General features: G+C 46.3%; 1 protein-coding gene across 1 annotated transcript; it reads left to right on the top strand.

Annotated features, from left to right (window-relative positions):
* The first annotated feature begins 41,783 nt into the window (after positions 1-41,783).
* On the top strand, positions 41,784-131,596 carry LOC144823551 (uncharacterized). Its single transcript, XM_078682201.1, has 4 exons — positions 41,784-41,944; positions 76,179-77,818; positions 130,049-130,992; positions 131,053-131,596. Exons 2-4 carry the CDS (start codon positions 76,210-76,212, stop codon positions 131,143-131,145), a joined length of 2,646 nt encoding a protein of 881 aa, XP_078538327.1. The 5' UTR covers positions 41,784-41,944; positions 76,179-76,209; the 3' UTR covers positions 131,146-131,596.
* Positions 131,597-144,179: the final 12,583 nt, after the last annotated feature.

Raw genomic sequence — 144,179 nt, 5'->3', positions numbered from 1 at the left:
CATAGTGCCGTGAGGTCACATCTTGCAATTATGCAACAGTCATTCTTAGAAACCAATTTCAAGAGTTTTGCAGCATTTTCAAGATCCCTTTGCAGCTTCTCATTGCTCAAAAGGGTGTAATTTCTGATATTGTTGGATTTCTGTTCACTTCATTGCTTGGTTTTACACCTGCAATCTGGAAACGTCTCGGATGATCATAGGGGGCTAGGTCTCCTCCACGCCGCAAGGTGGTCCCGACTTCCGGCAGGCCCCTGCCCCCAGGGGGAGGACCTCGGAGATGTGGAGCTAGTACAGTTATTTTAGCAACTTGACTGGCAGGGCATGCAGTGAACTTTGCCAGGGACCGGAGGGCCACACTTCCGCAGGGGGGGGCAAGGCCCAGATTGTTAGGCGCTGGGTCTCGCAGTTACAGGCCTGGTAGAATCTTAAATGCGCATCGCCAGCGCCGGTTGTATCGGGCATCTGCTGCCTGAGTGGTGGCCCCTTGGATGACTGTTCTCGCAGGCCCGGTCCTCGCGCCGGAGTACGTCTGGAGGGCTTCACAACGATGGCATGATAACAAGTGTACTGCGTGTTAGTTACATTGTTACATTTCAGTTTGCTTGTGGGACGGGTTCCTAACTTCAGTGTAAGAATGGGTGGCGTTTCCTTGACACTACACCTTTGCAATATGAGCACGCAGGAATTTGAGCAGCCCGGGCGTATATTTGTTCAATAGAAGGGTTCCGCCCAGGGTTTAAGAAAGGGCTTCCGGCGTAGGTGCAGCGACTCCGGATGTGCATTTGGATTGGCTTGTTGCTGACAGTGTAGTGCCGGCAGAATAGTCTAATCGTTGTGCTCCTCTTTTCCCTTTTGAGCGCAATGCCAGCGGAATTTACCTACTTGTTTTGTCCTCCTCAAATACTTTTGTAACCTCACCAAAAGGTCCCTTGTTTATATACGGGTTCCTGGTGCTACCAGTGCTCATACTGGGCAATGATGATGCTGTGTCTTCTACCTCCCCTTAGTCCGTCCTAGTCTCCAGTCCAAGGTTGAGAAATTAAGTACATGAGGACTCCACGTGACCAGTAATATATTTAGATATGGCTTACCCCGGTTTGGGAAAGTTAGGAGTGGCCGCTGGTGATTCTTAAACCTAGGCAGGTTTTAAGACAATTGCCAACGTGGAAATCGTTCGACCGGGCTTAGTATTGTTACTTTTGTCTCTGGTGTTTTTCAGGTACTACTTCCTAACAAGCAACGGTTTCCGCTCACATGCACAGCTCGGAACTTTACCCTGTATAATCGTTGCAGTGCAGGGTGGGGCATCACGAGGCACGGTCATTGAAAGTACGCCTCCCTTGCCATCTCCATCTCCAATACAGTACCACGGTAGTTTGGATATGCGCCTGGGGCTAGTAGGGCACACTGCTGAGTGAGTTGAAGCATAAGGTGTTATGTTAAGTACAGTCCCTACCAGTAACTACTGGGTGACTAACTGATATTTAGGAAGGTGGCCTGATGGACCTAGTGAGTTATGTATTACCTCTGAAGATTTGACGAGGTTTGGTAGCACATGGCAAGATACGCAGTTGGAGCTAAGTTATCTTTTATGGAGGATGAGACGGAGAAGTTAAATAACAGTCTGTGGTGTCTCTTTTGTGGTGTGCCTAGCTTGCTACTTTGGGTGTGCGGTTGGCACATTAAACTAACATTGCCTCGGAGATAAGCCCATAGGCTCTGCCTATTCACATAAGGAGTAAGCAAGCGTTAGCTTAAGTGTGTATCCCCTTCACCTGAAGAGAGAGGTGAATTTGGCCAGGCTTAGGTACATATCGTAGCCAACCTCAGACTCCATTTATAATATGGGTGGAGAATGCCTAGGAGTGGTTTGCTGTCCACTCGCAACTGCCCCACGGGGCGAAGGTTGTTGGCCTCTTGGTTTGTGGTGGGCTCCGATGGGGGAGCCTGGTAGGAGATTTAACGTCGGGCAAGGATGTCTTGTGCTTTCATTGCACAGGGAGGTCCCGGGCAAGAGCTGATTGTATCAAGGGGTCAGGGAGCACCGATGCATCTGAAGAACTAAGCAGCTTTCAGCCCGGTTGGTTGGTTGATACCTGATTCAAGGGGCATCGGTTAGACCAGAGCTGTGCTCAGTTGTACCACCTGTGGTGCCTGTAGTTCTGCTGGCATCGCCTTTTCAATGGAAGCAATTGTCCACAAGGTAGATCACGAGAACTAGTTCACAGGCTCCTGTAGTAGGTGCGTAAAAGATTGAGGTAACCTGGCAAGGGAACTGTGCCACGTGTGGTAGGTAGCTTGCGTCACTCGGTTTGGGCATGAGCACGTTCTGTCGGCGAAGTTGGTGGCCTGCGCTCCCAGCAGTCATGTTTGGTGCGCGCATTTTAGGTTTACATTGGTTTGGTGATTACATTACACTTGCATTTGGGGTCAGAGAAAGTAGAATTCCCGTTGTATGTAGCAGTGCTTTATCTGGGACACTTAGCAGTAAAGCTGGCAAAACAGACAACGCATACATTGTCATCCGGGTCAGGAAGTACGGCCCCCGTGAGCGAAGGGAAGTAAAACACTATATGGGTTGGTAGGGGGACCATGTACCTAGGTCACTCACATCAGGCAGAGGTGCCTAGTGGAAGCATGAAGGGGACTGCACCTAACAGGACACTGCACAGGTTACATGCCAGCGAATTGTGGCAGCATCACTGCACAGGGCAAAGTAATCCTGGACTGATTCACATGCCGGGTATGGTGGTGGTGGTCCCTACCTCATTTCTCAGGATCTCTCCCCGTTGGGCTTAGCTAACAATCATCTTAATGGGCTTTACATTTTCAGCCTCTCTCGTCGCAGCATACTGTGAGTAGGTTAGCAATGGACTTTAATAAATGCTGCATTGGCCCCTAATGTGATAGTACAGCATCTAGTTTTCCGGTGCTATTTGTACCATCATTAGCACCAGCTGCGGGTCACGGGTAGCAGTAAAGCTTCCTTTTATTTCGCCTGGGATTGGAGCTGGCAATGTCATTAAACTTTGTAACCAGAAACTGATTAGGCAAATACACACCTATGATGGTGCAACGGGCACTCGGCGATAGCACTAGCTAAGTTTCAACATCATCCTAGTATACCGCAGTGATAAATGTAAGGTCATGGGCTACATACGAATAGGCACTTTCAGTCAGCTGGGGTGGGAGTGTGCCATTCCCAAGAGAGGGCGGGTTGCCTGTTAGTGCTGATATGGAGGGGATGGAGCGCTTATACGGACAACTACCAGAGCACATTTTGCAGTCCTAGTCAAGGTGACATCGATTATATTGTTGGCATGTTACCAGTTGCTTCAGTTAAGCAAACTTACCATGGGAGTTCTCTGCGAACATTCGGACTGTAAGTTGGGGGTCAGCCGGTTGGCAGGCCTTTTAGATGTGGGTTTGTAGCTCAGGCAGGTCCAGGTATGGGTTATAGTGCCTGAAGTCTGCCCTGGGATACAGGTTTACAGGCAGGTGGAGCGGCGAAACTGAAAGGGGCTTGGGTTTGAGGGCTGGTCACAGGTTCAGATCCTGGTAGGTCCACTTAGCAGTTCATCCTCTGAGGTCAATGTAACGAGTACCATTGAGTGGAGTAACATTAACATGTGCACATTCTCACGCCCTATTGCCTTGGCTGGAAGCCATACAGGTTGTGGAAGTTGTCATCCAGCGAGTGTGCTATGGTCCATAAGATTGGGGATACCCCTGTGTTAAACACAAATGGGCCACATAATATTAAAGAGCACTTGGCAGGCCCAGTATTCAAGAAAATGAAGGTATTTATACTTATGGTTCCCCTCTGGTTCACATTGTCCTGTCGGCTCCCTGGTATACTAGCAGAATTTTGGGAGGGCAATGCGTCACCTAGAGTGGTGACTGTCGGATTGCGATGGACATACTCCGACAAGTGCTATATACAGATTACTGGGTGAATGCTGGAGGAAGTAAGGCGGGCTTGTTAACTCTTACTTCCACCCGCATTGCCACTTCTTGTCAGGAGTGGCTTGTCAAAGGTATTGCTCTTCAGCCAGGCAATGTTCACAATGAACCAACTCCAAAAGATTGGTTTTATGTCATCCTGGGCGCATATACATGAAGGGCTGGGCGAGGCGGGTACCACGGATACTGGGTCCCCCTCCCAGTTGCAGACTCAGCAGGACATGCTATCAGGTGTGGCGATGGCAATCCCAATGCATTTAGGGGGACAGCCGACCGTAAGTCACCCTAAGCCTTGTTATGGACATTCCTGTGCCTTGATTTAGCAAGTTAAGGGACTGTGCCAAGGTTAAGTATAATCCTTCTTGCCCTAATAGCCTAAGTAGGCAGCGGGGGCAGGAGCGGTCTCTTAACAAGTGAGCTGCTGTCCCAGAGATGGGAGAATTTGAGTCAGATGGGGTACACCTATCACCAGTAGAGATGGACTTGTTCTTGTTCGACTTACAAGAAGCGTTAGGCAAAAGAGTTGCAGGGAAAGTAAAGAGCGGTTGGGTGGGGACCCTGGCGGCGACGGTGGCCGCCTCCAGGGCTGTGGAGGAGTTACAGGGCGATCTGAAAGCATATGGGTACAGAAGGGTACCTCAGCGCGGCACATAGGGGTGCCAGAGCCTAACCCCAGGGGCCTCATGGGTGGTTCCTGGAACCTGTGTCGGCGCCCCGTTAATCCTTCGGGCGGTTGTGTGCCTGAGCAACCGGGGGCTTGCCTAGCTACGCTCCGCCCCGAAAGGGGCGCGAGTATAAGGGACCAATGGTCATGTGATCCTGGAAGAGGATTACCAGAAGGCAGTACATAGGTGGTTCGCCACGGTGCTGCTTGGCTCATCAGGCTGGCAGGTTGCGAGAATGCTGCCTGCCCTTGGATCGCCCGTAAGCTAACCCACAAGATTACATAACGTTGTATGTAATAAACCTGCAGCAGTTTTCCCAAGTTAATACTTGTGTGGTGTGTATTTATTTGCAGGATGCATGCTAAGATTGGGGGGTTGGGTCCTGTTGCCATGATGGTACTATGCGGCTGCCCGAGGCCAGCGCAGGGGGCCATTCAGGAGGGCGGCCCTCGAGTGCCATTGGGCTTCACCCTCCCTCTGCCCCCCTTTTCCACCAAAGGGGGCGTTGGCTAAGGAAGGAGTTTCCTCAGGGTTCGTGGGCAGGCTACGTCACGTCCGGTGCAACAGGCGGGACGAGGGGTACATAAGTCCCCCTCGCCATGTTTTCTGCCTCTTTTGCACCGGACGCGCCATGGACGCTTGGGGGTGGACACGCTGTCTCCCACCCTACCGCTTACCCAGCGTGTCGGCGTGAGGTGCATAAACGGTTCAAAAGGGGGTGGTGATGGTCGGAGCATCTGAATCAATCAAACACTCACACCCATTCAAAAGATCTTGGTTTAATCCATCACCGTTCTTTAGCCCACTCTGCCACCCCAGTTCAGACATGGCTATATGCAAATCAGTCTGACCCTGTGCCTCATGGGAACAGTCCAGCCCGAACTGCCAAGCCATGTCTTTCCTGGACCGGAAACAAGCTTCCGAGGACCGGTTTCTGGCATTCCAGCCGTCTTCAGCCCGGCTTGCTTGAATCCAGTGGCAAAGTGAGCAAGGGACTCACGTCTGAGCATACCCTGCCACACTTATGGCGGCCAAAAACGGTTCAAAAGGGGGTGGTGATGGACGGAGCATCTGAATCAATCAAACACTCACACCAAGTCAAAAGATCTGGGTTTAATCCATCACCGTTCTTTAGCCCACTCTGCCACCCCAGTTCATACATGGCTATATGAAAATCAGTCTGACCCTGTGCCTCATGGGAACAGTCCAGCCCGAACTGCCAAGCCATGTCTTCCCTGGACCGGAAACAAGCTTCCGAGGACCGGTTTCTGGCATTCCAGCCGTCTTCAGTCCGGCTTGCTTGAATCCAGTGGCAAAGTGAGCTAGGGACTCACGTCTAAGCATACCCTGCCACACTTATGGCGGCCAAAAATGGTTCAAAAGGGGGTGGTGATGGACGGAGCATCTGAATCAATCAAACACTCACACCCAGTCAAAAGATCTGGGTTTAATCCATCACCGTTCTTTAGCCCACTCTGCCACCCCAGTTCAGACATGGCTATATGCAAATCAGTCTGACCCTGGCGTGAGGGACATAGCATGAACTTTTTAATGTTGTATTTTATCGTTACAGGGCGATCTGGAAGCATATGGGTACAGAAGGGTACCTCAGCGCGGCACATAGGGGTGCCAGAGCCTAACCCCAGGGGCCTCATGGGAGGTTCCTGGAACCTGTGTCGGCGCCCCGTTAATCCTTCGGGCGGTTGTGGGCCTGAGCAACCGGGGGCTTGCCTAGCTACGCTCCGCCCCGAAAGGGGCGCGAGTATAAGGGACCAATGGTCATGTGATCCTGGAAGAGGATTACCAGAAGGCAGTACATAGGTGGTTCGCCACGGTGCTGCTTGGCTCATCAGGCGGGCAGGTGGCGAGAATTCTGCCTGCCCTTGGATAACCCACAAGATTACATAACGTTATATGTAATAAACCTGCAGCAGTTTTCCCCAAGTTAATACTTGTGTGGTGTGTATTTATTTGCGGGGTGCATGCTAAGATTGGGGGGGGGGGGGGAGTCCTGTTGCCATGATGGTACTATACAAATTGGTGTCAAGCTTCCAACACAGTTGAGCCAGCGTGCAAGATGGACACCATCGTCTGACGTAATTAATGAGTTACACTGAAGTGAGGACTACAATCCACAGCAGGAGAAGGTGTCAGCCACTCTTTTGCAAGGTCAGTGAAGTATGAGATCGAGTGTCGCTAATCGGAGGGAATAAGGGAATCACTTAAAAAAAAATAGATTTTATGTGGAAATTGAAGAAACCCAGCCAAGCGCATACAGTTGAAATTGAGATTCAAGCGTGAAATTAATTGGGCGAGTGGAATTTACAGCAGAGTGATGAACAATTTATATTGGTTATATTGAGTCATCAAGACGTCTGGAACTGGATGTGCATTTCTTCACAGCTCAAAGCTGCAACTGTATTAACGGTCATCGTCCAGCCAACTGAAGTGCGCTGTACGTTCATGAACCTACCAAGTGAAATGAGAACCAGGTAAGAAACAAATGAATATTTGCTTTTCTCTGACATTACAATGTTTACAGCTGGTTGCCACATTCTCCTCACCTGAAAGACGCAACTGTCACAACTGTCAACAAACAGCCAACCGCCTTCGTCCAACTGTCTTCAACCGTCACTCAGCAACTGTGACGTTCGACGTCTACACGCACTTGGGGGCCATCTTTAATGTACTAATGTTTCTATAGCGTTCCACTCCTCCGATAATCTCTGACGTAGCTACGTACGTCACGCAAACGACACAATTTTGTTTGTTTACTTCACCCGCGGTCCTCACAAAACCTTTGGGTATCTACGAGGCATTTTCAATACCATTGTGTTTCTCACGTCTCATCGAGGACATCAAAGCCAATGAAGAGGAAGTACATTTTCTTTCAATACGCCGATCCAGGCGTGCCTCTCTTCACTGATAGGCATAGCATGGTACAGCTCAGGTACATTCCATTTCTAATTAACATTCACAGTCCTGTGATGACATACACTTAATGGCATCGTCTCAAAGTTCAACCTAGGGTCCACCCCCGCTTCTCCCACCTCGCTTCTCTCCCATCGCCTAGACACCTTTATTGCTGCATTCTCCCTCCTAAAAAAATGGTTACCGGATACTTGTTAAATTTGACACCCACTCAATCGCTTTTAGCTGCGGGAGGTGAACCACCCATCAAGTGGGACTTTCATATCTACTCTGGATGATGAGGAGGAGCTAAGTGCAGAAAGGAAGTACAAGATAATAATGCATTGTCTAGGGGCAGCTGTCATTAAAGTTTTCAAAAGAATTAACAAGAAAGTAAGAGGAGTAGATGAGGGTGACATATTCAAAAATGCTGTTGATGATCTTAACAATTATTACATGCCTACTGTTAGTGTGGGGTGGACCGGTATAAGTTCTTCCATAGAACGCAAGGGCATGAGGAATCCATTAATGACTATGTGGCAGTGCTAAGAAATGTAGGGGCATATCATCAAGACACATATCGTCGCTTTTTTGGCACATAGCACAGAAAAAGAGGCGATTCTAATATCGCACAATCATCAAGGCGGCACTAACATGCATTAGCGCATGATAGCTGCCGTTTTACGAATGCCTCGCCTTGCATCACTGATTAGATGCAAAGTAGGCATTCCTCACATAGAAATCCATGTAAAACATCGCTGACACAGCATTGCGATATTTACAAGATTGCCCCAGACCCATGAAGCACCAATAATAGTTGCACAAATGCCCCTTAACGCTGAATCCTAACGTCTGGTATTTTCTTGACTACACTATGTGTACTATTGGAGGTGGATTCTAAGGTTGAGGCCACAGGGCCCTATCAGCAAGCTCATCTCCAATTCTGCTGGATTATCACTGGTTTTCCAGCGATGTCGCCCCATATCGCCAGCTATCGCTGGAAATATTCTCGCCAAAGCAATGAGCGTTGTTGATGCAGCGCTAGCCTGGAGATAATTTCCTGCGATAGTACAAAACGTGCTAAGCGCGTTCAGCGATGATTATCGCTGAGGCTTGCTGATATGCCCCGTAGCCATTACATCAGTTTCAGTGACCTTCATGATGAATTTATACGCGAACAAATAGTGATGCAAGGGTCTAATACAACTATTCAAGACAATTTGTGGGCAGAGAGAGTCCATTGCAAACTGTTATTGACATTGCCAGAAGAGCGGACCTCACCGGTAGATGTGCTAAGGCTGTCATTGCAGAAAGTAAGGAAAAAAGGAAGACACCATTGTGGCCAAGGTGAGCGACAGGACGCACAAACAAGGAAGAGTAAATAACTTCAGCAAACCCAACTTCAATAGGAACTTTGATAAATCAAGCAGCACTAAAAGACGATGCTATAGGTGTGCCAGTTTAAATCACTTAGCTGACGATACAAATTGCCCAGCCAAGAAGCATAAGTGTTCCTTTTGTGGAGTTATTGGTCATTTACAAAAGGTCTGCTATTAAAAGTCTGCCAAATCGATAAAGTATATTGAAAATGAAGATGGCGAAAATTCCAATTTTTCTGATGAGAATGACATGAACATGTTAGTATTAAATATTGAAGATGATTTTATCTTAGGCATAGATGATAACAAGCAAAGCGCAGGCAGGAAAAACAGTTTGTGAAATGTGTATTGGTGGTGTCAACATATCTATTGTCGCAGACTCAGGGTCCCTTACACTATTGTAAATCTACAAGTTTGGAAACAATTTTTTTTACCCCATCTTGGTGATCAATTGGAATCACCTGACATCATCATAAAAGTTTTCACGGGGGACCCTATTGATTTAAAATGGTACAGGAAACTTAAGTTCACATTCAAGGGGAGAGAATCTGTATGCAAACTCTATGTGTCCAAATCAGGGCCCTCGGTTTTAGGGTGGTTAGATCAAGGAAAACTGGGTATTGAACTAAATCCCAACAGTGTTGAACCAGTTCTCATCATCCAAACCCATGAAGAAGCTTGTAATGATGTACTACAGAAGTTCCCCAAAGTCTTTTCGAATACCAATGGCAACTTTCAGGGATTTAAAGACAAAAAGGGCGCCATTCGCAAATTACACAAAGTCAGGAAAATTCCTTTCTCCATCAGAGAGGAAGTTAAGGCCCATTTAGAAAAACTACTCACAGATGACATAATTGAGATGGTGGAGTCATCCGAGTGGGTCACCACTTTGGTTGTGGTTAAACAAATCAATGGGAAATTGAGATTATGTATAGATCTATGCGATCTCAATGAAAATATCCTTGTGGATCAATATCCCCTACCACGCATCAATGAGATGTTGGCATGTACCAAGGGTGCTAGGTATTTTTCCACCATAGACTTAAAGGCGGCACACCATCAAGTTCCCTTACTTCCGAGAGCAAGTGCTTGACTACATTCATTACCCCCTTTGGGTGTTTCCGCTTTAAAAGGGTTCCCTTTGGCTTGGCATCAGCCGCTGCCATGTTCCAAAGGCTGATGCAGGAAACATTTAAAGACGTCAGTGGCATCCTCCTGTTTCAGGATGACATATTGGTCATGGGTAAAACTAAACAAGAACATGATGATAAATTGGTGCAAGTGCTGGCGATCCTCCAATCCAAGGGGCTTACTGCCGAACACAGCAAATGCAAGTGTTAACGTTCGGACATAACGTACTTGGGGTACATAATAACAGCTGATGGTATCAAACCCAAAAAAGAGCTTCTGGATGCCATTCTCTATGCCCCAGAGCCCAAAAACAAAGCTGAACCTTGCTCTTTCCTAGGTCTCGTCGAGTTCTACTCAAACTTTATTGAGAAATTGTCCTAAAAAACCTATGATTTGAGACAACTCCTCAAAACCATAAACAAATTTGTTTGGTCTGACGAATGTTATAGATCATTTTGCATGTTAAAAAATGAGATGTGTTCAGCTCCAACCCTGCAAGGTTTTGATCCCTCATTAACCAACATTGTAACCACTGATGCCAGTGGAAGAGGCATAGATGCGGCGCTTACCCAGAGAGATCAGAGGGGCACAGAATGCCCCATTGCCTTCGCCTCTCGCCAGCTTCCGTTGTGGCCATGTCAGCCAATGGGGCTCTATGCGTATTAAAAATGACCGCCTGCGCTCTGTTGAGATTGCACAATTGGCATTACCCAAAAAACACAGAGCCCTCGGCGCCCATTCCAAACTTTCCGTCACATCTAGCGGTGTGTTAGTATCTTTCGTGTGCACCGCCACATCCAGGATCTTAGTAATGGACCAGAGATATCTAATAATTTATCCTGGCACCCTCTCGAGGCTCCATCCAAACCCTTCTTTGGATCATTGGAAAATTTATTTAGGAAAGAGGCCATGTTAGGGTCCAACTCGGGAGTGTCGGCCACTTTACCCAACAAGGCTAGTCTAGGACATTTGGAGCGTAAAGTGGCACGTTCGGCATTCTCAAACCCATGGCGAAGGTTCTCCTGGACATAATGTGCTACTTCCACACAAGGTACCCAGTCGGTGGAACGCGGGTGGATGATAGTTTTCGGGTCAAAAAGGAGATTTTTGGTAGGTGGAGGTGCGTTGAGGTGGTGAATTTTGCGTTTCTTTTTTGCCGGTTTAGGCGGTTCTATCGTGTCCTTATCCGTTTCAGAGGTGTCTGGGGTAGGCGGAGATGACTCATCCGTGTCCCCTGCCAACAGGGTGGAATTTTTGGCCAGAAAGCGTTCGCCGTAGGAACCATGATCAAGGGCCGAAGACGCCACTTGTGCAAGGCTCCCCGCAGAGGAGTGTTGAGATGTGGTGCCTAAAGCCGCCTGCAGGGCTTTAAGTGGGCCGGGTCTTAAGGGGTCTGAGCACCGGGAGTTTTTTAAAGGGGGCCTCGAACCGGGTCTCTATCGGGCTCTGTTTTGAGCCCTGGCACAGGCGGTCCGTTTTTTTCCCCGGACTGCAGTGACAGCAGTTTGCTGTCACTGCAGTCCGGAAAAAAAGTGCCAGGGCGCAAAACAGCCCGTTGTGTCATTTTCTCTCTGGATTTCCCTTCTCTTTCTGAAACGCAAGAGCAGCAACATTGTGGTAGGGTCACCAGGGCTTTAATCGGAAGTGTTTTCAATATTATATGTAACAAGCCATAGTTGCAGCTTATTTATCTTTTGCAACAAATAACCATTGACAAAGCCAACAGTCCTTACTTGTAGTAGGTATGATGTTACTTGTTGTATCACACATCTGGATGCAATGACAGAAACAGAAAAATACAAGTCGAGCAGCACACTATTGTCAACTCAGATTTTTAGCGTAAGTGTTTTAAAGCCACGCCCCTAATTACACTGGCCACGCCCCTTTAAGAGACCCCCCAGTTTTTCCTCCCACTTAAAGCCCTGGCCGCCTGCATCTGGCGCTTCCCATAATTCTTCAGGGGTTCAGCATATGGCTGTACAGCCTTAATTACCGCACTGTTCGCAGAGCCCTGGACGTGGGTATCCAGGGCTTCAGCCAAGTGCTCCTCCAAATGGTGCTCTTGGGGCACCTCTTCATAGCCACCATAATCATAATAATCAGTCCACTGGTCAGCCTCCTCGGCGTAATACACCGTCGTGTAATAGGAGGTGTGGAGGAGCTTAAGGGGGTGGGAAGAACCCCAGGGTGATCACTAGCAGGAAGATAAAGAACAAACTTGCAAGCCAAAACCCTGACTACACTGTCCCTCAAAGTGAAAGTACCACACACTGGCCCTAAGTCTAAGTAAAAGTACCAAAACTGCCAAAAGGTCCTTTATATCTTCGTGGAGGGAGCCATCCTTTACTTCCCCTAAGGCAGAGCCTTTTAAACGCTTTTGCGCCCTATCGGGCGTTCAGGAGGCTGAGGGCTGAGCAGCTGCGCTTGTTGATGCGTGAGAAGCCAATCGGGAGTGAAATCTCCGATCTGGCATCTCGCGCATGCGCGAGCATCGTAGCAATGAAAAGAGAACTGGCTGCCCCTGCAACGCGCATAGTGCGTTACCACGCTCCCGCTCCTCTTCTCAGAAAAAAATGCCACACTGAGCGCCGATGCGCTCCCATTACCATAAACACAGCACAATGCATGAACACAGCCCGCGGACAAGGTTCAAAGCGCAATTAACCTCTTTCAAGCGCGCGTGAATACATCTACCAGAAATGAAAGAACACATGCAAAACACTTAACTCGCTGCTGCAGCAGCAAAGAAAGAGGAAGTGGTTTCTGCATGACGAACTATATATACGCTATGGACTGATAATGACTGGTGCATACTATGGAGGGAGTTGTACTTCCAGGGTATGCTCAGTTTAAAGTTGTTCATTGGCTGCTGTTTGCCAGTAAAGAGAAGCATTATCTGAGCCTCCGTGGACTGACATAGAAGTGGCATAGACATCATGGGACCTGTTATGGATCATGGGTGGTTACATTTCTTGATGAGGTTTTCATTAAGGAGGCGTTACCCAAATGTATTGTCAGTGACAATGGCCCCCAGTTTACCTCAGAGTTATTCCGCAACTACTTAGGATGGAACAATGTAACACACAAAACCACGTCTGTGTATCACCCTGACAGTAATGGGGCTGTTGAGCGCTTCAACAGGGTCCTTGAGGGGATTATAAAGCTAGCCACATATAACAATTTAGCATGGAAGAATGAAGTTTGCAAGACTTTATGGACATATCGCATTACACCATGCAACAGCACAGGACACTGCCCAGTCGAGCTCATGAGGGGCAGGACCCCCATGTCTAAAGACAATGTGGGTTGGCTAGCTGCCAACAAAAGAGTAGAATGGTCACCTGAACAAGCAAGACCCTGTTTAGAAAAAACCCAAGAGGAATGCAAAGCACGTTATTACACCAAACATAGCTGCAAACCTGTGCATTTATGTGTGGATGACATGGTACGAGTGAAAGTGAGTGGGTTCACCTCAAAGAGTCATAATAGGTTTTCAAAACCTCTCAGGGTAGAAAAGGTGTTTTGCAACTCAGCCTTGTTGAGTGACGGTAGAGTTTGGCATTTCTCAAAGTTATCTGCATGCAATCCTGGTTACCAAGATGGACTAGAACCTAGGGACTCACAGTATGGTCAAACACACCGCAGCTCAAAGGGAGGAATGTGGATTTCTGGGAGGATGACGAAAATGTTGGTCAATTACAAGTCACCCAGCAAACAGCCTCTATGTGCTCAGAAGAGTGTTTATCTGAAAATGGCATTGGTGTACCTTTGATAGAGCGCGCAGGTCACCCGACTATGATTTTACCATATACACATTGGGCCCATAAATTCAATTTACCATATTCATTAATCGGGTAACCTACAAACTACTAACAGTAACCCAGTTCCTTCCTATTTATTTCCAATGTACCCGACTTACCAATCCACTGTTACGGGTACCTATGATCACAATGGATCAGGGAGCTAGCTGTAAAAGGAAGGCAGTCACAAAATACAATACCATTTATATTCTTTGCACTCATGTAATAACCAGAGACACAGGAAGTTTTAAAGAACTTTTATCTAATCTTCTTCAAGTACAGAAAGCATAAGGTTCACAGTAAGCAAACTATCAATAACTAAGATTATAAAGAGCACATATCCAAATAGGAAGTAAATAAGACCAACCATTTATGAGTCTAAAGGGAAGGTAAAAACAGGGAACAGGCTAGTAAGAAATTTCAGAATTCAGACTTGATATGGAGTGACTAAAGGGCGGGGAAAATAAGGAACATACTAGAATGTCGCAGTTTGAATTACCCCTAGAAGGTGGGTAGGCAAAAGAACTTTAATAGGTCTATAGAGAATTTGAAAGATATCATGTAGCTATAGGGAAGGTAAGATTGGAACACGCTAAAGTTTTAGAGCAATTATTTAATTCAGTAAAGGGTGGGTAAAGAGAAGGAACATCTAGTTATTCAGAGCCAGTATTTCATTCAGCTATAAGGTAGGGGAAAAATGGAACAAGCTAATGAAAGCACTTTCACGAATTCAGTAATTTATAAAAAGGTAGGGTAAGAACAAGGGACATATGCAATTTACGATTTAGCAAAAGTTCAGGACAGGTGGAAAAAAAGTGTAAGTGCGTTCCCTCCCAGAATTATATTTACCTAGTTCAGTGTGGAGACCAACCCTGGCCACGGGTCAGTTAAGGACAGTAGGAACCCCAAGGAATGCAGTCGCCAGTAGGCCAGCAGGTGCAGAATGGACACCCAGGACAGGAAGACCAGATTAGGATCAGGACAGGACCACCAAGGAAAAACCAGCACCCGCAGTTCAGTTGCAACGCCTGCTCTACACCTTCTCTGCAGCTATCAGTCAGAACCCCGATTGGGTTATCGGATTTCCCAGCAAAGTGCTCCGCCAGCACTTAAGGTTTCCAAAACCCCCCCTTGGGTCTCTGGAAATTTTGGACAGAGTGCTCCGCAGCTCTCTGTATCAGTCACCTATAGAGTGCGTTGGGTCAGTGACAGGTCAGCTATTCGGACAAGTCGGACAATTTCTCTAGCTAAACCTAGGCTAGTTATACTGTTTTCGGGTCAGTGTACCACCCTCCAAATGTTGCAAGTGTAAGAATCCCCAATTTCGATTGGTCCAAAGAAAGGACAGGTCATCACACCAACTAGGATTTGACTTTCTCAAGCTTCAAATTTACATCTCTGGGACCTCCCATTGAATTTGGGGTTCCCATGACATACTCTTCTCCCTAACAAAGGTTAATACAAATTTAATATACAATTGTTTCAAATGTAGTACAGTTCAGCTAAGTTTGCTGGGCTACAGGTCGATTCCCAGGAGCATCTTGACTGTGGCTGCCAGCTGGCTGGGTTCCACTGGTACAAGGTTTTCTTCCCTCTGCTAGGTTGACTTCAAAGATGGAGTAATAAGCACCGCCCAGACACAAAAGATTCGTCACATGATAAGTAAAGGAAATCAATTTAGAACACAGAAATAAATGAGTACACTGTATACCAGGAATCCCTATATAGCTCCCATTACTTTATACTATCTATAGCATTAGGATTAGTGCAAAACGAACAGCATTGCAAAAGCTGCAGTGCAAGATTCGGCATGTGAAAACACAAAGCAGCCATCTTTTTGCTAAGGCGCAAGCGCGAAAAGTTCCCACCAGAACTGCGAGTACGTCACGTCACGTGAGTGTGACCGACGCATGCACAGAAGAAATTCCCGCATAGCAGCAGCCATTTTAGTGGCAAGCGTGTTAGGATGAGTAAACACATAAGCAAGCGTCACTGGGACACCCCGTGTAATGTAGAAATGTGCAATATTAGTAACACGAACAGATTGGTTATACTTATTAACATTATTTGAGGTTCTTGATACAAGCAAGTCGCTTTACGTGCGAATCCTTGCTCCATCAATCCCCTCTTTGATGATATTTTATATCATCACAAATTAATGGGACCAGATGCCAACTTTTCACATTTTTCCCAGTTCAATCTCTTCAAACATTCGGTTCAGCTTTTCTTTAGTCTCTTTATTAGGGTGAGAATTTTTCACCCTTTTATAAATCTGATTATTCATTTACTCTAATTCAAGTTCATCCACATTTCTCTTCACTCCTCTCTTGTTCACAGTGTATTTCTTTTGGTGTTTTCGACATTTACAGCAGATTATGATTATAAACACTGCTAACCCTATTCCCGCAATTGGCATCAGTACTTTACTCAAAAAACTTTTACCTAAGTTAGAAAACCAATGACCTACGGCGGAGAGACCATCAGTAAGTCTCTTCCAGGCACTGTCAACCTCAAGTGGTTTGAGTTCTTTTTCCAAATTTGTAATGTTCCTCACATATCCTTTGATTTCCACACTTTTGTCAGGTATGTAAGTGCAACAATGTTGCGCTTTCAACATTCTGCAGCCTCCGCCCTCATTTGCCAATAGGGTATCAAGAGCAAGTCTATTTTGTAAAACCATTGATCTCACCGCAACCAATTCGGTGTTGACCATTAGGAAACCTCCAGCAGTGTCAGTAGATAACCGGTCCACTACTGTTGACAATTTGCAAATTCTGTGTGTATTCAGAACCACTCCCACTGTAGGTATCAGTGCACTAAATATATCTCCTACAATTTCACCAGCACTTTCTCTTTTAGTACGCGCAAATTCATTAGTTTTTTCAGTGCTTCCAGTGATTTTCCCCACATGGTATATCTTTGGGAAGACAATACCAAAAAAACAAATCTCCCTTACCAATGGCCAAGCAATTTGAAATAAGCCTTATTTCCGCATATAACATAAATTCCAGGAAACACAGGCTCTGACCCATCTTTAAAACCTCAACCCTCCAGGACCCATGGGTCAGTTCAGTGAATCTCTCATGGAACATACTTGTACACTGGCTGCCATCCACTCTACTTTTATGATCCTGGGAGATCTTAACATTCATTTCGATAAAAATGTCATACTAGCCTCTGATCTGATAGCAGACCTTGAAACCTTGCAGCTTAGGCTACAAAGTAGACAACCTACCCATTCTTTGGGACACTTGTTGGATCCTATTTTTTCCAACATTAATGATCTTACAACCTTAGATCATACTCTGGTACCATGGTCTGACCATTTCTTAATCTCACTGAATTGGCAGCTATATAACATCATACGCCCTAAATCCCTACCTAATAAGCCCACTCGTTCCTGGGCTACCCTAGACCCAGAAAAATGGAAGTTAAATCTAGAGCGCTCCCCTCCTAGACTTGTATCCAACCCTACTCACGCCGACCCGGAGTTTTCGAAATGGATAGGAGAGACACTGGACAAAACCCTACCAAAAAAATCTACATGTAAGCCCCGAGGTAAAATTACCTCCCCATGGTTCACCCAGGAAATGCGGCTTCTGAAAAAAAGCTGTAAGAAATCGGAAAGAGACTAGAGAAAAAATGTTGATCCTACTAAAAAAATTGAATATAAACACACTATTCTTAATTACAAAAAAGCCCTTAAAATCGCCCAAGTCAAATATTTCGAAGAAAAAATCAAATCATCAGCCAACTCATCAAGGGAGATGTTTCAAATTGCTAAAAAAATTCTCAAAGCACCTGATCCTCCCCCTCCAGTAGAGCCTTCAGCCAACCGATGTAATGAACTTGCGGAACTTTTTTAATCAAAGATTAAAAACATTCTTAATTCCCTTCCGTCACAAGCATCCGATGCCCTCTCCCTTGTTAACCCGCCTACTTCCACACCCCAAACTACAGCATATCAATTGACCCACTTCGCCCCCCTGACTACAGATACTCTCTCTCCAATATTACACTCAATCAAAAGTGGATCTCCAACAGATCCCGCACCTTTTAATATCTTAAAATCAGTTGCTCCTACTATTCTTCCTTATATGGCAAATTTGATTAACACCTCGCTTACCCATGGTGCTGTTCCACCCAGCTGGAAAAAAGCAATTGTCAAAGCCCTCATTAAGAAACCTCACTTAGATCCACTTGAATTAAGCAATTTTCGGCCGATTTCCTTGCTCCCAGGCATCAGCAAGACAGCCGAGAAATATGTCAATCATCAACTTTCTGAATACCTTGAAGCCAATGGTCTCCTGGAGCCATCCCAGACGGGATTTAGGCCCGGCCAGAGCACAGAAACTGCGATGTTGGCGGTTGTCGAAGAGGCAAGAAAGATCATCGATTCAGGAGGATCAGTGGCAGTGATCCTCCTGGACCTGAGCGCAGCCTTCGACACCGTCAACCACTCGACATTGATCCATAGGCTTAGGGATCTTGGAATCACAGGGACGGCCCTGTCCTGGTTGGAATCCTTCCTGAACGACAGGTCCTTCCAGGTAGCAGATGGTAATTTTATTTCCAGGAACACTGCCATCAGTTGTGGGGTCCCTCAAGGGTCATCCCTGAGTCCGACCCTTTTTAATGTTTACATTTCCCCCCTTGAGAAGATCGTCATCCCATTCGGGATCAAGCTTTTAACTTACGCTGACGATACCCAATTGGTAGTCTCCCTAAGTCAGCAAGACCAATCTCTCACCAACCTCCAAAAATGCCTTAGTGACATAACTAAATGGATGAACATCTCACATCTTAAACTCAATAATGACAAGACAGAGATAATGGTTCTAGGCAATCAGTCACTATACCAACCCAAATACCTGTGCCCCCCCTGTATGGGTACACCACATAATCCTAAACAGGAAATCAAGAGTCTAGGAATTTGGCTGGACGAAGGTCTCAATTTCTTCACCCAAGCAAGAAAAACGGCCGGTGTGTGTTATGGCTTCTTACGGACCGCCAGAATAATTCTGCCTTTACTCCCAGCACAATCTCCTGATTCCTGATTCAGGGCCTTGTGTTGTCTCGCCTAGACTACGGCAATGCCCTATATCTGGGGGCCCCTAAAAATGTTCTATCTAAACTTCAGACAGTACAAAATACTGTCGCCCGTCTTCTCACAGGAATTCATCGTCGCTGTTCAGCCAAACCAGCCCTGAACGCCTTGCACTGGCTGCCCATCCAGGAGAGAATACAATTTAAGGCATTATGCACGACACACAAAATTCTTCATGGAAAGGCTCCACCTATTTTAAAAAACCTTATCACTCCCTAAAACACCAAGAGAACTTTACGTTCCTCACACTGCAACCTAGCATCTGTACCCAGAATCAAGAAGGCCCGTTCTGGAGGTCGACTCTTTGCCTATAATGCTTCCAAGCTATGGAATTCGCTGCCCCCAGACATTAGAGCCCAGCCCAACCTACTCTCATTTCGTAAGGCACTCAAGACCTGGCTGTTCCCGTAATGCTTCCCTCGCACACCTGGTTTCTTATCACCAGCGCTGGGATGCTTACGGGCAGCCATGCGCTCTACAAATCTGTAAAATAAAATAAAATAAATAAAAACCCCAATTACCTTGTAATTATGTTCACATTCACTGGAACCAATGAAAATATTGTTATAATAACTAGTTTTCTCTCTTTTAAGACAAAGTTTCCCTTTCTTTTCGAAATCCAGCAACATGGCAGCATTAGCTCCACCATTTGAGGTGCTCCCTACACTCTCTGCCCATTTAGGGATTTTCTGGTTCTTATCTTTGGCTTTCTTTTGGAAACTTTCTCTTCTTTTCTCTACCATATTCAGAAATTCCTTCTCTTTTTCATGTAATGAACAGGTCAAGTTATTTTTGTGTGCGTCATCTATATTTATTTTTCCTACCGTTAGAAAATAATCACTCATGTATTTAGCTACATCTCTAGTTGTATGTACAGGGTTCAAGTTTCTTCGAAAAGGAAGTTCGGAAAATGTCACATTAGAATTTGAATAGTAATACTGTAAAGGTCCTCTTTTATAAAATAAACTAGTTAGTATACTACAGGAAATTCCATAGGTTAAAGGTCACACCTTCAGCTACTGAAGTGGGTAGCTTCATGCAGACATAACAATCATCTATTTCCATAGCTTCTACATGTAAATGTAAATGTAAATGTAGTTGAGCTTATATAGCGCACAGCTACCCGCAGTGGGTTTCCCGGCGCTTGCTTAGGGAACCCTTCCTGGTATTCCCCTGTGAGATAGCAGGGTATCCACAAGGTGAAAGTCAGGCATCCCGCCGCGAGGGGTGGTTGTGGAGATTAAGCAAGCTATTGCCCAGAGTCGCAGAGTGTGAACCCGTGAGTCGAGGAGGCACCGGGGCGAGAATTATCGAGTCCGTGGAATTTTTAGCCCAAGACCCGCCGAGGCGGGGAATTCAACCCTGGTCCAGGACCGATCTCAGCTTCCGGGTCTGCTGCCTCTAACCCCTGAGCCACACTTCTCTACATAATGCACTAATAGATTTGCGAAAAAACAAATAAATGAGTTTTGTTCTTAATCTTGTTAAAGTGTAATCTTTCCTCATCTGCTGCTTCTAAGTCTAGCTTTGTTTGTTTCAGGCTAAGTGGTTTGTCTAGTACGTCTACTCTTTGTGGTGTACTTCTAGTGTGTGATTCTACAGTGTCATCAGGTAGGTTATTATTTGGGTATAGACTTGAGTTTTTACTCATCATAGAAGGAATAGTTATAGTTAGTCCTATCCATAATATTAGTACTATTGCTACACTACATAAACAAACTTGGCAGCATGTTTTTAAACAACCTCGTCTCGGTCTCCCATTCACAGAAGAATCAGACATTTTGTCTCAAAAGAAGCTTCAACCCCTCTTTGTAACTCTGCACAGCTTGCTTACTCGAGTAACTTTTCAGGTTTGGTTTGCTTCTTCACTGGTCTGTTCAGCAATCAATTCTATGTCAGGACTGGAGGCTTCAGATTATGCTTTTGTACCTTCTTCGCTGTTTTATTACAAAAGTCACAGCAGCCAAAAACATACCAAATAACAACAGCCCTACCTTAGAACAAAGGATATGGGCAAAACAGAAAAAACAATGTCCATCGACTACAACTCCCATGAGTAGCTCTAGGCAGTCCATATTATAGTCCTTTCTTAGTCTCCACTGCAGCTAGACAGGACGTCCCCTTCATGACCACTCTTTCTTCGCTGCTTCGCAGCCAGTTAAGTTGTTTTTCTCCCTTTCTCCTCAATTTGTTTATGATTGTGGATTATTGTTTTTTTTTTCTGTATCTACTATTGTGTGTTTCTCTATTGTGGGGTTTATTATTGTGCTCCGTTTTCTTTTCAGAGCCCTTTGTCAGTCGCGGGAGCATTTTCTTACTCCTACGCGATTTTGCCCGTTTTCGGCTGCCTCCGGCCACTAGGGGGAGCCAGAGCGCCTCGTTCTCCTCGGCGCGGTGTCTCGTCAGAGAGCCGCGCTGAGGAGAACGTTTCTGCCGTTACTCGCCCGGTCACCTCACCTTGACGCTCATAGAGCCTGTATTAAGCCCCACATTCACTGCTGACTCCCCGTCTGGGGTCTGTATTGCGGTTTTGACCGCGCTGCCGCCTGCGGGCGTTCAAATGCACTAGATGTTGTAAGGCTTCCTTTTGACAGCTTGTAGCGCGCAGGGAGGTGACAGAGGCCCGGTCTTGCAAAGAGGGCCAGCGCGCTAGTGGGGTGAGTGCCCCCCTATATTCCCAGTTCTACTGGGCACCATCTGCGAGCAGGCTTGTTCTGCCCCAAATTCTTGTACAGGCTATAGCCTGATGCCCTATCCTTCAGGCTGACTTTAGTCCCTTCTTACACGTGGGATTTTTGGTAGTACTAGGCATCTGGAAGAGATGGGGGACGAGTATTATGAGAAAGAGGAGTCGCAGGGCTACCTCAATGATGACGCGTTTTACCAGGCCGTAGATAGCTCTATTTATAGGTGCGTTTCAGAGATTGTGTGACCTATGGAGGATCGCCTCTCGGCACGTATCATACAAGAGTGCGAGAGGGTGACTCAGGCACACCTAGGGGTCCCAGCTAATCTTACAGCCCCAACAGGGAGTTCTCCCCCAGTCCCTAAGAAACCCTGTAAGGAAGGGGTGTCGAGTGCGGCGCACGGTGTGGATAAAGACGCTTTCGAGAGATTGCGCGACGCATTCTTGGCGAAGGCGATAGATCCCGCCCGACGTCCTCCCCAACCCCGGGCCCCTCGGGTGGCCCTGCAAGTTCAGCCCCTTTGTCACCGGCGCCAACCTCCCCGGCGGACACCGATGATGACGAAGGGTCGGAGCGTTCTTGGCGGCCTTCGGGCTCCGCCGCCGAACTTCCGCAGGACAGTTCAGGTATGCTAGACCCGGACGAAATAATGCATCCGAGGTCAGCGGCCTGGGCCCCTGGGGAGAAGGTGGTGAAGTTTGTCGCTGGCCACCTCCGCAAGCCCTTAGAAAAGGAGGCGAGGTGCTGTTTGCGCGGGGAATGCCCCAGGCCTACGCTTGAGGGGAAGGTTGCCCTGACCCCAGAGTTAGATCCAAAAACGGCTACCTTTTTAGCGAAATTTGTTAAGGACCCTAGGAAAGGGATTGATCGCTCCTGGCGGGCTTGCCAGGATAAGCTGTTAGATGCCATAGGCCCCATAACAAAAATTCTGGACATGGCTGAGGAGGCCAAAGTGTCCGGGGCGACCATCTCCCCTGAATTCCTCTCTAACTGGGCGCAGAGAGTGGTGGTTTTCCTGGGAAACGCGAACTGCGCGCTGTCCACAGAACGCAGAAGGTCCCTCCTGATTAAACTTGACCCTAAGTAAGGGGATCTGGCCTCTTCTGAAGCAGGGGCAGTGGCCCAAGGGGGTCTCTTTGGAGAACCATTTATCAAGGAACTGGGGAAGTTCGTTAATACCTTTACATCCCTAGATAGGGCCCAGTCAAATATCAAAAGGGTCTTCCACCAGCGTTTCTCCAGGGGGGCCGGTCGCGGAGGGGGCCGCGCGACCGGCCGTGGTGGTCAGCAAGCGACCAACAGAAATCAAGGCTCCGGGCGAGGACAGTATAACTCCTCGCAGAACTACAACAACTTTTATCCAACCAGAGGACAACGCTTCCGTGGCCGTGGTGGATTCAAGAATACTGCTGGGAACTCCTCCAACGGTGAGTGTAATCTCGGCGGACAAGGTCCGCATGGGGGGTCGTCTGGCCTTGTTTCCAGAGGCCTGGGCCGCAATCACGGTGGATGCCTCGGTTTTACAGACTGTCCGGGGTTTCCACGTGGAATTCTACGATCAGCCCCGACAGGTCAGACCTCCCCCTCCTATCGTTTTCTCTTCTGCGGACGCACGCCTAGTCGACGAAGAGGTTTCAGACCTGCTTCGCAAAGGCGCCATCTGCCTGTCTACTCGACACCCGGTGGGGTTTTTGAGCAACTTGTTCTTGGTGGACAAGGTAGATGGTGGAAAGCGTCCGGTTATCAACCTCAAAGAATTCAACGGTTGGTTGGTCTACCGGCATTTCAAGATGGAGGGTATCCATCTTTTGAGAGATGTACTACTTCCGAACGATTGAATGGTACGCCTGGACCTCAAGGATGCGTACCTTGTGGTTCCCATTCACCCCCCCGCACCGTCGCTTTTTGCAGTTCCGGTGGGGGGGATCAGGTGTTCGAGTTGACTGCCCTTCCTTTCGGGCTTTCTTCGGCCCCTTGGTGTTTCACCAAGCTTCTCCGGCCGGTGATGGAAGTTTTACGGAGCCAGGGTATCCGGATGATAGTCTATCTGGACGACATCCTGCTGATGGCTCAGTGCCCCGAGCAGTTGGATCTACAGCTGCGCCAAACTATATCCTTACTCCAGGGGCTAGGTTTTGTGATCAACAGCGGGAAGTCGGTTCTGGTTCCGTCCCAGTCGGTGGTATTCCTCGGTTTCACCGTGGATTCAGTGCAATGCACCCTATGCCTTCCTTCAAGGAAGCTAGGGAAGATCCGCCACATCCTCCGCCAAACGATCTTGCGATTGCACACGTCTCTCCGTCAGATTGCCCGGGTGGTGGGGCTGCTGTCTTCCTCCATCCAGGCAATCTTTCCGGGGCCCCTGCACTATCGAGCCCTTCAACGCCTCAAGGCGCATCACCTCTGACGGGGCCTGACGTACGATCAGGTGGTTCCCCTATCGGACGAGGTGAAGGAGGAAATTAATTGGTGGCTCGCGCATATGGAAGCCTGGAACGGCCGGGCGATTTTCGGTCCTGTCCCGGACTTGGTGATAGAGTCCGACGCCAGCCGTGCGGGCTGGGGCGCTCGCTATGGAGAGTTTTCTACAGGCGGCGCCTGGTCATCCCAAGAACAAGAGCTCCATATCAACTGTCTGGATCTATTGGCCGGGTCCTTCGCGGTACAATGCTGGACCAAAGGCACAGTTCATTCTTGCGTCCTGCTTCGCATGGACAATATCTTGGCTGTGCGATACGTTAACCATTTGGGTGGCCCTCCCTCCAAAGCCCTTTCGGACTTGGCGAAGGTTTTCTGGAATTGGTGCCTGGCGTGCCAGGTGTCGGTAACGGCGGAATACTTGCCGGGCCAAGACAATCAGGTGGCAGATTGGCATTCCCGGTATCTACGGGACTCCAGTCAGTGGAAACTCGATCCACAAGTGTTCAGGTGGCTGGACGATACCTGGGGCCCGTTCTCGGTGGACCTCTTTGCGTCCCGTCTGGACTTCCAGCTCCCGCGTTTCTTCAGCTGGAGGCCGGACCCTCTAGCAGAGGCCACGGACGCCTTCCTCCAGGACTGGAGCCGAGAGAAGTCGTACGCTTTTCCCTCGCTCTCGATGATAATGAGAGTGGCAACCCATCTGCGCCGCCAACAGGCGGATGTGGTAATGGTGACTCCCTGGTGGAGATCTCAAGTGTGGTTTCCAGTTCTTCTGGAACTTTCTTGGGATTCTCCAATCCTACTCCCCCGGTTTCCGCGGCTTCTTCTTAGCGCGGACGGGGAGCTCCATCACCTGCTCACTCAGAGCTCTCTTCACCTCATGGCGTGGAGGCTTTCGGGCGATGTTGGTCGCTCCCGGGCCTTTCGAGACCGGCTAAGGATTTCCTCTCAAAGGCCTGGGCAGGCAGCACGACAAAACGTTATCGCTCTGCCTGGAATAAGTGGTCCCGCTGTTGTCTTCGACGAGACCTGGATCCCTTGGTCGCAGGCGTCGTTCCTGCGTTGAACTATTTGGCGGAGTCGGCCACGGCAGGTCTGGCCTACCGTACTATCAATGCGATGCGGTCAGCGATCTCGGCGCTACCAGCCAGTGGCGGGGGCACCATTAGGAGAGCATCCTTTTGTCTGTCGCCTACTGCGTGGTATTTGCCTGTCTTTGCCTCCGGAACCGCGTTATTCGGTTCTTTGGGATGTTAACCTGGTGCTTAACCTTTTTTTGTCGTTGCCGCCGAATAAGTATCTGTCCTTAAAGGAACTTTCGGCGAAGTTGGCAATGCTCCTATGTCTGATTTCGTGCAGACGAGTATCGGATGTACGCGCCTTGGATGTCACGGCGAGAGTCTTTTCCCCTGACGGGGTGGTCTTCACATTGGGGCGTCGCACGAAGTGTGCTTCAAGGTCGATTTCTTATCCATACTTCGTGGACTCTCCCAAACTGTGTGTGGTTCAGTGTTTAAAGGTTTATGAGGACCTAACCTTGGAACTTCACCCTCCGGGCGAACGACAGCTGCTAATCGCGCTGCGGAAGCCGCACAAGGCTGTCTCTTCTCCCACCATCGCCAGATGGGTACGGTGGATCATGCAGGAAGCAGGCATTGACACGAAACAGTTCGGTGCACATTCCGCTAGAGGGGCCATGGCCTCGAAAGCGTTTTCTTTAGGAGCCAGATTAGAGGATCTGATGAGAGCTGCGGATTGGTCTTCGGACTCCACCTTTAAAAGGTTTTACTTCAAACCGGTGATTGATATTGCTCATTTGGTGGTGAGTAAGCTTTAAACTAGCATAATCTGAAGCCTCCGGTCCTGACATAGAATCGAAATTTGCCTAGCAGTGTAATGGTAAGTTTCAATTCTATTAAGGACACGGAGGCGAGGATTATCCCTCCCGGTCTCCTGCGGAGATTACCCGCCCGTACTGCAGTAAGTACTCAGGTTTTCCAGTCTTATGCTGATGTGACTGCACAGTGTTGCATTTTACGTGCTTTGGATGCCCTTTCACTGCTGACGCTGTGGCATTTTTTTCTTGATAGGAAATGATGGTGCCAAGCAGGATCAGTAATGACTTAGCGTGCCTCGCGCGAAGAAAGAGGAAGTGGTCATGAAGGGGACGTCCTGTCTAGCTCGAGTGGAGACTAAGAAAGGACTATAATATGGACTGCCTAGAGCTACTCATGGGAGTTGTAGTCGATGGACATTGTTTTTTCTGTTTTGCCCATATCCTTTGTTCTAAGGTAGGGCTGTTGTTATTTGGTATGTTTTTTGGCTGCTGTGACTTTTGTAATAAAACAGCGAAGGAGGTACAAAAGCATAATCCTCGCCTCCGTGTCCTTAATAGAATTGAAACTTACCGTTACACTGCTAGGCAAATTTCGATTCTTCATCACTGTTATCACTTTTGTCACTTATTTCCAAATTCTCAAATTCCTCCAATACAAAGTAAGTCCACTCAGGACTCGAGTATTTGTTATTCAGTTTCTTGATGCGAGCACTCCTTCTCTTTGGTTTTGTCACCACCGGGACAGTTTGACTCGAGACCTCATTTATCTGTTCAGGCTCCTCGTTTATCGTCTTTAGACGCAATCTCAGCCTTTTCACAAATCTAGGTACTGAGTCACCTTTTCTGAGTCTTTTAACTGGCACTGTGTCTTGGCCTTCTTTTATTTTATTTATTTATTTTAAGAATTTGTAGAGCGAAAACTGTCACCATTGCAGGCATCCTGGCGCTAACAGAAACCAGAGGGGGGAAAAGATCAAATACCATAGGTGAGGCTAGCAAGGGAAGAGCCAGGTTTTCACCTTTTTTCTAAACTGCAGGAGTTCATTTGTGGACCTAAGCTCGATGGGGAGGGAGGTCCAGAGTCTGGCAGCCGTCACCTCGAAGGATCTACCTCCAGCTCTGACCTTCCTAAATCTGGGAACGACTACCAGTCTAGCATCAGATGAGCGAAGATGTCTGGTAGGAGTATACCAAACAAACTTGGATTGTAAGGGGGCTGGACCGCATCCGTGAAGAGCCTTGAAGACTATACAGAGGGCTTTGAATTGGATTCTTTGTCTAATAGGAAGCCAGTGTAGCTTTGCCAAGGCCCATGGTCCATGATATCTTCTAGACAACCCCAAGGCCAGTTTCGCGGCTGCGGATTGAACCCTTTGAAGCCTGTCCAGTAGATCTTCAGGGGCCCCGAGCAGGAGGGCATTGCAGGATCGTGCATCTGACCACTTTGGCGCGAGCATAAGTGGGTAAGAGGTGCAGAACCTTCCTAAGTGAGCGAAGGATGGCGAGGCAGCAGGCAGATGTTTTCTGCACATGGGTATCCATGCTGAGCCCATGGTTTAACATGACCCCTAGGTTGCGGACAGATTCCGCAGGCCGTACGTTGGAGCCTGTTTCTGGGGCCAGAAGTTGTTAGGGAATGGGCGAGGGATTCTCGTTCCAGCGCTAAAAAGCACTTCAGTTTTCCCAACATTAAACTGAAGTGAGTTAGCCTTTAGCCAACTTGACGTGTTCCGTAGACAGTTGTGAAAGACCTCTATGGAGATAGAGTCTTCTCCTTCCAGGGAGAGGATCATCTGCGTGTCATCGGCATAATTAACAGTACTAATGCCGAATCCTTTAATAAGCCTAATTAACGGCCTGAGGTACACATTAAAAAGAATTGGGCTGATAGCCGAGCCCTGAGGAACTCCGTGCAGCACCGGGGCAAGGCGTGATTGGAAAGGAGGCATAGAAACTGCCTGCTGCCTATCATACAGAAAAGAGTGGAACCATTGCAGGGCCGAGTCTCTCACTCCCACCTCCGACAACCGCCTCGACAAGATCTTATGGTTTACAGTGTCAAAGGCGGCAGACATATCGAGCAGGATCAAAAATGAACCCTTCAAACACTCTTTAGTTTTCGATCAGTTGTGGCACATTGGGATCAAGTTCGTCTTCTGTATTGTTCCCTAACTGACTTGGTCCAGGTCTTTCATCTGTTTCTTCTGCCTGGTCCCTAAACTGGCCTTGTTCAGGTGTATGCTGATTTTGGCTTTGATCTGTTTCGATCTCTTTGTCCTGAACACAATTGTCTATTCCTATCTGTTCCTGCTCAAGCTCTTCGAACTCTTGATTTTCTTCTGCTTGAACTTCTGCCCTAATCTCTATCTGTCCCTTTTCTGGTGCAGGTGTTCTTGGTGGAGTGTCAATTACCTGCTCTCTCCCTATCTGGTCCTCCTCAGAATCAGATTTAACGTGGATTTCGATGATCTGAGTAGCTTCTTCTTCACCTGTCTCGTCCTCACTATCCCACTGTCTATCTAAATGGGTCTGACTTCTAGTTTGTATAGAGTCGATTGTCAGATCGATTATTGGGACCCAATCTTCTCGACTGGAGCTCGGTTGTTCTTCTTCAGCTACTTCAGGACCGATATCTTGGGATCCTTCAGCTGCGCAACCTTCAGCCTCAGTTTCGTCAGGTTCAGTCACTTTCCTCGTGTGGCTGGCATGGATCCAGAGAGGTACTCCTGCACACTTTACAGTTGTGGTGGTTACCAGGATCACCTGTCGTGGCTTTCCCCACCTGGGTTCAAGGCAACTTTTCTGTGTGTGCTACTTTATTACGACCCAGTCACCTGGATTCAGGTCATGTGCTGGAGTCGTTGGTCTGGCGAAGGCGTCTCCCCCAACCTGGTGAGAGGTAGAACGCACTTGGTAAGCCAGCTCTTTACAGTATTCCATACCAAATCATCAGATATGCTTATTATTTTGTATCCTGGTACCCTTGCTTGCCGCATTGCTCTTACCATCAGGATTTCATGTGGACTCAAGCCCGTGTTCCGGCCTGGAATACTTCTGAGTCCCATCAACACAAGAGGCAGAGCATCTGGCCATTCCAATTGAGTGCATTCACACATCTTTCCCAATCTTGATTTGATTGTGCCATTTATCTGTTCTACCACACCAGAAGCCTCTGGGTGATATGCACAGTGCAGTTTTTGCGTGATTTTGAATGCTTCACAGATTTGCTTTATTATTTCATTCTGGAAATGACATCCTCTGTCAGATTCAATTAAGACTGGGAAACCGTAAGGAGGTATAAGTTCCCTAAGTAATAATTTCGCTACTGTGATGCTGTCATTTCTACTTGCAGGGAAAGCTTCCACCCATTTTGAAAACAGGCAGACAATGATGAGTAGGTATTTAATTACTCGACAAGGGGGCAACTGAATGAAGTCAAGTTGTAGTCTAATAAAAGGGCCTTCTGCTTTTCCAATTTTCCCTGGCAATACTATAGCTTTCTTTCCAGGGTTAAATTGTTGACAGATCAAACACCTCTGGCAGAGTTCCTCTGCTACGCTTCTGAACCTCGAATTGAACCATGTCTGGCGGAACATGCGAATCATCGCATCTCTGCCTACATGTGTGTCTCCATGTATTAACCTAGCCATAGGAGTAGCTATTGCACGTACTCTATTACTGATGCCACGTATGGGGGGGTTTGTTTGTTGTTCTGTGTTGGACTGTGTTTTTATTACAAAATTCATCTATCCAGAGAGACGGGGAGTAGGGCTCCATGGAGGACGTAGGAGGGGAAATACGTGAAAACCAGCGGACACTGGAGATGCACGTGTACAGTATGCAAACGTCTATGATTATGTCTGTGCCATTCACTGACATTACGCCGCCTGGCCTCCGGGATGTGGGCCACGATGCTGTGTACAGTCCTGAATGTCGCATATTGCTAATTTTGCCTCTCCATGCTTACGGGAGGTTTTGCCTGTTCATGCCCTCTATGTTTTCCCCAATAAACATATTTAAAAAAAGTTAAAAAAACTAGCCATAGGAGCAAGCATACAGTCTGGTAACACAGGCATACCATCAAGGTAAACAATGACACCATCTTCACTTCTCCTTCGACAACCAACGTTTCTCCATCTTTGTTTTTCCTGTGGCTCTGCTGCTTCTTGTAAGTCTCTCACTTCCTCCCATGTATTCACTTCCTCTAGCATCAAAAGTTGGCAGCTGTTTCCGTTTCCCCCAACCTTTATATTGATTGAAATTCGGTATTTTGCACAATGTTGGGCTAACTGGTCAGCATATCGATTACCTGCTGTCACTTTGTCATCGCCAGATTTGTGAGCAGCACACTTGACCACAGCCAATTCTTTTGATAACTGGATTGATTCCAGTAAATCCTGCACGTATTTTCCATTTCTGATAGGGGTGCCTGAAGAAGTCAGGAACTCCCCTTGCATCCACAGCTGGCCGAAGTCATGCACAACCCCATAACCATACTGGCTATCAGTATATATGGTTATTTTCAAATTCATCCCAAATTTACAGGCTTTTGTCAATGCAACCAATTCAGCTATTTGTGCAGACTTGACCCCATATAAATAGGATGCTTCCACTGGACCCTCTAGAGTGCACACTGAGTAGGCAGCGCTTAGGCCACCTTCCTCATGCCTCATACATGAGCCATCTACAAACAGCTCATAATCTTCACTAATCAAGGGGTTCTCTTTTATGTCAGGGCATGGTTTGGTACTGAACTCAGTCAAATCAATGCAGTCATGTTCAATTTCCTCCCTCACTTCTGCTGCGAATGAGCTAGGCAGTCAGGTAGCTGGATTCCGAATATTACATCTGGAAATAGTTACGTTTCCTGCACCTACAAGGATTCTCACATACTTAGTCAGCCGACTAGGCGTGAGATACTGGGTCTTTGTTCTTGTCAGTAAAATTACAACAGAGTGTGGAACATACACAGTTACTGGATGTCCCATAACAATGGACTTACTCTGTTCAAGACTCGTGCAAGTTGCAGCTACAGCTTTCAAACATCCAGGTAATCCAGCTGCTACTGGGTCCAATGTGGAAGAAAAGTATGCCACTGGACGTCGAGTAAAACCATGAATTTGGGTCAGCACTGATAGTGCACAATTGTCTTGTGTGTCACAGAACAGTGCAAAATCTTTCGAGTAATCAGGCATTCCTAATGCAGGAGCAGTACAGAGACATTCTCGTAATTTTGTAAAAGCTGTCATGCTTTCGTCATCCCACTCTACAGGATCTTTTTCTCCTTTCTTTGTCATTTTTATCAATGGTCTTGCTAGGAATGCAAATCCCATAATCCACTGCCTACAGTATCCTACTACTCCAAGGAACATTCTGATTTCTTTTCCGGGTATTTGGCAATTCCATGTTTTGAATTATCCTAATTCTTTTTGTGGTAACTTTTCTGATACCTCTCTCTATCTGGTGCCCCAGATATTTCACTGATGTGGTACAGAATTGCAACTTTTCCGGTGACACTTTATGTCCACCTTCACCTAAATGGTTCAGCAGGGCTATTGTGTCAGTCACACAGTCTTTTCGACTTTTAGACGCCACCAAGAGGTCGTCTATGTATTGCACCAAAACTGATTTTCCGGGCAAAATTAGGGTCTCAAGGCACTTTTTCAGAATCTGTTTAAAAAATGAGGGGCTTTCTGTGTACCCCTGATTCCAGACGTATACGTGACTGTCGAACTCAAATGAGAAAAGAAATTTGCTGTCTGGAAGCAATGGAATTGAAAAGAATGCATGACATAGGTCAATGACGGTAAACCATCCAGCATTTCATGGAATTTGGTATAGTATCACTGCAGGGTTTGGCACGACAGGACAACAAGGAACCACAATTTTGTTAACCTTGCGCAGGTCCTGTACTACTCTGTACTTACCACTAGGTTTCTTTATGCCAATTATCGGTGAGTTACAAGGACTGCTCAACACTTCTTGCAAAATTCCTGCTTCCAGCAATCTTTTTATTTCAATGGCAACTCCTGCTTTTACTTCTGCACTCATTTTGTACTGTCTAGTATTTGGGTAGACTGCATCTTCTTTTATGGCTATTTTAATTGGGTCAACAATTGCCATTAATCCTACATCTTTTCCAGTAAAATCCCGGTTTCACTGTCTCTTGGAGCTCTTCAGGTAAATCTTGTATTGTCAGTCTTTTAATTTCTGAGTCGGGTCTTGCTAACATCAATTTGTAAATTCCATCTTCGTCTGGGGTTTTAATTTTGACGCCATTTGGTGTGCAAAAGATAGAACAATTCATTTTACACACCAAATCTCGTCCTAGCAGGTTTACAGGACTGGAGTCACAAACAACAAATCTATGCATCTCTTTAAAATTTCCAATTTTAATTTCCATGGGTTCTGTAACTGGGGTACTAATTAACTGATTAGAAACGCCCACTACTTGGATTGCTTTTACTGAGAGGGGTAGGTTTGGAATGTCTGCTGTTCTCACAGTAGAACGGGTAGCACCAGTGTCCAACAGAAAGGTGACATCATTTCCTTCAACCTTTCCTTCAATGTATGGTCCTGTCTGGTCCACCGGCAAGGAGGCGTCAAGCACGCACTCCTCTTCCTCCCCGCTCAGGCACCGTCAGTAGGTGTCATCACAGAGAAACGTGTCATTTAACAGAAATTGTGAAGTTGCTGCATTTCTATCCTCCCTTCCTTCCCACACTTCGGTGTCTTCCCCCTGTTGTGCTTTGCTCCTATAATTTGGTCTAGGTGCACGTGGCAACTGATTTTGTTTTACCTGTTGCTGGGTCTTCCGTGGAGTCTCTTTCTGCGCCTGTGGATTTAAATCATTTATTTGAACATTACCATTCTTTACAGCTGGACACTCGTCTCTCCAGTGCCCTATCTGTCCGCACCCGTGACATGGAAACTTCTTTTTGGCCTCCTCTCGGCTCATCTTTACTCTGGGTTTTCCTCCACCCCCGGGGCCTTGATTCTGATTACTGGTCAATTTATTTAGCTGCTGTTCCTGGTGTTCTGCTAATTTTACCTGTGCCCACATGACTTTTTCTTTTAATTCTTTCCGTTTATCTGCCAATTCATCCTCGCAATATTTAGCATACTTCAGGACCTCATCAATTGGTTTAGACTGCCAGCAAATTTTATTGTCTTTGATCCACTGCGAAATCTCAGGCCTTAACCCTAGCACAAATCGATAAATGAAATGGGTCATGTCCTTCATCTCTATGTTATCCAAACCACTGTATGTTTTGAACACCTGTAACAGTCGTTCATAATAAGAATGCACAGTTTCCTCTCTATTCTGGGTAGTTCTGTCTATTCGGGTCCAATCAGTTTCCTTTGCAGACACCTTTCTTTTTAGATGCAGTATTACCTGATTGTATTTTTTCATTACTTCTGCTGAAGGAGCTCCTGTCTTTGGGTCCCTAGGGTATTCCTCACTAGGCCAATCAATAGCAATTTTACATTCTGTCCACAAATCTACGGGAACTACAATGTCAAAGAACCCATCTAAATCTTTCCAGAGACATTTCTGGACCTTCACAAATCTCTCGACCTGTCTATACCAATCAACAGATTTTTCTCGTAATTCTGGGAAGTCATTTGTAAAGGACACAATATCCTGTCGGGACCATGGAACATGTACATACCCTCCACCTGGCACTTCTCGCATAGGATATAATTTTTCTGCCTTGTCTGCTTCTTTTAATTCATACTCAGAAGCCATTTGTTTGGATCTAATTTCCTCCTTTTTCTTTGCCCACCTGGCTTTCCATTTTTCTAAATCTCCCCATTTTTGCAACAGGTTTAACAATTCTCTGATCTGTACCTTTTTCCCCGACACATTCACATTTTCTAAATCTTTGTCTGAGAACTCTGCTCGGTAGGGTTTTTGCAACACTTTAGATTTACCAATATCTATTCCCATACTAGCCGCAGTGTCCATTAATTTTTCATGGAACACTCTGGTATTACGGGTGATACTTTTGCAAATGAATAGCAATTCTTCCTCAGTCAGGGTGTTCAGTCTGTCCAAACCCACATTTCCAGCCATTAGTTCTTCCAATTCTATTCTCAGTTTGTAAATATCTAATGGTTTTGGCTGAGGATTTTGTTTTTCCAATTCTCGGCTCCATCTTTCAATTTCTTCAGGAGTCACTACCGTGGCACTTCTAGTACCCGTAGATGACTCAATCTGCACTTCTCTTGAAGTGAAAGAAGTGTTCTTTCTCTGTGAACCCCCTTCTGGTTCCCTTATCGGTAAATCCATCAAGGAAATCACAGATTCACATTCACTTGCCTGATCATCTACAATTAAGGGCTCTTTTCTCGGCTGTACTACAGATGGGGTAATAATTGGAGTTTTTGGACTCCCCTGTTTATCCCCGTACAAAGGAACAACTGGTCCAATAGTTACTGGGATCGTCAAAGCTTCTGGATTTGTATTCAGTTGGGAGATTTTCTGAATTAAGTCTGTTCTTTGTTTAACTAGAGCTTCTCGCTCTCTATCCTGCAGTACCCTTTCCATGGTGGTTTCATGCACTATCTGTGGAGTCAGGGTGGGAGTATAATTCGGGGCTGTCGGGTGCGTCATACTTGGTCCATCACCATAATTAGGTTTCAGGAATGGATTTCCTGTACTTAAGGGTCTCGACTCTGCCTGGTAAGGAGGTCTTAGACAGTTGTCTCTCGCACTTACGGGTCTTGATCCCTCATTATAAGGAAGTGGATTCTTCATTAACGATTCCTACAGATAATCATCATCTGAATCACCACTGGTCATCAAATGCTTTGTTTTCTCTGTCTATTTCCCTCCCATGGGCTCCTCTACTGTAATTACAGGGTATAGTCCTTCTACCATCATGTTCTGTCTCCATTCTTTCATTCTTTTTTCTCGGGTCTCTCTATTTACTTTCGGGTAAAATGTTGTCAACCCTTTGTCATTTCTGGGTCTGTCTCGTTCAAAAGCCTCTATTTCCCATTCTTCTAAGGCTTCATATTGCGTTATAGGTATCTTAGAGAGAGGGTACCCCACTATCTCCAGGGAACAGGGTACAGGGACAATAAGTCAAAAGGAAATCCCTGGGTGAACACTCATTAAACTTTTAAGCCACTTAGGTACACATACAGATTAAAAGGAAAAAAGGCTACACTATAGGGAATACATATTAATTTCCACACCAAAATTGGATCGTTCACGGTCTTATTTTAATAAAATACATACACATAAAAAGATATATGCTCTTGAGCAACACAGTTTAAAATTTCAAAGAAATATTCTTCGAAAAGGAGAAATTATAAAATTAGTTAATCATAAAACTTCATCACATATCTAGAAAGCTCTGATTATAGAATTACGAACATAAGAAAACACATACATATCATTTCATCACATCATAATTAACACGTGAAGGCAGTAATCAAAGACCTATTAGTAAACAACCCCCTAGAAAAAATGTGGCTTCTTGATATTTTTGCCACTGTTAGTCTCTGGATCCAAAGGCCTGTAACCTTTCTATCAATATGAACAACAGTGACACTGGTGCATGTACATCAGTTATTCATTAGGCCCTGGTTGGATTCTCTGTGTGTAAAGAATGCGTCGACGCGTTTCGGTGCAGAACAAGTGGTACTGTAGCACCTTCTTCAGGACTTCTTAAATTGGGGTTAATCGCTTCAATCAATGTTGACTGACAATTTCTCTGCAAATATACGGAGAGAAAGGTAGGGTATCATTTACTTTGTATAAAGGTTGTTAACCTCTCCTACTCTGAGGCTCTTATACCTACATTCTCTACAGTGATATATTACACTCTAACTCTTTATAATACAGTAGTTCAATTACATATCTGTTGCCATTAGCCATGTCTGTCTAATTCTATATACATGTACATCATTCTCTGTTCACTCTACATTTTGGACTTCTCATTACATTGTTATATATTAGACATCTCTGATCCCTCCGAGTCCATTTCGTTGTGGAAATTGATAAAGAAGCTTATACACGTCACTCACAGGCCAATTAATACATTTAAAGCACGGTCAATACCTTTTCTATATGAAGGGGAAGATCCAAAGAGGTATATTTATGATATTCAGTATACTTCTCCAGTCATTCAAATGTTAGTCCTGTTGGGATATATCAGAAGTTATTGGTATATATTAGTCCTGCTGCTCTATTTGTTTAGTCAACCTAAGTCGGAGGTAGCTAATCAAGCTATTTACCTCTTATATACCCCATACAGATACACAGCCAAGCACCTTAAAAAATTTGAAAAATAGAAAAGACACCCTACTACAGGGAGCACATCTTGTGAGAAAGAGGTAAATAGCTTGATTAGCTACCACCGACTTAGGTTGACTAAAAAAATAGAGCAGCCGGTATTAATTGGCCTGTGAGTGACGTGTATAAGCTTCTTTATCAATTTCCACAACGAAATGGACTCGGAGGGATCAGAGATGTCTAATATATAACAATGTAATGAGAAGTCCAAAATGTAGAGTGAACAGAGAATGATGTACATGTATATAGAATTAGACAGACATGGCTAATGGCAACAGATACGTAATTGAACTACTGTATTATAAAGAGTTAGAGTGTAATATATCACTGTAGAGAATGTAGGTATAAGAGCCTCAGAGTAGGAGAGGTTAACAACCTTTATACAAAGTAAATGATACCCTACCTTTCTCTCCGTATATTTGCGAGAAATTGTCAGTCAACATTGATTGAAGCGATTAACCCCAATTTAAGAAGTCCTGAAGAAGGTGCTACAGTACCACTTGTTCTGCACCGAAACGCGTCGACACATTCTTTACACACAGAGAATCCAACCAGGGCCTAATGAATAACTGATGTACATGCACCAGTGTCACTGTTGTTCATATTGATAGAAAGGTTACAGGCCTTTGGATCCAGAGACTAACAGTGGCAAAAATATCAAGAAGCCACATTTTTTCTAGGGGGTTGTTTACTAATAGGTCTTTGATTACTGCCTTCACGTGTTAATTATGATGTGATGAAATGATATGTATGTGTTTTCTTATGTTTGTAATTCTATAATCAGAGCTTTCTAGATATGTGATGAAGTTTTATGATTAACTAATTTTATAATTTCTCCTTTTCGAAGAATATTTCTTTGAAATTTTAAACTGTGTTGCTCAAGAGCATATATCTTTTTATGTGTATGTATTTTATTAAAATAAGACTGTGAACGATCCAATTTTGGTGTGGAAATTAATATGTATTCCCTATAGTGTAGCCTTTTTTCCTTTTAATCTGTATGTGTACCTAAGTGGCTTAAAAGTATAATGAGTGTTCACCCAGGGATTTCCTTTTGACTTATTGATTCATATTGCGTTAGTCTGGGTCTGGGATGTAAATCATTCATTCGAGTCCTCAAATTGAACAAAATCCTGCCATTAAATGTACCTTCTAACGGGAATGCCAAAATTCCGTAATTTTTAGTATATACCACCCAATTTTCCAACCATACACAAGCATGGTACCCTCTGTCAAACATCATGAATGATGCGGGAGTATTAGGTGGTGGAATGATAACTCCTTCTCTAGTTTTGATAGGCTTGTCTCTCTTGAAATAATTCTTTACTTTGTTTACAAGAGTCATTTTCTTCTTGCTTCCGTACATAATGCAATTTCTAGCTGTTCTCCACTGATCCCTCACAAACCCTTGATATCTAGGATCCGGTCGGGACTCTAGAGTTCGAATACCACATATACCTTTTTTGCAAATTACTTTGTGTTTACAATAATCACTTCCAATCCAAATGCGTCTTTTATTTTTCTGTAACCAACCAAATGCGCGAATTTAAAATAATTCAACAAATGGGTGCGTGGCGTTTTCTTGTAAACGAGTTCTCACGGTCCTCTGCTCACCCCTCCTTTACAATGCTGTCTAAGCTACACGTCCGCTGTCTCGACCAATACTAGCGCGGCACAGCGTGACGTCAGCGCAGCTCCGCAACTGACTCCCTCCTTCACAAGGTAAGAAACAACTTCGATTTCTACCCTTTAAAGTGCAAGTGCTCTGTTTAATTCACAACGCAAACACATTCGCCACTGTACTCAAGTGTCTAGAAAGAAAAGATTTGTTTCACTGCAAGTAAACTTCTTCTATTTACTTTTCAAATACTGGGAGTAGATCCCTTCTGCCTACTCTTCACACAAGCATTAGTGAACCTGCTACTCCTTCGACTCATCCACTTTGGGATATATACTAAGCCAAAAGTTTCACTAGTGAACTCCTTTGCTACCAATCAAGCTTAGACGAACCTCCTTCCATGTGACCCTTACTAGGTTATATCACAATAGAAGTTTTGCCAGCGAACTCTTTGCTACCATTTATTTAGACATGTATTCAGAAAACCCTAATTAGTGCTTCCAGTTCTGCTTAACCTGCACCAATTTTCCTCTGGTAAGCGACCTCACTACGGCGTGGATTCTCCTCGCCACCCGCTATTCGTCCCCCGGGGATTCCAGACAAACATGTAACAAATCACTAACGGTTGTATTAGTACATATATCAATACAACAGCAAGAAAAACAATTTAAAACATTTCATAATTTCATTTCATAATTTTCAAAGCAATAAACATCAATGGTACATTTGATTGATCGATACTTTTAGCAGCAAAAATGTTCACAGTTTGCAGCAAATAATCTATCTACCTATCTACCAGATAATTACTGATAGAGCGCGCAGGTCACCCGACTATGATTTTACCATATACACATTGGGCCCATAAATTCAATTTACCATATTCATTAATCGGGTCCCCTACACACTACTAACAGTAACCCAGTTCCTTCCTATTTATTTCCAATGCACCCGACTTACCAATCCACTGTTATGGGTACCTATGATCACAATGGATCAGGGAGCTAGCTGTAAAAGAAAGGCAGACACAAAATACAATACCATTTATATTCTTTGCAGTCGTGTAATAACCAGAGACACGGGAAGTTTTAAAGAACTTTTATCTAATCTTCTTCAAGTTCAGAAAGCATAAGGTTCACAGTAAGCAAACTATCAATAACTAAGATTATAAAGAGCACATATCCAACTAGGAAGTAAATAAGACCAACTATTTATGAGTCTAAAGGGAAGGTAAAAACAGGGAACAGGCTAGTAAGAAATTTCAGAATTCAGACTTGATGTGGAGTGACTAAAGGGCGGGGAAAATAAGGAACATACTAGAATGTCACAGTTTGAATTACCCCTAGAAGGTGGGTAGGCAAAAGAACTTTAATAGGTCTATAGAGAATTTCAAAGATATCATGTAGCTATAGGGAAGGTAAGATTGGAACACGCTAACATGTTAGAGCAATTATTTAATTCAGTAAAGGGTGGGTAAAGAGAAGGAACATCTAGTTATTCAGAGACAGTATTTCATTCAGCTATAAGGTAGGGGAAAAATGGAACAAGCTAATGAAAGCACTTTCACGAATTCAGTAATTTATAAAAAGGTAGGGTAAGAACAAGGGACATATGCAATTTATGATTTAAGATTACTCTTCTCCCATCTGCACTAACTCCCTCTTTCCCAATCTTAGGACCCGATTAGCGCCAGGAAACTTACGGTGACAGTGCGCTCAAGAAATGTCTTATAACATAACATAACATAACATAACATGATTTAGCAAAAGTTCAGGGCAGGTGGAAAAAGAGTGTAAGTGCGTTCCCTCCCAGAATTATATTTACCTAGTTCAGTGTGGAGACCAACCCTGGCCACGGGTCAGTTAAGGACAGTAGGAGCCCCAAGGAATGCAGTCGCCAGTAGGCCAGCAGGTGCAGAATGGACACCCAGGACAGGAAGACCAGATTAGGATCAGGACAGGACCACCAAGGAAAAACCAGCACCCGCAGTTCAGTTGCAACGCCTGCGCTATACCTTCTCTGCAGCTATCAGTCAGAGCCCCGATTGGGTTATCGAATTTCCCAGCAAAGTGCTCCGCCAGCACTTAAGGTTTCCAAAAACTCCCCTTGGGTCTCTGGAAATTTCGGACAGAGTGCTCCGCAGCTCTCTGTATCAGTCACCTATAGAGTGCGTTGGGTCAGTGACAGGTCAGCTATTCGGACAAGTCGGACAATTTCTCTAGCTAAACCTAGGCTAGTTATACTGTTTTCGGGTCAATGTACCACCCCCTAAATGTTGCAAATGTAAGAATCCCCAATTTCGATTGGTCCAAAGAAAGGACAGGTCATCACACCAACTAGGATTTGACTTTCTCAAGCTTCAACTTTACATCTCTGGGACCTCCCATTGAATTTGGGGTTCCCATGACATACTCTTCTCCCTAACAATGGTTAATACAAATTTAATATACAATTGTTTCAAATGTAGTACAGTTCAGCTTTGTCTTGCTGGGTTACAGGTCGGTTCCCAGGAGCATCTTGACTGTGGCTGCCAGCTGGCTGGGTTCCACTGGTACAAGGTTTTCTTCCCTCTGCGAGGATGACATGCGCAGTAGGGACTTCAAAGATGGAGTAATAAGCACCTCCCAGGCCCAAAAGATTCACCACATGAAAAGTAAAGGAAAATAATTTAGAACACAAAAATAAATGAGCACACTTTATACCAGGAATCCCTATATAGCTCCCATTACTTTATAATATCTATAGCATTAGGATTAGTGCAAAACGAACAGCATTGCAAAAGCTGCAGTGCAAGCTTCGGCATGTGAAAACACAAAGCAGCCATCTTTTTGCTAATGCGCAAGCGCGAAAAGTTCCCACCAGAACTGCAAGTACGTCACGTCACGTGAGTGTGACCGACGCATGCGCAGAAGAAATTCCCGCATAGCAGCAGTCATTTTAGTGGCAAGCGTGTTAGGATGAGTAAACACATAAGCAAGCATCACTAGGACACCCCGTGTAATGTAGAAATGTGCAATATTAGTAACACGAACAGATTGGTTATGCTTATTAACATTATTTGAGGTTCTTGATACAAGCAAGTCGCTTTACGTGCGAATCCTTGCTCCATCACCTTTAGGAACCAGAGTTGGTCGACTTGTGGTTCCTCCAAGGAAACTCAATGATTTTGTATGTGATTAGCATTTTCCTCTTGTTTTTGTTCAGTATAGAGGAAGATGTGTAGTGTTCACCCTCTCCCTGTTGTCCCCTCTCACCACCCTTCCCCACCCACCTCCCTGTCATCAGATGAGCGTTCTGGAATGTTGCCAGACGACGGCTGATAATGACTGCAACCAGACGCTCATCTCGGGTCTCCTCACTGACCCACTTTACACGGTGTTGGAAGTTATCAATAAACTATAGTTTTACTCCTTCCTCGAGTTGTCATCTTTACATTCTCTTTAAAATTAAACAGTTATTTCTTTAACATGCAATGGTGTTTAACCTTAATACATCAGATTATTTATTCTTGTATAACACCCTGAACTCATGTAATGGAAGTTGCTCTCATATCTGATAACTAAGAAAAAGAAAGCTCTCTAAAATGAAATATTTGCCTAAAATCACACAAATTAGTGAAGCACGGAAGCCAGGATGAGTCCCGGGTTCCTGGGCTCACATGATGAAATTCAGCAAATCCCTTTATCCAGGCTCTGCCATAAAGGTGACTCTGCCCCGGTGACCCGGACACGATCACACTCACAGGAAGAGAGGAGCTCAGTGTAACAATGTGCCTTTTACTGAAGTGTATCGAGTTGTCCCTTTAAGGGTTTTGATGATTGTTTAAGCAGCACCATGGCAATGGAATGTTTATGTGTGGGCAGCAGGTCAGTTGCTCCTGACTAGATCAAGCTGATGGATGGGACATTTCCTTCTCCTGAATAAACTTATCTTTATTCATCCTTCTGGAGATTATTCTTGATTTTAGACTCAGCCTCCGCTGCTGACTCTGCCCCCGCTGGCCCGGGTGCTATTACAATGACAGGACGAGAACAGCTGAGCAGCCGCTGCTCTGACCCGGAAGTGAAGCTGTTCCTGAGCTCTGCACAGAAGGAGAAGCGGGAGCTTTGAAGGAGGAGAGAGGGTGAGACTGAGGGGGGGGCAGAGGGGGGAGGAGGGGCTGGGGGAGGAGGAGGAGGGGAGGAGGGGGAGGGGGAGGGGGGAAGGAGGAGGGGGAAGGGGAGGAGAAGGGGGGAAGGAGGAGGGGGAGGGGGGAAGGAGGAGGAGGAGGAGGAGGGAGGAGAAGGGAGGAGGAGGGGGGAGGAGGAGAGAGGGTGAGAGTGAGGGGGACTGAGGGGGGAGGAGGGGAGGGGGTGAGACTGAGGGGGACTGAGGGGGGAAGGGCTGAGGGGAGGAGGGGGGACAGAGGAGGAGGAGAGGGGGACGGAAGAGGGGGGAGGGGGAGGGGGAAGGAGGAGGGGAGGAGGGGAGAGGATGGGGACTGAGGGGGGAGGAGGAGGGAGGAGGAGGTGGGTGAGACTGAGGGGGGAGAAGGGGGAAGGAGGAGGAGAGGGAGGGGGGAAGGAGGAGGGGAGGGGGTGGGGAAGGGGGAAGGAGGAGGAGGGGGGTGGAGGAGGAGGAGGGAGAGGCAGAAGGAGGTGGGCAAGAGGGCCCAGGGTAGTGAGGGGAGGAGAGGCCCAGGGCAGAGGAGGAGGGAGGAGGGCAGAGGAGGGAGGAGGGGGGAGGAGGGGGCCTAGTTGGCGTGATATAAAACTTAAAAACAAAAACCAATGGGTGCAGAGAGTTCGGCAACATTGCAGGGGGCAGCACCAGGTCTCCTGCAGTCCTTGTTTGCAGCAGTGGTAGCACTGCGTGGTGCAGCACATGAGCTCATACAGATGTGAAGTGCTATGGCTCGGGGTCAGATGCAGGGGGCAGCTCATTATGCTCACACAGTCGTACGACCCACAGCGGGGTAAGTTAGGCGTTGGATGCAGTGTGCATGCACGAGCCTCTCACACTCATCGTGCAATCTATGAAGTGTGAATGCAGTTCATGTGGTGCCAGCTCTCTTAGTATCCCTCTCTGAAGGGGTATTTACTGAGGGGTTATCGGCCCTTGGAGTTTCTTGGGGGTCAAAGGCTCTCTGTCCCCTCCTGCTGCCCCTCCCTCTGTTCATTTAGGGGTGTCTCACCCAAGGCTCACTGGCGGTGGCAGAACATGCATCAGGGGGTATCGCAGGTCTTATCCAGACCAGCCCTGTGTACCGTCGGGTCAACCAGCACTCTACAGTTTTACCACACCAGGCGAGGACTAGCCAGCTCATTACTCCAGGCACTTCCCTCCCGCCTTCTCAGTCTTATCTGCTCCGGTCACAGCTCATCAGCTCCACATGCGTCTATCTGCGATGCTTTATGCCCCAGGCTGTGTTGCTCACAATGGGGACAGCAGCTCCTGGACGTGGCTGGCAGGATCGGTAATAGTCCCAGTTGGTTTCCCCACCTCTATTGGCAGGAGGTCTGCACTATCATGATAAAGTCGGGGCTGGCATGCTTCTCTTTCTGTCCCCCGGGGTGCTTCTCTTTCTGTCCCCCAGGTGCTTCTGTTTCAGTTCCCCCGGGTGCTTCTGTTTTGATTCCTCTGGCTGCTTCTCTTTCAGTTCGCCCTGGTGCTTCTGTTTCGGTTCTTCTCTTTCGGTTCCCATGGGTGCTTATGTTTCGGTTCCCCTGGGTGCTTCTCCTACTATTCCCACGGGTACTTCTCTTTTGGTTTCCCCGGGTGCTTCCCTTTCTATTACCCTGGGTGCTTCCCTTTCTATTCCCCCAGGTGATTCTCTTTCAGTTCCCCTGAGTGCTTCTCTTTCGGTTTCCCTGAAATGAAATGATATTAAATTACATATTTATAAAGCGCACGGATACTCACTAAGAGTGTCCCAGCGCTAATCTCAAGAACAGAAGCTTCCTGCAGAATCGCCCCACCAATAATTATTGTTGGAACAGCCACGTTTTCAGTTGTTTTCTAAACAACAGCAAGTCCTGAGCCTGTCTAAGATGTAAAGGTAGTTCATTCCACAACCGGGGTGCTGGAACCTGGAATGACCTTCCTCCTATCCGAGATTTTGTAAACTTAGGAGTCACCATGAGTGATTGTTTGGCGGATCTAAGGATCCGTTGAGGCTGGTAACACTGGATCCTGTTCCTCAGATATACTGTACCTGTATCATGGAAGGTGCGATAGGCAAGCACTAAGGCTTTCAGATGGAGTGACATACGTGTTCTGGTGTTTACCATAAGTATAGCTCTGGCAGCCGCGTTCTGTACAACCTGCAGCCGGTTGAGCAAATACTCAGGCAGCCCCAGGTACAGGATGTTCACGTAGTCCAGCCTAGATGTAATTAAGGCTTGCACAACAATTTTACGGGTATCCATCGGGAGGAGAGGAATCTGGGCCTTCATTGCCAGGCTAGAGTCCAATTTGACTCCTAGATTCTTCACCGAGCTAACTGGGGCTGAAGGAGGAGACATATCACTAGGCTACCATGCATTCCAGTCCTCATAAGGGGTACAACCAAAGAAAATGATTTCAGACTTTTCTGAACTGCACTTCAGCTGATTAAGTTGCAGCCAAGCAAAGACCTCAGTTAGACAATTTTCTATCTCCCCCACGAAAGCTCGCTCCTTTATCACAAGTGAACAGAAGTTGCGTATCGTCGGCATAGAAGATAATCTTTGCTCCATAACGCTCCGCCAGATGAACAAGAGGGGCTATATATATATATTAAAGAGAGTATGGCTCAGGATAGAGCCCTGCGGGACCCCCACTTGCATTGGGGTAATAATGGCTGAGAAAGGCGGAGACCAGATCTCCTGCTGTCGCTCCGAAAGAAAAAAGCGGACCAATTGTAGACCGTGCCCCTCACACCACAATCTGCTAACCTATGCAGAATCCGATCATGAGGCACGGTGTCAAAGGCCGCAGAGACATCGAGCAATATTAGAACAGCACTACCCCCTTTGTCCATTTGAACTTTAATAGTTTCAGAAACCTCTAGTAGACTTGTTTCAGTGCTAAGGGTAGCTCTGAAGCCCGAATGGCTGTTGTGCAACACATGGTTACCTTCTAAATAATCTATTAGCACAGAGTTAACATACTTCTCCAAAACCTTAGAGAGGAAAGGTATCAGGGAAATAGGCCTGGAATTGGATGCGGTCAAAGGATCAGCTGTGCGTTTTTTCAGGAGGCGAATGATTTGAGCCCTCTTCCATCAGCTTGGTATTAATCCATGTTCAAGTGATGACTTAAGAACTAAATTCACTACAGGATTTAGGGGTTCTGCAATCTTTTAAAAAATGCTAACTGGACAGGGGTCAGACGGAGAGCCCGACTTCAAAGAAGTCATGATATCCAAGGATTTTTCTAGGGGGATGGGAGGAAATTGGGAGAGTACACAGCTCAATCCCGGAAGCCAATTGCCCGACATTATATCCATCCCAGGTTTGCCATTAAGGGCAAATGACTGTTGGATCCGGTGGATTTAATTACGGAAAAAACAAGCCATCTGATGAGCCCAACTAAAGGTGGGAGTAAAAACCTTACTAACAGCACTGGGAGATGTGAAGTCTTTAACAATGTTAAGGATTTCTTTACGTTTATTCGCGACCCCTTTTATTTTTGAGGTGAAGAATGTTTTCTTTGCAGCCCGAACGTCATTAAAGTAGGCTTTAAGAGCCTGCTTATAAATTGCTCGGTCTGTGGGAGTGTACTTAGACCGCCAGATTCTCTCAAGGCATTTGCAGGCACTTCTACCTGTCCTGAGTGCCGCAGTAAACCATGGTGCGGAAGCAAGGTTACTAGTGGGTTTCCGCGTTCTATAAGGTGCCAGTACCCCGACCTGTTCTTCCAGCCATTTCTCCAGACCAGGAGCATCAACTTCTGAATTACCAAAGATGGAAATTGGGTGCTTGACCAGGGCTCTCTTTATGCTATCAGAAGTAAATTGATTTAGAGATCTAAAAGGGACAGGGCGGAAAAGCTCCCTATGTTGCGCTTGGGCTGCAAACTTAGGAAATTTAAAGCTCAGTAGATAGTGGTCCGACCATACCAGAGTTTGGGGAGCCTCTGTTTCAGTACTAACGGTGGATAATATCTGATCCAGCGTATGACCCTTTACGTGCATGGGATGGTGAATATATGGGGCCAGGCCTAAAATCGCTAGAGATTCCAGCAACCGAATGGCCTCCAGGTCGGTGGGAACATCCATATGGATATTAAAATCGCCTATCAGAAGACAGTGTCTAAATTTCACTGAGATGGAGGAAATAGCTTGGGTGAGTGACTCCGTAAAAATACCCACCCGACCTGGTGGCCTCTACACCAGAATGCTCACGATGGATTGATGATCCGATATGGTAATCACAAGACTCACCCTGGGTGCTTCTCTTTCAGTTCCCCTGGGTGCTTCTCTTTCAATTCCTGTGGGAGCTTCTCTTTTGGTTGCCCCAGTTGCTTCTCTTTTGGTTCCCCAGGTGCTTCTCTTCCGGTTCCCCCGGGTGCTCTGACCCACACATAGCAGTTGGTCTTTTAAAACTGCTCTCTTGCCGCTGAGCTTGGGGTCAGCAAGAGGCAGGATCATTGAGGACTTGTGGGTGGGAAACTGAGCTAGCCACTGTCTGCAGATGACTAATGCCATGGGTCAACTATCCTGCAGTCCTGGTTGAACGGACCCCTAACCCCACACTATGCTTCAGTCCTTCGGCTTTTCTCAGTACCGTGGACATGGCCCCAAGGATCTGGGCCCCAGGCTGCCCAGCACTGCTTAGTGTTTGGGGGTTCTGGGGTGCTTACTGTTAATGTAGGTCCAGATTGTACTAGGTTTCGCTACACTTTCTGGTTCTGCTAATTGAAATATTCTCAGTAAATCATCACAGTTTCATCAGCTCTCTCATGCAGGATCGTTCACTCTTTAACCTTGTGCACTCGAACCCTCTGCATCCGCTTTGTTTGGGCCAGAAATGAAATGGGCAATCTGCACCATTTTGATCTTGATTAAATGAATTGCTGTCTTTACATGCCCAAGGGAGCGGCAGCCAGAGCCCTATTGTGAGTGGAGGACTCTTGTCGTTTTGGGCCAACTCACTTGGTTATGTGATGTTTAATAATTGTGAGACTCTGTGGCCCCCTGTTATATATGACTCCCTGCAGTTAGCCATCGGTCAATAAAGAACAGCACTTTGCTTAATTATATTTTTGCACCCATACTACCATTGCTTAAATCTAAACTACATGTCCCAGAATTCTCTGTATCCTTGCTGAAATTCAGGCCCTAAGGTGTTCTGTGCAATGGGTTCAATTGGTAAACTTGTTCTAGTATATCAAAGATTCAGTGTGGCCTCAGTGTATGGGTTTTAACTCCTTAATATCTGGAAACCAAGGCCAGCAATGCATCCTAAAGCACAAGCTACCTGGAGCCCACCAGCGCAGTACTATCAAAAGAAGCGTGAACCAACATTGATAAAGAGGTTTCTTTTTGAGTTTGGATCTAGATTTTTTACTTGTAACAACCTTTTATGCGGATATCTCACCCGAGTGTTACTCCCGTCGTAGGTAAATGTGTTAAGGATTATTTGTTGCATCTTCAGTGGACTAGTGCATAATATTAAAATAAATAGACGTGCATAAAGCACTTGAAATCGTAAACCTACATCACTGGCATTCCTGTCATTCGTGAAAATAACTTTTCTTTATTTCTCTTCCCCTGCCTTGTCCATCTTCACTTCTATATTTGTGAACACTTCTCCAGCTAGACAGTTACCTGTGACCCTGCTGAATAAGATAATGAGACCGGCCAGGATACAGGAGATGCACTGAGACTGAAAGAGAAGAGTAGAGCGAGAGACATGAGGTGGAAGGGAGAGACGGAAATCATGTAGAAAGATATGTGAGGTGGAGAGAGGAAAAGTATACAGAAAAATGTGAGGTAGCCAGATGGAAAGATGAAGAGTGGTAGATGGAGGAAGATGTGAAAGAGAAAGAGATTTCAAATTAATGACCTGAACTCTGACCCTAAAGATAATGCATTTGCTGAGTTAATGGTGTTGAATTTACACCAACACATCACCAACTCAGCTCACATGAAAGGAAATACCTCGGATCTGATCTGTGCCTATAATTTGAATCAACCAAATATCGATCATCCTTGCATGTGGTCCGATAATTATTTGATCAAGATTTGTATCCAGTAGATTTTCGTAACTTGATCCACAAGAGGAAATGTAAACATATGCAAATGGCGACAGATTAATACAGAGCCAATGTTATCAAGACTCTCACAATCCCCCCCCTTCCCATTAATTGAAGACATTCTCTCCAAAGTAAAAGAATCCACTCTGTGGCTCAGACATGCTAGTGACCTACACCCATCAAATCCATCCGCGTGTTATAATCCGTACCAGACGAGTGTCCTGGTACAAGCCAGAGTGAAAGGAGGCAAAACTTGACTGGTGAGAAAGGGATGATAAAGAGAGAAAAAAACTAATTAAAAACTGAACTCACAGAATATAAAGGGAAAACCACTACAAGAAACACTCCTCTCACTAGGCTATTGAACTCTTAGGAGCAAATAATAAACAAAAAGATTTTTGATATCCTGAATGAGATAAAATCAGAACTACCCTGTTTCCTATCGAAGCATTCGAAATAATTTTTTTATTAACAAAAAAGTTGATTAAAGATAGTTTAAACAATTACAGCAGCAGAAATTCTGAAGTTGAGTCTGAAAGAAACTACTCCCCTTATCCTTGTTTGAAGAAATAAACAAGCTCCATGAATTTGTGACCAAGGTCAAATCCAGGTCACCAACTGACCCTTGCCCTCCAGCAGTCGCAGAATCTCTGACGTCATCAATCCCCTGCAGAGCGTTTTCAGCAAATCAATAACTGAAGCGATCGATTCAAGTGCGTTTAAAGATGCTGTGGTGCTTCCGTTACTGAAAAAGATGGGAGATGTCCAAATCTAGAGCTAAAAGTCTGGGAGTGATGGTCGATAATAACAACCAGCAGAGGCTCTCAATGCACATATACTGAAACTACTTAAGAAATATCTTCACTGCTCCCACTTTAGGCAAGAAAAGCAATAGTGCCGGCCGCAGTCCTCTCTGGATCGCATTATGTCAACCCAGTATATTTAAGATTATCCAATAACACCAATAACACCATACATAGACTACGAGTAATTCACAGCGACGCATCTTGTTTACTACAGCACCTTCAGAGGTGGACAAACGTCACACCTATATGAAAATAACAAATCCACTGTCACACCCTCTGCCTCCCCTCCAAAGGGTCGAGATTGCAAATCAGGTGGAAATGCATGCACCCCTACAAAACTTATGATCTCACATGTTGAATATTGACAAAAACTGAGGTTGCAATTCTAAAGAATAGGACCAATCTTTGGAGCCAATGTTCCTCGCCAACAAAATTGAGAATGTTACCGGAGCCTAAACCCCCAGCTAAAAGCCTCTGAGTGATAATCAATAATAATCTTTAAATCTTTATCAGTTAAATAGTCAAGAAAGGCAATTCATACATAAGGCAGTCAGGCATAATCACCCATCAATCAACGAAAACAGCGAAAGTCAACTGACCCACGAGCGCCAATCAGTCCTATAATCACTGATCTGGAATGGGTAAACCTTGACCCCCCCACCACCTGAGCTTTAATAGTAGGTACAATATCTTTCATAATAAATTGATCTTGTTCACAGAGTCAGTCTGAACATGGCAGTCCCCTGTAGGTCATCATCTGCCCAGCTGTAAGAGTTTCTCTCCCCTCCCCTGGGCATCATTCACTCACCCCCATTCTCTCCGGCATATCCCCCTCTAGAGAGCATGTGTAAGTGAGTAGGCCCTGAGATGTCTCAGCCCAGGCGACGAGGGCCTCCTGTGCTTTGGAGTCTCTTCTCATCCTTCTCAAGCGGAAATGTAAACCTATGCAAACACCAGACCAACTCCACTGGATCAACCTCCTAAGCCCCCCTCATTGGAGCCCGGGGACTCATCCAGTGGATTGCAGCTGGCCTTTTAGCTATAAGGAGCCTAGCATAGTTTACTGGCTACTGAGCATCAGTGTTCGGGGCATAGGGCGCTCTTCTAAAGACACGCCTGACCACTCGCTCCCGTATTTTCCCCATGTGGCGAATCACATGGGAGAGAACAGGGGGTATACTAGCCCCTTTTGTAGAAAATAGAAACCTTCTCAGGGGTCTCACTGATACTTGGTCCTTTTAAACCAACAAAGAAGAAATTGGCACAGAAGCTGAAATATAAAAGTAACATCTTTATTAACCTCAAATGAGGGAGACTACTTCACACAGAAGCCTTAGCAACTGAATGAGGCAGTCTTAGGAGTACAGAGAACTGGGGCCTTATATATGCTTAGGGTTACATAGTCAGCATAAGACCAAGGGGCAGTCCTGGCTCAGGTAAGCATGCAAAATGCCTAATATGGGCATGCAAGACCTGCTTGCTCAACAAAGTGAGAGGAGATAACAGTGGCTGTTTTAACAAACACATCCTGACATTTACAGACTAGAAACAGTTGCAAGGACAGCTGCAAGCTCAACTGAGCATGTGCGAAGGTGGAAGATGCTAAATATAGTTCGTTTCGGGGCAGATTACAAGAGCAGTCAACACTGAGGGAGGACAGAGCACATGGTGAGCACGTGGCAGCACATGGCAAACAAGATGGCTGCCAGAAATACAAAATGGCTTTCACAAAACGGATAAGATAACTTCTAAATACAGGATGGCTTCTGCTAATGCTAACCCATTCGCTGTCAATTTACAACAGATGACCCTTTTAGCATTAGCTGAAGACATTCCTATGATCCAGTAGGAACATAGAAAATATTTGCACATTAATTTTCATAAATGTATCAATATCCTAATTCATTGCTAGGTGGGCATTTTCCATTCTAAACATTTCATTAAGCGGGTATATATTAAGTATAAGCAGGAATACAAAGAGAACGGAGCATTGGGTCATAATTAACATACAGATAGCAGGAGAAAGTAATGACCACTATCACAAACAGAATTATCATTTTTCTAGTCCTAAGCGAAAGCAAATCCTAAAATTATCTAGTAAACCTTTCCAGGGCTCCTATACATTGCAGTGACAATCTATTTCAGTTTCAGAATAGCAAACAGGACATCTCTAATAAAAACATTTTCCAATTGACTGTTATATTTTCCTTTTATGAGGACTAGAACATCAATCATATCTGGGACCAGGAGGACCACACAGGGCCATAGGAATTAGAACGAAGAGCTGCAAAGGGCTGCTCCTCCTTAAAAACGGAACATCCAAAGGGGTACATTATTAACAAGAAAAAGAAGTCCTTGGGGAAATTGAAGCCGCTGTACAACCAAGCCAGAGGGGAGTCTTCTCCCTGTGTCCATTTGAGCCTCACAGACAGGCTCTTGTTGTTTCCACGGTGGAGCTGCACAACTCGCAACTCAAGAATCACAGCCCAGTTTCAAGGAAAAGGTCTCTTCTTTCAGGATAGGGCAGTCACCCAACAGGCAAATGCTCTTAGCGATCCCGTCCAGTGTCTCAGGCAGTGCACCAGTTTACTTCACTTTAATCTAACAGGCACCAGAGACACAGCACCTGTACCCTAAACTCAAGTCCTTTGACCTTTGACCCTGTCCTCAGGTAGGTCGCCCCCCAGCCACCACACGGTCCTCCTGTGACGCTGCCCCGGCTGTGTGCTGTTTAGAACACCTTGCTCCTGCTCTGTTTCTTTAATTTGCCACTGTTGTACCCTTCGTGACTTCTGTGTCCCTTTTCCCCGTACTTTACCTTCTGTGCACTTCCTGTCGCTGCGTCCCTGCGGCCCCGCCCCCCGCTGTCCCTTTCGCCGTCTGCTGCTGTTTATTCTCACTTACTGCCTTCATTGTACTCTGTTGTGCCCTTTTCTGGCCTCGCCCCCCCGTAACTCGTTTTCGCCTTCTGTGTCCCTTCCCTTGTATTTACTGTTGCCACTGCTGGGCCCTCTGTGCCCCCTCCCTCTTCACCCTGTTTTTGCCTTCAGTGTCCATTCCCGCCGCTGCGTCCCTGCAGCCCCGCCCCCGCTGTCCCATTCGCCACCCCGCTCCCGCCTCCCAGCTGCTCCTCTCTCCCACAGCCCCTCATATGGAGGCCGCGCAGCGGTGAAGGGAGGGACCTTAGACCCTGTCCTCATGTAGGTCGCCCCCAGCCGCCACACGGTCCTCCTGTGACGCTGCCCCGGCTGTGTGCTGTTTAGAACGCCTTGCTCCTGCTCTGTTTCTTTAATTTGCCACTGTTGTACCCTTCGTGACTTCTGTGTCCCTTTCCCCCGTACTTTGCCTTCTGTGCCCTTCCCGACGCTGCATCCCTGCGGCCCGCCCCCCGCTGTCCCTTTCGACGTCTGCTGTCGTTTATTCCCACTTACTGCCTTCATTGTACTGTGTTAACCTCTGTTGTGCCCTTTTCTGGCCTCGCCCCCTGTAACTCGTTTTTGCCTTCTGTGTCCCTTCCCTTGTATTTACTGTTGCCACTGCTGTGCCCTCTGTGCCCTCTGTGCCCCTCCCCCTTCACCCCGTTTTTGCCTTCTGTGTCCATTCCCGCCACTGCGTCCCTGCGGCTCACCCCCCGCTGTCCCATTCGCTACCCCGCTCCTGCCTCCCAGGTGCTCCTCCCTCCCACAGACCCTCATATGGAGGCCGCACAGCGGGCGCCAACAGCGCGCCAAAGGCAAGCCCGTCTGTGTCCGACTGCGCCTGGACCACGCCCAGCACCAGAACCCCTGGCCCCCACTGGAACCAGGACACCCTATTGAGATACGACACAGCCGCCCTCAACACCGGATGACCACCCGCTTGCTACCGAGCCACCCCGAAGCGTACCCACGGACCCTTCACCTGCCTAGCCTGCAAATTCCTCAAAGGTACAGGAGGTTCCCCTGTTGTGTATAGCAGTGTATTGCATCAGAGAAAGATTTTAAGTCCCTGTCGTAAACGTAGCAGGCTAGGATCGCTGAAATAAAACTTATTGGGGGGTTCTTAGTAGGATGGTGGAATTATTCCACATATCCTTAGTCAATTTAATAACAAAAAAGAGCAGGCAACTAAAGTAAAACAACTAGTAGATACAAGGAAAAGTTTGAATGGTGAAATTTATTATCTTCCTCCCGGTTGGGTTACAGTCTAAAACATAGTAAAAAACAATTAAAAAACCACCAACAGTGGTAATACAGTGAATATAGGTACAGTCAAAGTAAAAACAGTCGACGTGGCGTTTCGGTGCTATTCAATCTTGACACCTTCATCAGGACACTAAAAACATTTGACTCCGTATCTACAAATTAAATAACATTGTTTTAGTATTTATTTTTATACTTTGTTAGTTCTTATTACACACACCTTGCTCTTTTTTATGTTGCCTAAACATAATCAACTAATCTTGACCACTTATATTAATTAAACTAGTTCTAAGAGAATCCAACATTAGCAAACTCATTGTGAAAAAGAACCATTGTGAAAAAATCATTGTGAGGAAATCCTCATTTCATCAAACCAGAGTTCTAATTTCAACCATAATCTGTTGATTCTACCCATAATCTTTTAGGGTCCACCCTCATGTTTCTATGTAATATTACTAACTGTACCTGTATTTTGAGCGGGAGAGCGTTTCAATTGCTTTCCAAATTGCTGTAAACTTCTCTGATAATTACAGTCTTTTGAGCTACATAAATAAAAGAACAACGGAACATTCTTATTTCTATCTTTTATTATCGATGTCTCACTGATTGTGCTTATAATAGATTAGATCATTATTTACCTTATAGATCAAATATAAGATCTTCTAAGTGCACGGAGGGGCCACCGTTGATAAAGGGAGTAGCTTCTTTAAGTATTTTGACCTATATACATAAAGATCACATATATATGAAACAATTGCTAATCCATGCTGGTTTTAAAAAAAACTCTCGGTTTTGAAAATTGCTGTCTCAGAATAGTACTCACCCAATTGTTTATCAGGTGGGTATCTAGATATGATACGTTGATGATAGTTGATCATCCGATTCTTTTCATGATTGGAAAAGTTGGATATCTATGGATATAAGTAAAAAAAGGGGGGGGACTATGTTCAAAATCTATGCTAGATATAAGTTTATCCACTCCATGTATGCTGATATAATACCCTTTTAGGAAGCTGTCTACGATATTATCTACAGGGGCATGGTGAGTTATATTTCTGTCAGCTTAGAGTATTCTTGGTTTGAAAGCTGGTTAAAGTCTATATGTATATATCTTGCTTAGTGCACTGAACAGTGCAGGAAACTATACTTTTCCTTGGGTACTAGGCATTAAAGATTTATTGTTAATATTATCCCAGGTGGACAGGCATTAGTTCTGCACAATTTATCCCTGTCATTAATATATTGTCAGGTAGTGCAGGTTAAGTTGGTTTACACCAACTAGGTAGATATCAATGGACAACTGCCCGTCATATAGACTGAATTACTCAAGACTACCTAAAGGACAAAGTGCCCTCCCAGTTTATTATCGTCCTAACTTGAAAGCCCTCGCTTACCTTTTGGTGAGTATTCGGCCTCCCTGCTCCTCCGTGCTGTCGGCTTGGTAATATTTTGAAGTATACGTTAGCCTCGTGGGATCGGCGTTTTTATGCTGCCGCTTCCCATGGTGACCCGGAAGTTAAGAGTCACGATAACTGCGTAATTTTAAAATGGAATATTTTGATGATTCACCCCTATGTTAATCATTTACATATGTTAGTGAATGATGGGGACACATTTTAAAAATTTAATAACACGGTCTAAACAGAAAGGACGGGTAAATGAACCCGGAAGTAAATTTACATCGATGCGCAACCACGGCGATTTAATTCTTCTAAATATGGACAGTAAAGGAAATTCCTTACTTTGTAATGGCATTACACAGTACATATTTGTGCCTGTTTATTCAAACTGAGTCTGTACATACACATTCTTACAACATAATTAATTTGTCGCAGTGGCCATCTTAGGTTGGGAGAACACGTATTTACATTAGTTCAGAGTGGGATGTATACCTCTTTGTTTGCCCTGAGTATGGATCATGTTGCTCGTGTTTATGATACATATAATAGTACTATATTCTCATTGCGGAACTCCGTATCTTGATTCTTATAATTTCAGAAATATATAATTCAGTTTAGACATTATTTTTCGGCACTGTAATCGTATGAATTCATATTATACAAATGGTATCAATAGTTCGAGTCTAAATCTAACAGCAGTGTATGGACATTCCTTCTATAGTAACAACAAGTCATAACATTTGATCTTTCCCCTACCACAAGAAGAAATTAATACAATACATTTTCTGAAGCCTGCAAATTCACCTGCCTCCGAACCTGCACCCCGCCCGCCGGACCTAATATCAACAACAACCACCTCAAGTGCATCCTCCTGAACACCCGCTCCGTCCACAAGCACGGCATCGAACTCTGGGACCTCCTCGACACAACAGCATCAGACGTCGCCTTCCTCACGGAAACCTGGATAAATGCATTCTCGGCCCCCGACATCGCCACAGCCATCCCGGACGGCTACAAGATCACCCGGAAGGACCGCACCAACCAAACCGGAGGAGGAATAGCCATCATCTACAGGAACACCATCAGCGTCACGACCAACGCCGAAGACACACTCTCCTCCGCCGAACACCTACACTTCCAGATCCACACCGACCCCAAGACTACACTGAGAGGGACTCTCATCTACAGACCACCGGGTCTGCGCACACAATTCAGCGAAACCATCGCCAACTTCATCAGCCCGCACGCCCTAGCCTCACCCGAATACATCCTCCTAGGGGAGCTGAACTTCCTCCTGGAGAACAACAACGACAGCAACACCACCACCCTGCTCGCCAACCTCGGACTCAAGCAACTGGTGAACACTCCCACCCACTACGCCAGCCACAAGCCTGACCCCATCTTCTCCTCTAGCAACCACGTCTCCTTCAGCCACTCCACCGGACTACACTAGACAGACCACAGCTGCATACATTTCACCTTCAAGAATACATCCCACCACCACACGCAACAGATCCCCCGCAGATGCTGGAGCAAAGTCATCACCGACCAGCTAACCACATCGCTGAGCCAGAACCCACCACTCGAGCTCACACAAGTGCTTCAAGCGCCTTGTCAACAAAACAGTGAAAACTCTTTCCATGGAAGAAGACAAAGCAGCACTAACCAGGAGATCACATGGGTGGTTCGTGATTCAAGGCTACACTAGCCCCCTACCTCAGCCATACCTCAGTACCAGCTTCTCAAGGAAGGTGAAGGAAGACTTCCTGCGGCTAAGGATGGGGGTAATTCCGTCAAAAGTACATCTACCCCCTTGGAAATGCCAGGAATTGACCACCAATTGCAGGCTTTGCGGCAACCCAACGGAGGACATGCTGCACTTGTTATGCAGCTGCAAAGCTCTAGACAGAGCCCGAAGGGGCCAACTAACGCAGCTCTGGAACCAAAACGGTGTGCGCACCCGCAGACAAGCCCTGTTGATCAGCTTCAAGGGAGATGATATCCAATTAGCCTGCAGTCTAGTGCGCTTCATGAAAGCAGTTAACACGATCCAAAATCCAGAACCCAGCGATTGAACTTAACTCAAAAAGACCTGCTTTTGCATCTTAAGAAAACTCTTTTTTTTGATTAACAAAGACTCAGAAAATCTTGAACTACTCTTTCTTACAATTACAATGTACTACAACAGTTTGCACGGGTCTTTTGTCCACATTTTTAACTCTCTTTAATTGTTTTTAACTGTTGATCATGTATCTACTCCAATGTTTTTTTCTAAAGAGTCATTGCAAAGATTTTTATTAATCACGCAATAAAGTTATTATTACGTTGTTATTACGTTGCATTAGAACCCACCAGTCGACACCCCTGACACCAACAATGCAGCCCAGAACCTCACACAGTGGATCACCAACTGCGCCCACGACCTCGCTCCTCTCAAGAACCTTCCAGGCAAGACCAGCAACAGGAGAACCACATGGTTCAACAACGCCCTCAAAGACTCTAAGAAATCCTGCCGAACCCTCGAAAAAACCTGGCGCCACGAACGGACAACAGAAAACATGACTGCCCTCAAGAACGCCACTCGCAAACACCACCAGCTGATCCGCACCACCAAAAGGACATCTTTCAAAGAGCGTCTGGACAAAAACACCCACAACAGCAAGGAACTCTTGAACATCGTAAAAGAGCCCTCCAACCCAAGCGGCAGCAACAACGACATCGCACCGTCACAAGATCTCTGCAACTCCCTCGCCACGTTCTTCACCCGCAAGATCACAGACATACACGACAGCTTCAGGACCCAGACCCCACCTCCAGCCACCGAACCAACAATCACACCCACCACCCTCAGCGCCTGGACCCCCATCAGCACAGAAGACACCACCCACGTCATGAACACCATCCACTCTGGCTCTCCTTCGGACCCATGCCCCCACCACATCTTCAACAAAGCCGACACCATCATCGCACCCCACCTCCGGAACATCATAAACAACTCCTTCGCGTCAGCCACCTTCCCAGAAAGCTGGAAGCGCACAGAGATCAACGCCCTTCTGAAGAAACCCACAGCCGACCCAAAAGACCTCAATAACTTTCACCCCGTCTCTCTCCTTCCCTTCCCGGCCAAAGTCATCGAGAAGACCGTCAACAAACAAGTGGCTGCATTCCTCGAAGCAAACAACTCGCTTGACCCATCCCAGTCCATATTTTGAGCCAACCACAGCACCGAGACCGCCCTCATCGCAGCCACCGACGACATCAGGACCCTGATGGACAACGGGGAAACACCGCCCTCATCCTCGTGGACCTCTCGGCTGCCTTCGATACCGTCTGCCACCGCACCCTAATAACCCGCCTCCACAACACTGGGATTCAAGGAAAAGCCCTGGACTGGATCACCTCGTTCCTCTCCGACAGAACCCAGACTGTCCGCCTCCCTCCCTTCCGCTCTGCAGCCACCAGGATCATATGCGGTGTACCCCAAGGCTCCTCACTCAGCCCAACCCTCTGCAATATCTACATGAACCCCCTCGCCGCCATCGCACGCAAACACAACCTCAACATCATCTCCTACGCCGACGACACCCAGCTGATACTCTCCCTCACCAAAGACCCAGCCACCACCAAAACCAACCTCCAGGAAGGAATGAAAGACGTCGCGGAATGGATGAAGCTTAGCCGTCTGAAATTCAACTCAGACAAGACGAGGTCCTCATCCTCGGACAATCCCCATCCACCTTGGACGACTCCTGGTGGCCCACAGCGCTGGGCACCGCACCGACACCCAAGGACCACGCACGCAACCTGGGATTCATCCTGGACTCCGCCCTCATGATGACCAAACAAGTCAACGCCATCTCATCCTCATGCTTCAACACCCTGCACATGCTCCGAAAGATCTTCCGGTGGATCCCCACCAATACCAGAAAAACGGTCACCCAAGCCCTCGTCACCAGCCAACTGGACTACGGGAACGCCCTATACTCAGCGCATACAGAATGCCTCTGCACGACTCATCCTTGATATCCCACGCCACAGCCACATAACACCCCACCTGAGAAACTTGCACTGGCTCCCCGTCAACAAGAGGATCATGTTCAGGCTCCTCACCCACGCACACAAAGCACTCCACAACTTGGGTCCCGAATACCTCAAGAGCCGCCTTTCATTCTACACTTACACCCGCCAGCTCCGCTCCACCAGCCTCGCCCTCGCCATCGTCCCACGGATCCACCGATCCACAACCGGAGGAAGATCGTTCTCCTACCTGGCCGCCAAGACATGGAACTCCCTCCCCGCACACCTACGACTAACCCAGGACCATCTCACCTTCAGGAAGCACCTCAAGACCTGGCTATTCGAGCAGTAACAGCACCCCCCCTCCTGTCAGCGCCTTGAGACCCTCACGGGTGAGTAGTGCGCTCTCTAAATGTCGTGATTGATTGATTGATTGATTCCCTAACTCCTGTATTGCTCTGCTGGTGCACTGCTCATTCGTTGGGGCCACACAGTGCATCCAGTGTGCTCAGGTATCTCTTGATCAACAAACAAAGTAGCAAACTTGCATTCACTTTAGGACCAGGATTAAGAGGCCTGATGCTAGGATCTCTGAAGCAACCCTTGTCTCAAAAGGGGTCACCTCAAGCAAAGCTTCCTCGCCATTCTGGTCAGTCTGTGACTCTCAGCTGGGCATCAACCACAATTTCTCCTTTCTGGTTTGTGACCCCGTCTTTCGCCCAAGACAGTGGCAGGTGTACACAATTCATTTCAGGGCTTCCACCTTCACTGAGGTTCTAGTTGCCAGCAATGCCTGTGCTGGTTATCTTCACCTTGGCTTCAAGCTGGACTGGTGCTGACGCTTACTCCCCAGGCTGAATCTGATGTCCGGGCCCCTCTGGCAATGGTTGTAAGGCAGCAAATATCTATTGGTGGACAGAACAAAAGGTCTTTAAACAAGGCACAGAAACAGTCTAGCAACAGAGAGGATAGTCTCAGAATATTTCCTAGTCTTGGGACGCCCTATATATTAGCAAGGCATCCAAGAACCCCTGTCATCTATCTATGAGAGTAAACAATACAACAGCCTAGACCTACTGGCTAGTATAAAAGGAACTGTTTGGTGAACTGACAAGAGTAATACATCACCCAATCCCATGCAGCCAAGGACATCTGTTCATTTACTAAATTGTGAGGAAAAGAGAAAAACAACACAGACATACCCTAAAACGTTACATAGGTGTATTCCTGTGTACTAATCTGAAAACCCTAAAAAAAGAATGTATTCTATACTTTTGCTCATAAACTTTACATTACTTGTACAGGACTGCAGACACTTCTAAAATAATTCTTCTTAATAAAAAGCACCTACATTGTACGCGTAGGACCATGCTCTCATGGTATAGGAGCAGCAGGAAAATCTAAAACTGCTAAGTTAACAGGGTTCTTACCTATAAAACAATATTTCCTTCAAAACATTTTTTTGCTAAGGATCATATGGGCATCTTTCCTGCATTCTATTTTTCATGATCCAAACTATGAAACATCAGCTCTAATAAGGACTGTCAGTTTATTTACACAGACTAGCTAATAAAAAAATTAGCAATGCCCTTGCAAAACTATGTAGCATGAGGGAACAACAATCTAGACTACCGATCCTGTCATAACAGGATGGGCAGAAACATAACATATATTTATTCATTTTATTTTGTAGAGGAGCTAGCCTCCTTCCCCCATTTTGACAGTAGGAAACCTGAAACAGGTTTCACTTCTGTCAACACTATCAACCCCTATTTGTAGCAATTGGGCATAAACAAAGTTATAGGAGGTATATTGCACTTTTGAAAGAGCTAAAAAAACATGAATTCCCAAACCCCAATCCTTTTAGCAAATGTACAAATGTAACATGAGGGCGAATGAATTCAAACTAAATTTCATTGCCTTAGCTTTTAAGCATTAGTGCTGTATAAATATGGCAAAGCTTAGCTGTTAATCAAAGTGCACATATACCATCATATATTTTTCTATCACATGAGTGCATAAAGTGCGTGCTTTTGCCAAAAAAAGTCAAACTTCTCCTTTTCTCCCTGTCCTCTTTCAAAAAGTTTCAGAGGTCAAAATGTCAAAGCAGACTTCGCTCTGGGAGCCATGACAGGCTTCTAAATATAGAACTGACTTTAAACTCTTACCAGCTGTCCTATTCTGTGTGCAAAGTATTCCATGCAGCTTTCCCTATTCAAAGTCACCCTGAAAACAGAAATCTGGAATGCAGCCTCATTCCCCTGTTTGTCAGTTTAGGGTTAAGAAAATAACTTCTGTTGGTTTTATAGATATTTTCAATTATAAGCAGTGTGCAGTAGCCTTTTCCAGCTATATAAAGGTCAGCTATTTGTTTTATACCTAAATGTATGCATTTACTGAAGCCTAAGGCAGTTTAAAACTGCTCTGAATGCACAATTTGTTTTTAAATTAGTGAATTTTGCCCAATTTCGACTTTGATATTTGGGGCACTTAAAAATGAATATCCTATATTTATTTTACATAATAGTCATCCTCAGAATGTTCTCTACAAATCCCATGGATTGGACATTAGACATATCTCAAGTAAATCCTTATAAAAAAGAGTTTTTTACGCCTGCGCAGAGTCATATTTCATATGCAAATATCCTCATTATGCGGTACAACACAACTTAAATTTAGTTTTAATGCTAGAAGGTCACAGTATGAATATTAAGCTTTATAAATATTAAAAAACGAATTTAAAAGCACTTATTTTTTAAATAATTTTTTCATAATTAATAAAACATTTTTAATAAAACCAATCATTTTTGATAATTCCACATATGAAAAGCAAGCTGCATCCCCTGCCTATCATATTTAGACACATTCATTCTTAAGCTTAAGTACAAAAGCCTAACTTGAAACATGAAAAGTTTGGCGCCACTTTCTAAAAGGACAGTCTTTATTGAACATCAGAACCACGAATATGCTTATAAAAAAAGGCTTTAGGTAAGGAAATCCTTACTTTAAATGTTTCCCTGTTATCTAAAATAATGAACCTGATATTTGTAACTTTTGAAAACAGCAGTCTGAAATGCAGGGTTTTACCCCGTGTTTAACTGACAAAATCCTAACTGAGTCAACATTCCTGTCTCTCCGTGGCCTACAATCAAAACAACAGCTGCTGCTCAGCAGTTAAAACACAACTGTTGGAAAGGTTTTAGTGTTGAAATGTAAGCATGGGGACAGTCTATTTAAAATTGAGGCATTTCAAGTTCTAAAAATGTGTGTGTAGTTCAGCAAAAATGTAATCAGATGGTGTGTTTGCCAGTTAATATCTAACACAATGTATCTAAGAAAAAGGCTGTAATATTTTATAATTATATATTGTAAAACACACAATTTCCTTTTTGAGGCCTATTTTATTCCTATTCAATGTGAATTCTAATTTTATCTTTTAAGCATTAGCAGTTTGTACATGTGCATAGTTACTTGCTCTATAAATTTAATAGTAACATGCAATTATTTAGTATATTATATGGTTCATTTCTGGATTTTTATTATTTTTATTTAATATCAATTAAATGACATTTTGCATAACAGACTGATGACAGCAAGAAAACACAAACACATTGAGCTCATTCCAGACATATACAGAAGGGGCGTTATACACTTATACACTTAGAACACATCAGACAGCGCGCTTAAGGCTAGCAAATATTTCACAAATAGCGCAATCGCTATTTATTCACAGACGTTCCACTAATGGGAAAGCCACAAACCACATAGACATTTAAACACACGATTAACTCACAGATCAACACATAGGACAGAAACAAAGGACAGCCCACAGTCTGTACCTAAACCAAACCATTTGTAAATACTAGTTGTAAGTCATATTTACAAGAAGAGCTTCTCAATAGTATTCCAAAAGACTGCAAAAAAACAGCCCAACAGACTTTTTTATTTCCAAGAAGCCAAAATACACTCAATTCACTAGCTTTTTCTGGCAGAACACCAAAACATCGCTCTGCATATCTCCATTTATAAACGTGCGCAGAAAACAATCCTTGTTTATATTATGTCCATATTTGAATTCCATGGGGATACAGAATCACCAAGGAAGAAATATGTTTTTATACCTAAACCTATTTAGGTATTCCCTCAAGGGAGCCGGCTAATTCACTTCACATCTCACTATGGTACCTCCAAAAAGCAACACAATTTTCGAAAGTGTGCTTGAAACAGGCATGCCAAAAATAGTGCAAAATATGCAGTATTATAATCAAAGTAGCGCTTACGGTACTCTTCGTACGTTGCGCCATTCAATTCAAATTCAAATAGAGATAAATCTCCTCATTACCTGCCTATATAAATTGCAATTTATATATATACATACATACATATTAACCAAAAGTTGGCTAACGCAAATCTAAGCCACAGTAAGTGTTACTAAACTACCTTACCAATCCAAGGCATCAAAACCAACAGCAAGTGCCGCGAACGACTCTTACCAAACAAATGGTTGTCCAAATTCTAACTGCCAAGTTCTGAAATACCTAACAGTTGTTTTTAGAGTACTCACGCCAAAAAGGTTCTCAGTCAGGAGTGGTAAAGCATCATGTGGAGAATCAAAATCAGAAATATACTGGGCTGCAGAGACAGAGAATCCCCAGAATCTCCGTGCATAGAGTACCTCCTCAGTAGAATCCTGTCCTGTCCTCCTCACTAGATTTCTGTCTCCTGACAAGATCATTCCCTTAGATAAGCAATTCTCTGATGAGTAACCCTGGGCTTAAAACTACGCTACGCTGACGGAGCATGCAAAGTTTGTACTAATTCGCACTTTGCAAATTGCACGTAGTACAGTACCAAAACTGTGCTTAATCACGTGGCGTAGCATTCAAATCATCAATATTCTCAGATGCTTTGATCAAGCAATTTTACATGCTTAACAGCATTTAACAAATTCACAAGAATGAACTTTTACGATGAAAACATTAGGTAATGAGAGAGCTGATGATTTTGGGGCCCCCCTAACCTAGGGGGAGTACCAAGCAGATGCATTGAACACAAAGAGCATAAACAAAAAGCACATTTTGTTGAACTTCAGTGGTGATCCTATCATTTTAGAACCACCCCAAGCACAGTTATTGGCAAAAAACAATCCCAACCAAAGGCCCTGCAAAGCATTATGGGACGAGATTAGCAGTGGGCAGTGAATATTATAGTATCAAATATCAAAATAATTCTACAAAGAGCTTCAGTTCACCTAGTTGTTACTAGATGTCCCTCACGAGTCAAATGCAAAGCATTGAAATTATTCTTACATCAAGCTGCAGTTCCACTCGTCGTCCCTAGATGTCCCTCACGAGTCAAATGCAAAACCATTGAAACCCTTTCATCAAGCATTTGCATTTGACTTGTGAGGGACATCTCGTAACCACCAGTTGAACTGCAGCTCTTTGTAGAATTCTTTTGATATTGTATACTATATAATATTCACTGCCCACTGCTATCTCATTCCATAATGCTTTGCAGGGCCTTTGGTTGGGAATGTTTTTTTGCCAATACCTATGTTTGGGTTTGTCCTAAGAGGATGGGACTACAACTAAATCGTTCAATAAGATGTGCTTTTTTGTTTTCAAGGCATCTGTTTGGTACTCTCCCTAGGTTAGGGAGGATCCCAAAATCATCACATCTCCCACTGCTTGCTAACTTTTCAGTTTCACCATTGTGAAAGTACTATATGCACTTTAGCATATAAAGATAGAAATAGTTATTTTATCATATCTGGTCATGTACAGGAAGCTTTTTGCAATTATTTTGCAATTTTTGCACAGTACTGACAAGTACACAGTATCATCAGCTACGATACGCAGACTAACTACGTGTACTATGCAAAGTTTAAAGTATACTACGTGAAGCTGCGTGTAGTGCTGCTACGCAAACTACGCCCAGGCTTACTGATGAGGTCCACATTGGAGCGCCATTTGGAGAAAATAGAAACCTTCTCAGGGGTCTCACTGATTCTTGGTCCTTTTAAACCAACAAAGAAGAAATTGGCACAGAAGCTGTAATATAAAAGTAACATCTTTATTAACCTCAAATGAGGGAGACTATGTCACACAGAAGCCTTAGCAAATGAATGAGGCAGTCTAAGGAGTACAGAAAACTGGGGCCTTATATATGCTTAGGGTTACATAGTCATCATAAGACCAAGGGGAAGTCCTGGCTCATGTAAGCATGCAAAATGCCTAATATGGACATACAAGATCTGCTTGCTCAACAAAATGGGAAGAGCTAATAGTGGCTGTTTTAGCAAACACATCCTGACATTTACAGACTAGAAACAGTTGCAAGGACAGCTACAAGCTCAACTGAGCATGTGTGAAGGTGGAAGATGCTAAATATAGTTAGTTTCTAGGCAGATTACAAGAGCAGTCAACAGTGAGGGAGGACAGAACACATGGCGAGCACGTGGCAGCACATGGCAAACAAGATGGCTGCCAGAAATACAAAATGGCTTTCACAAAATGGATAAGATAACTTCTAAATACAGGATGGCTTCTGCTAATGCTAACCCATTCGCTGTCAATTTACAACACTTTCATCAAAAATTCTCCCAGCTGATACCCAGTATGGGAAACCTCCAGCAATCGATAATAATCTTAACAACAAACAGCAGTAGGATCTAAATGTATACTTATACTGAAAATAACGCCACTGCTCCCACTTTCAGCAAGAAAAGCAATAGCGGTGGCTGTAGTTATATCTAGATCACATTATGCCAACCGAGTATGTGTAAGAATAACCAATATCACCATTCATAGATTACGAGTAATTCACAACGATGCAGCATGTTTACTATAGCATCTTCTGAGGTGGACACACGTCACACCAATATTAAAATAACAAATCCGCTCTAAGACCCTCTGCCTCACCTCTAAAGGGTTGAGAGGTCTGGTCCCTCACTTCATTGTAAACTAAGTGGAAATGCATACATCCTCCAAAACTTACAATCTCACTTGAATTTACTTCCTATTGCAAAATGATAGAAGATCAGATCAGGTGGACGTAGATTTGTGGTACAAGCTCCTTCCATTAGGATCTCTCTCCCGGCGAAATCCATTTTGAATCTAACGCCAAGTGTTGTCCCAGAACTCTAACAGCCCACAAGCCTATTCATGCTACATTCTTCCCTAGTCTGATTTGTCGTCTTCTCTTTTATGTATTTCTGATTCAGTTCCAAGAACCCCAGGTTGAACATACTCCCTTTATATGCAATGACATAAGAAGCATTTTGTAAATCCTTTAGAGGTTTGGTATGTTGGCGCGTGCTTCAGTCCCTGAACCGAATATTGCAAAAGAGAGCTGTACAGTGCAAGTGAGAATGATAGCGCAGTCTTGTCTGCCAGGGTATTATAAACCTTCGATTGCTGCAACTCTCTTTTTTAGGTAGCACAGTGTGTAATTTGGACAGAGCAAGGAACAGACATGGGGCCTGATTTAGATCTTGGCGGTATTCCCTCCGTCACTCCACGGCAGCAGCTTCAAGTACTCCGTTGAGTGGCCGGTATCCCGCCTGCTGTATTTAGGTGTGTGCTGGCTGAAACATTATCCACACCGACAGACTGTTTTCCATTTAATAAGCGGCACTCCACCCTGACTCGGCGGTCTCCTCTCCTGGGTAATGTTAGAAATGGGATCCCCGGCTGGCCAAGGCTCGCACCAAAACCAGTCAGAGACCACCACTCTAAGTCAGGGCAAGGGAGTTACACGCCAAGATAACCTCTGCTCACCCCCTTGGTAACGTGACACGAGCAGTAAGGCTAAACTCGGAGGCAATGTGAGTTAAGCGTTTGTGCGCGCACCCCCAGCAACAACACCCAAGGCCCACCACAAAGGAAACTCCACACAAGGTTATATATAAAAATAGCCTTTGTATTACACCAAAACACATTAGATAAAAACACACACTTTACAAGGTGCCAACAGGCACGGGCAGGATTTACAGGGGATATGTACAGGACAGGGCCACATGGACCACTGTCAGGAATATGCACTTTTAGTCTTAGAATACTTCTTAGAAATAGCACTTGGTACATAGAATAATAATCACTTTAGTACAAAATAGAAAACAGGGCACACAACCAGTAACTACTGGTAACAGGTAAGTACCATCTACGCAACCCTAACCACCTTAGGAGAATATTACGCAGGGAACCAGGACCTCACTAGCAACACCTGTACTAGTAAGAACAACCACCTAAGTATCACTATACTTTTAGGGGTATAGGCATGAACACATTACACATGATGCATCACGACATTCAGAGGTGTAGGGAAGAAAACACATGATGCATAAGCATACATTCAGCGGTGTAGGGAAAAGCACATGACGCATAAAAACACATTCAGAGGTGCAGCAAAGAACAATTGCGCAGAAATCACATAAGGTATAAACTCATAAACTGTCCCCAGGCCACTCGGCCTCTCTGGGGCTGGGACGGCCTGTGTCTCATATGTCAGGGCAGGCTGCAGGCAGCCAAAGAAGAAATGCTCCAGGCCTAAACGTAGCAGCTGCCCACTAAGTGCTGGGCAGCTGTAGAACCAATGGGGCCTAAAATAGACACCTGTGCCCTGAGATCGAAGGAGTCCCTTCTGGGGGACTCAAAATACTTATGATGCCCAGGAGCCTCTCGGGCTCTGAGTAAACAATTGTGGTACCCTGGAGCCTCTCAGGGCTCTGAATCAATAATGCCTCCAAGGCCTCGTCGGCTCGGAACAAGTGTTGGGCCTTCGGGGGACTCGAAATATGCCAATGCCGCCACTGACGGATCCACGGGGCTCTGAAAACAAAATCCCCCTTGAGCCTCTTGTGGGCTCTGAAGAAGAATGCCCCAGATCGTTGGAGTCCCTCGTGGAGGACTTGGGATAGACAATGTGACCCCGGGCAGGTGGTGAGTAAAAAGGGGGGGAACGGCCCGCTGTCTCCCGGGGCCGCTCTCTCTTAATGAGAAAAATGGCCCCTGAGCCTTGTAGGCTCTAAAACAAATACGCCCCACGCGTTGGAGTCCCTCCTCGGGGGACTCGAAACACCAAAATGCCCGAGCCTCACAGGCTCTTCACCAGTACCGGCAAAGGGCAGGCGGGGGGCAAATACCAGCAGGAGGGGAGGAGCGGGCACCAGCAATGTGCCCAACGCCCTCCTCTTCCAGAATGACCCCACTCACCGGCGGCTTTCTCTCAGTGCTGGTGCTCCTCTGTGCAGCGGCCGGACTCTGCGTGGTGCGACGGGCGGGGCTCTCTCACTTGCGAGAGCCTTGCGGGGGACCAGACAGCCTCTGTAGGCTTCTTCTGTGGGCAGCGTGGGGCTCCTCTTCGATAATGAAGCCCTGCCGGTACCTTCGGCCGCCTCTCCTTTCCTCGTGCTGCGGCGGCGAGGGCGGGACTTCCGGGGCAGGCTGGGGCACTTCCGGGTCACGCTAGGCAGCGCCCGGCAACGTTTTCGGCACTCCTGGGCTGCGGCGGTGATTCTCCCGGGTCAACGAGGGGTAGGCTCCCTCTTTTAAATCAATAATAAAAGCCAGGTGGGCACTCGCTTGGGCGGCACAAAACGGCACCAGGTCCCTGGCGGGGTGGGCACCCGCTAGGGATATTAAAAATCGGCAAAATAAGCGGGGTGGGCTCCTCCACCGCAGCTTCTCAAAAAGGGGGGATCCCCACGCCGGTGAATCCCTGGAGGAAGGCAGGATCACAGCTTTGGGCGCTAGGGGGCAAATCCAGTGCTCCCAGGCCGCGTAGGACATCAGCAAAATACAAGTAAAGCGCTTCTCATGCGCTAGGGCCCCCAAAGTCCTGCACAAAGTCCTTCAGGAGGTGGGGGTGGGCAAGGCTGGGCCCAGAGCCAGCTCACAGGGTCCTCCTAGGCAGGGAGTCAATCCCCAGTGGCGGTCCTCCTGGCACTCAGCAGCAGCAGCAGCCCCCCTCAGGAAAAGGATCCAGTTAGAGAACATTTTGTAAGGGGACACAGCCCAATTTTATACAGTAAAAACCTTTGTCTGGGTGCAGAGTGGGGAGAAACCAGTCGCAGCTGGTTTTGGAGCACTTTGTTTTCCTCAGCCACCCTTTCCATTCACTAGGCAGGCTAGGGTCATTAGACGCACCACAGGGGGCGGAGCCAGCATTGTGTGGGAAAGCCCAGCCCTATTCAGGTCCCAGGTATACTCCTCCCTCACATCACTCATGCTAATCTCAACACTCACCACCGGGGCAGACCCATCATGACTCATGGAGCCAGGCTCACCAGCCAGCTCCAGCCAATCACAAGCCAGACACAAATTACACAAACATGCCAACTTCTAGATGTGGCACTTCCACACTAGACACATTCATGCCGCACACATCATCGCGCAGCATTCAATCACACGAGTACGCACATACCAGACTCGAGCCTGCACACCCCACGCATCAGCAACAACCAGGGACACATACATTCCCCATGCATTCCTATGGGAGGGCAGGCCTATCTCACCACACGCACCAACCAAAAATCACCATCCCCAGGTCACATATAAAAAGCAAAAAGTTCAGGGGTGAACCTGCCAGAAGGGCCAAGTCCAACAGGTAACATAACTCTGCCTCCATCAGGCCAGCCGTATTCTGCCAAGCCTATTTAGATATCCCTGTTGTGCTGCAGTTTGCTGACAGAGTGAGTCCCTGGTGGAGTGGAGACTGGTAAGTACTACTTATTAATGTGTCCATACACATATGTTGTATGTGCTTCTAAATACATATGTACGTAGTGTCATGCCCCTTTTTGTTACATATTGAATGCCAGACAGACAACAATCCCACACTATTGAATGCACACCCACAGGCACCACAGCCACAATATATTTTTCAAGTGTCAATACAGATGTGTTCATTTGACCTTGTTAAATTGTGAAATGAGCACTACTGTATTACACAGGAGAAAAAAATTGAATGTAAGAGCAATCCAAAAATACGTAAGGCTACAGCAATTGTCAACACATGATTCATAGTAAGACAAATGTAAAAGTAGCTTACCTCTGATCCCGTTAACAACGGAGTCATTTGGCATCGTGGTGCTGTTGAAGCAGCAAAGGTGGTACCTGGATGAAGGGATTAAAGACAGAAACAGTAGTGGAAAATCACAAAAATAGTTACGTTTTTATTCCTCATTTGCTTTGATTCCAACTAAGATTAGGAGGGATTCCAGCCATTGTTGGTTCGACGGAAAGCTACGGCGTGATTAGCTTGCCGATCATCTTGGCTGGAGGGCCTCCAACAGCCGCTTCTGCCTCTTACGCCGTCAATTCAGTTGACAATTCTTGGCGGAGTCGGTGGAACTCTGGCGTTCTTTTGTCTATGGACCAGCCGACCTCTAAATAGAGTGGAGGAACCGCCAAGAAGGCATACAGTTAATGAAGTCGAAAAAGTGATGGCTGGAGGAGGAGCTTGGCGGGCATCCGAGATGGCCGCGTGAGCACAGCGCTCCCCGGACCCCCGCCACTCCCGGCATGATATCCTGAACTTATCCTGACTTTTTACGAGGATTTGTGTAGAGGACGCTGGGCTGATTGCCCTGGACTTTTTGAAATTTGATTTGGACCCGGGGTGCCGGAGTTACGGTGATTCGAACTTTCGGGCTCCGCCCTCGAGGTACGCCCGGGACTGGGTGAGGCTCTGTGGCTGTCTTGAAGTTGAACAACAGCGGCAGGGGGATTCGACTTGTGGGTCCCCCTCTTAAGTTTCGGTTTCGTTTCTGCCTCAGACTGAGACATCTGGCAGAGGAGCCTGGCCTGGGCTGGACTCGGGGCACGGAACGGTTATCGGGCCTTTGGCTGGTTTATTCTCCTATCTGTTGGCCCTCCTACTAGTGGTACCCTAGCTGCGGTTCTTTGGTCCCGAGGCCCTACTTTCCTGTGGCCATTCCATCGAGCCTGGTTAATCTTCCGGTGACGCAGTTCTAATATTGCTGGCAGAGGGGACCGAGAGACTCGGAAGACCAAGACGCCCCTGCGTGGGGGCCCGGTCCAGTCTAACGTTATGGACCGCTACACCCATTCCAAGGGGTCCCCCGGAGCCGCCCTGCCCGGATCAAGTACTGCTGACCACACTGTGGACGCGTCAACGGAGCCGTCCTTGCAGGACATCATGGGCGCCATTTCTGCCATGAAGGAGACGATAGGCCAACAATATGAAGCTTTGGCCCACAAAATCGACACCGTGGCCATTGATGTGAACTTGATTCGAGCTGACCTGTCGAAAACCAATGAGAAGGTGAAGTCATTGGATCTCAAGTCATCCAGCCTCATGGAAGACGTTTCGGAGATACAGACGGAGATCGGCAACCTTCGTAGGGTGAACGACTTCATGACCCGGCGCTTGGAGGACTTTGAGAACAGGGCACGTCGCTGTAATGTGCGCGTGGTCGGAGTTCCGGAGAATCCAGAACCTCACTCTGTTGATCTCCTTGTTGAGGACTTGATCCAGAACCACCTCTCTCCGTCTGGTCTGACTAAATTTTTCGCAGTGGAGCGTGCCCATCGTGTTCCGGGGGGCAAGGGTAAGCCGGGTGCCCCGCCGAGGCCTATTGTTGCGAAACTCTTCCATTATAGGGATCGGGATGCTATCCTGCAAGCATCACGTGTGAAGGGCCCGGTGGCCTTTGAGAACGCCACGGTGAACTTTTATCCGGACTTTTCTCAACAGGTCCAGAGACAGCGTATGGGCTTCCGTGGTGTCAAGAAACGTCTCCGAGACTTGGGGTTACGCTACGCCATGCTTTTTCGGACCAGGCTGCACGTCGAGTACAACGACCGAACCTTCTTCTTTGATCGGCCTGATTCTGTCAATGACTGGATGGACTCCCTGCCTGACCGACCTCCTGAGACTGAGTCCACCGCCCACCCGGGTGGTGCTGAGGGTGGTGTGGAGAGCTGAACAATCCGCCTACGCCTGGGCCCTCGTATAGAGTAAACTCTTCAGGGATTTTATGCCTCAGTGCCTCTACTGTTTGTGTGTTCTTCTCATTATCTGTCTTACTTGGGGTGGCGGGTGGGCCAGAGCCTTTCCTCCTCCGGGGTTCTTTTTGTAGAATGGGGGTCCTTGGGCGATGGGCACACTGCATGTTGGGGTGGCTATTTGGCATTTTGCAGGGGTGCAGGGTGTTTTCTTGATTGTTGGGGGGTGGGTGGTTGGGATGTTTGATGTTTTTGTGTTAGGTTTTCAAGGCGAATCAATCTTGCTTCTGATGTTTTTTATGTCATGCTCATTGCAGAGGGGTTTCGGCGTTGCTGTGTGGGATGGGGGGTAGCGGGTTGAGGATTGTTTCGTGGAATGTTAATGGTCTGGGAGATCGCATTAAGCGGAGTGTGGTGTTAAAATGTCTACGCCGTTTATCTCCAGATATTGTTTTTTTGCAGGAAACTCATTTGGTGGGCAATACTTGTCGTGCGATGAATAGGTGGGGATATCGCCTTGCCGCACATTCGGGGTTTACCACGGGTTCCAGGGGGGTGGGTATCCTTGTTCGGGCTTCCCTCCCCCTAGCTATTGATGATGTGATCCTTGATGATCGGGGGCGTTATGCTGTCCTCGTGGGTCGCTATGAGGGTCATACCCTCTCCTTGTTTGCTGTCTATGTGCCCCCCGGCCTACAGACTTCTACCTTTTCCGATTTGGGCCGTGTGTTGTTGAACCTCCCTGATAGTACTCTCTTTCTTGCAGGCGATTTTAATTCTGTGATCTACGGTCTACAAGATCGCTACCCCCCTAGGGATACTCCTTCAGCCCAACAGTGGCTGGGTGGGTTTTTGGACACGTTTGGTTTGGTGGATTGCTGGAGGCTTCTGCATCCTACCCAGCTTCAATACACCTTCCATTCGGGGGCCCATGGGAGTCTGTCTAGACTGGATTATTTCCTGATGCCCGCGGCGCAGATGCCGGCGGTGCGTGAGATCAGACACCTCCCCCGGGGCATCTCCGATCATTCTCCGCTCTGGCTTTGTTTTGAGTTTGGGGTGGAAGCGGCGGGCCGAGTGGCTCCTATTAACCCCTGGTATATTGCCTCCCCTGAGACCCGCAACCTTTTGACTAAGTCTTTAGATGCCTATTTTTTGGATAACGAGGGGTCCGTTTCCTCGGCGGTATCCCTGTGGGAGGCCTTTAAGACAGTGATTCGTGGGCAAGCCCTTTCCCTTATTGCTGACTCCAAGAAGGCTAGGAATCGGGAGGTGGTGGACCTTGAGATAGAGATTGCGGAGAGGGAGGCCGACTTAGAGTCGGAGGTCACCTCTGATAAACTCCACGCCCTGGGTCTGAAACAATTTGCTTATAAGTCCTTGGTCACGGATGCGGCTAGGCTGATGTTCCGGGAACAGCAGGGTCGTCTGTATGATGTGGGGGACAAAGCGGGTAAATTGTTGGCATGGTTGGATAAGAAAGAGAGAGCGAATCGTGTGGTGCCTGTGATTCAGTCGTCGAATGGTGTCGAAGTGACAGACCCGGTTGGAATAGTTGAATGTTTTGTGGAGTATTTTCGTGTGGTTTATACCCCTGTGTCTGGACGGGATGTCGCTGACTCTCGCCTTTTGTTGCGCGATATAGCTTTGCCCAGTGTTTCCGATCTAGACCGTGTCTCGTTGGAGTCCCCTTTTACTACGGATGAAATAGCGACTGCCATTCGTTCGCTCCGTTCGGGCAAGGCCTTGGGCCCGAATGGGTTACCAATTGAGCTGTACAAGCTACGCCCTGACAGGGTAGCGCCCTATCTTCGTGCCATGTTTTTGGAGTCCCGGGAACGGGGTATTCTCCCGTATGACCAGCGTCTGGCTACGATAGTCGTAATTCCCAAGGACGGGAAACCGCGGGACCTTTGTTCGTCTTATAGGCCCATTTGCCTGTTAAATGTTGAGCCTAAAGTCCGTGGCTAAACTCCTGGCGACCCGCCTACTGACGGTCATTAGTGGCTTGGTTCATCCGGATCAGTCCGGATTTATCCCACATCGCAACACGGCTCTTAACCTACGTCGTCTCCACGGTGCTGTTGCGAGGGCGGGGCTTCTGACGGAGCCGGCCATTTTGGCCTCGTTAGATGCCTCGATGGCTTTTGACACGGTCGAGTGGCCCTATCTTTGGGCAGCGCTCGAAAAATTTGGTTTTGGACCTGAATTTATTGGATGGGTGAAGTTGTTGTATGTTGAACCCTTAGCGCAAGTAGTGGTGAACGGTAGAGTTTCTGTCCCCTTCTGCCTTGGTAGAGGGACCCGTCAGGGTTGCCCCTTGTCTCCATTGCTTTTCGCGCTGGCCTTGGAACCGTTAGCTGCGTGGCTTCGATGGGAACCTTCACTCAAAGGGATCCGTTGGTCACCGGACTTTGAGGACCGCGTCTCCCTTTACGCGGACGACATTCTTCTATATCTTACATCCCCGCGTAAATCTTTGAATGTCTTATTTGATGTTCTTACTTCGTTCGGTGCTAACTCGGGCCTTGTTATTAATTGGGCTAAGTCCTGTGTGTATGTTCTTTCGGGTGTTTTGCCCCCTTTGCCGGCCAGATTTCCTATCCAGGTGGTCCAGTCTGGCTTCAAGTATTTGGGGATTTTTATTACTCTGGACCCCTCCCTCCGGTTTGAGCGTAATCTCCTCCCCCCGCTTCTTAGATTGCGACTGGATGTGGCCCGTTGGCGTAAGCTACCCCTATCTCCTCTGGGTAGGGCAGCTCTTTTTAAAATGATGTCCTTGCCGCGTTCCTCTACGCACTTCAGAATTCCTTTGACGACATTCCCGCTACTTACTTCAGAGAAATCGAGAGTCTGCAAAGACAACTGATTTGGGACGGGCGTCCACGTATAGCCCTTGCGAAACTTACTATCCCTTGGTACGACGGGGGCATGGCGCTCCCCGACATCAAGAGGTATTACTGGGCTGCCCAGCTATCGGCCATTAACCACGCGATGTACTCGCCGGGTCGCGATCCGGCCTTTGAGATGGATAGGTTCCAGTTGCCGGGAGGGGACTTTAATAGAGCGCTATATTCTAGATCGGCCGGGCGCCATCTTGCGGGCCCGTCCAGGGCTGCAGTCAGCGTGTGGCGCGCTGCGAATGTGAGTTTGGGATGGGAGAATCGACTGACGCTGGCGACTCCGCTTTATGCTTCTGAACGTTTGGGGTGTCTCTGGTCTACTAAGGGCTTTGAACGCTGGGATATGATTGGGATTTGTAAGGTGGGTGATGTTTGAGTGAATGGTCGCGTGAAGTCATTCCAGGCCCTTAAGGCGGAATACGACTTGAGTGATAGAGAATTTTTCCGGTATCTGCAGGTCCGGCATGCCCTGGCTTCGGTTCTGACTCCTGATGTGGCCCTGCCCGAGTCCTCCCCCCTTGACGATCGTATACTAGATGGACACTTGCCCGACAGCACTATCTCCCTCATCTACAAGAAACTGATTCATAATCGCGCTGATTTGTTGGTCCGACTCAGGGAGATGTGGGTCGGTGATGGATTGGAATTAGATGACGAGGATTGGCAGTCGGCACTCTCCTCTCCGAAAGAGGTCGCCATTCCCGCCCGTCTTCGTTTGGTGCAACTTAAGATTCTCCACCGGGTGTATGTGACTGGTCCGCGTCTGGTTGTAATGGGTTTTTCCCCGGATGGCTTGTGTAAGCGTGGCTGTGGGATGAGCGCTACCTTTATGCACATACTTTGGGAGTGTCCTGTGGTGGCAGCCTACTGGGTGGATGTGCTTGCGGTAATGACTGTAGTGACTGGTGTTGCCCTGCGGCCTGAGGCCCGACGATGCCTGCTGAACGTGTGGGAACCCTCCGATTACTCTGTGGCCCAGACTAGATGGGCGACCTTGGGTTACATGGTCGCGAAGCGTGACATTGCGCAGCTCTGGGGCGCATCCCGACCTCCTGACGTTTCGGTGTGGGAGGATAACATGGACTGGTCCATGTTCCGAGAGAAGACAGTCTATGTGGCTAGGGGCAGACCCGGGGCGTGGACGAAAATCTGGGGTCAATGGAATACATATCGTGGAGAAATTTTTACCCCTCCCTTGGTTGCCACCTCCGATGTTACCCTGTCTCCTTAGGCTGACGTTCCCGAAATTTTTCATTCTGTTCTAGGATTTTCCTGTCCTCCCTGCTCCCCCCCCCTCACGGCCTTACCGAGTCTCATTGATTTACTCTTGTTCTCCTGCTTAGTGACCTTCCCCTCTGCCATCCGGGCTGACTTGATTGCTGCACTCGCCTTGTTTTTGTGTTTGTTATTTTCATGTTTAATATAGAAAATTGTTGTATCCTGTCCTATGTCTGGAGCATTTTCATTCTATGATTCGGCCTGGCCTCGGAAATGATTGTTTACTTCATGTGTAGTGCTATGTGACTTAGCGGCCAGCCCGTGTGGTTGTAGGCCCATGCTTGTACTTTTTATATGATTGCTTAATAAAAGTTTTTAACCAAAAAAAAAAAAGTGATGGCTAAACCATACTGCCAAGATCGAAATCAAGCATATTGCCCTGGAAACACGTTTCAAATCAGTTTTTTTCATAATATAGACTAGGTTACAGGCATTGTGAAATTATAATGATTCAATTTTTTTTGGGTTTTAGAAATGAGCGATGTTCTCTGATCACATCACGCTTGGTGAGACAGGAAGGAGTATTTTGACCTAGTTGTCCTGTGATAACGTGTTGTCTTTTCTCTTTTCCTTCTCTCTGCAGACACTTCAGACTTGAAAATCAGAGTACCCGAATGGGGAGAAGACGGGCTCCAGGAAAGAAAGTGACAGCGCAGTGGTTACGTGAATCCGTAAGAGCCACAGTCCCCTCTTTACTTCTCCATAACGTCTCCACTTCGGGATCCCAAAATGATGCTCAGAGGGACCAGGACCAGGAACCACTTTTTGAGAACCTGCCTCACATTATCCTTTTATCTATGCTGGAGGAGTTGGAAGCCAAACTGGATAACTTGCGGAATACTGTAGAGGACGTACCTTCTAGAGTCGCTGGGCTGATTAAGAAAATCTGGATAGAAAAGGATCAAGGTTACCTAGATAATGGTGCAGTGTCTTTGGAGATGGTCTGTCCGGCGAGCATTAGAGATTGTACTGTTAGCCGGTCTCCTGCCACACCTCAACTGGACAGGCTAGTGGAACCGAGCTTGTGTCTTCAGCCAGTGTTCTCTGATGGGCATGCACCAAAGCAGGAGTGTGCGCTCTCTTCTCCGACCGATGTTCAAGGGCGTCCAGAGGAGCCAAACCTTTGTCTACAGCCAGTTTTTCCAAATCGACGTGACCCATGGGAGGACCAGTGCTTGCAACCTGGGTTTCCACATCTACACGAGTGGAAGCGAGACCAGTGCTTGCAACCTGGTTTTCCAGATGTACACGAGTTGAAGCAGGACCAGCGCATGCAGCCCGGTTTTCCAGATGCACACGAGTCGAAGCGAGACCAGCGCATGCAGCCTGTGTTTCCAGATGTACACGAGTCGCAGCGAGACCAGTGCATTCAACCTGTGTTTCCAGATGGAAATGGACTACAGCAGGATTGTACTCTATCCAGATGCCCTCAGACTGATCCTCCAGGCAGATCAATGGAGGCAAAGCTTTGTCTTCCTTCAGAATTTGTTGTTGGGCAGGCACCAGAGCAAGACCAGAGCGTACAGTCAGCATTCGCAGAAGAGAGGGAGCCTGATGAGCCCCTGAAGCAAGAACCATCCTCATTGTCTACTAATAGCTGGGAACAACATCAGAAACTCTGCACACACCCACTATTTTCTGAAGGACACGAACCACAGCAAAACCACTGTATACAACCCGCGCTGCCAGATGGGAAGGCACCAGACGAACACTTAGAGTCTGGTCTGTTGCCTTTTGGTGGCTTGGGGTCACAACAAACCCAGCATCTACAGCAACACTTATGCTTGAAGCATGAACTTCCTTATGCGCAGGATCCAAACGTGAACTACAAGCTGGAATCTATGCATCCTGAAGCACAGGAACCAGATCAGAAAGACAAGCTAGAACAGGCCTATGCAGATGCACCGGGTTCAGATCAGAACAACACGGTGGAACCACTGCACCCAAAGGAGCAGGATTCAAATCTGAACTACAAGCTAGAACCAGCCTGTACTGATGCACAGGGCTCAGATCAGAGCTACATACTCGAACCATTGTACCCTGAATCCCAGGATCAACATCAGAATTGCAAGCCAGAACTGCTCTGTCCTGAAGAGTGGGGTCAGCCTGTGCCTCCATCATGCATAGAACTGGATACAAATACTGCAGATGAAGATGCCCCCTCAGACTCAATGGAGACAGGACCAACACAGTCACATTTATTGCCATCCAAAACCACCCCAGGTATGTGTTTCGCTATACATGGACACGCTGAGTGCACTAACACATGTAACCTCTTTAGAATGCATATGGCCAGATTTTAGAAAATCTCTGAGGGGATTGATATGGTTTGGGTGGAACCCCCTGAGCGATACTGACCTCCAGAGTACGAGTACACAGGGTGCAGATGTGTCCCTGCATTCTCCGCCTCTGTTTCCACACAGGACTGCATTCTTCCTGTGCAGAAACAGGCCTGGTAATGGGACTCTGCATGAGACAAGTGGGCCAGTAGCTCTCGTCCTTCCTTGTCCGTACCTATTCCAGGCCGAGGAACTAGAAATAGAGCTGTTCTTGGGAGGAATTACTGGCTGGAATCAAACTTAATAGTCAGATGCAAGTGATGTGGTGTTCATTGAGAATAGCAGACATGCACAGTCTAGAGAGGGACTGTTTCCTGTTGCACAGTTACATTGGTAAGACACAGTCGTCTCCAGTTCCTAATATAAAAATCCTAGTATGTATTCAGCCTCAACAGCAGGGATGACCAGTCATGTTCTTGCCACTGCAGGGTTCTCCAAGAGTGAACACGGCCTCGTTGTGAAAGACAGATACACTAGGTGATTCGTTGTATGTGACTTGTGAGTTTACTCACCTGACTTCTAGCTCAGTCCCAATTGTGCTATGAATGGTTTTAAGGGAAGATAAAAGTAGGGATGATCTCCCTACAGCATCATCCTGCTTTAGCAAACTCTTTATCTATGTAAAATGTCATTCCATCATCACACGTAACATGCTGAGTTAGGGTTTGTACACCCATAGTGCGAGTTACGGATTGTGGTTCTAACTATAACTTGCATATTGCAGTGGTTTGAACAGTTTTAAATGTTATAAATGCACTTTACCCTTGTTTTTTAAGCAAATGTTGTTGTTGTTTTTATTTTTAGAGATCCATTAAGGTGTTATAACAAAACCAACTATAATTTCACTTTAACCTTATTCAGTGAAAATACATTAGGGATAAAGTACCTTCGGCCACACATTATAAGGATATTGCATGTCAGAGAGGAGTTCCATAACTATATAGAGGAACGAGGCCAAAGGCAGAGTTACTTTATAAGGTTATGGGACTCCGAGGTGACTTGCAGTAATCTTATAATGTGCGCCAGGTGGTACTTTATCTCATATAATACATGTTCACACCATCACCTTTCCCACAAACCACTTAAAACCTTGTTGCGTAGCTCTTTCATATGAAAAAGCAAACATGTTTGCAAACATGAAGAATAAAAATAAAGCCTCTAGTGCAAAATTAAACACATCAAAAACCTGGGGGATATTTTTTGCACACAGATATTAGAAACAGTTCAATACAAGTCATAAAAAAAGCTGCAGTACCTCGGAACATGTAGAAAAATGCAGAAAGATTCCACGATTCCACCTTTCCTCTATCTAAGGAGTTGAATAAATAAGCATGTTCTCTCTGCTTGTTACAGTAAGCTAGCAAAATAGAGCAGAAGAAAGAAAATCAACTTTCCATTTGTTGCTTTAAACAGCTGCTTCAATTATGTTTTGTTTGACCTGGCATCATTGGCGTGGGTCTCCCTTCCTCTTTTCGCTTCCTATCTTTTATGTTGGCTGGATTTAGATGCTCTGGGCGCCGTGCCACTGCTAATCATTGCCACAGCGCGAATGCTCCTCATGTAAAGATGACTGTGTGAATTAGGATAACCATAATGCCTAGGTCTGTGTAGTATGTTCTAATAGCGAGTTACATTCCATTTCACTGTTACTATTTTGAAGCTAACCGTTCTCATAGGCCAGAATGGGCAGGTTGACGATTACCTTCTATAATCCTATCCAACCCCCAGAACCTGATAGGAACTTCGAGTTTGATATGTTTATGCTCAGGACATTGAGATACACCTTTTAGTAACAACCAATTAAATATCCCAGGTTCGAAAATGGCTCTTCATGAAACGCGGTATTTGCTTGCCTGAGCTTTTCTTTAGGCTTTGCTAGTATGTGTATTGGCCGTCTGATTTTGGAGCAGCAGGGCCAGCTGGGTCAGACCTGGCTGGAGAGAGAGATCGGTATTTAGAGCATGGGGAGGGGTAACTCTTTGATCTGAGCAAGGCTGTGCCTGGCAAGGTGAATGATGGCATCCCCCCCCACTGGGCGTCTGATACAGACCCCACTTTCTGAAAGGGCAGGATGTCGCCTCATAAACCAAGTGCTCCCTGACCCCACCGTACTGGCTCTGACTGGATTGAGTGATTTGTGGCTTTAGAGAACAAAGACTTTTCAGGTATAAAACACTGCACTGGAATCTTGTCCAGGTGTGTTCCTTCTGGATGTCAAGACGAAACCCTGTCAGAACAGAGGAAAAGACTTTTGAAACTTTCACCAAGCTTGCTGAAGAAACTACCCGAGGGCCTGAATCGAGAGCGCCTCCTGCCAAAGTCTCTGGGACATTAGACTTCACCCCGTCAGCCATCGGAATTCCTGTGCGAGAAATTCTGCTTGAAGGTGAGGCCTCCGTCGAGCAATCCAGAGCCTCTAGTTCTACTGTAAGGAACGCGGACTGGTAACCTGCGCTGTATCTATGTTGGCCGCTGCAGCAAAGAGAGAGCTGCCGCCGCTGAGAGCCTGCCTGAATTTGAACCTTCTCTGAATCCGTGTGGGCCGCCGCAGCTTAGAGAGAGCTGCTGCCGCTTAGAGCCCGCCTGAATTTGAACCTCCCAGACCTTCGCGGAATCCTTGTGGGCCGCCGTAGCTAAGAGAGAACTGCTGCCACTGAGAGCCTGCCTGAATTTGAACCTCCAGAACCTTTGCTTAATCTGTGTGGGCAACTGTAGCATAGAGAAAGCTGTCGCCGATGAGAGCCCGCCTGAAATTGAACCTTCGCTGAATCTGTGTGGGCCACTGCAGCTAAGAGAGAGCTTTAGCCGCTGAGTGCCCACTGTTGTGCCAGCCTGGGTGAGACCATCCTTCGTCCTGTGGACTGCCGTAGCTAAGAGAGAGCTGCTGCCGCATAGTGCCCGCACCTTCGCCAACTTTGCATCATTGTGGTCTGTCCTGTGGGCCCCAGCAGCTAAGAGAGAGCTGCTGCCACTGAGTGCCCGTACCTTTGCCAACTTTGTATCATCGTGATTCATGATTTGTCCTGTGGCCGTCGCAGCTACGAGAGAGCTGCTCCCACTGAGTGCCCGCACCTTTGCCAACTTTGCATCATCGTGATTCGTCCTGTGGGCCGCCGCTGCTAAGAGAAAACTGCTGCCACTGAGCGCCCGCACCTTTGCCAACATTGCCTCATCGTGATTTGTCCTGTGGGCCGTCGCAGCTAAGGGAGAGCTGCCGCCACTCTGTGCCCACATCTTGGTCACCATTGTCGATGATTGTTGCTATCGTCTTCTGGGCCGCCGCAGCTAAGAGAGAGCTGCTGACGCTCTGAGCCCACCACGGAGCTGCAAGACGAGAGTCATTGCCACCACCAGCCCGGGCCGCCTGTCCCCGAGTGCTGATCACTATTGGGCAGTTAATTTGGCAAACCTTACTGTAGGTGCAACAACCGTAGAGTGTGGGAGTACCCCGGAGATGATTACTCTTGGTAATTTGTGAGTGACCTACTGGTGAAAGAACTGTCTTCCAGAGGTTACAGACTTTATAACTACACTGACTCTCAGTTGATAATTTAGTTAGGCAGAATGTCAGCATCACCACTCCAGTTTCAAAATATTCAATTTGATGATTACTGAGGTTGAATCGACTAAAACTGAATATGGACAAAACTGAGATTGTAATTCTAAAGAATAAGACTAATCATGTGAACCAACGTTACTCGCCAACAAAAATGCCTAAACCTACTGCTAAAAGTCTGGTAGTGATAATCGATAACAACAACTAGCAGTAGGATCTAAATGCATAGTTATAATGAAACTTAAGAAAATAACCCCACTGCTCCCACTTTAGGTAAGAAAAGCAATAGTGGTGGCAGGAGTCCTATCTGGATCGTTTAATGCCAACCCAGTATATTTAAGATTATCCAATAATACCATTCATAGACTACAAGTTATTCGCAGCTTGTTTACTATATCACCTTCTGAGGTGGGCACAAGCTTGAAGTACGCTTTGACCACATTGTCCTTGATATTCCTTCCTCTCTTGAAGGCAAATAACGGAGTTCGCTGGCCAACAAGTTCCAATACTTCTCGATGATTTTCTTTATATCATTACTTTTTGAGTTGAATGTGGTTACACATACAATGTTCTCAGTCTTGATCTTCTTTTCTTAAGTTTGTAGCAATAGATCCCATAGGCAATATCAGGCACGCTTCCTTGCCTGTTTCAATAGTCTAATCGGATAGCCTCATTCTCTTAGGCGTTTAGTCAAGATGTCAGTTTCCTTGAAGAAATCTACTCTCCAGGTACAATCCATGCTCCAAACTGATTGAGCTCGTCTTCTGTGAATGGCCAAATCATAATGACATCGTCAATATATCTTTTCCATGCTTCAATAGACTCGATGAATGTATTGTCTACGCTGCACAGATGTTCTTCCTCATAATCGTCCATGAAGATATTGGCCAGGTTCGGGGCATATGTAGCTTCCATTGCCACGCCTTTGCACAAGACATAAAACTGATTTCTGAACACAAAGTAATTTTTCTTCATAGCTATACCCAACATTTTGACTATGAAATCAGTTGGTATCCAATAAGGTCTTCAGCATTTATTCAGTGTTGTCCTTACCACGTCCAGTGTCTTGGTCTGTGGTATCGATGTATAAAGGGACGAGACGTCAAGGGTTACAAGAAATTGTGATTGTGTGTTGAATGCCAGGCCTTCAAGCAGCTGGATGGCGTGCATTGTATCTCTCACGTATGACTTAGTCTCTACCACCCAGGGTTACAGAAAATGGTCAATGAATTGATTAAGAGGTTCAAGAAACGACCCATACCATGAAACAATGGGTCGCCCAGGTGACTTCTCCATGCGTTTATGCACTTTGGGAAGGGTGTATATAGTGGGGATTCTGGGCTCTTTTACCCACTTGTAAAAATCTTTTCACCACCCTGTATATATTGCACACCACTAAACACTTTGCACCAATGTCACTTGGCCCTCACCTATTTGTGATTTTTTATTGTGTTGACAGCCATTAATATATGTGTAAAGAATGTGAATGCTACTATTTGAAAAAAACTTACACATTAGACAGCAATTTGAGTCATGTGCCTCATTTTTTCTAAAATATTTTTCTGCATCTAGGCATTTTGAGATACGCTTGTGACACTTAGGGCCCGATTCGCAGAATGAATTTAAGACTCAATCCTAAACTTACTATTATTTTGGTATTTACAGAATGCACTTACTACTTTTGGCATTCACAGATTTAACTTACTGCTTTTGGTATTCACAGAAGTTAGGATTTTGTCTTAAGTCTGTCTTAAGTCTGTCTTAAGTCTGTCTTAAGTTTGTCTTAAGACAAACTTAAGACAAAATCCTAACTTCTGTGAATACCAAAAGTAGTAAGTTCATTCTGTGAATGCCAAAAGTAGTAAGTGCATTCTGTGAATACCAAAATAGTAGTAAGTTTAGGATTGAGTCTTAAGTTCATTCTGTGAATCGGGCCCTTAATGAGCTAATAGAAGTAATCAGAAACGCAACAGAACCACTTTTGTTTATTACGATATACCCAGGTTCCTACGTACATAGGGTCGCCCCATTTTTGTACAATTATTTGTGGAAGGTAGCTAAGCACATATAGTTTTTGTGTATGATAATTTGTCCACCGATAGTGCGATCCTAGCGGTTGTACGAATGATTGCGAAGCCCTATGGGGTGAGGAAATTGATAAAAGAGGATGAGTGGTTGTTCAGCCGGGTTTCAGTTGGAAAGCAGAAGTTACTTTTGTGTCCTAGGATGGTTTTGGCTATTGGAGTGGCATGCTTGACTGCTGACTGATAGTTTAGAAGCATGCAGCAACTCGTAGGTAGTGATCTTGGACCAGGCTGACAGGGAAGCATGGTAGTTATTTGGTTAGGCTGCCTGGGAAGGCAAGTGGTGTTCAGGGTTCTACTCGTACCAAGGATGACCGGGGTCTTGCGGTGCCAAGGTTGGCTCAGGGCATTGTCATACGTGTTGCTCAGCATTTCAGCTTCCCCTTGCGTCATTTCAGTCGTGGTGCATTTATGATTGTGTTGGTGATGGATATAGGGGATAGTTTGTCTAGGGGTAAAGGATAGGGGATCAGAGTGTATGTTTGTGGTAGGATCAGTGTTTGCTATAGATGCGTGAAGCTGGGGCAGGAAGTAGGTCATCTTTGCATTCTTACGTAGTGACGAGATTTCATCCAGAATAGTGTTGATTGTGAGTTCAAGCTGGGCTGTTGTAGGGATCAGTTGAGTGGCGGTTGGGTCAGTGGTAGGAAGTGGAGTGTGATGAAGCTCGGCAGAGTTTGGGGCAGAGGCTAATGCAGGAGCGGCCCGTGCAGGTAAGAGCGGTGGGGCCGGGTGGGGGGGTATTCAGTTTTCAGTTTTATTTATTTATGATTTTGGAACTCAAATGAGATCCACATAAAGATTAAACAATTGAGTACATTTACACACAATCATTGTTCGATAAAAATATGACAATATACATTTCCAACCATAATTAATATAAAGCTAAGAAAGTTTTTAAAAAGTTAAAAATTTTGTAACAAAACAATTCGTTAGGGGGATTGTAAATAGCATCTAAAAAAGAGATAGCAGAGGAAATACCCAATTGAAAGCAGATAGGTCTCAGCCACTTGCGCCTAAATGCAAGTAGAGCTGGGCATACAAAAAGAGCATGATTGATATCCTGATTACTATTATTGCAAAGATCACATAAAGCTGAGGAGCCATACCATCTGGATGTCAAAAAGTTCAGCGGAAGTAGATCCTGCCTTAGTAAGAAAAAGAACCGCCGCACCCCATGATGGAGATTCCAGGTGGAATATGGTTGGGCAATTCTCATTTGATAGGAATCTACAACCAGATGGACACATTTTTTCAAGGTACGTGATTCTCTGTCCAACCTAAAGCTTAGTTCCCAAGAGGCCGCTTTCAGGATAGTTTTCAACTGATATGTGGATAAGGTAAATAAAACCGATTCGTCAAGTTCAAGAACATCAACTGCAGATCTAAAGTTTTTTACAATTGTTGAATATTCCAAGCAACTCAGTTTTTATAATATATCTTAGGGTGCCTGGGTACCCCTGTGCAATGTTAAAAACCCAACAAACTATTCCAGCGACACCTTGGGCCCAACTGCTTCATAGGCCGAACTCCAATCTGAGAGCTGCTGTAGAGCATGCAGTATTTACCATAGTGAGACTACGCAAAATGTTGCCTTCCGTGGAGTTTAGGAAGCCCCAAGTTTTTATATCTATTATTTCCATACCATAAAGTAAAGATGCAGAAATTTTTGCACGATATACTTCCAACAAGATAGCAAAATGCCGTCTGCCTGTAGCCTTATACAAAGAAGCCAGACTTTTTCCTTGGATAATTGTTTTGCGAGTGTTGTTAGCTATATGAGCTTTCTCGCTTAAATTACCCGTAACAATCTTTCCGAGGAAGACATAAGATTGTACCACTTCCAATCTCTGTCCCCCCACGGACCATGGGAAATTCGCATATTTCAACTTTTTTCTTCCCACCATGCACATTACTTTGCTTTTTGAAACATTTATCGACAGGTAGTGTGCCTCGGCATATTTATGTAGAGCGTCCAGACGGTTATTTAGACCTTTAGGTGTTAGGTCTAGAATCAGTATATCGTCTGCATACATTAGACAAACAATTGGGACACCACCCAACATTGGAGCAATTCCATCACTTACAGACAGAGCTAGGGGTAGATCTGTTACGTAAAGGGAAAACAGCAGAGGGGCCAATAAACAACCTTGTTTTAACCCATTTGCTGTTTTAATTTCCTGCGACAGACCTTTGTCCCCACCTAACAAAACTCTACACCAGGTTTCAGAGTGTAATGCTCGTATTAACTCCAAAAGAGAAGAAGGCATACCAAGATTTAATAGCTTCCTCCACAGCAAAGATCGATCAACTTTATCAAATGCTGTGGAGAAATCTATGAAGGCGCCATAGACTCTCCCTCCACGAAGTTTAACATATTTTTCCTGTATAACCTGCAGAGCTGTCAAATTGTCTAGGGTGCTATGTCTCTGCCTAAAGGCAAAATATCTTCTCTTAGCACCCACTCTTGAATTAATTTTAAAATACATTTAGAGAAGACCTTGCCTGTAGCATCCAGGAGGGCAATTTGTCGATAGTTTTGAGGCATATTACGTACTCCCTTCTTAAATAAGGGAACTAATATACTACCCCTCCATGAAGGGGGAACAGTTTTACTAGAAAAACAGAAGTTAAAAACTGGGAACAGAATTTTGCTCCACATCTTACTGTGTTGTTTTATAACAGCAATGGGGAGCTCGTCCGGACCCATTGCTCCAGAAGATCGCAGGCCCTTAATCGCTAATTCAATATCCTTTTCGGACGGAGGACCATAGATGAGATCATCCACTAATAATCTGCTGTCCTCGTGTGCCCTACCGTTACTAGCATATAACTTTTCGATATATTCAACCCAAATAAGCTCTTCAATGGGGATTGGCAGAGGACTAGATCTTAATCCACAGCCCTCCCCAATTATTGACCAAAATGTCCTAGCTTGACCCTTATAAACAGCCTCACGAAGTCTAATCCAAAGAGCATCTTCTTGCCCCCTTTTTAATTTCTCTTTCATCCTTTTCCTTCGTCTTCTCAATAAGATGATCCTATGATATCTTTCGGGGATGTTTATAAGGTATTGCTCCCTTACCAATTTATTTATTTCGATATTGAGATAGCGAAGACAGCTAGGCACTGCTTTAGGCTTTTTTACAGGACGGGGTTTCTTTGCAGTTGAAATTACTGTATGCAAAAGGTCAGAGAAACGTTTTAATATACATCCATCCCAGTGAACCAAATTCTCTATGGCAGTCTCTAGAATACTCGTCAAACCCTCTATTACCTTAAAATTCAAATAACATCTCCCGGAATTAACTCCAAAATTTGCCTGTTCACTATTTAAAGACCTCGTATCTACCGCAGGTGGAATTATGTTTACCGAAATTACAAGTACCTTATGGTCACTAATTTCTGTATCAATTACTAGCAGGTCTTTTAAAAGATGGAAGGAAGAACTATCCACTACCCCATAATCGAGAATGGATTCAATGTTAACAGAATTACTTTTATTAGATTTATTTGTGGATTGAGCTGGAATATCAGAGGGAAGCCTTCCATTTATAATGATACAATCTGCCTCTAGTGATTCCTCCAGTAGTAATTTCCCTCTCTTATTGGTCTTGATGTTATTAGGGAATAAGGCTTGTGGTATGTGTAATGATTCTTCCTTAAGTATGTTCCTAAACAATTCTAGGCTGTAATTGGAAATTTTACAATTTAGATCCCCTATTAATAATAAATGCGGGGGATCATCGGAATCTAAAAGATTCTTAACAAATGAAAAGACCTTTATTAAGCCATCATTAAAAAAGGCATCCAGAGGAATGTACGTGTTTATCAGTACCAGCGTTTTTTTAGGATCTCCATTGACGAGATTTGATAAAGTTATTGCTTGGAACATTCTATCTGGATCCAAATAGTGAACAAATTTCCATCTTATGTTATTCGAAAGCAAACAAGCCACTCCTCCTTTGGCATGGCCTCTCCTAGAAGGGATGGCATTACTATCCAGCACATAAAAGTCCTTTACCATAGGAAATCCTTCATCGACCCAAGTTTCCTGGAGACAGATCACGTCTGCTTCTAATGTATGTAAATATGTTAATTTTTCAAGATTGTTTTTTATTCCTGCCGCATTCCATGAGATTATTTTTAAGTCGGTGTTAAAGACAGGGATGCGATTTTGGAATAGAGATGGATTTGCTTGACAGTACCCCTGGCAACCAATTCCATTTATGAGTTTCTTCTGCAAAATGTGATTGACAAGAGATGGACTTTTTGTAAGTTACATGCCTTTCATTCCTAGAAATGCATATTTTTAAATCATCAGTTTTTTTAGACCAATCAGTGTTGCCTTTAATTGCAGCAGGGAAGATGGAGAGATTTTTGGGACTGTCATTACAAAATTTTATGAAGAAAGGAATAACATCTATCCCCCTACATTGTAGTCCCTCGGACCATTGTAAAATGTGATTTACTATAATTTTAGAGTAGAATTTAACCCTTGCTACTTTCCCAACCTCAGTTTTTGAGGTTGTAACTGTATCTATATCATTTGTTTGGATCAAATTTAAGTTTTCGATCTCCCGAAAACAGTTCAGGAGAACAGATCAATTTATAATAAGATCCTTCTCAAATAGAGGGATGAAATCAAGGAAAGCGAAATCAACGCTTTCTTTTCCAACGACCATGTTTGAACAATTAGATGACCTTTTATTTTCCATCATATCGGTGAAAGGCTCAGCTAAAGGGTTAAGGTCCGAGGGAAGGATGTTAAGGGGATTTCTCTCATCAGCAGATGCTAGAGTGTTCACTATCCCAGTTGAATCAATGACCAAAGTTATTTGGTCAGATTTAGTTTGTATAGTGTTTACTTTAATTGAGGTTAAAGAACACTCTAGAGGCAGATTTTTTTCAACAGAAGTGTCTACATTTTTATCAAAATTAATTGTCCTCTGCCTCTTTTATGCATATCTACGAATAGGTTTCCTTTTTTTCCCTCTATACTTTTTTTGTTTACCTGTTACTTCCTTTTTTTCATCGTTAGAGGATTCCAAAATATCTTCTTTTTTTTTTCTTCATTTATTTGAGATTTAAATATAGGAAATAGTTCCTTCTTACTCCTTTTTTCAGAGTCAGACAGTATTTCAATTTCTTGTTCCTGTTCAGAAATGCAGTTAGGAACTGCTGTTTTTATTTTTTTTATTTTTTTATACTCCAGGGAATTCCCCGGGAAAGCTGTTACTTTCTTACCAGTATTGACAGGACATGTATAACTTTGTTCTTTAGAATCCAAATCTAAAATTTGAGAAGTACTTCCAAGATCTTTTTCAGACGCCTTCTCAAGATTTTCATTAGCTACTATTATAGGTATCTTGTATTGTGGACTGGAGTCAGTCTCTTGTCTACTGTTTAACAATACCTTAAGAATCTGTGTTACCGTCTCAAACACACAATCCGAGCCCCCAACAAATTTTTCTAGCAATGATAAAATAGAGGATAGGGGATGTTCTAAAGAGACCAGTGAGTCAGAAATTGGCTTATCCAACCTAGCAGGGGAATTAGGCTGAGAATGAATCATATTAAGAACCGGTCTTGATGAGAAATTTACCTGAGAAAGGGAGAGATGTGAATTAGTGGATGGAGTACTACTAAACAGTCGAAGGCCCTGGGATGCTGGTACATTTGGGGTATTAATTTGGTCCGAGACTGGTTTATATTCAGAGTTAGTAAGTTTCTTATAATGTATTATATCTATATCAGGTAGGGTAAAATCATTTCCAGTAGAGGCCAAAGGGAGAGGTAAACCAGGAGAAACAATTAAGCCTTCCTCTGTTAGAGGGGGGAGGCTGTGGATTAACACCTCAATTGGTTTAGTAGGGGCTTTGTGGGGAGAACCAACAGAATTATTACTTAGAACACCCGGAGTGTACTTTAATTGCCTCTGCAAATTAGGGGATATGATGGGGCCAACCGTAGTGGTTTTACACGCCTGTGTATCTGAATATAAGGTGCCAACCTGCTCGTTACATCCATTGAGTGTAGGTTGACCTTCCTCTTCCCTATTAAAGATAGTTACTTCTGGTTGTAAACCCCCAAATGGAGCCTTATCCTTTCCCCTCTCCCATAAGCTATACAATTGACCTTTTCCCTTCCGATGCGCGTTGGGAGTTCAGTTAAATACAAGATGGAGAGGGGGGCGGAGCACGCCCGGGAAGAGGCACCAGCTGTGGGTGGAATGAAGAATGCTGGTCCTCGCAGTCCCGGGCGGCCGCTCTGTCTCCTCCGAATCAGGAGCTTTCCCCCGGTGCAGTCCCTGCCTCACAGCGCCCAATGCAAGCACACAGCAGGAGTTAAATACGTCTCCAACAGGAAAGAGCAGCAATCCAAAGGTCCAGTAACTGCTTTCGAGCGGCACTCCTGCCGCTGCCCAGGTTAAGCCGCTTCCACAAGCTCCACTCCACTGTGGGTACTATAAAAAAGCCAAGAAAAATCGATCTGCCACACTATTGCACTCTGCCGCCGGCCCCCCAAATCCCCAGGCGCTACACTCCCTGTGGTCAGAGTCTCTCCGGATGCAGGGCGGTGTTGTCGGCGTTTTTTTCACCAATAGGCGTTCAGCTCTCAGTTCAGCTCGCCTCGCCTTGCTGCTCCATCAGCTTCCGTGGTTAGCTAAACCAATACGGCTCCAGCCGCTCTTGCTGCAGCCCAGGTAACGCACGCCACGGACACACTCCACGCAGCTCAGCATAGGCTTACGTACTCCAGAAGCGTGGTAATGACCGCGTCTGTCCCCCTCTCTAGTTGAAGGCTCCTGCCGAGTCTTGGGGCTTTTCCACAGCAGCGATTAGCAGCGATTTTAACTTCAAGCGGAAAAAACCGCGAGGGAACTGGTCTTTGGGCGACACTGCGTTAGTTTTTCACAAGCAGCTACGGCCGCTTTGATGTATAATTTGATTTTCAGTGGCTCCTGCCTCGTTCGTTCCACAATCGGCGACGGCCGCTTTGATGTATGATGTAACCGGCTCCCGGTTTGATTTTGGTCCCGGTTTGGTTATCAGCGGCTCCTGCCGCGTTTGTTCCGCAAGCGGCAAGCGGGCGCTCTGGTGTTTTATTTAAGCGGCTTCTGCCGCGTTTGGTTTTCAGCGGCTCCTGCCGCGTTTATTCCGCAAGCGGCAACGGCAGCTTTGAGGTTTAATGCAAGCATTTGGGTTTCAGCGGCTCCTGCCGCGTTCGCTCCACAGGCGGCAACGGCCGCTTTGATGGCCGCTTTGATGTTTTTTATGTCAACGACTCCTGCCGCGTTTGCTTTTCAACTCCTGCCGCGATTGCCCCACAAGCGGCAACCGCTCCGGAGGTCGAGGTAACAGCGGCAATGGCGGCTCCTACCGCGTTCCAATTCTCGGCGGCTCCAGCAGCTTACTTGCTGCCCCAACCGCCTTGACCGCCTTGACCGCCTGACCGCCTTGAGTTTTCAATCATTAGCGCTCCTGCCATGTTGCCAGCACAGCTCAGCAAGGCGTCTGACTCTGACTCTCGCCTGATGAGCTGACGAGCTTCAGGTGCGGTCACTCTGCAATCTGTTCTTCAATAGACCACAACGAGAGGGAAATGATTTATTTAATTTTCCCTTGTCATCTGTCGCATTCCCCCGGCCCCCCACCGCTCTTACCTGCACAGGCCGCTCCTGGGCTAATGTAGTATCCAGCCTGCTGTGGTTGGATGACTGAGAGGATTCTGATGCGATAGATAAGTCAAGCTGGGCAGTGGAGGTGTGCCATGCAGAGGGGGCAAGTAGTTTTGGCATCAAAACAGAAGCTTCAGTGCGTCTGGGAATCAGAGAGGCTGTAGGTGGGGTAGAGGAGGGGGCAGTAAGAGGGGGTATGGGAGTAGAAGGTTCAGCTAGTAGATGAGGGCGTGCATGGGAGAGGGTGGAAGCGAATGGCATGGCGGTGCAGAGAGCCCAAAAGTAGAAAATAGATAATTTTGTTCAGTGACTTGGATTAGGATGTTCCCATTTCTGTATATAGTTAGGGACCGATCTCTGCTAAAGTTCTGGGATAGGGATATAGTTTGTTTAGATCCATAAGGGACATTGGTAGCATTATTATGTGGTAAATAAATAATTAATTACCGGTACTATTTTTTAATACAATGAATAAAACAGATAGCTCAATAAATAAGAGACAGGATTCGAGGTATCTTGAGTCTTCAGGCTTTAATCAGGCATAAGGGAAAAGGACAGAACAGCCTGGAAGCAAGGGACGCAGCTGCCAGGGAAAATGGGAATCAGGAATCTGGGATAAGGGATGGGCATAAGGGGGGGGGGGTAACTTTCAGTAACAGTGCACAGTATATATATTAAAACAGTTGCATTACATTCAATACAGTAGGCGTAGCAGTAGGCGTTTCTCGTAGCAGTCGCGAAAGATAAGGGCAAAATGATGTAACAAGAAGGCGTGTACAGGGCGTATACATAGACATGTGATGTAAACGTAACAGAAATGTCATAAATGGGGCGGAAACATGGAGGGGGCTACCTGAGCAGCCGGGACCTTTAACCTAGTGGTGCGCGCAAACGGGCAATGACGTGTTACCAGGGAACTGGGGGCTATGACTTCTGCGCTAGAAGAGGAGACTAAAGTCTGGAGTGTCAGAGCGACATGTACCTAAGGCATATCTAGTATCTAGTGTTTGGAGTACATATTGATAGAATCCAAAAGTTATCAGGGCAAAGGCTACTAGACACTAAGACTGGTGCGTGCATAATTCTACATGTATTGCGTGTGCTAGGAATATTCTATGAATATTAATACAGTATTTCTCTTACATGGAGACAGGAAGGCTAGACCATGGCTGAAACTATTGATGCGATTCAGTAGCTTAGGAATGCAGAGAAGGAGGGCTGGACTGATAACTGGAAGCATAACATACTCTTGGCAGACTGGCAGGCAGAGCCAGGCCGGGCCGGGCACTGTGAGGCAGGATGTAAGTGAAGGGTCAGGGATGCAGGTGGGGGCTGTATCGCTCCTCGGAGAGGGTTCAGAAGACAAGAGCTGAATCTGGTGTCCGGGCCCTTTTGAGGCCTAGAAACGGGGACAATTCAATGAATTAACGTGCACACTGTAAAATGTGGCAACATAGGCCTACATAGGCCTAATACTCGTTGTTTTCACGAGGACTGGAAACTGACATACTAGAGATGGACACAACTATAATTGCGTCTTTAATCGCTCATAGGGGGATACATGCATATCGATCATGCACATATAGCATAAGATGGGGAACACGTAGGCACATACAACATGGCAAAATTTACTTTTCCACATTCCCTCCTTGTGCCCTACGTTTCCATCAGGAAACATCAATATTCATGATACCATCTATCTGTTCATATAGCATCATTTGCTCGTCTCGAATTGTCTTGGAACGGGATTTAGGACTAGGAATACAAGAGGTAGCACACATGCCGCAAATCGCAGGGCCACATTGTATACAGAGGCAGCAACTGAATATGATCATTACTGCTATACCCAGGAATGACAATACTTTCCATCCCCAGGCAGATATGATACTCCAGAGCCAACCGGACCATGTCCAGGTGCCTGGATTCTGGTGTAACTGATGGGCAATTTTATGAAGTCTGGTTATAGCTGAATAAACAGACGGCGCGTTATTAGGAATGAAAATGCAGCAACTAGATCCGATGACTCTACATGCTCCTCCTCTATCGGCCAGTATGACGTCAAGAACGAGACGATTTTGGAGCACGACAAATCTCATAGCAGATTGCTCTTCAGTTAAGTTACCTAGAGCAGAAGTAGTCTCATTCACTACTGCTTCAAGGGTTCTGGTTAACCTACGTATTAACTTACTATTCTGGACAGGTCCTATAAAGAAGAAGAAACCTTTATTAAAGTCTTGATATTGTTCTAGAGTAGTTTCAGTTTGATCGACAATTGGGGACTCGATCTCCCTTCTATGTCTGACGTGTACTAGATGTGTGTTTCTGTGATAATCAGATGGGGCTAGAAAAACTGGTGGCAGTAGGAAAGCAATATAACATATTCCATCCCAATCGAGGGGCAGACGAACATATGCGGTCTGACCACAAACAAAATAAGAATGACGTGAGGCTTTGAAAATAGATTTCCCACTGTCACTATACTCGACAATAGTAGTACAATCACTATGTCCTACATGTGCGGAACCATTCTTTCTGACACATAATTAGCCTTTGACTGGTAACACTGAAATAGCAGGCAAATCTGGAGTAGTATCAGACTGAACATTCAGGACCATGAAATTCGAAGAATAATTACCTAAATCATACACTTCATTTTCTAGATCTAACCCTGTTCTATGGGAAAGACCGTTGCTTGTCTGGGAAACATGTTCGATTCAGAAGGGACATATCATTTGAGGATGACGTTAACGTGGACCATGCTCCACACGAACCATTATGTGAAAATGGATAAGGAAAGAGTGGCAGAACTCCCTTCGGTGTCTGGAAAGGGGGGAGTCGACCACACACCCAACAATTAGTGGCATTGCTGGTCTGGTGTGAATAGTGTAACATTCGGATGAATGTATTATTACGCATAGCGAGACGATAGGATAGCTCGTGAGGAGGCAGATCACTAAATGTGTGCTCTACTGTAGCATTAGAAAACATATGTACATTTGAAATTGGAAAACATAAATGTAAAGCATAACTTGTGCAGGTAATCATAAGACTCAAAAATAACAAGAAGAATAGAACAATAATACATCTTCTAGAGTTTTGACTAACTCTCTCACTATGTGGGTCTGTCTCATACATGTCAGGAACCTGTCTAACCGTTTCACCCGAGAGGGACTTAGACAATTAAACTGGCTGACTTATTTTACTAGACCTGAGTTTGTCTTTATACTCCTGCTGCGGAGTTTTCTCTAACAGGGGAGGCTTGAGTTCAGAGTCTGTTTTTAGGCAGTCTTTAGGAATAAGGCAGTCCTTAACAAATGTCTTTTCTCGTAATCTATGGAACTTTTTAATATGGCTGAGGTGGACCCACCCCTTCCTGCCTTCAAGTTTCACCGCGGTCCTTGTTGTTAACAACACCATTCGAGGCTCCTTCCACCGGGGCTCCAGCGGACTTGAACGATCAAAATTCCGGACCAAGACATGTTCACCAGGAACGACCTCATGCGGTTTCACCTCGGTGTTGTCGGGAAATGCAGCGGCAACCTGTGAACGACAAGAGTGTAGGGCAGACATCAAGGAAGCTAGGTAATCTGTCAGCATATTACTGGAAACATCTGTAATACTACGGGGTCTAGGTGTACCCCACATGTTTGGAGGGCGGCCGAATACGACCTCATAAGGGGACAGACCTGATCTGGAATGCGCAACCATCCTCATATAGAATAAAGCAACTGGCAGGGCAACTAACCAGTCTACACCTTTTTCTCTACAAACTTTAGCAATGCGGATTTTCAGAGTCTGATTGTGTCTCTCTACGAGACCGGCTGCTTCAGGATGGCGTACACAATGGAACTTCCACTGGTACCCTAACAGAAGGGAAACATGTTTCATGAGCTCGGATGAGAATGGCTGGCCGTTATCTGAATACACGACCCTAGGGAGTCCATAGCGGGGAAAGAACTCACGAACCAACTGCCTGGCAGTGGTCGCAGCTGTGTAATCTGGAACTGGATATGCTTCTGTCCACCTGGACAAAGCACATACAACTACGAGGACATACTTAAAACCTTGACATCGCTTCATCTGAATATAATCCATCTGGAGGACTTCAAAAGGGTGGTCAGGAGGTTGGAATCCACCTTGTTCCACCGGGACACTTTTACCTGGATTGAACTGACAACATATCATACAGGTACGGACTTTCTGCTTGGCTGCAGCTCGTAAATGCTTGTTGAACCAAAGGTTCTGAATACTGTCTAACATAGCTTTTTCTCCTAGATGTGCTGGACTATGTGCGGTATTAATAATGACTTGAACCATAGAGTCGGGGAGAAACCATGTGGCTTTTCCCTTCGTCAACCATCCCTGATCTGTCTGGACCCCTCCTTGTTCGGACCATTTCTTGATTTCTTCGGGAGTAGCATGTAACTGTATGTCTATGACATCTTGTGTAGGGTCCTTAACAGTCATACAAGTAGTCTGATCTGGAGTGAGTGTCTGTGTCGTGTTAACTGGAATGTCTGGAGTCTGAGCTGTAAGCTTGGCTGTTCGATCTGCTAGATCGTTACCATGGGAAATGATGTCAGTGACTTTCGTATGTGCCTTGCACTTCATGATAGCAATAGCTGTCGGTAAATGTATTGCATCTAACAGAGCTTGAATGAGGGGGCCATGCTGAATCTTGGTTCCATGAGAAGTCATGAAACCTCTCTCCTGCCAGAGCACTCCAAAGTCGTGTACGACTCCGAATGCATAACGTGAATCTGTGTATATGTTTACTTTCTGATTCTTAGCACGTATGCAGGCTTGGGTCAGAGCGACTAGCTCTGCTGCTTGAGCAGACAGGGTGTCAATACGATGTGTTTCTATAACTTCGGTTTCAGTAGTCACTGCATACGCGGCTACTAGTTCTCCTGTACTTGTTCTCATACATGAACCATCCACATAAAGTGTCAGGTCGGGATTAGGTAATGCAATGTCTGTCAGATCTTGTCTTGGCTTTGTCATGGTGTTAACAACTTCCACACAGTCATGTGTGGCAGGATTGGAAGTAACTGACGGTAACAGTGTAGCAGGATTCAGAATGTTGCAGCGTCTGATTTCTGTGTGGCTGGAACAGTGTCAGTTCATAACCTGTTAAACGTGCAATTGTCAAGTGCTGAGTCTGGGTTCTGTTTAAAAGAACTTCCACGGAATGTGGGACTTGTACTGTCAGGGAGTGTCCTAACACTATGGAATCACTTTGTCTGATCGCTAGAGCTGTGGCTGCAACTGACTTGAGGCACGCAGGCAGAGCCTGGGCCACTGGATCTAATGTGCTCGAGAAATAAGCACAGGGCTTGTATTGTCCTGCTTGGTCTTGTGTGAGAACAGATAATGCAGTACCATCACGTTCTGTGACAAAGAGTGTAAAAGGCTTACTGTAGTTCGGTGTTGCTAGAACTGGTGCTTGACATAAGGCTTTCTTTAACTCATTAAAAACAAGTGTATGTTCCTGGGTCCAAGGGAGGACAGTCGATACGGCTGCCTCCTGTGTCGTTAACTGTATTAGTGGCTTGGCTAGAAATGCATACTGAGGAATCCATTGTCTGCAGTAAGAAGTAAGGCCGATAAAAGCTCGTACCTCCTTCTGTGTCTTGGGCTGTGGAAGACTCGCTATTAACTGGATACGATCAGGTGTCAACTGCCTACCCCACTTGGACAGCAAGTGTCCCAAGTATACCACTTGCTGGACACAGAATTGTAATTTGGAAGGGGACACCTTGTGCCCCTGGTCGGCTAGAAAATACAGAACTGTAAGTGACGCACGCTCGCAGTCATGTTCAGAACGGGCTGTGATCAGTAGATCATCGACATACTGGAGCAGGGCAGTGTCAGTTGGCATGTGAATATTGTCTAGTTGTCTCTTAAGTGCTTGACTGTAAATGCTAGGACTTTCTGTAAAACCTTGAGGAGCTCGTGTGAATTTATAGCTTCTTCCATTTAAACAAAAACCGAAAAGGTACTGGCTGTCTGGATGAATGGGGACACTGAAAAATGCGTTCTTGAGATCGATAACTGTGAAGAACGTAGCTTCAGAATCAATGGCTGTCAAAAGGGATGAAATATCTGGGACTACTGGATACTGAGGTATGATACATTTATTAAGCTCTCGAAGGTCAATCACTAATCGATATACTGGAGGTGCATTTGGATCAGTACGTTTCAGGACTGGAATGATAGGAGAATTACATACATTGGAGTCAGTTTCTACAACCACTCCTTGAGCAATAAGTTCGTCAATAATCTTGGATAAGGCTGCTACAGCCTCAGGTGGCAATTTGTACTGTCTGATTCGTGGCAAAACTACACCTTGCTTTAGAGTTACACGATGGGGTGTGATATGCATACAACCTACATCAGTTGGACCTTGCGCCCATAAATGCTGTGGTACATTCAATAATCTTGGATCAAAATCACGTAATACATAATGACCTTTAAAGTCTCTCAAAAACAAACGGACCCCTTCTGGGGAGCAGCAAATTACTGCTCCTAATTCTTTTAATGTCTTAATGCCTAACAAATTTTCTGGACATGATTTCGTAAGTAACAAATCAGTAGTTCGGGACAATGGACCAACTTCTAGAGTAACTGGTTTCGAAATTTCATTAACAATTGGCTTTCCTGAAAATCCAAGGGAAACATTTTTAGAGCCTGAGAGCGGAGCCCCTGGAACCTCGTCATGACTGATGGTAGTCCTACTTGCCCCTGTATCAATCAAAAACTTTCGGTCTTTCCCTAATACTTGACTGTGTACATAGGGACCCTCTTGATCTACGGGTATCTCGATGAGAGGCAAGCCTACCTCCCTCTCTAGGCTGTTTCATGAATACGGCTGATAATCTGGATACTCTGTCTGAGCATACTGGTACATCTGCTGTGTAACATGCTGTGTAGCAGCGATAGGCTTCGGTGCTGGAACTGTCTGTTGTGCATTCTGTGGTGGCTGAGAAGTCTGTGAAACTTGTTCTTGTCTAGGCGGACGTGGTCTTTCTTTAGTTTTACCAGTAGCTATGTTATGTTTCAGAACTGCACACTCGTTTATAAAATGACCTGGCTGTTTACAGTAATTGCAAGTCCCTTTAACGGGAGCTGCAGGATGACTGGCTTGATTCGGACCCCTCTTCTGATTGTCTTGTGGAACAGATTGTGCAACTAATACTTTCATTTTCGTGTCTTTCATACGTCTCCTTTCGTGTTCCTGCTCTTCGCTGATTCTGTTCTGGTGGTACTGGAGCATTTGTAACATTTGTGACGGAGTATTAGCTTGCCAGGTACTTTCGACTTTCAAAACTCGATTTTTAACTTGTGGTAAAGAATTCTCGACTAGTTTGGTAACAAAAAGATGAGGGAACGATTCACTACTTGTTTTCAGACCACTGTTAATAATAAAACATTTTTCAAATCTAGAATAAAAATCACTAGTGTCTTCATCTTGTTTCTGTTTACAGGCTGAGATTGCATCCCAATCTTCCTTTTTCGTGGCTAGTAATCTTGGCAAAACTTGTATCAATAACTCGGGCAAATCTTTACATTTCTCCCCAAGACCGGTACCTGGTACTCGTAAACCATCTTCAGCTTCTAGAGCTGTCCAATCAATCTTTTTCTCTCCCACCTCCCATTCTTTTTCCTTGAGTTTTTCATATACCCCTGCGGGCAACAGAACCTTTAACATTTTAATGATATCAGGATACGTGTATTCTCCCATACGGAGCATGTCTTTTAATTCTCGATGGAACCCTGCTGGATCTTTGTCGTGACAGGGAATTAACTTTTTCATCTCTAAGAGTTCCATCTTTGTGATAGGGGTGTAAACAAATACTCATTGTAGCTCACCACCCGCTGTCCTAACTGGGTGTACTTCTCGTAACGGATGCTGCCTATCTATGTAAAATGACTTACTTTCTGGAGGTGAGACACGAACAAAATGCGGATTCAGAAACGTTCGATATTTGTGGCGCTGTTCTAGGATGACACTAATTAAATCAGTACCTAAACCCCTCCATCTATACTGGAGTAACTCGTTCAATACATCATGTAATGGACCTGGATCAGAATGCTGTCCCTCATACAGTGTAATGAGGTGCTGGATCATATACATACCCACCAGTCGCTGCTCGGCTGGGGGCAGTTTCAGAAATATTTGTGCCACTATTTCATCTGGAAAAGTGGTAGAATCAGTAGTCCATCGGACTGCTGATCGGACTAGTTCTTGTTCATGCATTGTGCTAAGCTCACTATAACCTATTCGTGATTTCAGAATGTGATCGGTAGCTTGGAATACTTGTTCAAGAGAACTCTGCTCTGGTGCTGGAGGAGGGAAAACTTTCTTGTGATCCAGGCGTGAATGTCCGTCGGGAAGTCTAGTTCTGCCTACATACGCTATTCTGGAGGGATTCTCGTCGTCTACCTCTTCAGTAAGAGAGTCGTCTTCTTTCTCGGTTACTTGTACTGCTTCCCGTTTCTCGTGTAACTTTATTATTTCCCTACGGATTTTCTTGTACATACTCTCTATACAGTTCTGTGTCTTGTGTCTTCCCTCGGCTATATGGTCACTCCACCTAGTCAGGACTTTCATTTCTTCCGGATCTTTATCCGGATAATCTTGTTCTCTTATTAAACAATTAATTAGAAACTTTAAAAGCATGAGCTGAATCTCGACTTTTCTTTGAATCATGGCGTCGCGAACACTTTCTGGATCTACTCCTGTACGGATAAAACGATATATTCTGTCTAGATATTCTTTCATATTGGGCAGGGTGTCCAAATATTCGGTCACCCGTCTTACACGCAATGAATATATGACCATATTACCATCGCCTGAAACTGGATCATAACGGCATTCAGTAAGTGCTCGCTTGATATCTGCAAATGTCTGAATTTTTGGCGAACGCTGTAACGCTCGTTCATGTAGCTCAAGTATCGTCATACGTCTGTGTTGAGGCGGGGTTCCAGGAGGACTTCCCCCCGCGGCTCCTAGACCAGAATCGTCGGTGTGTACTGTACGTGCTGGTAGAGTGACTGATGTAGCGGGTACATGTACTGTAGGCTGGACCGGGGGTGCCGTAACAGGTGCTGCAACGGGTACCCCGGTGGCTGGAGGAACAGGAATTACATTATTTACGGGAGCAGGCGGAACAGGATTTGCATATTCCGGGACTGTATCGTCCAAATAGGACGAGAGAAAGATATCAGCTGCAGTCGGTTTGTGACGTAGCTTAATCGGAACCAAGGGCGGCGGAAAATTACATGGTGCTTCCGGGGTTGCTTTTGGCAAGCCCTCGGCAAGAAGAGGATACATACCCTTAATAAAGGCATTTCTCTGTCTGTCTGACTGTTCTGCTCTAACACGTTCACCTACTTCGATTAATTCCGTTTCTTGGGCTCTTTCTGAGGATTCCCTACTTAATTCTGTTTTTCTGATTTCTTTTTCTGTACTTCTATGAGATTCTTTGCGCCATAACTCGATGGCATCTTTCTGGGACTGTCTGGATTTCTTTTTCCATAATGCTTCCTCTACTCGCATGATGCACTCGGCATCCAATGTACCTGACATGGGCCATCTATACTTCTCTTCTAACTCCTTGGTATAATCCACCCATAAGTCTAGATATAATATGGCACTTAAGCCATGCTTATGATACATAAAATGACCTGGACTGTCCCTAGGCGGGACAGGAACTGCTTCCTCTAATAACCCTTTTCTGGTTTTTAACTGACGTAACTTGGAGAATAGAGGCATTCTAATCTTGAATCTAAACACAATGCAATACACGATAAACACAGTAATGACTGGAAAAACAACTCACTCATACCACGACATTGAAAACACATTAAATGACATCTAAAATAACAGTTCGGACAGAATATTACCTGATATACTGAGAACAGAACACATGAATTTCTCGAGAACGAAACTTACTAGAATGACTAGATGCACTGCTAAACAGTACGAAACTTACCGGTCTCATAAAGAGACACGTCGGACCCGCATCCACCTAGGTGGACACTTCGTGTTGGATCTGTGTACCCAAACCCACGGACCAGAGACAAATTAATTGACCCTGTCTAGATACTACCCCAGCAACGGTACTCACCGGGCAGCAAGAACGGAAGGCCTCGGACTGGACTGGACTGCTACGACGACGGACTACGAACTTCGGACTTCAGTTACAGGTGGGCCTCCGGATACCTCGGACCTTGGACTCTTGGCTTGGGCTCTGGTCGGGACTCGCCGCGTTCCTCACCGCCTCGTCTGGATGCTGGACCGCAACCTCCGTCTCCACCGTGGGCCTGAGGGATACTTGAAGCAGAAATATCTGCACGTGCACGGTATGGTTCCGTCACGGCTGCAGAGGGTCAGGGGGCCTGCGTGGCTTCACCGGCGCGTGGGGAAAGGGCAAGTCCCTATTCGGGCGCCATTATGTGGTAAATAAATAATTAATTACCGGTACTATTTTTGAATACAATGAATAAAACAGATAGCTCAATAAATAAGAGACAGGATTCGAGGTATCTTGAGTCTTCAGGCTTTAATCAGGCATAAGGGAAAAGGACAGAACAGCCTGGAAGCACGGGACCGCAGCTGCCAGGGAAAATGGGAATCAGGAATCTGGGATAAGGGATGGGCATAAGGGGGGGGGGGTAACTTTCAGTAACAGTGCACAGTATATATATTAAAACAGTTGCATTACATTCAATACAGTAGGCGTAGCAGTAGGCGTTTCTCGTAGCAGTCGCGAAAGATAAGGGCAAAATGATGTAACAAGAAGGCGTGTACAGGGCGTATACATAGACATGTGATGTAAACGTAACAGAAATGTCATAAATGGGGCGGAAACATGGAGGGGGCTACCTGAGCAGCCGGGACCTTTAACCTAGTGGTGCGCGCAAACGGGCAATGACGTGTTACCAGGGAACTGGGGGCTATGACTTCTGCGCTAGAAGAGGAGACTAAAGTCTGGAGTGTCAGAGCGACATGTACCTAAGGCATATCTAGTATCTAGTGTTTGGAGTACATATTGATAGAATCCAAAAGTTATCAGGGCAAAGGCTACTAGACACTAAGACTGGTGCGTGCATAATTCTACATGTATTGCATGTGCTAGGAATATTCTATGAATATTAATACAGTATTTCTCTTACATGGAGACAGGAAGGCTAGACCATGGCTGAAACTATTGATGCGATTCAGTAGCTTAGGAATGCAGAGAAGGAGGGCTGGACTGATAACTGGAAGCATAACATACTCTTGGCAGACTGGCAGGCAGAGCCAGGCCGGGCCGGGCACTGTGAGGCAGGATGTAAGTGAAGGGTCAGGGATGCAGGTGGGGGCTGTATCGCTCCTCGGAGAGGGTTCAGAAGACAAGAGCTGAATCTGGTGTCCGGGCCCTTTTGAGGCCTAGAAACGGGGACAATTCAATGAATTAACGTGCACACTGTAAAATGTGGCAACATAGGCCTACATAGGCCTAATACTCGTTGTTTTCACGAGGACTGGAAACTGACATACTAGAGATGGACACAACTATAATTGCGTCTTTAATCGCTCATAGGGGGATACATGCATATCGATCATGCACATATAGCATAAGATGGGGAACACGTAGGCACATACAACATGGCAAAATTTACTTTTCCACATTTACATGAAGGTGTTGAATTACGTTTTCTCTCCTTTTGGCGAGTATCGTAGTATAGAAGATGAAGTCCATTTTAAGACTTCCGTGTGTTGGATTGATGAAGATGTCTGGTCTTAGTGTCTCTGGGTGTTCTTTAAGGATTTTGTGTTTGTACTTTTAGCAGCGTGTTTGGAGAGGTTTTGCAGAAATGAGTTGGGGGCAAATCATTCCACGCTCCTGAAGTTGAAGTGATACTCAGAAGTTGTTTCTGGGGATAACCTAATTTAGACTTCAGGAGAAGCATTCAGAGGTGTGCATAGTGGTCAAGAGGCAGCCTCCAACAGCTGAGATGGCCGCCTGATTGTAACATTGGGCCCTTCAGTGGACGGTTGGTGGGCACTTCTTTGGAAGAGTGGGATGCGAGTGTCAGAGTCGTGTGAAAAAGGTCACCAAGGCGATCTGGTAGGATCCCTTTGAGGAAAAGGGGGCCTTAAATGCCGAAAAGTGCCGGTGGGCCTGTTGATGTCACTGGGTTCTTAGTGGCCACGGTATCTAGGAGCTGGAGGTTGTGATGGAGCTTATTGGTCAGTCTGCAGAAACGTCCTTTATATTCTAGGGCATATATACAAGTTATTCACCCACATCATAGGTAGTATATCAATATCTGCATAGACTAGTAGACATCACAAAGGATGGGTCACTGCTATAGGCACATGGTAGGATAGGAAGCAGCATCAACTTGAGAAAACAGTATACGCAACAGATAATATTGGAAGAAGATGGGCAAAACAATCACCATGTAGGCTTAGAATAACAGTGTAGATATAAAGACACCGTATACTCGCAAGAGGACATCTTGCACTTTAGCATTGTGGAACTTCGTTGAGAGTTCATTTTAATGGTGAGGTATGTTGGGAGGGGTCACTAGGTGTCATTGATGTAAATTGTCTCTGACACTATAGTTTTGTGGGACTTTGTTGAGAGTTATTTTTATTTTCATGAAGTATTAGAAGGGACAGTAGGTGGCACTGGGACCTCATTTATTCTTTTGCGGTCTGGAGTCCAATATTTATATCTTCCACCTACTTTGAAGCAGGAGTTTCTAGAGGCTTCCACCGCCATGACGTGTCACGCATCCACTTCCTCCTTGCCCAGGGTCCAGTTTGTCTAGAGTCACAAAAGACCAGTGATAACTCCTTTGTGAGAGTGCTCATGCAGAGCCTTTGTGATGTGCAACTGCGATAAGTGACAACTGCTCCCCCTCGTTAAGTCAAATAGGCCTATCCTGCCAACACCTCGCTTCCAAATGAGCAGAAGAATACTGAAGCACTCAGCGAGGTCCAATGGCCATGCCTTGTGGCCAGTAAAGAAGTACTGCAAGATCAGAGATGTTTGTTGTGATTTATTGTTTCCACAATTATTCACCTTTCTTGCGCCTGAGACGTAAAATTAATTACAGACAGGCAGCTGTCACGTGTTTTGTCATAGAGACTTTTTCAAGGCTGCAAGATGATATACAAAGTATCTTACACAATTGTAACAAAGACGTAGGGATAAGAAATGCAGCTGTTAAATCACCGCCACCAGATAGAACAAGAAGAACACCGTTGTGATCCTGAAGGATACCCTGTGAAGAGCCAAGTGCATCGGGTGAAATCCTAAAACAGATTGTGCCTGATAATCTGGCCATGCTAAGTTATTGCAACTTGCTGTAAAATCATACTACTCCCCGGATAAAGTCATTGTTAGCCAAAACAACAGTAATCAAATCTATTAGCATTCCAGAATGCTCAAGTAGAGTGGCGTCTTTGATTTTCAAAAAATGCTGTATGGCGGCAATCCCCCCAGATTTGGGGATACTAGTATATAATGCACAGAACTCCAAGGTAACCAGTATGTTGGTGTCAGTCTACTCAATTTTTTTTCCTATTGCTTCATCAACCCATACACCAGAAGCTACACTACAAAGGACCCCCTCTCCTTTCACCGCTTCAGCCATGCCGTTTAAGGTTTATTGTGTAAATTTAAAGCTGAGTGCAGTGCTCGCTCTTCCCTAGACTCCACCCACTTTTCATCTGTGTTGGACTTGGCCCTTTTGGCAGGTTCAGCCCTGAACTTTTTGCCTTAAGCTCTGACATGGTGGTAGTGATTTTAGACCTGTGGCCCAGTGTAGAGTGCATGCGCTCTCTGAGTGCATGTGGTGAGAATGGCCTGCCCTCCCATAGGAATGCATGGGGGATATGTGTGCCCATGGTAATTCCTGGTATGAGAGGAGTGCAGGGTCAAGTTTAGTATGTATGAACTAATGAGAATAAATGCTGCGCAATGGTGTGCACAGATTTATGGTGACTGGTGGAGAAATGCCACTTTTAGAAGTTGGTATTGCTGTGTGTCTGCCTGCCTGATTTGAATTGCATGTCTGGCTTGTGAGTGACATGAGCTGGATGATGAGGTGGCTCCAGGAGACAGGGTGAGTCAGCCCAGTGGTGAATAGAGAGATCTGCATGCAGATGGGAGGGAGGAGTTGCACCTGGGACGGGAATAGGGCTGTGCCTTCCCTCCACAATGCTGGCTCCGCCCCCTGTGGTGCCTCTGATCACTGAACCCCCACCTAACAATAGGGAAGAGGAGCCTGGTAAACAGAGTGCTCCAAAACCAGTTGCATCTGGTTTCCCAAGCCCAATGCTGTAACACAAAGGAAATTGTCCTATAAATGTAGGGGCTGGGACCCCATGAAAGTGGTGTGCTTGTTCTTAATTTGGGAGGACACTTTGCCAGGAGGAACCACCGCGGGACCCAGCTGATGTGTCCTGGGGGTCTCTGCGTGCTAGCCATCCTGGCTGCACTTTGCTGGGGTCTCCCCAGCACCAAGGATTCGCTTATTCCTGCCTTTTTGAGGACTTTTGTGGCCTAGCGCCTCGTGAGTGCTGTATTTGGGTCGCCTAAGGGGAGAGGAGCAGGCCCTGCTCCAGCACGAGGCTGCATGGGAATCCCGGCGTGTGGATTTCCCCCCCTGAGCTCCTTAATGAAGCAGGAGCCCACCTTGCATTTGTGTGTGCTGCTGGCGGTTTCCCACCCCGCAATGATCTATATTGAAAGTGTGTGTGCCCACCCCACGTTGCCGCTGTTTCCACGTATTAGTACTTTTTTTAAACCGAAGCTGGAGTCCACCCCGCTGGTTCTGGCCCCCTGCGTGAGGCGGCTGCCGAGAACACAGCGGATCAACAAGAGGGGCCGGCCCGTAAGCCAGGCAGAGTGGCCTGGATGTGGGCAGAGCACTCCGCAAGAAGCTGGAAGCAGACAGGAGCTTACCCCGCTCTCCTGTGGAAAAAGGAGAATGGAAGTAGACGGGAGCCTACCCCGCGCTCCTTGGACCAAAAGAAGAGAGACCGCCCGACTAGGTGAGGAGGGGCCCAGGGGTGGGAGAAAGACGAGTCACATTGTCAGAGCTTGCCCCCACCCACCGGGTGCCAGTGCACCACCAGTGAGTAAGGGGGCTGAATGCACCGCCGTGTTGGTGCCGCTCGAGGCACATTGTCGGTGCTTGTGGCTTTTTCTCAGTTGCACCGCAGAAGCGGGCAGCTGCAATGTTTGGGGCCCTTTTCAAGTCTAATCTCCAACGAGTGGCCCATGCTGTTCCTCGTGTTGGCAAGATTTTGTTACAGTTGCCCAGCGTGTCAGTGGGCAACTGCAACATCCCAGGGTGGGACTCCCATGTGCACAGTGCCTGTCCTCATTGCTTGTGGGCCATTGTTTTGGGTGCCAGAGGCACAGTGAGTGCCAGGACTGCCGGTGATATCATTGGAAGCGGACGCTCCCCACGACCCCTGCTCCCACCTGGGTATCATATCTCACTGCACTCTACTGCCTATTTACCCTGCTCATAACTATTTACTCTGGTGCCTGCGCTGCACGCTGCTATCTGCTGCCGATTTATTTATTATTTATTACTGTAACTTTCTATAATTTCTCCTGGAGCCTGCGCTGCTCGCATTTCCTCTTCAGCTACATCCGCCATAATTTAGAATACTCTCAGCTGCTGTGGTGTGGTGCTCGCTTTGTGTTCCCTCATTGACTCGCATTGCCTCCGCATTAATTAATTATCGTGCACAGCCTGTCCCGGTTCAGAATCGCCAGCCATTTTTGTTGTTGTTGTGAATAGCCAGTTTGTTTCGGCCAGTAACAGCAGAAGTAGTAAAAACGCTACTACTGAGAACCAAATCTGGCTACCCCCGAGATCCCTGCCCAGTCTCAGTGGCTCATCTGGCAGCCGCCCCTATATCCGCTTTGCTAGCAAACCTGTTCAATAAAATGTTCAAAGAGGGAGCATATCCACTATGTTGGAAACAAGTCTCAATAGCTCCTCTGCTCAAAAAATCTAACCTAGACATCTCTGACCCTAGTAGCTATCGACCCATATCTAGACTTCCACTACCGGCCAAGCTTATTGAAAGGGTCATGAATGCCCAGCTTTGTGACTTCCTCCGATCCTCTGGCGGTCTGGACCCTGCTCAACACGGATTTAGGGAAGGTCACAGCACCGAGACCGCCCTTATTAAATCCACTGAGGAAATCAGGAAAGTAATGGATGCTGGAGGACGGGCGGTCCTGGTGATCCTGGACCTATCCGCGGCCTTCGATACGGTCCACCATAACATTCTGTTGGACCGTCTTGAGGGCTGCGGAATCCGAGGAGTCGTACTGACCATGCTGAAATCCTTTCTATCAGACAGGATCCAGGTGGTGGCCATGGGAGATTTTGAATCTAGCCCTTTTTCCCTCCCTGGAGGGGTCCCACAGGGCTCCTCCCTAAGTCCTACCTTATTTAATGTATATGTTACCTCCCTCGCCCCGGTGATTCGTTCTTTTGGTTTCGAACTAACATCGTATGCAGATGATACCCAAATTGTGGTATCTCTGCTCCCGGGGTGAGAGGAAGGAATTGCGGCCAGATTCCAGGACTGCATGATTGCAGTTAGTTCGTGGATGGCTAGGAACTGCCTCAAATTGAACTCCTCAAAAACGGAGGTTCTTCTCTTTGGAAATGTGACCAATCTCTGGACCCCTAATTGGTGGCCTCATGAAATGGGATCCCCACCCATTCCAGCCACTACAGTAAAAAACCTGGGGGTGATTATTGATTCCCAACTTTCTTTCAAATCACAGGCGAATGCCTTATCATCCTCCATTCACTGGACAATAAAAACCATTAGGAAAATCCTTCCCTTCCTCTCCAGTGATAGCAGGAAAACGGTGGTGACAGCACTTGTGCTGTCCCGCCTTGACTACTGCAATAGCATGTATCTGGAGGCCCAGCAGGGAGTTCTGAACAAAATGCAAACGCTGCAAAATGCTGCCGCCCGATTGATTACTGGTCTACCTAAGTTTGCATCGGTCACTCAGGAACTAAAAAATCTACACTGGCTTCCAATACGGAAACGTATCATGTTTAAAGCTCTTTGTATAGTATTCAAGGCAGTAAATAGAATAGGTCCATCCTTCCTTCAAGAACACCTCCAACTGTACAAACCAGGACGACAACTAAGATCTGCTAACAAAAGCCTGGTTACGACTAACCGTATTAGGAAAGCCCGATGGGGAGGACGCAGTTTCTTCCACGGAGCATCCAACATCTGTAATGAATTGCCCCTCGCCCTAAAACAAAGCAATAACCTTATGACCTTCAGGAAAAATATAAAACATGGCTTTTTAACCTCTAGTGATTTCTTTGCCTCTTGGAGATAATGTATTGTTTCAGCGCCAGGACACCACCCGGTAACAGTGCGCTTAACAAATGGTAAAAATAAATAAATAAATAAATAAATAGGAGCCCGGCCCCTCCAACACGATCCCGCCTCCCAGCTGATCCCCCCTCCCACTAAGTGCCTTGCCTCGCTCCGTCCTTTGTTTGCGCTGTGTCCGCCCTGATATCATTGGAAGCGGACGCTCCCCACGACCCCTGCTCCCACCTGGGTATCGTATCTCACTGCACTCTGCTGCCTATTTACCCTGCTCATAACTATTTACTCTGGTGCCTGCGCTGCACGCTGCAATCTGCTGCTGATTTATTTATTATTTATTACTGTAACTTTCTATAATTTCTCCTGGAGCCTGCGCTGCTCGCATTTCCTCTTCAGCTGCATCCGCCATAATTTAGAATACTCTCAGCTGCTGTGGTGTGGTGCTCGCTTTGTGTGCCCTCATTGACTCGCATTGCCTCCGCATTAATTAATTATCGTGCACAGCCTGTCCCGGTTCAGAATCGCCAGCCATTTTTGTTGTTGTTGTGAATAGGAGCCCGGCCCCTCCAACACGATCCCGCCTCCCAGCTGATCCCCCTTCCCACTAAGTGCCTTGCCTCGCTCCGTCCTTTGTTTGCGCTGTGTCCGCCCTGATATCATTGGAAGCGGACGCTCCCCACGACCCCTGCTCCCACCTGGGTATCGTATCTCACTGCACTCTGCTGCCTATTTACCCTGCTCATAACTATTTACTCTGGTGCCTGCGCTGCACGCTGCAATCTGCTGCCGATTTATTTATTATTTATTACTGTAACTTTCTATAATTTCTCCTGGAGCCTGCGCTGCTCGTATTTCCTCTTCAGCTGCATCCGCCATAATTTAGAATACTCTCAGCTGCTGTGGTGTGGTGCTCGCTTTGTGTGCCCTCATTGACTCGCGTTGCCTCCGCATTAATTAATTATCGTGCACAGCCTGTCCCGGTTCAGAATCGCCAGCCATTTTTGTTGTTGTTGTGAATAGGAGCCCGACCCCTCCAACACGATCCCGCCTCCCAGCTGATCCCCCCTCGCCCCTTGCCCCTCCACTATCCTCATATGACCGAATCATTTGCGTGCAGCGTTCACGCGCAGCGGTCGCGCCCCATGCTCGCCGAAGGTGCGCCAAAGGTAAGCCCGTCTACACCCGTCCGCGCCGGGACCGCGCCCAGCGCCAGACCCCCTGGTCCCCGCTTCACCCATCCCTCCCGCATTACATACGACGCCCCCACCCTCTTAGCACTTAACCCCGGCCGACTCCCTAACTGCGCCCAAGCAGCACCAGGACACACCCATGGACCTGTCAGCTGCCACTCCTGCAAATTCACCTGCATCAAGACCCACACCAAACCAACAAACACCAAACAGAATTCCAACACAAACCACCTTAACTGCATCCTTCTCAACACCCGCTCGGTTCACAAACACGCCATCGACCTTTGGAATCTACTCGACACCATTTCTCCGGACATCGCCTTCCTAACAGAAACCTGGATGAATGCCTCTTCAGCTCCAGACATCGCCATAGCCATCCCGGACGGCTACAAGATCATCCGTAAGGACCGCACCATTCAAACAGGAGAAAGCATCACCATCGTCCACAAGAATACCATCCGCGTCTCAACCAGCTCAGAAGACAATCTCGCTATCACCGAACACCTTCACTTCCAGATCCACACCGACCCCAATACCACACTCAGAGGCACCCTCCTCTACAGGCCACCAGGACCCCGTACAAAATTCAGCGAAGACATCACTGACTTCATCACCCCACACGCCCTCCCCTCGGAAGAATACATTCTACTGGGAGACCTTAATTTCCATCTGGAAAAGAACAACGACAGTAACACTTCCACCCTTCTGGACAATCTCGCCAATCTCAGACTCAAACAACTTGTTAACACCCCCACACACTATGCAGGACACACACTCGACCCTATCTTCACTTCCAGCAACCATATCTCCTTTACTCACACCACACCCCTCCACTGGACAGACCACAGCTGCATCCACATCATTTACAATAAGACCACGATCCACAACCACCCTCAACCAACTCTGCGAAGAAACTGGAACAAAATCACCATCAACCAGATCTCCACATCACTTCTTCAAAAACCCCCTGTCTATTCAACGAACCCTAACTAAGCCGCCATCAACCTCACACAATGGCTAACCCAAACCGCCGACAAACTAGCACCCCTGAAAAAACATCAAATCAAACAAGGAAGCAAGAACACCCCCTGGTTCAACGATGACCTTAAGAAATCCAAGAAGCTCTGTCGTTCCCTTGAGAAAACCTGGAAAAAAGACCCAAACACTATCACCCAAGCCGCCTTCAATAATGCCACCCGCAAACACCACCAACTAATCCGGACAGCCAAGAAATCAGCACTCAAAGACCGACTAGACAACAACGCCCACAACAGCAAGGAACTTTTCAACATAATAAAAGAATTCACCAACCCCACCGCCAGCTCTAACGACATCACCCCCTCTCAAGTCCTCTGCGACTCCCTCGCCTCATTCTTCCATGACAAAATCGCCGACATTCATAACAGCTTTGACAACCAACCCATAAACCAGTCCACCCCACTCACCTCCGAACCTGTACCTCCTCCGAATAACCTTTTCGACTGGAACACAATCACCACAGAAGACACCATTCGCCTGATGAACTCCATCCACTCAGGATCCCCTACAGACCCATGCCCCCATCACATCTTCAACATAGCAGACTCCATTATCGGACCCCATCTCCGAGACGTCATCAACTGCTCCCTCAACTCCGCCACATTCCCAGAAAGCTGGAAAAACGCCGAACTCAGCGCCCTTCTGAAGAAACCCACAGCTGACCCCACCAAACTCAAAAACTACCGCCCCATCTCGCTCCTCCCATTCCCTGCCAAAGTCATCGAGAAAGCCATCAACAATCAGCTCGCCGCCTTCCTCGAAACCAACAAATCACTCGACTCCTCACAGTCTGGCTTCCGAGCCAAACACAGCACCGAGACCGCCCTCATCGCAGCAACAGACGACATTCGAACACTACTGGACAACGGAGACACAGTTGCCCTCATCCTCCTTGACCTCTCCGCAGCCTTCGACACAGTCTGCCATAGCACCCTGATACAACACCTCAGAAACATCGGAATTCAAGGAAAAGCATTGGACTGGATCATCTCGTTCCTCGCTGGAAGAACTCAGAGAGTCCGCCTCCCCCCTTTTAAGTCAGAGGCCACCGAAGTCATCTGCGGCGTCCCACAAGGATCATCACTCAGCCCCACCCTCTTCAACGTCTACATGAGCCCCCTCGCAACCATCGCACGTCAACACAACCTCAACATCATCTCCTACGCGGATGACACTCAGCTGATCCTATCACTCACAAAAGACCCAATCACCGCCAAAACCAACCTACATGAAGGGATGAAAGAAGTAGCCGAGTGGATGAAGCACAGCCGTCTGAAATTGAACTCGGACAAAACGGAAGTCCTCATCTTAGGTTCATCCCCTTCCGCCTGGGACGACTCTTGGTGGCCAACGGCCCTAGGAAAAGCCCCCATACCGACGGACCACGCACGGAACCTGGGCATCATCCTGGACTCCTCACTCTCGATGACCAGACAAGTCAACGCCGTCTCATCATCATGCTTCAACATCCTGCGCATGCTCAAAAAAACATTCCGCTGGATCCCCACCGAAACAAGGACAACGGTCACCCACGCACTGGTTACAAGCCGTCTGGACTACGGAAACACCCTTTACGCCGGTACCACCGCAAAACTGCAGAAAAAACTCCAACGCATCCAAAATGCTTCAGCCAGACTCATACTAGACATCCCTCGCACAGACCACATTTCCGTTCACCTGAAAGACCTTCACTGGCTCCCCGTCAACAAGAGAATAACGTTCCGTCTCCTCACCCACGCTCACAAAGCCCTATACGAAATTGGACCTGATTGTCTCAACACGCGCCTTTCCTTTTACACCCCCACCCGCCAGCTGCGTTCGTCCAACCAAGCCCTCGCCGCTGTTCCGCGCATCCACAAAGCCACCATGGGGGGAAGATCCTTCTCCTACTTAGCGGCCAAAACCTGGAATTCCCTCCCCATCCACCTCCGACTTACTCAAAACCACCTAGCCTTCAGAAAACAGCTTAAAACCTGGATATTCGATAAGTAACCCTCCCCCCCTTCCTCAACCGCCTTGAGACCCTCTGGGTATGTAGTGCGCTATATAAATTTTGACTTGACTTGACTTGACTTGACAGCTGCTCTGCGAAGCGCAGGCAGCTGCAAAGTTTGGGCCCATTAATTTTGTTAGCGTCCCAGTGGGGGACAGAGGGTGCCAGTGCCCATCTCTTTGGATTTTACAGCTGCCCAGCAAGTAGCGGGCAGCTGTCTCGTTTAGGCCAGCATTCCTTTGGGGGCATCTCTGAATGAGGTAGGAATGAGATGCGCTCCTCTGCCCAGCGCAATTGCACACTGCGAGTTCCGCTGCATTGGCAGCAGCCCTGACATTTGGGACATAGGGCATTTGAGCCCCTGAGAAGGCCAGTTGGCCAGGGGGACTAATAGGTATGTAGAGCGCCAGGCCCTAAGGTGATTTATGAGTATGAGGTCTATGCTAATGTGTTTATGCCTAATGAGATAGTGTAATGTGTGCATGCCCAAAGTGATGCAGGCATAATGTGTTTATTAGAGGTGATAATGCTGAGGTCATTAAGGTACCAGTAGTTACTGGCTGTTTCATTACTTGTGTTTTACTTACCTGTGCTGATGGTTATGACCAGGGCCCGATTGGCCTGGTCCTGTATATAATCCCCTGTGAATATTGCCTAGTGCCAGTTGGCACAGTGTATATTATGTGATTATGTTTCTAATGTGTTTATGACAATACAAAGGCTGTTGTGGAGTTCCTTTTGTGGTGTGCCTAGGGTGTTGCTGCTGTGTGTGTGTGTTGCGCAAACGCTTTACACATGGCCTCCGGGATAAGCCTGACTGCTCGTGCCAAGCACCAAGGGGGTGAGCAGGGATTATCTTTGGCGTGTAACTCCCTTGCCCTGACTAGAGTGGTGGTCTCTGCCTGTCTTTGGCGCAAGCCTTAGCCAACCAGAGATCCCATTTCTTACATTGGTGGTCAGCGGTGAGGATAGGACGTGCGTTTGCGCAGTACCACAGCGACAACTGCTTGCACTACAACCCCTGCATTTAGATAATCAGGTGTTTGTGAATTATTGTTTCTGAGTTTTATTTTATTTTGTCTCCTAAAAGTGTCATATTTGAATTACGTTCCCCTGTTGCAGCTCTTGCACCTAGGTCTCCTGTGTTACACGTGTGTCTGAGCATTCTGCCAAAATGGAGTCTGTCTTTAATTTCTATGGTCTGTTTAGATACAGTATGTGGGAGTTGGTGGGGTTCTGTGAGGAGAGAGACATAGCAGTGAGTGGGTCAGACACCACGTCAAAACTTTGGGAAAACCCGATCCAAGGGCAGAAGGATGAATGGGAACATGAGCGCAGTGAGGACAGGGCCCGGGCCACACACCAGGAGGGTGGTGGGTCTGAGGGGAGCCCTGAGTGTGAAGAGGAGGAAGAAAATGACAGGACAGGGACTCTAGTAGATAGTGAGGACCCCATAGATAGGGAGTTCCTTGCTGGGTCCAGTGTCAGGGGCAGCGCCCCATCCCTTTTCCTGTCCCCAGAGAAGTGGGTAGATAGGAGGGAAGAAAGGGAGCATCGCTGGCTTTGGAGAAGCTCAGGTTAGAGCATGCCAAGAAGATAGTGCAGCTGAGGGTGGAGGAGAAAAAGCTAGAGATTGAAAGGGTCTTAGCGCAGGAGACGATGGCTGAGGCTGAGAGGGCCTTCGCCATAGAGAAATTAGCTCTGGAGGGTAGATTATCCCCTGAGTGCAGTTGTGGTTTTCTGGATTCACCAGTGAGGGTGGGGCCCAGTGGTGGCAGCAATATGGAGTCCAGTGCAGGAAGTCCCATTCCCAGTTCCCAAAGTATGGTACCTTGTTCCCAAGAAGAGGAGTACAGGTTGAAGTTCAGGGGCAGTAAGAAACTGTCTCACCAGTCTTTGGGGGAGTTTGCGGATGAATGTTATGATGCACTGGTGGATTGGGTGATGACATGATTTTGAGAAACTGATCAATATGGTTATCAAAGAGCACATGCTCAGTCGTTGTTAGCCGGGGTTGTGCCAACACCTGTTGGAGTGTGAGTCCATTAATCCTTGGGAACTTGCACAGGGGGCAGACTTCTGGGTAAGTGCCCAAAGTTCTGCCAAGGCATTGGAGAGTGATTCCAACAAGAGTGGCGCTGGTTTCTTCCAGTCCTGTGTGGAGGGAGAGTTTCAGAGTAGCCAAGCTAGGTCCCAGTGTAGTGGGAGGGGTGTAGGGGCTCACGTCCTGTCTCAGTGGAGTAGGAGTGAGCGTGGGACTGTGTGTCCCCAGGTGCCCGAAACCTAATCTCAGGGCCTGGAGGGTCCCCTAGGGGAACACCAGGTTGAGGGCCTAGGATGTACTAGGAAGCCATTTGAGGGGGATCTCCTAATGTCAGGAAACCCTGGAGCGTCTGTAAATGGAGCTCCAGTGGTTCTGGTGTCTGGCAGTACCGCTTCAGTTGGGAGGGTGCAGAAGTCCGGATTGAAGGGTGAGAGGGGAATGTGTTCCCCAGTGAAAGAACCAGTGGGTCAGGGGCCAGCCAGAAGGGCTGAGTCACCGATAAATGACAATGGTGACACCACTTCTGTCCTGGGGGATCTTTGCACGCTGTCAGATGAACAGGGGTTGGGAGATCTGCGCCAGGCAGACTTTCACACGAAACATGAGTGGCTGAGGCTGTGTGCACCCCCAGAAGTCCTGGCGTACCAGGCAAGTGCAATACAGCGAAAAATCTCCACCTGTACTGCGTCAATTAGTGCTTACAAAGTCACTAAATAGGTAGGTCTCCCTCCCAGGAGAAAGTAGGTCAACAAAACAACAAAGGATATGGATACATGGGTTCGTTTTAATCAATATTCATAAATAAACAATTCATACATTTCAAGACATTTAATAACAACCACAATGGGAAAAAGATGATGATCCCCCACAACAAAAGATAAACATTCGCACAATCACTACCACTCTCACTCATTCAATCACATGCGTCCAGATCCTACAAAGATCCATTCATTCAAAAGAAGTAAAATTCTAAAACTAGTCAGAGAGAGGCAAAAACCTATGTGTCTAAATACAATGAAGAGAGATGAACTGAAAAATTCTGCTAAATACAGTGTTGTATCTATTTGCTAATGAATAGCAATCCAGGTTAAACAAAATTTATAAATGAACTAAATGGATTAATGGTGATAAGCAATGGGGAGTATCTTCCTTCACATGTAGCAACAATAAAGGCGTAGGGAGAACAGGCAGTTCAGATATGTTTCGCTAGGTTATAGTCGTTGTGCCGACGTACGTTTCGGTGTGCGACCTCGGGGAGGTCTCACCTTCTTCAGGGCACGTGTCTATTAGAAGACAACGGTGGGGGTATCTGTAGGGTAGAGATGGTACCAGGCAAGTGTTCAACCGCAGGGGTAGGTCCCTGGGTTGGGAGGACAGGTTCAGTATCTGCCTGAACTGGATGGAGGGACATCTGTAACCTCAGTTGAAGTGCAGAATCTATGCTGGCACTGGTGGAGTCTCAGCACAATGCCAGCCTGCATAAAATGCTTAAAGACAGCGACACTGAAAGTCTACATGTATCTGGATAGGAACTGATCGAAACAGCTTCTAATAGAATATATGACGCCATTACGCATATTACTACCAAGACGCTATGCGGAGTAATTCAACTCCAGCTGGACATGGAAAGCACACAGAAATAGTTCAGTACACATTACACTGAAATTCACATGCTATGAAGCAAAGATTAACTAGGTGTTTGGGAAGAAACATTTAAGCACAAAATCGACCAGTGTTATCTGCTTTCATGTACTTGTATTGTACAAAGATTTATCTCCTCCCCGAAACCATCAACAAATCATGCTGGAGAGCAGTCCCAGAAAGAGGGCCGGGTTGGGTTTGCCGAGTTTCCCCAGACGAAGCGGCCCACCACCAAAGCTGCTGCATAAGGGTCCCAGAACAACTACTTAGATAGCCATAACATACAGAGCTCCGATGGAGAACCAGGACTAGATCCAAGCTGACCCCGAAGCCAGCACATCACGAGGCGCTAGAGAAGCTCTGTCTGATCAAGTTCCACAGGAAGCTCCTGAGAGACCACTACTGTCCTCTGTTAGAAATCGGATTTCCGGTTGGCTAAAGCTTGCGCCAAAGCCAGGCAGAAACCACCACTCTAGCCAGGGCAAGGGAATTACATTCCAAAGATGACCCCTGCTCACCCTCTAGGTAACGTGACGCGAGCAGCAAGGCTAATCCCGGAGGCAATGTAGGTTAAGTGTTTGCGCGTGCACCCAGCAACAACACCCAAGGCCCACCACAAAGGAAACTCTACACAAGGTTATATATATATAAATAGCCTTTGTATTATACCAAAACACATTAGATAATAAACACACAACCAGTAACCACTGGTAACAGGTAAGTATCACCTACGCAACCCTAACCACTATAGGAATGTATCACGCGGGGAATCATGAACTCACTAGTGGGACCTAGATTAGGAAAAACAACATCCTAAGCATCACATACATTCAGAGGTATAAAACATTACACATGATGCAGAAATCCCATTAGGCAGGAACTCTCTTTTGTGCAAAGATCACATAGGTCCAAAAACATGTACCCCATGCAAGGGCACAACACTAGAACTGTCCCCCAGGCCGACTGGCCACTCCGGGGCTGAAATGCCCTGTATCCAGCAATGTCAGGGCAAGCTGTGCAGGGCAGCCAAAGGAAGATTGCGCACAGGGGAAAGCCTAAACGAAGCAGCGGCCCACTAAGTGCTGGGCAGCTGTAGAACTCCTCTGGGGGTTCCACAGGGACATGGGAACCTGGAGCACCTCGTGGGCGACTCGAAATAAACAAATGCGCCCTGAGCCTCTCGTGGGCTCTTAAGAAATGCCTCAATGCCCCCTGGAGCCCTCGTGGGCTAAATCACGAATGCCGGCTTCATTGGAGTCCCGCTCGGGGGATTCGACAAATAAATGCCCCCTGAGCCTCGTGGGCTCTCAAGAAATGTCCCCGGGAGGAGGAGCCTAACCGACAACCATGATGGCCGCCTGATTCCTCGGCTCCGCCGACCCTCTCGCTTTTCTCCCGTTTTCCGCTCTATCCTGTTGTCGATCCTCCTGTTGTGTAACACCGGCGGAACCGGGAGGCGACCCCAGATCTATTGGTGTGGTCTTTTTGTTCGATCCCGGCAGTGAGAACACTGGAACGTCTCCGTCTCCTCCTGGCGCTGCGCGGCGGTGACCGGGTCTTTGTTCTCGGACTGGGGCCGGCCCTGCTTCTCCTAACGGCCACCATTGCCGGCGGATCTACACGGTGGCGTAAGGCTTTTCCTGCTCCCTGCAATCTGCTTCATCACTTCGCGAACCCGCACACCGCCGATGAGGGGAACACATTGTATTGTGTCCTTCACCCGGAGACGTCTTTGCTGGATACTTTGTCTCCCAACAAGCGGGGCTGGGCGCCATTTTACAGCCTGCTCTCCTTTCCTGGGATAGCGGACTCTGGGCTGCCACCGACGGAGCTGCTGCCTGCTCACATTACGCTGATACTGTGTGCAAATGGAGTGTGCTTCCCCTGTGTCTCAAGCCTGGTTGTGCCATGGCTCGTGTCTGCGCGGTGCCCAGCTGACTACGGAGGGTGATGGTGGACTGCTTATGGGTCAGTGCTGTGGCTGGAGCCACACAGCCGGGCGCCATGTTTAGCTGCCCTTCCGGAGGTCCCCGGCACGAATTGCTTCCCTATCCTGACGCGGCTCCTATTGACTGGGCTTGTCGATTCTGGAGGATCTGTGTTGTACATTGTCACTTCCTGCGCCGCTGATATCTACATGGCTGTGTCTCGTATGGACTTTATTGGTCGTCCCCCCACCCGGTTCTGGATTCTTAGCTCGCTCGCCTCCTTCAAGATGTCTGCCATGAGACTGGACTGTGTCACTGCTTCGCATCGCAGGGGGCAGGGTTGAGTGTGCCTCTCATCACTTCAGGACTGTTCTCAATCGTACTGCTGGGACACTGATGGACTGCCGGGGATGTTGAACATGGGTATTGTACTGGTCGCGGGGTCTGGGATCGGGCGGCCGGAGTGATACATGAGGGTGGTTTTGGGAATATCTACTGGCCCTCCTCCGGTCTTATGTGAATTATGTTTCTTCTTTTTCCTCTCTTTTTCCCTTTTCTGTTCTAAATTTCGGGTTCGGTTTGTGGGCGACAGGCACGCTGCTAAGGGGGGGGGTAGGCCGTAGCCTCTGCATGTGTGCAGGGTGGGGGGTTGGGGATGGGGATTTTGTTTTAGTTTCAGTTTCTATGGGCCCTTTTTTCTTTCGTCTTTTCTTGGTTTCCTTTTCTTTTTCTTCCTTTGGGTCAGTTAGGTGCGTCGGGGTTGTGATACCTATTCTTTCCGCTGTTGATGTTGTCATTTTCGTGGATTTGGGTTTACTGAGTCCGTGGGGTGGGCGATGACCGACATGTACTGTTTTACTGTGCATCTATCCTGAAGATTATTATCCTTTCCGGCTTTTAATTCCTCTCCTTTGTTTTGCTGCTGACTCGCTGGCTCGTTGCCTGCCATTTGCTTTAGGTGGATTGAATGCATATGATCCTTCTTATCTACAAAACTTTTAAAATTAACCTAACTCCTCCTGTGCCTAGCGGTTCCACCTTGTTTGAGTCATGTCTTGGACACTTATCACGTAGGTTTTAATGGGGACTGCTGGGTCGTTCTATTCTTACTTTTTGTGCTACCGACTGCTTTCGAGGCCGGCCCGTGTGGTTGTGGGCCCGTATCTGTACGCTTACTATGCACAATAAAGGTTTAAAAAAATAAAGAAAGAAAGAAATGTCCCCGGAAGCCTCGTGGGCTTTCAACAATAATGTCCCCCGGGAGCCTCTCAGGGTTCGGAAGAACTGTCCCACATGTTGGAGTCCCCCTTCTGGGGACTCGAAATAAGAATACCCCCGGAGCTGCTGGAATTAAAGGGGGAGCGGCCCGCGGCCTTACGGGGCCGCTCCAGGAATATGCTCGGGCCACATACGGGGCATTTACAGAACACTGGGGCCCCGGCCTCGAGACGCCTGAACTCACCGGCCCTCTCGGGGACTTCTCTCCGTCTCCGTGCTGCTCCTTTTCACCCAGTCCTGCTCCTGGTGTGGGTGCGGCGCGGGGGAGCCCTCCTCAGTGAGGCTCCTCTAACGTCTTCAGGCTCGATCCACTCCAGTGCTATTTACAGATGTTCCAGGTTCTCTAGATACTAGGTGATCCTCCTCAAATGGACTAACAGGACCGCCTAGGTCCCCAACCTGGTGTTCTCTTAAGAAACCACCCAGGTTCTGAGATAGGGCTTTGGGCATCTGGGGACTCTCAGCCACCCACTCACTCCCACTCCACTGAGACAGGTAGTAAGCCCTTACACCCCTCTTGCTACTCTGGGACCTAGCTGGGCTACTCTGAACCTCTTCCACCACACTGGGCTGGAAGATACCTGAACCAGTATTGTTGGAATTACTCACCATTGACTCTTCAGAACCTCTATTACTTTCCCAGCGGTCTGCTTCTTCTGCCAGGGTGTCTGGATCAGTCAACCCACATTCCAACAGGTGTTGGCGCAACCCTGGCAAACAACTACTGAGCACCTGCTCTCTGAGAACCAGATCAAACAGTTTAGCAAAATCAGGTTCCGGGTGAACCTCTAACCAATCAGACAGTGCACCTTGACATTCATCCACAAAATCCCCCCAAGACTGGTTAGACAGTTTCCTACTGCCCCTGAATTTCAACCTATACTCCTCTTCTTGGGAAACAGGTACCATATTTGGGAACTGGGAATGGGACTTCCTGCACTGAAGTATATATCGCTGCCACCAGTGGACTCAACCCTCGCTGGGGAGTCCAGAAAATTATAATTGTGCTCAGGGGACAATCTACCCTCCTGAGCTAATTTCTCTCTGGCAAAGGCCCTCTCAGCCTCCGCCATCCTCTCCTGCACACCCAGCTGCGCTATCTCCTTGGCATGCTCTAACCTGAGCTTTTCCAAAGCCAGCTGGTGCTCCCTTTCTTCCCTCCTATCTACCCACTCCGCTGGGGACAGGGACAGGGAAAGGGATGGGGTGCTGCACCTGACACTGGACCCAGCAAGGGACTCCCCATCTATGGGGTCTTCACTATCTGCTGGTGCCCATGCACTGTCATCTTCTTCCTCTTCTTCAGACTCTTCAGGGCTCCCCTGAGACCAACCACCCTCCTGGTGTATGGCCCGGGCCCTTTCCTCCTCACTGCACTCAAGATCCCATTGATCCTTTTGCCATAGGATCAGGCTGTCCCTCAGTTTGGACTGGGTGTCTGACTCACCCACCTCTATGCCTCTCTCTTAATAGAACCGTACCAACTCTAACACACTGTATCTAAAGAGACCGCAGAGATCAAAAGCAGGCTCCATTTTGGCGGACGTTCTCGAGAATAGTTTAACACAGGGAACCTAGGGGTCTGAGCTAACATAGGAGAACACAATTCACAACATATTCAGCAAGCTCCCTATCCCAGAGAACTCACACTCACTTGTCTAGTGCTACATACCATTCATCCACACACAACCCCCCCCCCTCGGACCGGTAAGGCATCTTCTACCGCCCCTAATTTCTCAACCTGACCACACGTGACCAAACTCTGGGAGCAGGGCGGGAAACAAATATACTGGACACAATTACGCTGTCACCACTGGATCCCACCCTCTGATGAATCCAGAAAAACTCACTCTGCACTTAGGGGATAGAAACCACCCAGAGCTAGTGACACCTAACTCACAGTGCACAAGAAACACATTTCCCAAGAAATTACTTTTAGCATAAACTTAAAAACAATAATCCCCAAAATGTGATTATCTAAAATGCAGAGTTTTGTTGTGCAGCCAGTTGCCACTGCAGTACAACGCAAACACAAATCCGGATCCCTTCTGTTGCCGCCAATGTTAGAAATGGGATTTCCGGTTGGCTAAGGCTTGCGCCAAATCCAGGCAGAAACTACCACTCTAGTCAGGGCAAGGGAGTAATACGCCAAAGATAACCCCTGCTCACCCTCTAGGTAACGTGACGCGAGCAGCAAGGCTAATCCCGGAGGCAATGTAGGTTAAGTGTTTGCGCGCGCACCCAGTAACAACACCCAAGGCCCACCACAAAGGAAACTCCCCACAAGGTTATATATAAAAATAGCCTTTGTATTATACCAAACACATTAGATAATAAACACACACTTTACAATGTACCAGAGGCACGGGCAAAATTTACAGGGGATTATATACACAGGACAGGGCCACGTGCGCCACTGTCAGGAATATGCACTTTTAGAACTAGCACTTTGCAGAAATAACACTTTGTAGAAATAGCACTTTGTAGAAATAGAATACTTGTAGGAATAGCGCTTAGCACATAGAACATATAATAACTGTAGCACCAAATTAGCACATGTAGCACACAACCAGTAATCACTGGTAACAGGTAAGTACCACCTACGCAACCCTAACCACTTTAGGAATGTATCACGCAGGGAATCATGAACTCACTAGTGGGACCTAGATTAGGAAAAACAACCTCCTAAGCATCACATACATTCAGAGGTATAAAACATTACACATGATGCAGAAATCACGTTGGGCAGGTACTCACTTTTGAGCAAAGATCACATAGGTCCAAAAACATGTACCCCATGCAAGGGAACAACACTAGAACTGTCCCCCAGGCCGACTGGCCTCTCCGGGGCTGAAACGCCCTGTGTCCAGCATTGTCAGGGCAGGCTGCGCAGGGCAGCTAAAGGAAGATTGCGCACAGGGGAAAGCCTAAACGAAGCAACTGCCCACTAAGTGCTGGGCAGCTGTAGAACTCCTCTGGACTTCCACAGGGACAAGGGGCCCAAAACAATGTGGGAACCTGGAGCATCTCGTGGGCTCTTGCAACAAATGTGGCCCCAACATTGGAGTCCCTCGTGGGGGACTCGAAATAAACAAATGTGCCCTGAGCCTCTAGTGGGCTCGTAAGAAATTCCTCAATGCCCCCTGAAGCCCTCGTGGGCTAAATCACAAATGCCGGCTTCGTTGGAGTCCCGCTTGGGGTACTTGACAAATAAATGCCCCCTGAGCCTCGTGGACTCTCAAGAAATGTGCCCGGAAGCCTCGTTGGCTTTCAACAATAATTTCCCCCGGAAGCCTCCTAGGGCTCGGAAGAACCGTCCCACACGTTGGAGTCCCCCTTCTGAGGACTCGAAATAAGAATGCCCCTGGAGCTGCTGGAATTAAAGGGGGAACGGCCCTCTGCCTTCCGGGGCCGCTTCAGGAATATGCCCGGGCCCCCACGGGGCCTTTACAGAACACTGGGGCCCCCGCCTCGAGACGCCCACACTCACCGGGCCTCTTGGGGACTGCTCTCCGTCTCCATGCTGCTCCTTTTCACAGAGTCACAGTGCGGCACGGGGGAGCCCTCCTCAGTGGGACTCCTCGGACGTTTTCAGGCTCGGTCTCCTTTGGACAGCGCGGGGCTCTCCTCAACCACCGGAGCCCCGCCTGCACCCTCGGCCGCCCTCTTCTCCTCGCGCCGCGGCTGCGGAGGCGGGACTTCCGGGCAGGCTACGATGTAATTGGCCAGCCGACCAGCCACTTCCGGGTTGGGTTTTCTTGGTGGCTCGGGCCGGCGGCGGTGACACGTGGAGACACACGAGGGGTAAGCTCCCTCCAATTCAAAATATCCGAGGGTGTAGGCAACGACGAGGCACCAGAGGCAGGGTGGGCACCTGCCAAGGAAAAATGATTACTGCAAATAAACGGGGTGGGCACCCGTGCCGAAAATCAAGGTCCTCGGGGAATCCCTCTTAAAATAATTGCAGCTCCTTGCTGCTGGGGGAATACAGAAACTCTGCCCCTCTCACGATGCCACCCAAGCGCCCCCAGGCGCGGCGCTACAAAATGCAGGACAAGTTCTATTTAGGAAGGGAAGGGGGGGGGCAAGGCTGGGCCCAGGGGCCAGCTCACATGGCCCTCCAGGCAGGGAGACAGTCCCCAGTGGCGGTCCTCCTGGTGCCATCAGCAGCAGGCCCCCCTCCAAATTAGGATCAGCAAGAGAGAACCTTTTCCAAGGGGACACAGCCCCTTTTTATACAGAGAAATCCCTTTGTCTGGGTCCGTTGGGTGGGGGAAAAACCAGTTGCAGCTGGTTTTGGAGCACTTTGTTTTTCTCAGCCCCTCTCCCTATTCACTGGCCAGGCTAGGGATATCTGTCGCACCACAGGGGCAGAGCCAGCATTGTGTGGGGAAAGCACAGCCCTATTCAGGTCCCAGGTGCACTCCTCCCCGGCCATCAACATGCAGATCTCCCATCCACCACCGGGGCAGACCCATCATGACTCATGGAGCCAGGCTCACCAGCCAGCTCCAGCCAATCACAAGCCATTTAGCCCATTCACATAATTTACTCAGACAGGCCAACTTCTAGAAGTGGCACTTCCACACTAGTCACATTCATGCCGCACACATCATCACGCAGCATTTAATCACACGAGTACGCACATACCAAACTCGAGTCTGCACACCCCACGCATCAGGAACTACCAGGGACACATACATTCCCCATGCATTCTTATGGGAGGGCAGGCCAATCTCACCACACGCACTCAGAGTGCGCACACACTTTACACTGGGACACAGTGAAAGTGTGCAGAAGCCAAAAAATAACTAACACCAAGCCACATAGTAAAAGCAAAAAGTTTAGGGGTGAACCTGCCAGAAGGGCCAAGTCCAACATCCTCCAAATGTATACACGGCTGCTGCATTCTTAAAACCACCAACTGCATTTGGTATTGCAATAAAACATAATATTGGTGATAGATGGATGGATAGAGACTTTTGAAGAGTTCCTAGATGCAATAGATGAAAAAGTGTATAAAGTATCTTGAGAAACATGGCCGGTGAAGGAATGAAAGAAGCCATGAAAAAGAATTTACAAGAAGGTGAAAAGATATATGATCAAATAAAAAAGGCCTTTAATGTCAAGTTTAAGCCAGTGCCAAATGTGAATTATAAAAGATACATATTCAGCCAAGAATGCCAGAGACCAGGTAAGACCATTGAGGAGTTTGTTGAAAGACTGGATGTTTGGTAAAGCACTGAAAATACAATTAATTTATGATGAGGAGGCTACCCTCCTCGGAGTAATCAATGGATGTCTGTCGTATGCCTTTCAACGATGAATGCTTGCTGATGGAAACTGAGCTTCGATCAAGTCTTCAAGGCTGCTTGCGCTGACAAAGCGTGCTTATCGTCAAGTGACTGACATGGAGGCCGTAGACACCCAAAGTGCGTTGGTCATGAGCACAAAACTTAAGCCAAGGTACAAGGCCGAGAGACACAAGGTCCTGTCTCCACAGAAAAAGAAAACGTGGTATAGATATGGACTGTCATTTCCACACGAAGGTAAATGTCCCGGACAGATATGCATAGACTGTGGTAAAGCAAATCATTTGGTGACAACTTGCAACGCGAAGAGAAAAGTAAGTGCATTGCAGTGTGAAGACAAAAAGGCAGACCAAATGCTATAGCAGTGAAATTTGGCGTACTCCCACAAGGCTAAGCGGTCACACCATTTGAGGCAAATCGACGCAAAATGAAGTTGATCATCCTCTAAATCATCGAGAAAGAATTGCTCCGTGTCTGTTTACAATGAAAGGGACGATGACAATGTGCGATATTGATGTTTAATTTAAAAAGGCATGCACATATGGGACTAGTCGAATGTGAGTTAAAATCCAAAGTGAAGACAATTCAACAGGTCCGACATCATGGCTTTCTCCCATTGTAACTGTGCCTAAAAGAGACATTGAAGGCCCTGTAGGCATAAGTGCTGACATGCGTCAGGCCAACAGGGCAACTGAGCAAGAGAAACCTTACAGTCCGCACACTGCTGATATAATAACTCAATTGAATGGCGCAGAGTTCTTCTCTCGACTCAACCTAAATAAAGGATCTTACCAATTGGAACTTGAAGAAAAATCCAGATACGTTGCAACCTTTTCTACGCATATAGGTTTGTTTTGCTAAAAGCGATTGAGTTTTGGTATATCCTGTGCTGCAGAACTTTTCCAGGACGTCATTTGACTTATTATATAGCCTGTAGTAAATGCATTTAACTATAGTGATATATTGGTATTGTGGGGCTGCACAGCAAGAGCATTACAAAACTCTCATGCAAGTATGTCATTTGCTGAATGATGCAGCCTTAACTCTGAATGCTAACAAATAAGAATTCCACACGAAAAGCGTGAAATTCTTCAGCCATGTCTTTTGTGATGGGGGTATGAAACCTGATCCATCTAGAGTACAAGCATTGTCTACTGCAAATCCCCCACTTGGCATTTCTATTTTAAGATTATTTCTTGGAACGGTCAATTACTGTTCTAGATGCATACAAGACTTTGCTATGGTCATTGCACCAAATTAAACAAAAGTATGTGTATTTTCATTGGCCACATGAGTGTAAGAAGAATGAATAAATGAATGAATTTAAGTTTGTATAGCGTGTGGCTTCCCTGAGGCCTCCTAGTGCTTATGGCCCGAGCGGCAGAGGAACAGCAATCTTAGAGCGATCCCTTGCAGAGATGGGTTTTCAGGAGCTTGCGGAAGGCCAACAGAGTGTCTAAAAAATCAAGCAAGCCATTGAGAGCGCCATTGAAACACCTGACTTTGATCCCAAACTCCATAAAGAGGTTGTAATTGATGCTAGCCCTGTAGGGTTAGGCGCAATCCTTGCACAGCACAAGGGACTGCCAAATTCCCAGAGACATATCGTGGTACATTTCAATAAGAACCTGTAACAAACTGAACGTGCATACTCGCACCCTGAGAAAGAAAGTTTGGCACTGGTTTGGGCTTGTGAATAATTTCCATGGGTTTGTGGATGGAAAGCCCTTCACATTAGTGACTGATCCCCAAGCATAGTTTATGGTATTCGGCAATCCCACAGCAAAAATGCCTCCTCGAATTGAGTGCTGGGGTTTGAGGTCACAAGAATTTCAACTACACGATTCTTCATCATCCAGGGAAAGATCAGAAACTGGCAGATTATGCCCTAGTACCCCATCTAATACAGTGGAGGATTACATCAAATTTATTGTGAAATCGAGCACACCAGCTGCCATGTCTTTAGAGCAAATTGTCACTGCCACCAGCCAAGGTAATGGCATGTCAAGATTAAAAGTTGCGGAACCAGTATTCTAGACCTCTCACTAATGACAGCGAGTATATGAAGTTCAGAAATGTGAGATGAACTTTCAGTAACGCAGGAAGGCCTCATTCTGCAAGGTATACGGATTGTTATTCACCAAAGTCTCTGACAACAAGTAGTCGAATTTGCCCAAGAAGGAGATCGAGGAATAGTTGCCTTTAAGAGAGCTGTCCGTGATCGAGTCTGGTTTCCGTATCTTGACATAAGGGTCAAAAATGAATTGAAGACTAGTCACATATGCAACTTTCTTTCCTCTCAAGTTAGTCAGCAACCTTTGATTATGTCAGAATTGCCAGATCATGCTTGGAAGAGAATTGCTATTGATTTTTTTTATGGCCCTCTGGATAATGGAAATTATCTTCTAGTTATTGATGATCAATACTCCCATTTTCCATTGGTAGAAGACCTTTCATTCACTACACATGAGCAGGGTTATTCAAAACGTAGATGGCATCTTTGCGTCATGACTTGTACCTGCAAGTTTAAAATCTGACAAGGACCCACCTTTTAATAGTCAAGAATTCAAAAACTTTCTAAATTACCTCCATTTAAAGAATCATAAAAAGCACTCCCCTTTGACCCCAGGCCAATGGTCTGGTAGAACGCCTCATGAGTACTCTAAAGAAAGCTGTTCAGTATTTTGCACTTGTGAAGCTCGACCTCGAAGGTGTTTTGAACACTATTCTTTGAGGTTACCGTTTGACCCCCTCACTCAACCACAGAGGAAACCCCTGCAACTATCATGTTTGGAAGAGTCATGACAACCAAGCTTTCCCAATGGAAGGGGCTGGCTGTGACAGGGGATACATCTGCATTCATCTGCACGCTGATAGTCTTCTTGGGCTGGGAGAGAGGTGATTCACACTTACATTTGAATAGGTTGTGTCCTGCCCTCACTGAAAGGGCTGATTTACCCCGTACTGATCGTCTGGAGCCAGGAATGGGATGCAAGGGACTGTTGCACGCTTCTTAGGGTTCCTTTGAAGTCACCCGTTCATCAAAGACAATTTTGAGTATATGTACTGGAGCTCTAATCCCATGTTTTTAGACGCTGCTTGGGACTTGTAACCAGACACTGTTGGTTCTACAAACTGCTCATCGCCATGAGGACTGCTGTGCTGCCAGGAGCAACCACCATTTTGACTAACTGCCTTGTTGTGTTGTCCTGCTGCTGCTGGGCGGCAGGAGGGACTGCCAATTTGTAACATAATAGTATGTGCTCTCTGCTGCCTGCCCACCCCCCTTTGTGCCCCAAAGTGCTCTCCAAGGGCTTGTTTGCTTGCCCCCTGTCCTCTTGAGACCTTGTTGCCTCTTTTCTCCGAGACTTCTGCTGGGTGAGCCCATTTTACAAAGGCTAGCATGTCGCCAGTGCTCCCTTCTGCACCAAGGTAAAACTTTGTGCATTACAGGACAGTGCACCATGGGCCTACAGTGCAGCTCTCTGATCAGCAGCGTGCCTTTGCGCATTCTAGGGAAGTGCTCTATGTTTTACAAACCAGCATGTGGTGAGCGTTTTTTCTTTAGCGTGAACAGCGTTGTTTCGCCTGGAGGCATTACCAGAGAAACAAACACGTCCTTGAGCCACCGTGCTCACTGCAGCTGAATTGTATTGTGAACCTCACCCCCGAAGTCTGGCAAGATATCGTCACTGTCAGATACCACCAAGAACAAACTAGTGTTGCCCCTCCGGTCCTGAGACTCAAGGAACAGCACCCTGAAGACTTGTACTGCTCAGAGGTGGTACAGTGCAGAGCCTAAGGCTGCAGAGCTACAGGAGCTGCACAAAGCCTTCAAGGGGGGACTTTCGACGACACGTTGTGCTCTAACATGTGGCGTGCCAGCATTCAGAGGCTCATTCCAGCCAGCCTTGCCCTTTTTAACGCATAAACTGCACAAAGCTACCAATGTCGGGTCCCACGTCCGAGACATGACAACATTGTTAGCAAGTTACAGATGCCCTGAGGACAGTGACCCTGCACCCACAAAGGTACTGTGAGGCAAGTTGGGTCCAGAAGAGTGGTATATCCACCCTGCTCTCCTTCACTGGTTGCTTGGTTTCCCTTGAGCAAAGAGTCGCGATTCAAGCGGCCCCGGCAGGCTCCAAATTCGCTAGAGCGTGAGGGGCATTTCTTGTTCAGCATTGTCTCTGCTCTGGAGATGACCTCAAGAATGGCGCAGGGCCGTCCATAGAGGAGTACTGCGGGAAGACTCAAGCTCAATTACTGTTTAGCGTTTAGTAGGTGCTCCTGCCCCCTACATTTGGTTTCCAAATGCAATCACTTCAACCACGTTCAACGTTCACTACAGTTACCATATGATGTGTAATAGGAGCGCAGGTGTGCTGTGTCCTCTTTTCATAGTAATTTGTGTTTTTCTCTATCAAACCTGCATTATTTGCACTAACAGTGTGATTAAAGTCATTTTGGTCTTGTTTGATGTACAATATAGAATTTATTTTTACATAATTCTGCGTGGATTCCCTTTTGTGGTTTACTCACTGTGTTGCTGCTCTAGTGTGTTGCACAAATGCTCTGCACATTGCCTCTTTAAACTAGCCTGACTGCTCTGCGCCAAGCTACCAGAGGGTGAGCGCAGGTTATCTCGGGCGTGTATCTGGCTTACCCTGACTAGAGTGGTGGATTCTGCCTGGCTTAGGTGCCTACCCTAGCCAACCAGAAACCCCATCTCCAACAGTGGTTCTTGTGAATCACTTGATTTCCCAGCATGCTCCTGCTGCAGGACCAGGTCACCGCACTTTGTGTAGGACTAGCCACCATGTGTGTCTCAAAGGGAAGTGTGACTCTTCTTCTTAGAACATACACTTTTTTCCCTGAATTGTAACTGTTCACTTTTCCATATTATAACAATGCAGCTTTTTCAAGAAGTATTTTCCATATGTAATTTTCAATGTTTTTTCTATTTTGCAGAACAACAATCACATCTAGAAAGTATGAATGGGAAAGAAAGCCATAAAGGTCCCGGAGGAAAGATGAATTTTACTCAAAATATCTACTTTAAAGAACGACGCAGAATGCACATGAGGGAGAGACGCTTTGTTTGTAATGTGTGTGACAAAGGATTTATCAATGAGACACTTCTTGTGAGGCACAAAAAAGGACACACCAGCCTCAGGCCATATCCCTGCGAAACATGTAAAAAGTGTTTCACTCAAAAGGCAACTTTTTTACAGCATCAAAGAACACACACTGGAGAGAGGCCTTATCACTGCACTGTATGTGCAAAGAGCCTCACTCAAGAGCAAATTCTCCATGAGCATCAAAGCATACACACAGGAGAAAAGCCTTATCGCTACACCATGTGTGAGAAGAGCTTCAATCAAAAGACAACTCTACTAAAGCACAAACTAATACATACCGGAGAGAGACCTTATCACTGCACTGTGTGTTCAAAGCGCTTTTCTCGTAAGGCGACCCTTGTACTGCATCAAAGAACACACACCGGAGAGAGGCCTTATCACTGCACTGTGTGTTTCAAAACCTTTTCTCAAAAGGGAGACCTCGTACGGCATCAAAGAGTACACACAGGAGAGAGACCTCATCATTGCACTGTGTGTTCAAAGCACTTTTCTCATAAGGCAACCCTTGTACGGCATCAAAGAACACACACCGGAGAGAGGCCTTATCACTGCACTGTGTGTTTCAAAACCTTTTCTCAGAAGAGAAACCTTGTACTGCATCAAAGAACACACACAGGAGAGCGGCCTTATCCCTGCACTGTGTGTTCAAAGCGCTTTTCTCAAAAGGGAGGCCTCGTACGGCATCAAAAAGCACACACAGGAGAGCGGCCTTATCACTGCACTCTGTGTTCCAAGCGCTTTGCTGATAAGGGATCCCTTGTACGGCATCAAATCGTACACACAGGAAAGAAGCTTTATCACTGCACTGAGTGTTCCCAGCGCTTTGCTTATAAGGGAACACACACAGGAGAAAAGCCTTTTCGCTGTACTGTGTGCGAGAAGAGCTTCAATCAAAAGGCAAATCTACAAACGCACCAACTAATCTAATTTCTTTATAAATGTGCTGAGCGTTTCTCACTGCTAGTTGATTCTATTGTACTAACCTAATATAGGATTCATTTACCACCTCTCTCATGCATTACATGAGGGCACAGCCGCAACACTTTCACGCCGTCTTACAAAACACACACTAAACTACTACTTACGCGTCACAACAACTTTGAGCTCACAGCTAGGGCTCTCAGCACAGCCCCCTATTTGCAGATGCCAAAGTCCTAACAAATCGAAGCCCGTAGCCCCTCTTGCTTCCATCTTCAGCCCAGGTGCTGCTCGCTCTTTGTGGTGTCTGATTAACGTTGGAGATGCAGAAAAAAACGTGGGCTCTTTTCCCTTCCCATCATACCTTTTCCCACATATGTTTAAGAGTTAGTAGTTGAACTGTGTTTATTGCAGATGTATGTAGACATCTTTTCCTAAATAAATCCTGCTGTATCTTGCATTGCATTGGGTTCGAGTCAGCATTCTGTTCATTAAAGATCCCCTTCTATAGGACGCACATTTATTTTTGTGTCACTCTGTAATTTCTACAGCGCTCAGGCTTCGGTAGTGAAGAGTGCTGCCGCAACCAACTGGAAAGCAGCGAACCCACCAAGCAGCCCCGTATCTCTGAGTGCCGCCAGGTATAACTTGATTTACCTCTTGTAAGGAGTAAGTACTGTGTCCAGACTGATTTTTTAATTTCTTTTTTCATCCCAGTTCTTTTTTGCTTTTCTCATTCGAAGAATGCAAAATACAACAAGACTTAGTGCAGGATGTACTAGCATCAGGAATACCGATTTCCTAATTGTGATTCTCTCTGAGTCGCAATTTGGAAATCGGAATTCCTAATGTATGAAACTCTTTTGAGTTTCATTGGCGATTGCTAGCGAGTGACAAATAGACCTACCTCATGCATATTAGTGTGGTAGGTCGCAATTTGAGACCCATTAGGAATCACAGCCATCACAGAGATGGCAGCCTGCTGAGGACAGCAGACCACCATGTCTATGATTGGTTTTTAATAAAGCAGTCTTTTTTTTATTTTTTTAATGCAGCCTATTTTCCTTAAAGGATAATGGGATGCATTTAAAAAGAAAAAAAATAAGCTTTTTCGTTTATATTTTTTAAGAGTAGACAAGGGGGTCCGTGGAACAGCTGCCTACTCTTAAAAATATTTGTTTTCCATTCTTTAAAGGACCCCTATCTATTTGCAAATGTGTTACCACCTCCTTCAAGGAGTCAGTAAAATATGACCTTAATTCGGTCGCAAAACTTTCATACAGCCCATTACGATTCAGTAATTGGAAGAAATGCCGTAAACACGCACCTTTTAAATACAAAATCGCAAACGTAAATTGCGAGTAGGTAGCGTGGTACCGAATCACAATTTGTATTTGGTACATTTGTAAAAGCATTTTTGCGGTTGGACGTTTCCGACTGCAAAAATGCTTCCCACAGAGACAATCTCCCAACCCTAGATATTATTGCAAATCTCAGTCAGTTAAAATGCAAAACCAAAGAAACTCTTTTAAAAAAAAGAAGTGCACAAGTTCATAAATATAAATTTTCACAATACGAAGGCGGCGACAAAATTAGAAAAATCTTAGAGTTTAAAGTAGCAGAGGATAGAGCACAATCTATGATCTCCCAAAATACGGGGGTTGATAATAAGAGATATAATCAGCCAGATGATATAATTCAACAATTTGCCAAATATTATGAAATCTTATATACACCAGAGAATATACCTAACGATAAAATAATTGAAAACTATCTAAAAGAAAACTTAACAAATAAGTTAACAAGAAACGAAACAGAGGAATTGATCTTAGAAATAACTAATGAAGAATTAAAAGAGGCCTTAAAATCATTGCCATTAGGAAAATCTGCTGGTGAGGACACCATCCCGTTGGAAATCTACAGACTATGTTTGGACGAGCTAACACCTTTTCTTTTAGAAGTAATTACCTATATAGGAAGAACCGGGTCAGCTCCCCGCTCTTGGAACAAAGCTAAAATCATCTTTTTTCATTAAAAGGGTAAACCTAAAGAGGATATGGGCTCATATAGGCCAATCTCCCTGATCAATGTTGATGCTAAGATTTTTGCAAAATGTTTGGCTAGAAGACTTGCACCACTAATGCCTAAAATTGTAAACACACAACAACATGGGTTCATAACAGGGAGAGATACATCAGCCCATGTCAATACAGCAATAACTGCGTTTGATATAGCAGAAATAGAGGATACCCCCCTAGCCATGATAATGCTTGATGCCGAAAAGGCGTTCGATCGGGTGGGGTGGGACTATCTATGGCACGTAATGGGATCTATGGGGTTTGGTGGAAAATTTTTAAACGGGATTCGGGCACTCTACAACAATCCAACCGCATTTACTAGCTATGGCGGTCTTACTTCACAATGCTTCCCAATCAAGAGGGGCACACGTCAAGGGTGTCCCCTATCACCTTTATTGTTTGCCCTTTCATTAGAACCGTTTCTAAAGGCTTTGGATGCTCAGTTAGGAATAATACCCTTCAAGACTGGCAGTCAAAACTTAAAAATGACTGCATATGCGGACGACATCGCTATATACTCTATTGAAACAACTGAGTCTCTAAAAGCTATCAAATTTGAAGCATCAAAATTTGGCAATGTATCAGGTTATAAATTAAATGCTCATAAAACTCAAATAATAGCTAATTTTGCTCCCCCTCAACCAATACCTGAAATATGCAAGACCGCGACATATCTAGGAATTAAAATTACTTCAAACGTCAAAGAACTTAATAACATCAATTATAAAAACTTAATGAAAACTACCACTTCAAATTTAAAAAAATGGCACCGACTTCCATTAAATTTAATCGGTGGAATAAATCTGATAAAAATGAAAATAATACCAAAATACTTATACTTATTCAGATCAATTCCTTTGGCACAAAATAGACTTTTTTTCAAACAATTAGATAGGATCTTCTGTAACTTTATCTGGGGGTATAAGAAGGCTAGGAGATCGTTAAAAATGCTGAAAAATCAAATAGGATCTGGTGGGCTTAACTTTCCTGTCGTGAGATTATACTTCTGGGCTTCATTTATAAGGCGTATTCGATCACTACTAAATGAAGAGGATCTATTTTTCTATCATTACTTATCATTAAAGGGAGATGCTAAACAATTTTTCCTCCGTATTACAGATCCGAACTTCTACAAAAGGGTTAAATTTAAGACTATACGAGATATAGTAAAGATATGGAAGGATATATCTATGTATTGTAAAACCACTATATTTCACTCACAATTAATCTTATGGGATAATCCCGGACTGCCAAATATATTTAGCGACGGGATATCCCGTGAATGGCAACGGAAAGGAATTATGGTTTTGGGCGATCTATATAACTCTCGAGGTATTCTGAATTTTCTAACTTTAAAGCAATTATATAGCCTATCTGACACACATAGATTTAAATATATGCAAATATATGACTTTTTAATACGGAAGAACAGAATTAACACTTTGCCGAGTGGGGGTATATGGGACCTATTAAATTCTAAAAAAGAGAAATCAATAATCAGCTCGGCATATAAATTCTTTATAGGTCTAAGTCCCGATGATAATGATATACTAGAAAATAAATGGAATCTAAAACTCGGTACTAATTTTACTGGAAAACAAATAAGCACATCTTATACTAACATTCATGACTATGTAAGATCATCCAATTTACGTCTACAACAATATAGAACTACATATATGCTATATTATACCCCAGAAAGATTTTCTAAATGGTCCTCGAATAATATCACGAGAGAAAAAACTAAATGCCCGAAATGTGACGAGTATGCGGCAGATCTTGTCCATATGCTGTTTTCATGTCCGAAATTAGGGAAATTCTGGGAAGAAGTGGGAAAGATTCTAACCACAAAAAAAATTCTTAGTTCACCAATAACCGCATCTATGGTAATATTAAGCCCACATCAAGTCAACCACATCATATACTACTATCAATTTTATTTTCCTGTGCCCAATTAACTTTAGCCAGGGCCTGGATCAACCCCAACCCACCCAACGCTTTGGAATGGTGGTACCTGGTTAATGAAATAAAAATTATGGAATGCACATTGGCAGAACTCAGGGGTGTCGGATCGCTCAAAAAATTTGAGAAAATCTGGGGGAACCTAGAAATGAACTGATGTACTCAAGATAAATATATTATATGTTCATTTATGTTTTTTTTGATCTTATGTTAAGTAACCTCTGACAAAGTGAAAAGATTGATCAATCTATGTTTAATTTTGTATTTATCGGTTGAATGGTAACTTTGTTGAATGCTTTGTAATTTTATACCGGGTGAAAATAAATTAAAAAAAAAAAAAATGCTTCCCACAAGTGGCCCCTAATGATTTACTCCCCCAGCAGCAGAACTAGCCAAAAGGGCACTAAACTAATGGTGCAGCGTCAGCTTTGCACGTGTGCAGCAACAGCGGTGGCTTTGAGCACTGCCACTTAGTTAAAAAAAAAAAATAATAATTTGTTGGAAGGGGGTTATCCCTGGATGGCAGCAATAGGTACTGCTGACCACACAGGGGCCTCTCCCTCCCAGGAACGTTGCCGAGCGTTTGGGGTCTGACCCTCAGATGTGAGGGTTAGGCATTTATAGTTGCACACAGAGAGATTCCACTATACCACAGAAGAACAACACACCAGTTAATTACTTGGTGGAGGGCCTCCGCTTCGACCATGCCACCCTCCGCAAGGAGTATGATGCCCTGGCCGCAAAATTCACCAGCACCCTCCAGTAGTGGAGTGTCCCTTGCCCTTTTTTTAGAGACTTTTGGGGGGTGGGATTTGGGAGTTGGGTTCTTTTTGGGACTTTTCAAAGACAATCGTTGGGGTTAGGGAGGGTCTTGAGGGAGATTATTTTGTTAGGGCTACATAAATATACGTTTTTAAACTTTATCTGACCATACCTGTTTTTTACTGCTTTTCAGTCTGGTGGGTGGGGGTTTAACAGTAAGTTTGTTTTCCTGAAGAGTCCTAGGACTTTAGTAGTACTACCGTCAATCTCTCGTCTAGTCCTAATACTCCATTATACTACCTCCCACCAAACGCTTATCTTACCTGTAATTTGTGTTAGAAATTAGGGCTAGGCCCAGGGCTGGCTCCACGGGAAATGGGGATTAAGGTTGGCAATCCTGGGCGGATGAAATTTCCTCATTGCGGTGGTACTAGTGGTGTGACACAGTGGCAGTTGCATGCCTATGGAAAAAAAGAAAACGAAACCTGGTTTGTCCTTACTGTAGCATTACAACGGTTACGGTACGATAGAGAATATAGCAGGTGACAGTACACTAGAACAGTGCCACAATGTAGCCTAACAAATGGTAAAGTATTGCAAGTATAACTAGTACTTGCGTTGAATTTATTTGACATTGGCTCCTACTACTACAAGAAATAGTACTGAAGCTGAGTACGTCTAGAATATATCCTCGTATTCCTTCACCAGCCTGTTGCTATGACCTTATCCTCCCCAGCAAGTGTGTGGAATTATTGATGTCATTTAGTCAGACATCAAACAAAACCACACAGCCCGGGGGAAGAGGGTTAGGGTTTGGAAAATGGATGGGAATGGGGGTTTCTTTTTGGGTAGGTTTTGTTGAGAGAAGAAAAAAAAAGCACAGCATGGACAAACAATAATTGAAGATAAAGAAATCTTTGGGTACAAACTAAAGCTAACCACATGCAGTCACACTCATAGAAGAAAACAATGGATACTGTGTCTGTATTCTGTATGTTGTTGGAGTTGTCCTGTTGTCCTGTTGAATTTGGTAAGTAAGTTGCATGCAGCAAACAATTCCTCTTATTAGCGGCACTCCTCCATTCCAGCTGACGCTTCGTCCATCAATGTTGGTGACCACTGACAGAAGACACCCTGTCCACTGCCTGCCTGGCGGATGTTGACTGAAACCCGGCCTGTAATTATTGAACGGAAAACAGGAAGTGCTATTACAATACCACTGATAAATAAATATAAGGTATGTACGCTGTGTGGTGCAAAAAGTCACACTTTGATTTTCCTAATAGACAGTACAATATTTTTGAAATTGCGTACTCTGTCTGAGTCACCTTTTTAAGGATAAATAAGTATGGCCAAATTAATTTAGCGTATCTTTCCCCTCAAGCTAGGTGTACTATAACAAAATTAGACCTTCCCAGCAATGCTCCCACCAAGACCCTTACTAAAGCCAGTCGCAAAAATGTAGAAGACCCCCAATCAGATCTCAAAAAACGAGGCCTAGCAGAAAAATGGTGACAAAACGTACTTGAAAGTAAAAGTAGGCCCAAATACACCCTTACCCACCGTGGATTGTATTCAAACCACTTGCAAGCAAGCAAAAGTATCCATAGCCAGCATCGCTCCAAGAGTGCTCTAAGACCCCAGAACTCAGTTGCAATAGAACACCCCGAAACACATGCAATCCTGCTGCTAGGGCTAACCCTAACGAACCCTAAGTTACAAAAAGTGCCAAAAGGCTTTTCCTTATGGATTTTGTCCAAAACACTTCTATCCGGTATTAGACCTTCACAGGAATGCCCCAAGAGACCCGCCAACCCACCCGCAAAAAAGCACGCGACAACACCCCCAAACAGCCAAAAAGCTAAATCTCATACTTACAATATCTCTCGCTCTTCGGTCCAAACGCGCTGTGCAGCTAGGTCATCATCATAACTCCTGTTTGCCACCACGGATTTCCTGAAAAGCAAATGCAATCAAGATTAGACTGTCACAGCAGTGCTTCGACAGAGACCCCGCAACCCACCCACAAACACCAGGAAGCCCCCCAAACAGGCCCCCGAAAACGCTACATTGAGCAAGATGTCAGAAGAAATAGCCAAAAAAAGGCTTTTCCTTATGGATTTTGTCCAAAACACTTCTATCCGGTATTAGACCTTCCCAGGAATGCCCCAAGACCCGCCAACCCACCCGCAAAAAAGCACGCGACAACACCCCCAAACAGCCAAAAAGCGAAATCTCATACTTACAATATCTCTCGCTCTTCGGTCCAAACGCGCTGTGTAGCTAGGTCATCATCATAACTCCTGTTTTCCACCACGGATTTCCTGAAAAGCAAATGCAATCAAGATTAGACTGTCGCAGCAGTGCTTCGACAGAGACCCCGCAACCCACCCACAAACACCAGGAAGCCCCCCAAACAGGCCCCCGAAAACGCTACATTGAGCAAGATGTCAGAAGAAATAGCAAAAAAAAGGCTTTTCCTTATGGATTTTGTCCAAAACACTTCTATCTGGTATTAGACCTTCCCAGGAATGCCCCAAGACCCGCCAACCCACCCACAAAAAAGCACGCGACAACACCCCCAAACAGCCAAAAAGCAAAATCTCATACTTACAATATCTCTCGCTCTTCGGTCCAAACGCACTGTGCAGCTAGGTGATCATCATAACTCCTGTTTTCCACCACGGATTTCCTGAAAAGCAAATGCAATCAAGATTAGACTGTCACAGCAGTGCTCCCAGACCCCAAAACTCACCCACAAACACCCGGAACCCCGCCAAAGAGGACCTCAAAGGCAAGCAAGTCAGCAAAAACGGCAAGAAATTTCCGCCTCATATTTGCTCCAAAACACTTTTATCCGTTATTAGAGCTTCACAGCAATGGGCCCAGAGCCATCAACTCACCCGCAAAGAAGTAGAACACCCCCACAAGTGCTGAGTCTTTCTTCATTAGGCGTAATCCAGCCCTCTGCTTTGAGGGAAATAGGAGTCTGGAGGAGGAGGATAGAGGAGCATGTTCTTCTGAACTTGTGAACCTGAGGAATGTAGACTGCGGCACCTTCAAATCAATAAGCAAACAAGTGAAGACAGTTCTGCTGATGGGCTTGTTTTTGGGATTAGGTGATTAAAGTTTGAATTAAATTAACTGCGCAAAACAAAGAAAGACAGACACACAGGAATAAAAGTGAATAAGGACGAAAAAGAAAGTTATTGATTCATTGTCTCATTTTCAGGGCTCGGTGTCAGGGAATAAGAGGAAGACTTCGTCCTCATACTCTGCGAATTCAGGCAGGATGAGGTCAGCGTCACCGAACAGAGAACAAATCCCCTCATCTACGTTGCTGTCCTCCTCGTCTTCATGCGGCATGCTTTCTCGTACTTTGTAATCTGGTGGTATGAGGTGCTGATTCATCTTGATCATTGTTAGCCTCTCCACATTTTTGGGCGAGAGGCGGCTCCGTTTGGGAGTTACAATGCCACCAGCAGCACTGAAAACACGTTCAGAAGACACACTTGCGAGTGGGAAAGACAAATAGTTTATAGCCAGGTTGGAGAGCTGTGGCCACAATTGTTTTTTCCCATGCCAATACTGCAATGGCTCATCATTAAGAAAGACCTCTGTTGAGTCATTCAGATAGTCCTGCACCATCGACTCAAGGTCCTCAACGGTTCCTCCACTTTGCTTACTTTTTGCTGTGCCTGTGACCTTTTTCCGAGAACCATACCCAAGCAAAGTTAGCCAATCCTCTTCAGCAGCCAATGTTACTCTTGTGTGTGGTGCAGATGATCCGGTTGCCGGTGTCTTTAACGGCTGAGAGGTCACTTGTGCCACAGCCACAGGTGCAGAAGTGGATTCTTTTGACTGGGGATGGCCTGCTGATGCTGATGCTGATGTACTGCCTTCTCCTTCAATATCCTGCCGTTCTTTTTCAAACCTCTTGGCTGACCAGGCTAGCCAACGTTTGTACTTTTTAACATCTTCATCAGCAAAAGGAAAGAATGCTTGGCCTGCCAGCGCCTTTTTGTAGCGTGGATCCAGAATAGTAGCACAAATGTAATGCTGTTCTGAGTTGATCTTTTTAAGACGTTCATCACCACGTAGGCGCTCTAATAATTTCTCCGACAAAAGAAAAGGGTCCTTGTTTTTTTCATCTTTTTCTAACTCAGAAGACACCGCCTTCAGTTGGTGCTACAGCATGCACAACAATGGGATAGCTTTTCCCAAATTACAGTCCTCCTGGCTGACTGCACGCGTGAAGAACTCAAAAGGATGAAGCATGTCTGTCAGGCTTTTAACTATGTCCCATTGCGCCGCACTCATCCGCAGGTCCTTCTGAGCTGTACCCTCTTTTAAGAAATAGTGATCGAGTACCGTATACTGCTCATACAGATGCTCAAGCATGTAGACGGTTGAGTTCCAACGTGTTGCCACCTCCTGGATGAGTGCTTTCACTGGCATTCGACGTTCAAGTAGCAGGCTCCTCAGATGCTTCCGGGCCTTAAAAGAATGGCTGAAATGGTTGCACATTTTGCGGCAGGTGGCCATTACCTCGCACGCTGGACTCTGTTTATCACTCAAGAATTTTTGAACTACCAGGTTGATACAGTGCGCCAAACACGGCACTCTGAAATAGTCACCCAGCGCCATGGCCTTAACTACATTGGCGCCATTATCCGTGGAAACATAACCAATCTGGCGTTTTTTTGGGGACAGCCAGTGAAAGACCTTTTTGTTAAACTCGTCCAAAATGTTTTGTGATGTGTGACTTTTCTCCAAGCCAAACATGGCTAGTGTTGCATGTTTCCGAGCAGCTTTAAAAACTTGGTCCGGATCAACACCGGCGTTTAGCTTTGCTTTAACACCTGAAAAAGAGACCCAGTGTGCAGTGATGCACATGTAATCAGCGCCTGCGCCACTGGTCCACATGTCTGTTGTCAGATGTATAGTGTGAACAGCACTCTTCTGCAAAGCTGCCCCAATCGCCTCCAGCACAACTTCATGTAGTGCTGGAACCGCAACTCTGGCAAAATAGAACCGGCTAGGAACCTTCCATTTAGGGCAGAGCGTTGCCACTAATTCTAGAAAACCTACCGCTTCTTCAAAAGAAAAAGGGAGAAGGTCCACAGCTAGCATTTTAGCCAGCTTAGTGTTATACAGACGCGTCAGTGGGTGGCTGCGTTCATATGGCGCGTCTAAAGAAAACATGGTTCTAATGTTGCCCTGGACCAAGCATTTACGGGATGATAATGACTTCGTTGACCCAATTATGCTCGCTGGTGAACTTTTGCGCGTTGGTGTCTCACTCGCTCCAACACTCTTAGTGTGCCTCACATGGGGTGTGCTGCTGACAGGGGTACTGGGTGTAAGTGAAGTGTTTGACACGTCTTCTTCCTCCTCGTCATCATCAGATGCAACATCAACGTTTTCTTGACTTCCAATTCGGGCTTCCTTGATCTCCTTTAGGTGCGCAAACCATTGGACAGCGTGCTGTCTCTCAAGATGACCTCTCTGGCCTCCAGTCCCATAGTTGGTACCAAGCTTACCACGACTAACTGCAAGCTTACAAATGGTACAAATGGCGAACTTTTCCCTTTTTGGGCAAACAGTAAAGAAGTCCCAAACTGGGGACTTGAAGTGTCTGTGGGGGCCGGAGGAGGCGGCGATACTGGTGGTGGTCATGCTGCGAATGCCGGATGAAGTGGAGGATCTGGATTGCCCAACTTTTGTACGTTGTGCACTTTCACCGCCACTAATTAAGGTCGAGGTGGATGGAGGTCCCTTCTTGCCAGAAAGAAATATGGAAGCGGTACGAGTTGGTGTACTACTTAACTCCAATGATTGTGGTGGTGTTTCCACTGCCTCCTCGTCGACAACATCATCATCATCACGCTCAGCAGCTTTTCGGGCTAGGGTCAAAATGTCTGTTTGCTGCATGCCCGCTGGGGCTGCAGTGACCTTTATGATGACTGGGTCGTCGTTGTCAGAGTCTTCATCAGCAGCAGTATCCGCCACTTCTTGCTGAGCCTCATCATCACACTCCATAACTCTGAGACTTTGGACAAGCTTCCTTTTACGCTTAACTATCTTTGTCAGATCATGGTGCGCCTCACTCTCAGACGGCAGTGGTGCTGGTTCCCAATTTTGATCCGTATCATCAGAAGGAGGTGTGCTTGAAGAAGATGTAGACACCACCCTTGATCTCTTCCTTGCTAGGGGTGTGGAAGACAATGAATGATCATCAGGAGGAGTGTCTTCCTCAAATGATACCTCGCCTTGATTGTCGATTTCCTGATGTGCCCCTACTTCGGGAGGAACAACTATTGTGGGCACTTGTGACCCTCCATGCACCTCTGCTTGCGCATCTCCTTGCGCTGCCTCTCCTTCCACATGTACTTGGGCTTGTACTTGCACATGTGGTTTTTGTTGCGGCTGTGGTTGTTCAATACTCGTAAGATGAGTTACAACAACCTGTGTTGATTGAGGGACATTGCTGCTACTTTCTTGCGATGAGCGAACATCACTGGTCAATGGTGATTGAACAACAAGACTAAGTGCCTCTGCAGCAGTGAAGGGCTTGGACTTAAGTTGGCGTGGTGGTGGTGGTGGCACTGAGCCCAATGGAGCGGGGGTGCTGCTCCCAGCTTGGTCCCCAGCAGATCCCGCTGCTGCTGCAGGCATACTTTTTTTTTTACTCCCAAAAAAAGGGGCGGCCGGCACACCAGACTCCTTGGTAACTTGCTTCTTCTGCTACTTACTGGCAACTTTCTTGCTAGAGGAGCTACGGGTAACTTTTTTTGGGGCCATCTTCTTCAGAACAGAAGGCAGCAGTTGCACGAGTTGCAGAGTTGTCTGTGTCCAGACGTGACGTCGCGTGACGTTATGCTGCACACACACACCGCTGCAGGACTTCTTCCTGGCACTGGTGGTTCTCTAGAGTCTTGTGCACCTAAAAGCAATGGAAGACAGAGGAACATCAGTTCAGTTATACACCCCAAAAAATGGAAAAACACAGAAAAATCAGCACAATCCCATGCCATCCATGATGTTTACATTCAAGACACCACACAGAAAGACTAGGCCCATGCAACACTCACTACCCCTGGGGATAATGGATGAAAAGTAGGCAAAATAAGTGCAGGCCTCAGACACTTCCTCTCTTCAAAATGGCCCCTTGCACCCCAAGCACATGTTGCCTGTACCAGCCAGCACTCAAGATGGCCACCACCACCACCCACATGGCCAGTCCACATCAACAGTACACCCCATAAAAACAGAAAAACAACCAAAAACCACCACAATCCAATGCCATCCAGGATGTTTACATTAAAGAGAGTGAGACCCCACAGGCACACTCAGTCCATGCACCACTACCCCTGGGCAAAAGGCCACACCAGCAGCCCCAAAAAACCGACAAAAACCGCAAAAAACAGCACAATCCCAGCCCATCCATGGCCTCAATGGTGTTTAAATTCAAGAGGACACCCCACAGAAAGACTGGGTCCATGCAACACTCACCACCCCTGGGCAAAGGGCCCCACCAGCAGCCCCAAAAAACGACACAAACCACAAAATTCAGCACAATCCTAGCCCATCCATGCCCTCAATGGTGGTTAAATTCAAGAAGACACCCCACAGAAAGACAAGGCCCATGCAACACTCACTACCCCTGGGGATAATGGATGAAAAGTAGGCAAAATAAGTGCAGGCCTCAGACACTGCCTCTCTTCAAAATGGCCCCTTGTACCCCAAGCACATGTTGCTTGTACCAGCCAGCACTCAAGATGGCCACCACCACCACCCACATGGCCAGTCCACATCAACAGTACACCCCAAAAAAACAGAAAAACACCCAAAAATCACCACAATCCAATGCCATCCAGGATGTTTACATTAAAGAGAGTGAGACCCCACAGGCACACTCAGTCCATGCACCACTACCCCTGGGCAAAAGGCCACACCAGCAGCCCCAAAAAAACGACAAAAAACACAAAAAACAGCACAATCCCAGCCCATCCATGGCCTCAATGGTGTTTAAATTCAAGAGGACACCCCACAGAAAGACTGGGCCCATGCAACACTCACCACCCCTGGGCAAAGGGCCCCACCAGCAGCCCCAAAAAACGACAAAAACCACAAAATTCAGCACAATCCTAGCCCATCCATGCCCTCAATGGTGGTTAAATTCAAGAAGACACCCCACAGAAAGACTAGGCCCATGCAACACTCACTACCCCTGGGGAT

This window comes from Lissotriton helveticus, chromosome 1_1, assembly GCF_964261635.1.
Source record: "Lissotriton helveticus chromosome 1_1, aLisHel1.1, whole genome shotgun sequence".
NCBI lineage: Eukaryota > Metazoa > Chordata > Amphibia > Caudata > Salamandridae > Lissotriton > Lissotriton helveticus.
This window is presented reverse-complemented; position numbering and strand designations above follow the sequence as displayed.

Excerpts from the sequence above, each read along its gene's own strand:
- LOC144823551 (XM_078682201.1), top strand. The coding sequence starts at position 76,210 with ATGGGGAGAAGACGGGCTCCAGGAAAGAAAGTGACAGCGCAGTGGTTA. Across the intron at positions 77,819-130,048 it reads GCCATCCAAAACCACCCCAG|AACAACAATCACATCTAGAA; the intron begins GTATGTGTTTCG and ends TCTATTTTGCAG. Across the intron at positions 130,993-131,052 it reads CCCTTGTACGGCATCAAATC|GGAACACACACAGGAGAAAA; the intron begins GTACACACAGGA and ends TTTGCTTATAAG.